General features: G+C 35.0%; 6 protein-coding genes and 1 pseudogene across 10 annotated transcripts; 2 read left to right on the top strand and 5 right to left on the bottom strand.

Annotated features, from left to right (window-relative positions):
- Window positions 1–24,699: 24,699 nt before the first annotated feature.
- On the bottom strand, window positions 24,700–33,597 carry LOC132696331 (apoptotic chromatin condensation inducer in the nucleus-like). 3 transcript variants are annotated; one of them, XM_060661093.1, is made up of 7 exons: window positions 33,089–33,242; window positions 31,841–33,005; window positions 31,173–31,782; window positions 30,953–31,115; window positions 30,721–30,892; window positions 30,548–30,666; window positions 24,700–25,463 (listed from the first exon to the last, which is right to left on the bottom strand). In XM_060661093.1, the coding sequence occupies exons 1-7, from the start codon at window positions 33,239–33,241 to the stop codon at window positions 25,332–25,334; spliced, it is 2,514 nt and encodes an 837-aa protein (XP_060517076.1). In that variant the 5' UTR covers window position 33,242; the 3' UTR covers window positions 24,700–25,331. The 3 variants fall into 3 exon arrangements, with proteins under 3 accessions (XP_060517076.1, XP_060517075.1, XP_060517074.1); XM_060661092.1 differs by adding an exon at window positions 33,468–33,584 and having other exon boundaries at window positions 24,713–25,463; window positions 31,841–33,405; XM_060661091.1 differs by adding an exon at window positions 33,468–33,597 and having other exon boundaries at window positions 24,733–25,463; window positions 31,841–33,382.
- A 403-nt stretch (window positions 33,598–34,000) lies between these two features.
- On the top strand, window positions 34,001–55,622 carry LOC132696504 (dnaJ homolog subfamily C member 7). Its single transcript, XM_060661364.1, has 8 exons — window positions 34,001–34,148; window positions 36,273–36,488; window positions 38,547–38,819; window positions 38,875–39,007; window positions 39,063–39,256; window positions 45,791–46,096; window positions 48,692–48,870; window positions 55,281–55,622. Exons 1-8 carry the CDS (start codon window positions 34,075–34,077, stop codon window positions 55,391–55,393), a joined length of 1,488 nt encoding a protein of 495 aa, XP_060517347.1. The 5' UTR covers window positions 34,001–34,074; the 3' UTR covers window positions 55,394–55,622.
- A 6,399-nt stretch (window positions 55,623–62,021) lies between these two features.
- LOC132697189 (1-acyl-sn-glycerol-3-phosphate acyltransferase delta-like) lies at window positions 62,022–64,137 on the bottom strand. The gene is made up of 2 exons (XM_060662494.1): window positions 63,971–64,137; window positions 62,022–63,907 (listed from the first exon to the last, which is right to left on the bottom strand). The coding sequence occupies exon 2, from the start codon at window positions 63,901–63,903 to the stop codon at window positions 62,725–62,727; it is 1,179 nt and encodes a 392-aa protein (XP_060518477.1). The 5' UTR covers window positions 63,904–63,907; window positions 63,971–64,137; the 3' UTR covers window positions 62,022–62,724.
- A 2,218-nt stretch (window positions 64,138–66,355) lies between these two features.
- LOC132696586 (probable methyltransferase-like protein 25) lies at window positions 66,356–68,348 on the bottom strand. Its single transcript, XM_060661495.1, has one exon. The coding sequence runs from the start codon at window positions 68,298–68,300 to the stop codon at window positions 66,951–66,953; it is 1,350 nt and encodes a 449-aa protein (XP_060517478.1). The 5' UTR covers window positions 68,301–68,348; the 3' UTR covers window positions 66,356–66,950.
- Window positions 68,349–68,779: 431 nt separating this feature from the next.
- Window positions 68,780–115,293, top strand: LOC132697418 (zinc finger protein 888-like). Of its 3 annotated transcripts, none has more exons than XR_009618148.1 (10): window positions 68,780–68,996; window positions 69,068–69,396; window positions 69,452–70,037; window positions 74,745–74,846; window positions 74,901–75,081; window positions 77,765–78,212; window positions 80,743–80,938; window positions 93,369–93,536; window positions 108,251–113,113; window positions 113,171–115,293. XR_009618148.1 is itself a non-coding variant. In XM_060662915.1 (10 exons), exons 1-10 carry the CDS (start codon window positions 68,850–68,852, stop codon window positions 108,965–108,967), a joined length of 2,715 nt encoding a protein of 904 aa, XP_060518898.1. In that variant the 5' UTR covers window positions 68,780–68,849; the 3' UTR covers window positions 108,968–115,293. The 3 variants fall into 3 exon arrangements, 2 of the variants coding, with proteins under 2 accessions (XP_060518898.1, XP_060518897.1); XM_060662915.1 differs by having other exon boundaries at window positions 77,765–77,938; window positions 78,098–78,212; window positions 108,251–115,293; XM_060662914.1 differs by having other exon boundaries at window positions 108,251–115,293.
- Window positions 115,294–115,433: 140 nt separating this feature from the next.
- LOC132697420 (polyglutamine-binding protein 1) lies at window positions 115,434–120,378 on the bottom strand. The gene is made up of 4 exons (XM_060662916.1): window positions 120,061–120,378; window positions 119,796–120,009; window positions 119,504–119,740; window positions 115,434–115,755 (listed from the first exon to the last, which is right to left on the bottom strand). Exons 1-4 carry the CDS (start codon window positions 120,113–120,115, stop codon window positions 115,491–115,493), a joined length of 771 nt encoding a protein of 256 aa, XP_060518899.1. The 5' UTR covers window positions 120,116–120,378; the 3' UTR covers window positions 115,434–115,490.
- A 7,657-nt stretch (window positions 120,379–128,035) lies between these two features.
- LOC132696210 (2-(3-amino-3-carboxypropyl)histidine synthase subunit 1-like) lies at window positions 128,036–136,570 on the bottom strand (annotated as a pseudogene).
- Between the last annotated feature and the right edge of the window lie 7,609 nt (window positions 136,571–144,179).

The following is a 144,179-nucleotide window of genomic DNA, read 5'->3' as shown; positions in this document are numbered from 1 at the left end:
GCATGCTTGGAAGAACCTCAGAACAGTATCCCTCGCATATGAGATGGACTGGACACAAGCAAAATAGATAGTTGTGATACTCTCTATGAAAATGAACTCTCTAAGCCTGCGAATCAAAGTGCCAAAACGGTTGAGGCTTGAGCACAAAGAATTTAAGTAAGTGAGGAGTCAATATTCATTTCAAGTAATTTAATATTTGTCTGTGTTCAACCTCACACCTGAGACAGATCAGCCAGGGACATCTCGGATAGCACAATTGATGTATCATCAACATACGGACAGAGAGAAACGAATCGATCTGGAAGCTCATTCATATACAGAACAAAGAGAATGGGACTTGAGGTGTGTGATAATAACCATCTGCGCTCTACTTCCCAGGAGTGATTTTAAGAAAGAAAAACAAGTATCTCAAAACCTTTCAAATTTTCTTCAAAGAATAGACCAGCAACCTTATCCTTTTCATCGATTTTTTGTTATAAAAGCAGTTGTCTGAAAAATTCCTAATTCCGTAGATTTTCTTGGTAAAAACCCATTTTGTTTTTTTTTTGTATTTTCAGATCCTCAGATTCCGAATGTTAGGGATTCATTCATAATTCATATATAAGCAAGTGGACCACCACATTTAATTAATAACCAAAACAGTTTTTCTAAATTTTAATTTTAAGAAAAATCAACAATTTTAACAATTTTTTTTTCACTGAGTATACGCGTAATACTTTAAGGTTAGGTGACACAAAGCAAATTTCACTGCTAACGATTTATTTAAACAATACGAATATTCAATATAACATAGGGCACATACAAATGCTTCTTGCATTTAGGTTCCACTTGTTGTGAGATACATGTGATGATATTGTACCTGTTGCGTTTTGTTTGGTTTCATGTAAATACTGTGGGTAAATAAACAAATTTTTATTTTAAATTTTTTAAACAATTAACAATAAAATTAAATAATTTGTTATTACGATACTAAAACAGAGAAAGCAAAGTAATAATTGAAAAATAAATTTGGAAAAACGAGTTAGTTTTTAAAAATTATAGATTAAATAAATGGAAATGCAAAAATCACGGTCGTTCTCGTTCAAGTTATTCGATTTTTGTTTATATTGAACTCTTTTAACAAATAAACTGAAACAAATAGTAAGAGTCATTTGTTATTATAACTTATAAAATAACTATGAAACATTAAAAATGTATCACACAGTTATGTAAATTTTTTATTTAAATATTTGTTACTTTTCCCTGTTGAATAATTATTTTTTATTGTGATTTTTAGTTCCGACCGGAGTTAGAATAAAGACAGAGTTTAAATTAATCACGAGCAGTGAAATTTTCTTTCTGAATCTTAAACTTCAATGTATTTCGCTAGTAATCAACGAAAGAAAAAATATTTTTCGGCCGCAAAATCACTGAAATTTTCATTTGTTTATTTAAAAAATAATAAACAATAGGTACAAAGATTCACAAGCCAGAGAAAAATGATAAGCGGAAACCAATGAAAATACCATGTTCAAGACTTAACACATACATAGGACTAAGAAAAAGCACATAAAATTGGAGATGCCTCAGAAACATGAAAACATAACAGAAAAAGTAAATATTCTCATTAATATCACGATTAGAATGGAAACAATACTTCGAAAAAATCCAGATTGAAGACAGACCACAATTTAAAGATGCTCAAAACAGAAAGTCAAATATAGGTATGATAGAGTCCCCAATAAAACTAAGAGTAGCAGAGATCAAGGAAGAGTACAAAACTTTATAGAATGGCTAAACCCCAGGACCAAGAAATATCCCTGAAAAACTTGTAATACACGAAATCAAAAAACTGTATCATGCCCTAAGAAATTTATTCCCACTTGTCAACCATACACAAAAAGGGAGACAAGAGCAATTGTGACAGCTATCGGGATTTAGCGGTTACAATTATGGCTAGAATATATGTAAACAAATCTAAAAAACAGAATAAAAATGGAATATGCGGACATGAAGGCAGAAAAACAAACGGACTTACGAGCAGGAAAATCCACAATTTATCACCTCTTTACGTTTATACATGGGTTAACGATAGACTTTAAGGTCACCAAAGGTTGCTGCGTATTGGTATTGGTATTGGTATTAAAGGGGGCGCCCTCGCCGGCGTCCAAGCACTTAGGCCACCAGATGGGCCCGTTGTGCCCCCAGGCCGCTCTAGAGGGCGTCCAGAATGCCGCCCCTCCTATAGAAGGTCAGCAACTCCTTTAGCCCAATACCGTGCACTGAGTCCGGATCGATCAGGATGGTTCCGAAGACTCCCAATCTTGCCCATGTCAAGGCAGGGCACTCGGTGCGCAGATGATACGGGGTCTCCTCCCCTTCCATGCACCACCTACACTCCGGGTCGTCTCCAATGCCTAGCAAGCAAAAATGCCTCCTAAGCCTGCAATGTCCTGTGTAGGCCACTGTTAGTGCTCTACACTCCCTTCTGGTCAGTCTAAGCAGCTCCCTGGTCCGAGGAAGGGCAGGCCCAGCCATCATAAGCCTCGCCTGCCTCATTCCCGGAGCAACTCTCCAGCCCCCCGCGGCCCGGTCTCTCGCTCAGGCTTCGAGAGCTCCCCGCCTCGCAAACGGGGTGATCCCCAAGCGGGACTCTGGTTGCTGCGTATCTCCCGGCGCTAGTAGTAATTATTCGTGACTTGACCATCCCCCGTCCCCCGGGGGAGATTTTGTGATTGCAAATTTACAGATTCCCAAGCAACCGAAAAAAAAAAAAATAAAAATAGTTTGACCATTCTACGAGAGATGTCGCCACCCATTAAGAGCTCAGGTTTCGATCGCCAGATGTCACCCTGAATGGGGGGTAGGGGGTAGTTTTCGCGTTAGTGCCTTTTTGGCAATTTCGCCCCGCTAGGGGTAGTTTTTGCGTTAGTGCCTTTTTGTTTTGACGTATTTTTGCGCGAGGTGAAAAAAGCGACCGGTGTGTCGCGCGCGGTCGGGGGATTCGAACCTCGAACCCCGCGCGCTACGTTAGTCGAGCCTAGCCGAGCCTAGCCGACGACGATTTCGGCGGCGACGATAAGAGAATTCAACTAATAAAAGGTCGTCGAGGTCGCTTAAAATATAATAATTTATTGACAACATTTTTTTTTTTTGCGGATTAAATAAAATGCAACAGGGAAAAAGACGTTTAATGACACTAATATCGAACAAATTGTTTTATTAATCATATACAAAACCCCATCAGGATAGACACATATTAATAAATATATTCGAACGATATGCATATATAAATAGCATATATGGACATAAATAGATACATAAATTAAACACAAATATAAACTACAATCATCTAAAGGAATCGTAACATATTAGTTTGCCAAAAGAAATATCTGGTGGTCGATCAATCAGTGATTTTCCCGCTGTCCTTTGAACCAACTAAATTTCGATGGCCCCAAGCTAGCGTGTACTCTGAGCCGGGTATAAGATGTCGTTTGTCATCCGCGTAAGACAACGCCACCTTATTTTTCAGTTCGACGTACATATCATGTAAATGTGAGCGAAACGAAGACATTTGGCGCAAGATTAGCGTGCCTTCCTCGTGGACAGCGCGCTTATAGTCGTCGAGACTATGTTTGCGCTGGCTGACCGAGTCAGCAACGCCCTTGGCCTTTTTGGTCAACTCGTTGCCGTCCACATTTACGCAATAAGCTTTCGCTCCCGTACCCAAGAATTCCCACAACGGCCGTCCTGCGTACTCGTCCTTCATTTTACCAAGAACGGACTTGTTTACAGGAATGCCGTGTTGGTTGTTCTCCGAGTAATTAGAAGTATCGAATTTGTCCAAATTTTCTTTCATATCTTCGTAGAAATTTTCGCAAAAAATTTGGACAACGAGGCTGTCGGTATCGGTGTAGAGTAAGACGGCTTTGTCGCCGTACTTAGCCTTTAGATAGCCGTAAAAAAAGTCGTATATGAGAGTCTTGGATATGTCCAAAATGCAAAATCCGGCGTAAATAGGCTTATCATATACGACTTTAGTCCTTTCCATCTGGAGAGCTACTAGATTTTCGCTAAATATGGCGACATTTTTAAAATTAGGTCTCGCGATTAACGCTTCTGCCCCCAACCTTTTCCCAATATTTTCCCAATGGGAAACGAGCCGCACGTCCACCCTTTTGTCCACATTTTCCATCGTTTTTCCAAACACAGCGTTATTCATAAGTTTGAAAAAATCTTTTTCAAACTTATTTTTAGCTGTATTACGCATCGCCGTATTCAAGTCTATGTATTGTTTTAGCCAGGGAGATTGATCGAAAACAAGAACGCGATGGATGCGAACAAGCTTTAAACCGTTGCTTAAAGCCTGTTGCAGATTCCTATAATGCAATACATAATTACGTTTATTGTTTAAATTTGGAATAAGTTTTCTCATTTTGGTTTTCGCGATTGGCGAAACGATGGATTCCGGGCAAAAAGGCAGTTCGTTGTGTGCGTCATGCAGCACTTCCGGATAGTCCAAATCTACTTCGAAAATATAGCCCCTAGGTGAATCGTTGGGGATACGCGTAATATCTAAATTTTGAATTTTGCCCTCCTCCAACCACTCGAAGTTTCCCGTTGGGAGGTATTGTGACATGGCCGCCCCGTATGAATTGGTAGCGTCCAAGTACATGACGTAAGAAATAGGTTTGGAAGGGTCGTAATTAGGTAAAAATTTATTATTAGCCGCGGCCTTTCTCACACTACACTGACTGACTCCTCCGCGGATACCGTGCTTCAAGAAGTGTATCATGTCCACGTCGGTCAACAGGTCCAGTTCGACCTTTGTCGCCTTCAGGGCGCTCGTCCATGATAGACCCGGTGTCGTATAAAACTGACTCGGGTCCAGACCGTACGTTTTCAGACACACCTCTCTGAAGTTTTCAAAAATATCGGCTAAAAGTAAAACGTCGGATTTTAAATAAATATCTGAATATTCGCCTAAAGTTTTACATTTGAACAAATTCCACACAGTCCAGGCACGCTTGTAATCCTCCCTGGTTATGTTGCTCTTTCGCATGGAGTCATAAAAGTCCTCGTGCGATGGCAGTTTGGTTTCGTCTAATTTTGAAAAAGAATCTAGATACGTATATGGAAAAACGCCCTTCTGTCGAATAAGTTGAAATTCTTGTTCATTTTTAAAAAATTTTTTGACTTCCCGACACTGACTATCGTTCAAATTTCGACTCAATCTGTCCAAACTGGATGCCATAAATCGAAATGAATCTAAAAATCGGAGTTTTAAAAATACCCTTTTCCCTTTGCCTCCTTTCTCCGACTCAATGTTATCGACTAGGACATGTTTCGTAAAGGAAATGTAACGTTCCTTGTTTTGGGCGATGACATCGATCTTTTCCCCTTCTTCAGCCATAACTTTTACAAATAAATGACTGTCGAAACCTAAATGGTGAAAAAAGACAGGGAATGTGCCGCGGAACTTTGAAATTCAAGTTGCAAGTGAAGTGAGCCGCACCTCGAAATTCGCCCGTCATATGACAATGATCCCTTACTTTTTCGTCCTCTGCATTAAATGGCTTCTCGCAAATGTGACAAGCCACAGCGTTTCGAAAGCCGGTCTCTTGTTCAAACGATAGAGTGGTCATGGGCACGGAAGTTTTCATGAACTTGTTGTAGAGCGCTTTGCAGTCGCTCTCCAACCATTCAATGAAAATTTTGTGTGCGCCCCGACCTCTGTACTGTTTAAAAGTAGACTGGGAATCGTCAAAGTCACATTTACATAGTAGGCGAAAGAGTAAGGCTCGTGAATATGAGTTTTGACGGTAAACGATTTGTCGGGATTCGGTTCGCCTTCCACCTGTAAAGGAGTCATGACTGTTTCAAAGTCCGCGTACACAACAAAAGGAACTTTTAATTTCTTTTCAAATTCTTCAAATTTCAGCTTATTCGCGGGAACATCTTTACCGTATTTATCCTTGCGCAATTCGGTGGTCGCAAGTTTGATGGAAATGTGAGTGCAGTCGTGTTCTTTATGACGCTTTAGTTTTTCTTCGTTATAAAAATAAACCAAACACCCATCGCATAAAAACTTTGTAGAGGACCTTTTAGTTAATTGTTTTGAAACCAACCGAGACATACTTCTTATTAAACAATAATGATTTTCTCCATAGTCATTACTAATTAATAATAGGTTTACATGTCTCTCTTTACGAGATTCAGTAAAATGCAAAGGACCAACGACCTCAACATCATTACGGACTTTGTTATAGACTCTCTCGAGGCCATAGACATTGACCGAAATTTCATTAAGTCGTTCAAAAGTGGATATGTCCTTAAGTTTAACGGGAAAATCGATACCTGTAAAATCCAGCTCGTTCTGAAATTCTACATAGTTACTGACCCTGTTAGCGTTATTTGTCCAGTGAATTGGGTGAAGAGCAGCCAAGATCGACCACATAAAGCATTTTTCGTCCGTATTTTGCAAGTTCAAAACAGCTTTTTTGGCTTCGATTTCCTTGGGCAGGTTAACATAGGACGACGCCCTTAGGGGATTGTACTTGTTAATCCCTATTTCTAAATGGAGAAGTTCCTCCAACGCCCAGCCTGTAAAAAAGAGAAAGAAATTAGTTCGGAAATATACATTTTTATGAATCATACCGCTGTCCCTTTCCTGAAACTCGGACGCTTTGGTAGCCAAGATGTCGACGAACTGGACGTATAGCTCCTCCAGATCGGTGTTTCCGCTCACCAGCCGATATTTGGTATTGAAGGACTTGACCTCCTCTTGTTCCTTCGTCTGCAAGAGGAAGTTTCCGAATAGCTCCATACCGACTTTTACGTTGCCGTAGCGTCGGACGTTCGACTCTACCAACGTAAGGATTTTGGACCTAAGGTGGTCCAAGAAGCCCTTAACGTCGGTAGGGTTAATGGTGGACGCCAGACGGTATGTAACTATGCGGTTACGGAAGGAGGTCTGTATCATTTCTACTCCTGGCTCCTGCACCACGCTGCATTTTTGGCGGTGAGCCAAAGTACGCAAGTGTCCTTGCCATCTCATTGCAGGAATGGTCAAGTTACACTGCGTACAATGGCGCGTGGATGATGGTGATGATGATGATGTCGAAGCTATAAAATACAATATGAGAATTGTTTGGGATATAAAATCAAAAATCCTTACCTTCCGGTAGGTCAAGTCTCGGGCGCTTGGGTTCGTCTGCAGCAATAGGGGCGGCGGCGGGTCTTTTCGCCTTGGGAACCTCATGCTTCTCGCGTTTATGGCGTCGGAGAGCCCCCTCGGATTTGTATATCCCGCCGCAAACGTCACAAATTTGTACTGCTGCGCGACAGTCCCCGTGCCTCGCCAGGTGGTCTTTACGGCTGAACGAGCGGTTGCAATATTCGCAGGTGAACATTTTTATTTGCTGCGAGGAATAGGCGTCTCACTCTCCAACTGTTCCAGATCTCTACTTGACACTTACCTTTTTTAAGTGGTGAAACACAAACAAAAATCCAAAGAATGAAGTCTCACTATGGCGGCGGTCACTTGTTAATTAAGCCAATTTTTCTGGGGTAATGAATTTAAAATTACATTCGAGAACGTTCCTTCAGAATAATTAAGATTTGTGTTGGCGAGAATTCCGCAATATAACGCGACCCGCTGATAAAATTGGTCGTAGTTAGCGACCTAACCTAACCAAACCGTCGTCGTATGGGGCCGCTTCGCTTCGAAACTCGACCGTTGGTCGCGGCGTGAATGTAAATTGCAGCGCGATTGTGTGCGATGACTCAGGCGTACCGCCGCCGTCGCGTTTGACAACTGGCTGATATCATTGCCCGCCGCGTCGTCGGTGTGCGGCAGCGGATGCATGACATCATCGCTTTGCGAAATGTTTAAACTAAACTTTGGCGGGTGAGATCATCGCGTCGCCTGCCTTCGCCGCAAAAAAAAAATGTTTTAAACGAGACTTTCATATTAGACCGCTTAGGAACGGCATACGTGTTTTCCTGCGACACAAGAAATGGTTTAATCGAAACGTTTGATATTCTTACCGCATGCGTTTCCTTCGACATTGAGTTTATCGTCGCATTTCCTTCGACGCGAACAAAAACGCAAAAAAAAAAATCTCACTCCGTAATTTCATTTTGTCAGTATGTTATACTTTGCGTCACCAAAAATAATTGTTCGATCGCAATGCGAAATAAACATTCCTGTTTAAAGAAGCAAAATGGTCCATATCTGTGTCGGACCTGTAGAAACCTGTTCCGTAGAGGTTTTGGGTCTGTTTAAGGCTGTCCTAGACCTGTTCGAGAGCTGTTCCATAGATATTTTAGACCTAATTTAAATCTGACCAAAAGCGTCCTGGCTAACATTTGAAATAAAATAAAAATATTTTAACGCGATTTTATTTTTATATCAAAATACAGTTACTGAATATTTTTTCGTTTTTATACAATATGTCCTGGAGCCAAATTTTGGAAATATCCGATTTTTGCTTTGTATTCTTCCGCACGTAAGCGCAGTATTTGGAGATCGGCCTGAACAACTGCTATCTGAGTTTCGAGCTGCTGGATACCTTCTTCACATTGCATCAGCTGATTTTCCAAATTGTTTTTCAAATTGAACGCCTCACAAACTATCCTTTTTTCGTTGTCATCTTTGAACGCCTCGAACCATTCTCCTTGTGCTTGCGGTAGAGATTCAATTTTTATTTTCTTAACTCGTGAATTTGCAGCAGTACGCTTACGTTTTGGAATATCTGTTGGTGGCTGCGAAGGCCCAATCATCAAACCATTCTCTTGCAATAAATTTAAAAAATTATCCGGCAACACAATTTGTTCCATGTCTGTCTCGGACGCTCACAAAATCAAAAATAATAGAAGAAATTTATAGGATATTCGCGGTGTCGATCCATGAATCATGTGACTTGTCCAAGCCCAACCAGCGCACGAGAACCTTATTTCCTCGTTTGCGCAACACCTTTTCGACGAGATAGACGTCAGGGTTAACGGTTTTCTGCAATTCTTTCTGGTAAAAAGCGCCCATTACAGGCTTACCCTTCATATCTTCCAACAGATAAGTTACCGGATTTGTAATCTGCACTTTTACGATTTTAAACAATTCCGTGGTCCAGTTGGGAGTATAACCTTTGCTAAACACGTGCTTGGTCTTGCTGATTCTTACAACGTCGTCCAGTTTAAGTTTAGATGGTCCTACAATTTTCAAGTGACTGTACGCTGATTTCAGCAAACTAGGCGCGTTATCTTTGTTCACTTCTTTAGGTTTCATTCCGGTGGTCCTGTGCACGTTACTGTTATATTTTTCGACAACAGAGGATAAAACATCTATCCATTTGTAGGTGCCGTTTAACGAAAAATATCTAAATAATTTTTCCTTGAGAGTACGTATAACTCTCTCGGCTACGGCAGCTTTCACGTTGCTATATGTACTGTAGTGATTTATGTCAAACCTACCCGTCATTTTTTTAAAATGGATATTATAAAACTCTTTGCCGAGAGAGTTATACGTACTCTCAAGGAAAAATTATTTAGATATTTTTCGTTAAACGGCACCTACAAATGGATAGATGTTTTATCCTCTGTTGTCGAAAAATATAACAGTAACGTGCACAGGACCACCGGAATGAAACCTAAAGAAGTGAACAAAGATAACGCGCCTAGTTTGCTGAAATCAGCGTACAGTCACTTGAAAATTGTAGGACCATCTAAACTTAAACTGGACGACGTTGTAAGAATCAGCAAGACCAAGCACGTGTTTAGCAAAGGTTATACTCCCAACTGGACCACGGAATTGTTTAAAATCGTAAAAGTGCAGATTACAAATCCGGTAACTTATCTGTTGGAAGATATGAAGGGTAAGCCTGTAATGGGCGCTTTTTACCAGAAAGAATTGCAGAAAACCGTTAACCCTGACGTCTATCTCGTCGAAAAGGTGTTGCGCAAACGAGGAAATAAGGTTCTCGTGCGCTGGTTGGGCTTGGACAAGTCACATGATTCATGGATCGACACCGCGAATATCCTATAAATTTCTTCTATTATTTTTGATTTTGTGAGCGTCCGAGACAGACATGGAACAAATTGTGTTGCCGGATAATTTTTTAAATTTATTGCAAGAGAATGGTTTGATGATTGGGCCTTCGCAGCCACCAACAGATATTCCAAAACGTAAGCGTACTGCTGCAAATTCACGAGTTAAGAAAATAAAAATTGAATCTCTACCGCAAGCACAAGGAGAATGGTTCGAGGCGTTCAAAGATGACAACGAAAAAAGGATAGTTTGTGAGGCGTTCAATTTGAAAAACAATTTGGAAAATCAGCTGATGCAATGTGAAGAAGGTATCCAGCAGCTCGAAACTCAGATAGCAGTTGTTCAGGCCGATCTCCAAATACTGCGCTTACGTGCGGAAGAATACAAAGCAAAAATCGGATATTTCCAAAATTTGGCTCCAGGACATATTGTATAAAAACGAAAAAATATTCAGTAACTGTATTTTGATATAAAAATAAAATCGCGTTAAAATATTTTTATTTTATTTCAAATGTTAGCCAGGACGCTTTTGGTCAGATTTAAATTAGGTCTAAAATATCTATGGAACAGCTCTCGAACAGGTCTAGGACAGCCTTAAACAGACCCAAAACCTCTACGGAACAGGTTTCTACAGGTCCGACACAGATATGGACCATTTTGCTTCTTTAAACAGGAATGTTTATTTCGCATTGCGATCGAACAATTATTTTTGGTGACGCAAAGTATAACATACTGACAAAATGAAATTACGGAGTGAGATTTTTTTTTTTGCGTTTTTGTTCGCGTCGAAGGAAATGCGACGATAAACTCAATGTCGAAGGAAACGCATGCGGTAAGAATATCAAACGTTTCGATTAAACCATTTCTTGTGTCGCAGGAAAACACGTATGCCGTTCCTAAGCGGTCTAATATGAAAGTCTCGTTTAAAACATTTTTTTTTTGCGGCGAAGGCAGGCGACGCGATGATCTCACCCGCCAAAGTTTAGTTTAAACATTTCGCAAAGCGATGATGTCATGCATCCGCTGCCGCACACCGACGACGCGGCGGGCAATGATATCAGCCAGTTGTCAAACGCGACGGCGGCGGTACGCCTGAGTCATCGCACACAATCGCGCTGCAATTTACATTCACGCCGCGACCAACGGTCGAGTTTCGAAGCGAAGCGGCCCCATACGACGACGGTTTGGTTAGGTTAGGTCGCTAACTACGACCAATTTTATCAGCGGGTCGCGTTATATTGCGGAATTCTCGCCAACACAAATCTTAATTATTCTGAAGGAACGTTCTCGAATGTAATTTTAAATTCATTACCCCAGAAAAATTGGCTTAATTAACAAGTGACCGCCGCCATAGTGAGACTTCATTCTTTGGATTTTTGTTTGTGTTTCACCACTTAAAAAAGGTAAGTGTCAAGTAGAGATCTGGAACAGTTGGAGAGTGAGACGCCTATTCCTCGCAGCAAATAAAAATGTTCACCTGCGAATATTGCAACCGCTCGTTCAGCCGTAAAGACCACCTGGCGAGGCACGGGGACTGTCGCGCAGCAGTACAAATTTGTGACGTTTGCGGCGGGATATACAAATCCGAGGGGGCTCTCCGACGCCATAAACGCGAGAAGCATGAGGTTCCCAAGGCGAAAAGACCCGCCGCCGCCCCTATTGCTGCAGACGAACCCAAGCGCCCGAGACTTGACCTACCGGAAGGTAAGGATTTTTGATTTTATATCCCAAACAATTCTCATATTGTATTTTATAGCTTCGACATCATCATCATCACCATCATCCACGCGCCATTGTACGCAGTGTAACTTGACCATTCCTGCAATGAGATGGCAAGGACACTTGCGTACTTTGGCTCACCGCCAAAAATGCAGCGTGGTGCAGGAGCCAGGAGTAGAAATGATACAGACCTCCTTCCGTAACCGCATAGTTACATACCGTCTGGCGTCCACCATTAACCCTACCGACGTTAAGGGCTTCTTGGACCACCTTAGGTCCAAAATCCTTACGTTGGTAGAGTCGAACGTCCGACGCTACGGCAACGTAAAAGTCGGTATGGAGCTATTCGGAAACTTCCTCTTGCAGACGAAGGAACAAGAGGAGGTCAAGTCCTTCAATACCAAATATCGGCTGGTGAGCGGAAACACCGATCTGGAGGAGCTATACGTCCAGTTCGTCGACATCTTGGCTACCAAAGCGTCCGAGTTTCAGGAAAGGGACAGCGGTATGATTCATAAAAATGTATATTTCCGAACTAATTTCTTTCTCTTTTTTACAGGCTGGGCGTTGGAGGAACTTCTCCATTTAGAAATAGGGATTAACAAGTACAATCCCCTAAGGGCGTCGTCCTATGTTAACCTGCCCAAGGAAATCGAAGCCAAAAAAGCTGTTTTGAACTTGCAAAATACGGACGAAAAATGCTTTATGTGGTCGATCTTGGCTGCTCTTCACCCAATTCACTGGACAAATAACGCTAACAGGGTCAGTAACTATGTAGAATTTCAGAACGAGCTGGATTTTACAGGTATCGATTTTCCCGTTAAACTTAAGGACATATCCACTTTTGAACGACTTAATGAAATTTCGGTCAATGTCTATGGCCTCGAGAGAGTCTATAACAAAGTCCGTAATGATGTTGAGGTCGTTGGTCCTTTGCATTTTACTGAATCTCGTAAAGAGAGACATGTAAACCTATTATTAATTAGTAATGACTATGGAGAAAATCATTATTGTTTAATAAGAAGTATGTCTCGGTTGGTTTCAAAACAATTAACTAAAAGGTCCTCTACAAAGTTTTTATGCGATGGGTGTTTGGTTTATTTTTATAACGAAGAAAAACTAAAGCGTCATAAAGAACACGACTGCACTCACATTTCCATCAAACTTGCGACCACCGAATTGCGCAAGGATAAATACGGTAAAGATGTTCCCGCGAATAAGCTGAAATTTGAAGAATTTGAAAAGAAATTAAAAGTTCCTTTTGTTGTGTACGCGGACTTTGAAACAGTCATGACTCCTTTACAGGTGGAAGGCGAACCGAATCCCGACAAATCGTTTACCGTCAAAACTCATATTCACGAGCCTTACTCTTTCGCCTACTATGTAAATGTGACTTTGACGATTCCCAGTCTACTTTTAAACAGTACAGAGGTCGGGGCGCACACAAAATTTTCATTGAATGGTTGGAGAGCGACTGCAAAGCGCTCTACAACAAGTTCATGAAAACTTCCGTGCCCATGACCACTCTATCGTTTGAACAAGAGACCGGCTTTCGAAACGCTGTGGCTTGTCACATTTGCGAGAAGCCATTTAATGCAGAGGACGAAAAAGTAAGGGATCATTGTCATATGACGGGCGAATTTCGAGGTGCGGCTCACTTCACTTGCAACTTGAATTTCAAAGTTCCGCGGCACATTCCCTGTCTTTTTTCACCATTTAGGTTTCGACAGTCATTTATTTGTAAAAGTTATGGCTGAAGAAGGGGAAAAGATCGATGTCATCGCCCAAAACAAGGAACGTTACATTTCCTTTACGAAACATGTCCTAGTCGATAACATTGAGTCGGAGAAAGGAGGCAAAGGGAAAAGGGTATTTTTAAAACTCCGATTTTTAGATTCATTTCGATTTATGGCATCCAGTTTGGACAGATTGAGTCGAAATTTGAACGATAGTCAGTGTCGGGAAGTCAAAAAATTTTTTAAAAATGAACAAGAATTTCAACTTATTCGACAGAAGGGCGTTTTTCCATATACGTATCTAGATTCTTTTTCAAAATTAGACGAAACCAAACTGCCATCGCACGAGGACTTTTATGACTCCATGCGAAAGAGCAACATAACCAGGGAGGATTACAAGCGTGCCTGGACTGTGTGGAATTTGTTCAAATGTAAAACTTTAGGCGAATATTCAGATATTTATTTAAAATCCGACGTTTTACTTTTAGCCGATATTTTTGAAAACTTCAGAGAGGTGTGTCTGAAAACGTACGGTCTGGACCCGAGTCAGTTTTATACGACACCGGGTCTATCATGGACGAGCGCCCTGAAGGCGACAAAGGTCGAACTGGACCTGTTGACCGACGTGGACATGATACACTTCTTGAAGCACGGTATCCGCGGAGGAGTCAGTCAGTGTAGTGTGAGAAAGGCCGCGGCTAATAATAAATTTTTACCTAATTACGACCCTTCCAAACCTATTTCTTACGTCATGTACTTGGACGCTACCAATTTATACGGGGCGGCCATGTCACAATACCTCCCAACGGGAAACTTCGAGTGGTTGGAGGAGGGCAAAATTCAAAATTTAGATATTACGCGTATCCCCAACGATTCACCTAGGGGCTATATTTTCGAAGTAGATTTGGACTATCCGGAAGTGCTGCATGACGCACACAACGAACTGCCTTTTTGCCCGGAATCCATCGTTTCGCCAATCGCGAAAACCAAAATGAGAAAACTTATTCCAAATTTAAACAATAAACGTAATTATGTATTGCATTATAGGAATCTGCAACAGGCTTTAAGCAACGGTTTAAAGCTTGTTCGCATCCATCGCGTTCTTGTTTTCGATCAATCTCCCTGGCTAAAACAATACATAGACTTGAATACGGCGATGCGTAATACAGCTAAAAATAAGTTTGAAAAAGATTTTTTCAAACTTATGAATAACGCTGTGTTTGGAAAAACGATGGAAAATGTGGACAAAAGGGTGGACGTGCGGCTCGTTTCCCATTGGGAAAATATTGGGAAAAGGTTGGGGGCAGAAGCGTTAATCGCGAGACCTAATTTTAAAAATGTCGCCATATTTAGCGAAAATCTAGTAGCTCTCCAGATGGAAAGGACTAAAGTCGTATATGATAAGCCTATTTACGCCGGATTTTGCATTTTGGACATATCCAAGACTCTCATATACGACTTTTTTTACGGCTATCTAAAGGCTAAGTACGGCGACAAAGCCGTCGTACTCTACACCGATACCGACAGCCTCGTTGTCCAAATTTTTTGCGAAAATTTCTACGAAGATATGAAAGAAAATTTGGACAAATTCGATACTTCTAATTACTCGGAGAACAACCAACACGGCATTCCTGTAAACAAGTCCGTTCTTGGTAAAAAGAAGGACGAGTACGCAGGACGGCCGTTGTGGGAATTCTTGGGTACGGGAGCGAAAGCTTATTGCGTAAATGTGGACAGCAACGAGTTGACCAAAAAGGCCAAGGGCGTTGCTGACTCGGTCAGCCAGCGCGAACATAGCGCGCTGTCCACGAGGAAGGCACGCTAATCTTGCGCCAAATGTCTTCGTTTCGCTCACATTTACATGATATGTACGTCGAACTGAAAAATAAGGTGGCGTTGTCTTACGCGGATGACAAACGACATCTTATACCCGGCTCAGAGTACACGCTAGCTTGGGGCCATCGAAATTTAGTTGGTTCAAAGGACAGCGGGAAAATCACTGATTGATCGACCACCAGATATTTCTTTTGGCAAACTAATATGTTACGATTCCTTTAGATGATTGTAGTTTATATTTGTGTTTAATTTATGTATCTATTTATGTCCATATATGCTATTTATATATGCATATCGTTCGAATATATTTATTAATATGTGTCTATCCTGATGGGGTTTTGTATATGATTAATAAAACAATTTGTTCGATATTAGTGTCATTAAACGTCTTTTTCCCTGTTGCATTTTATTTAATCCGCAAAAAAAAAAATGTTGTCAATAAATTATTATATTTTAAGCGACCTCGACGACCTTTTATTAGTTGAATTCTCTTATCGTCGCCGCCGAAATCGTCGTCGGCTAGGCTCGGCTAGGCTCGACTAACGTAGCGCGCGGGGTTCGAGGTTCGAATCCCCCGACCGCGCGCGACACACCGGTCGCTTTTTTCACCTCGCGCAAAAATACGTCAAAACAAAAAGGCACTAACGCAAAAACTACCCCTAGCGGGGCGAAATTGCCAAAAAGGCACTAACGCGAAAACTACCCCCTACCCCCCATTCAGGGTGACATCTGGCGATCGAAACCTGAGCTCTTAATGGGTGGCGACATCTCTCGTAGAATGGTCAAACTATTTTTATTTTTTTTTTTTTTTTCGGTTGCTTGGGAATCTGTAAATTTGCAATCACAAAATCTCCCCCGGGGGACGGGGGATGGTCAAGTCACGAATAATTACTACTGGCGCTATTTAAAATTTATTTAGAAAATATACTGGAAACGAAAATATGGGAATACTAGTAGATGAAGATTATGCCGTTCGAGGATGATCAAGTTATTGCTGCACAAGACATGGATGACATCAAATACATGACTTGCAAGCTGTTTGAGGAGTATGACAAATGGGGTCTAAAGTCAACATCAATAAGACCAAGTATATGTACATTGGAGGGCAACAACGAAACCTACGACTAGCAATCTCGCAAGACTGTAAGAAGCGATATCTAAGGGTAACGTTCAAGAAAAAAGAGCAATTTCCATGCTAAACAGTATATAAAGGAACGAAAACATAAATATAAATAACAATACAGAAATCTACAACTCAATCGTAAAAAGCATAATAACTTGCTGAAAGAAAAAACACAACACAAACAACGTCAAGGGTCACGGAGAAGACCGGTCGGAAAATCCAGAGGAGAGAGGATACCGAACGACACGATAAGACAACACATGAAAATAAAACACGAAATTATCAATGATATTAACACCTAACAATTAGTGTGGTCTGAACAAGTCCAGAGAATGCCACAACGAATACCAGAGAAAATCTTAAATTGGAACCCACAAGGAAGAAGACTGTCGCGAACATTGCATTGTATTTTCTTTGCTGTTAGGATTATTTCATAAGCTGGCAACAGCGCGGTTTGTCCGTTTAGGCAAGAAGACGAATGCGTCGAAATAAAATAGAAGTTATGTTATGTGAAAAGGGTCGTTTTAGTATCCTTATATTTTTGCTGTACCGCGAATAACCGTAACCGAATCGAAGTATATCTACGTTAAACGGGTAGTTTATCGCGGGTATACGCAACATATTGTGGCGACCGTGACAGGACGGATTGCGGTTTTTCGTCGGATTTGAGTTGGAAGACGGGCGGGCGTAAGTTCCCGTCAAAGGTCATAGACAAACTTTAGCTAGGTGGTGGCCCCGTTTGGCAAACGTTAGCTGTTTTTAAACGGTTTGTCGTGGTGTCTCTTTTTTTACGTTACAAAAGTCTTCTGTTCCGAGATGGTTCTTAAACAGAAAAGGAAACACAGGAAGATGCTTCGCACGGTGTTTACGAAAAATGCCAACGATTTAGAATAAATTTTGACGGACAGTCACGTGGACGCCGTGAGGGGGGCCTTGGATCTTCTACGAGAAAAAACAGAGCAGCTCCGAACAATCGACTCTGAGATTTTTGACTTGTTGATGGAGAATGCTACTGAAGAGGAACTCAGTGGCTGAATTAGAGGCAACCGAGGCCTATAAGTCAAGATTTGCTTTGTTAAATGTAAAGTGTGAAGAGTATTGCTCCAGATTAGTTACAGCTCCTTCGGAAGATACACAATCTCATGTATCAGGGGGTAATGGCTCAATTGGTATAAGAGGTAAACGCAAATTTACCTTACCTACAATAGAGTTTAAAAAATTTGACGGCAATGTGAAAGACTGGCTGCCCTTCTGGTCCCAGTTCCGGAAAGTACATGAAGACAGCGATATCGACTTAAATGATAAAGTCGAATATTTGATACAAACTATCGTAGCAGGTAGTAGGGCTAGATGGTTGGTAGAAAGTTTTCCGGCTGTAGGAGATAATTATAGCAAGATTGTTAACTCTTTAACGTCGCGATTCGGTCATAAAGACTTGCAAATCGAGGTTTATGTTCGCGGTTTGCTGAAGTTGATTTTAGATAACGCAGTGTCGCGGGAAAAAATGGAGTTGTCGTTGCTTTATGATAAGATCGAGACACAGTTGCGTGCATTAGACATTGGGCATATAGCTGTTGAGTCGGACGTTCCCACCGCGACAGGTTTACTAAATTGCGATTCCGCGAAGTGTATATTTTGCAATGGGGAGCACGCTAGTCAGACTTGCTTCAAAGTGCAAAGTTTTACCTTAGAGAAGAAACAGAACATGTTAAGTTCCAAGAAAGCTTGCTTTCGATGTTTAAAGGTGGGGCGCCAGTCGCACATGTGCAAACTTCGACTGAAGTATATTTTATGTAACAGAGAACATTTTGCGCTAATGTGTCAAAAGATTCCCGAGACAAAGAAGAAAGAAAATGAGCGCGCTGATGACAAGGCAAGGCGGCTTCGGGAACTGTAACTTGTACAAATACCTCCAGTACCCACGTTTTTTTGCAAACTGCGAGTAAACTTGATTGATGGACTGGAACAGCATAACAGCCACTACTTCGGTAGAACGTATCAAATGGCGTTTTAATCCACCTACTGCGTCATGGTGGGGCCGATTTTGGGAGAGACTTGTGGGGGTTCTCAAGCCATTATTGCGAAAAATGCTAAGCCGAGCGACCCTAGATTATGAAGAATTAATTACAGTGCTATGTGACTGTGAATCGGTGATCAACTCCAGAACATTAACGAGAATAACCGTAACCGAATCGAAGTATATCTACGTTAAAAGGGTAGTTTATCGCGGGTATGCGCAACAAAGGCCGTGCAAAAGCTAGCGAGAGGGAATCGATAAGGAAGTTCAGGAAAGAGGCCTGGAAGAAGACTTATGGGCAGGAGTGGAGATTTTTCACTATTTTAATAAATTATTCATCAATAAATCCATAAAATTTTATCAATTCACATTTCACGGTGGATCCGTAATCGATTTTTTAATTAAAAGTACTCGAGATCTTCACTTTTGAAAACCTATTGTTAAAATGAAAATTTCGAAAACCTTTTAGTTATTAAATTTCTGGTAGTACCTGCATGAATTGAATTTTCATGAACAAGGGGGATGGGGGTCCACACTCTTGAATTATGTGGGTTTAATAACATACACTGAAGCGTTTTATTTTAAGAAAGATGTATTAAATATTGGAATTTATAAGAAAACTAACAAAATGCATTCTACACTTGATCCGCCATTCCACCGGGTTCTTCCTTCTAGTCACGTAGGCCAAAAAAGGTTATTTCAAAAACAATACATGTAATGCCATCTATGTGACAATAACTGCGTTCTGCACTAATACATTCAACACACCCCCTCAATTTAAATGCATCAACAAACTGCAATCAAGTGAACTTAAATTGTCCAATAACATACAATTTACTTAAGTGTTACTTTTGCTTATCACCATTGATCTAAATTTAACAAATTTTTCTTTTCCTAAATATTTCGTGAACATATCAGCACAGTTTTCTACTGAAGATACATATTTAAGTAACAAAACCCCTTTTAAATGTAGATCCTTGATGAAATGGTACTTTATGTCAATGTGTTTAGTACGCTTAGAGTTTTCACAGTTCTTGATCATAGATATGGCACTAATATTGTCTAAGTTCAAAGTCACTAGTCCACACTTGTTTGTTAAGTCACTTAACACACCTCTCAAATTAACAAGTTCTTGTGCTGCAAGTCCTGTGGAAATATATTCTACCTCCATTGATGATAATGCAACACAATTTTGTTTTCGTGAGTGCCATGCAATTGGGTTTTTGCCATGGAAACATACAAAACCTCTTGCAAACCATTTAACCATTTAACTCTTGTGAGTTAAATGGTCGCCTCCCCAATCAGCGTCACATACACCTGTAAGTTTGTGGTCTGGCTTGGTGAATTTTAGGCCAAGATCAATAGTGCAACTCAGATAACGAAGAATCCTCTTCTCTGCATTCCATACACACATATTTGGTTTGTCCAAGAATCGAGATAAATAAGAAACACTATATGCAATATCTGGTCTAGTAACCAAAGACAGATACATTAAACTACATACCAATCTTCTATATGGAACACTATCTACCTCTGTCATAGTCATGTCCACTTGAAAATTTACTTCCATTGGCGTTGCTACTGGTCGAGTCTCCCCCATGCCAAATTCTTCTAAAAGTCTGGTAATCATTCTCTTTTGGGTAATTTGTCCATGCCAAGAAATGTCTTAACTTCTGACATTGTTTTAACCTTAAACTCCTGATGAGTTTCTTCACCTGATCTTCGGGTCCAATGATAAGAGCATCATCAACAAATAATGCTAGCGACATATTGCCATTCACATATAAACAATAGTCATATTGGGATCTTCGAAAATTTAAACTACTCATAACTTGGTTAAATTTCATGTTTCAACATTTGGGTGCATTTCGTAGTCCATATAAAGCACGTTTTAATTTTAAATACCTAGACTTCGTTTTCAGACCGTCTGGTGCTTTTATGTACACTTCATTGTCTAAAATTCCATTGAGAAATGCAGTAGGAACGTCAATTTTGTGCAGTTTCTAATTATTCTGCAAAGATACTGAAATAAGTAGTCTTATTGTAGCCAATCTACATACCGGTGCGTAACTGAAGTTGTCATTTTCGGTATAAGGTACTTGAAAACCTCTTGCAACCAACCTGGCTTTCCTCGTACCACCTTCTTTCACTTTGAATATCCACTTTGTGTCTATAGCTTTATGACCTTCAGGAAGTTCTGTGGGAATCCATGTTTGAGAATTTTCATGAGCTCGTATTTCCTTTTCTATGGCTTCCCTCCAGTCTGCAGTTTTACAAGCTTCTTCATAACTTTTGGGTTCATCTTCTGCTGATGTAAGTAAACAATATGCACTGTAGATTTCATAGTCACTTAGTGTTTTTGGTCTCACCAGTCTTCTTCCATGTGTTGTTATTGTCATATTGTTTATTGGTAAACATTCATCATGTTCATCACTACTTGAGCTATCAACTCTTTCTTGTAACTCACCATCCCTTTGAAATTGTTCTTCATCCTGGGTGTCATCTATTTTATTTAGTTCTCTCTTTTCTATATCCTCTTCTTGATCAGGTAAGTATACTGTGTTTTTTTTACTTCTGTTGACTTTTCTGTATCTTTCTTCTCATGGCTAATTTTACACTCCATTATACTTTCATCAAATCTTACATCTCTGGATTTTATTGTTTTCTGCTCCTGTGGTAACCACAATCTGTAACCGCCACCACAATATCCAACCATGACCACCTTCCTTGCCTTAGCATCTAAATTATTACTCTTTGGTAATATGGTATACCAGGCTCGACAACCAAAAATCCTGAGCTTGCTTAGGTCATTTCGCCCATGCCAAATTGTAGAGGGTGTTATTCCCCTAGGTAGAACTCTAGTTGGAATTCAATTTAATTCATATACCGAACATTTTAGAGCCTCATGCCATAGTGATTTTGGGATACCCGAATCAATTATCTTGGTTCTGACTTTATCCAGTAAAGTTCTATTCATGCGTTCTGCTTTCCCATTCTCTTGGGGTGTATATGCCATGGTATACTCCAGTGTGATACCCTTTTGTTTACAAAAATTTCTAAAACTACTGGAAAGAAATTCACCTCGATTGTCTAGTCTAAATGCTTTAACCTTGACTTGATTTTGCCTTTCAAGATCTCGAACATACTGTACCAGATTTTCACTAGCTTCATCTTTGGTTTTTAAAATTCTGATTGTTAAGAAATGAGAATAATCATCTAATATAGTTTTGAAAGTACTTACTACCATCTTTAGTTTGTGGATTGATTGGTCCGCAGACATCACTATGCACTAAATCTCCTATAGCTGTGGTTGTCCTTTTACTTCTCTCAAACGGACACCTTGTTGCCTTGCCCTCCATACAACTGCTGCATACCTGGTTAGATTTTGATAAACCCAATTGTACAAATGAGTCACCACCTGCATGTCCTAACCTTCTATGCCATAGGTCCTCCACTGAAATGTGACTCTAGTGAGGCAATGGTTCTATTATCTTGTTCATTGGTAACACATATAGTCCTTTTTTGTTTTCACACTTCAACACAAAATTTCTACCATTTATGGTTGAGCCTTCTCTTTGGACTACAATCTTGTGCCCCCTTGTGGTTAGCTTTGAGGCTGATAACAAATTGTGCTTCATACCTGGAACAATGAGTGCTTCAACTGATAATTTGACCCCTTGACACTCTGCTTTTAACACTCCCGTCTTGTTGGACCTTAAAATTTCTCCATTGGCTATATGTATTGACACATAATTTGGTAGCTCCTGCACAATATGCATTTTTCCTTCCAATTCCTTTTGTACAAAATCATTGCTTGCTCCTGAGTCCAATACGATATTCATACCTTCGATGTGATTTCCGTAGTTTGCTGCATACAGAATTACGTCTTCTTCGGCTGTGTTAGCTTTGTGATTTCTTTGTGATTTCTATCTCCCAACGTTTGTACACTTCCTTTTCCTCTATCAACACGTGGGTTACCTCTGAATCCTCTATGTTGCGTGCCTCTAAAGTTCCCTTTTTTTCGTGGACACTGCGCTTGAAAATGTTGGGGACTACCGCATGCAAAACATTTCTTGCCACTTACATTCAAGCCTGTTTCGCTGTCTTCATTGCTACAATTAGCTTTTGATTTCATTATTTCCTCGTCCCATAACCTCGCTTTAACAAAATCAAATTTTACATCTGAAATATTCTCCAAAGCTGTTACAACTGTATCATATTGTACTGGCAGTGACAATAGTAAATGGCAAACTTTATCACTCTCATTTAGGTCTGATCCATGCTCTTTAAGCTCCCTGATAATTGTATCAAATTTTAGGAAATGGTCTTCAAGCCTTTCATTCGCGGTAGTTTTTAGATTTAACAGTTTTCTCCAACAGGACAATGCCTCAATTTGCGCCTTTGCACTTTTGCAATCTTTAATAATATCCAAGTGTTTGTCCGACACACCTTGAACTATTATTGACTGTGCTTTATAATCCTTTTCTCCCATTCCTTCTTTTCATTCGAAGTAGCACTTTCTCCTGGTTTATTACCTTGGATGGCCTCCTGGCATTTCTCCCTTCAAAGCAAAGTTACCATTCTGAATTGCCAATTATTAAAATTGTTTGCTTCTAAAATTGGCACTGTATTGCTGTGTATTCCAACCATAGCTAAAAGTGCGAAATTCCACACTGTTTACAGCTCTTATTTTACAATCCTTCGCTTCTGCAATCTGGGCCCATAACCTCTTGAATTAGGTGGGTTTAATAACACACACTGAAGCGTTTTATTTTAAGAAGGATGTATTAAATATTGGAATTTATAAGAAAACTAACAAAATGCATTCTACACTTGATCCGCCATTCCACCGCATTCTTCCTTCTAGTCACGTAGGCCAAAAAAGGTTACTTCAAAAACAATACATGTAATGCCATCTATGTGACAATAACTGCGTTCTGCACTAATACATTCAACACACACGGCTTAAAAATTCCACTTCATATTTTGTAAATAAGCCTGTCATATCACATTTTGACAATATAAAGTTCGTTTGGACGTCCAATATGGGATCTAAACGCAGGTTTAAGCAAACACTTTTTGGGTAATAAAAATTAATACGCATATTCTTAAGAGTTGAGTGTTTTTTCGTTGTGACTATCGAATGAAAATAAACGACTTCTCCTACGAATTTTATTTTCACTTATTAACTTATGCATATGCATTACGGTTAACAATGGTGATTTAAGACCCAGGGTACAATTCCGAATGTTCCCTAATTATTACGCAATAGTGAGGTTTTTTGCGTAACGCACCTGTGATGGTCGTTCCTTCCAATATTCTTGGAAGAAATTTAATATTTTGGGCAATCTCCACCTGCATCAATCTCAGCTTTAAGTCGTCAGCTCATGCTAATACGTTGGCATACATAGCTCCCTGCTGTTTTGAGGCATAAAATTTCTTCGATATATCTGTTTCACCATTATCCCCCAATATGTTTTCGAGTGGGTTGATGTCAGTGCTGTTACTTGACCACGGCAAGGTTTCAATGTTGACATTTTGGAGCCATTGTGTAACGATGTTTGCAGTGTGAACATGACAGTTTTCTTATTGAAAAATATAATTATTTTCTCGGTAAGGCTGTTCCAGACTGGCACCATAACATTCTAAAATATTTCGGCATGAGTTTGACTAACAAATCTTCCTTCAATCCGCCATACCACTCGCATGCCTCTGGATGTATTCCATCCCCATAAATTTACAGCGAAACTGCCTACAGCTCTGTACTTGTCGACAAATTGAAGGTTGAAACGTTGGTTGTCTAGTCTGTACACTTTGAGATTACGCTTTTAGGAAGACTGGAAGCTCTTCCATCTGAAAATATGACGCTATCCCAAAACTGCTGTCTTGCGCTTGATAGTTAATAGCAATAAGCCATGCTTGCTTCTGTTCGGAATGAGTCATCCTCGGCTATCCGAAGGGGCGCCTGATCTTCTTGAACTAATCTAACAGTTTGTTTATCAGATCCCCCTTTCCTTTCAAAAGTTTCTTCTTGTTTCCACCTTGGGAACAACTGTGCAAACGCTGACAAGTTTTTATTTGACAGTGAACCAGTCGTCCATAAACTGGTATCAATACCATCAGAAAATTTGTTAGAAAGGTTCATCAAAATTTAAAAAAAAGAACTAAATTTAAAGATAAATTTTAGGTGATGTACCCGACAACTTTCTAATTTGAAAATATTCTCTATCGCCGACATTCCAAGATATCAACCGGCGACGCACTATTGGGATACTCTTTGCGCATTTTTCCTTTCGGCTTGATGAACAAAAGAAACACGCGCGTCTAATGCCAAGTGTTTACTCAATAATAAAGTTGGTTAATACAAATTCTGCTAAAAATTAAAATCCTACTAACGTGACATTCCCACAGAATATTCGCTACTAAACGAAGCTTCCCGTGTCAATCCCGATATTTCCCTACCGTAAACACACACATCCCTCGTCGGAAAGAAATTTTTGGTGATAAGTAGTTTCTTATGCTGGAAATCCTATAAAAATTCGAATTTACTAAGCGCAACCTATTTGAAAAAAAAAATGCGAAAGGTATCGGACATTTTCTCTCATTCACACGTTTATTAACCCCGCCACGCTACAGTTAACACTAAATTTTGTGTATTTTTCTTCGATTCCGGCGGCCGGGTCGAACTACCACTCATGTGTTTACCGGCGGCTACAGAATTTAAAAACGACCTGAAACTTGAAAAAAAAAACAAACCTAACCTCACTTCCACACGCTTCGTTCGTCACTTCGCATACTCGGTACTCGCCCACTCGGAATTTTATGCATTAGAATAAAAAAAAAACAATATAAACTAGTCCTGATCACGAAAAATTTTCAACGTCTCCTGAAATTCCTTTCCCTTTCTCGAGGAAGATCCCTCGCGCCTCCGCGCCCGCGACCGGATTCTTCCAGGCGACGTTTGTGTTCTTCCATTCGCATTTGTCGCTGTTGCTGCTTTAACACTATCTACGACAAAATAAAAAAAACAGTTAAAAATAACTTCCGAATGGTTCAAGCTAGGGTACTGAAATTTGGCTCCTTTTAAAAATTGCTTCGATCGGACAGTGGCGTCCATCTTTTCGATCTTCGTCCTGTTCTGTGCAAATCGCTATGAAACACCATGTGCTCGAAATTTAAATCTATCGACTTCAAATTTGCCGCGCGTATAGATTTTATTTCGCTAACTGAACCTATTGGAACTGGGGGGGCTGAAGAGTCGGGAACTATTTTTAAAAATTTAAAACCCATCTTTACAAGTGCGCGATATCCGGATCTAAAAATTATTGAGAATATTTTTTGAAACTGTATAGAGTACGTCGGCAATTTGCAAAACAGTAAATAACTAGAAGATGAATAATCAGTTGTCAGTTTCTTTTACATGGTTATATAGTTTACTTATACTTCTCTATTTAACGTTATCACATATTGTACTGGGTGTTCCGGATATCTCGTGTATAAGGTATAGTAGGTGACCTAAATGTGCAGCTATCAACTTCAGATTTGGCAGGGATGTAGAAGTCCATACCGACACCTAAACTTCAGAAGTTGGGCGAAATTAAACGTCGGAAAGTTTGTTTGTTTCTTGAAAAAAATTTTTGGTCTTGTGACTCATAAAAAAAAATATTTTTTTCAAAACCACTAACTCAATTAGCAAAATTCTTGAATAAGAAACCGCGGGAGATCTGTTTATAGATAAAAAATCCAAAAGACCCTGACAATTATTCTTTTCGGGATTAAATTATTAGCAGTACATGAAAATTCGTGAACAATATGGCTATTTGGTTTGCACAGTAATGTGTTCCTCTAGGACCAAAGGCTTTTAAAATGCAATGATATTGTAGTATATTTTTAAAGAAATTGAAAATTTTTGTTGGGTTATTTTGGCTGCTAGAATAAAAATTATTTTCTCGAAAATTATGAACCCGATTGGCAAAATTCTGCAACCAAGGGACGCGGAAGATCCGGGACTATAACTTCTATTTTGAGCATTTTTGCGATTATATACACGGTTTTTCAATAACAGACCGAAATCGAAAAGAGCCTGAAAATTATTCCTTTTGAAAATAAATTATTGGCCGTAAATCAAAAATCGTAATATGCTATTTGATTTAAACAGTACTACCATCAAGAGCTACGATTTCTGTATTTACGTTTTGGGTCTATTTGCTAGATATTTGAAAAAATCCTTATGGAAGTCGTTATTTCTTAAGTTCAATCTAGACGCGATGACGTCACTTACTATTATGTACCGCATGGTTTCAGAAGACATATTTTACATTTATTCAGTTGGCTTTTTTATTACTTTTATTACTGTATGAAATATCTACTAGCTGTAACACTAAAGAATAAAATGGCCAAATTTCCGTTGTGTGTGTTGGAAGTTCGTTAACAGTAAACAGGAACGAAACTTTATTCCATCGGTTGTGCACTTTGGCAACGTGACTTGTTCTGTGGGTGAAGATATTGTCAATTTATTTGCAGACTATTTTTCGAATATGTATAGTGACGGGGACTGTGTCTCTGAAGGTGTCAACCTCTCACATTTGAACATTTCGATTTCATCTATTTACGAAAAACTGTCGACTCTAGACAAAAACAAAGGATCCGGTCCAGATGGCCTCCCACCATATCTTATTAAGCATTGCAGCTTCATACTTTCCAGACCACTTTATATTATCTTTAACCACTCTTTAAAAACGGGAACTTTTCCCAATTACTGGAAATCAAGATTCATTACCCCTATCCTAAAATCCGGCGATAACTCACAAGTCAATAATTGATAGGCCCAACAGTATCGTGAGTTGTATTCCTAAAGTGTTCCAAAGTTTAGTCTGCGACTATTTATCTGCTGGCCTGAAAGGTTGCTTCATCAACCAACAATTTGGATTTCTCCCTCATTGCTCCACTGAGATAAACTTGCTTACATTCACAGATTTTCTGCTGGAAACATTGGAGGAGGGGTCTCACGTTCATGCCATTTACGCAGGCTTTTGATTAAGTAAATCATCAAATCCTAATCAAGAAAATTGCAAAACATTGGTATCCAGGGAAAACTTTTGGAATGGTTAACATCATACTTTGTGATGACACAGGGGACGGATGTGAGTAGATGCAGGGGCTCCTGAACAGGACATTGGTAAGATTCTCACAATGGTGCCGGGACAGCAAGTTGGCTGTCAATCCTGGCAAGGTGGAGATGGTCATCTTCACCAGAAAAAGGAAGATGGAGTACAACCTCAACATTTCGATGGATGGGGTGCCTCTTTCTGCAAACGGAAGTGTCAAGTACTTGGGGGTGTGGTTGGACTCCAAGTTGACCTTCCAGGAAAATATAAGATCAAGGACCAGGTCGGCTTTTGGAGCTCTGTGGGCGTGCCGGAGAGCGGTAGGGGCCGAAGATCATGCAGTGCCTATGCTCACGCATGGGGCAGTGGCATGGTGGCCGGGGACCAAAAGAGCAGGAGCAAGGCTAGTTCTTGACAAACTGCAGAGATTGGCTTGCCTCTGCATAATACGGACGCCATGAAAACGGCGCCCACGAGAGCCCTAGAGGCTCTGGTGGGGTTGCCCTCTCTGGCGGATCAGGTGCAGATGGAGGCGGCCAGGACGGCTGTGAGGCTGGCGAGCTGCGGGCTCTGGAGGAAGGGAACCTTCAATTGGGGTCCGTACGACATTTTAGGGGACTGGCGCGGGGATCGCGGGGTCATGGGCATGCCGAGTGACGTCATGATCCCCGAGATGACCTTCTTTGACAAATGGACCTTTCTCTTCCTATTAAGGGAAGAGTGGAGAGAGGGCAGAGTCAGCTCCTGTGATGGACTTGTCTGGTACACAGACGGGTCCAGAATAGGAGATCGGGATCGACCTTGTCGGTCCCTCTGGGTCAGTACTGCACTGTGTTTCAGGCGGAAATTTTCGCCTTATTGATGGCGGCCAGAGAGGTGCTTCGGCTCAACCACGGATGCAGGAGGGTCTTCTTCTGCTTGGATAGTAGAGCTGCACTTATGGCGCTGAAGTCAGTGCGTACGCGCGTACGTTGGTCTGGGTCCCGGGTCACACCGGTATCTGGGGCCATGAGGCAGCGGACGCCTTAGCCAGGGAGAGCTCCTCGCATAGGCATATAGGACCAGAGCCCCGCTTGGGGATCGCCCCGTGTGTAAGTCGGGGAGCTCTCGAAGCCTGGGCGAGAGACCGGGCCGCGGTGGGCTGGAGAGTTGCTCCGGGAATGAGGCAGGCGAGACTTATGGACCAGGGAGCTGCTTAGACTGACCAAAAGGGAGTGTAGAGCACTAACAGGAGCCTACACAGGACATTGCAGACTTAGGAGGCATCTTTGCTTGCTAGGCATTGGAGACGACCCGGAGTGTAGGTGGTGCATGGAGGGGGAGGAGACCCCGTATCATCTGCTCACCGAATGCCCTGCCTTGACATGGGCAAGATTGGGAGTCTTCGGAAAGGCCCTGATGGATCCGGACTCAGTGCACGGTATTGAGCTAAAAGAGTTGCTGACCTTCTATAGGAGGGGCGGCATTCTGGACGACCTATAGATCGGCCTGGGGGCACAACGGGCCCATCTGATGGCCTAAGTGCTTAATACCAATACCAACATTGTGCTTTAATGAAAGAGTGCAAATGGTGCGCGTCCAGAGCTTCCAATCCACCAAAAGTAAAGTGCTTCCTAGTGTTCCACAAGGATCGCACCTGGGACCCCTACTCTTCAATATCTATGTGAATGATGTTGCATTCATCAAGCATATTTTCTATTATTTGCTGACGACTTAAAATTCTATATGAGAGTCCATAATGCTGATGACTGTACAAAACTCCAGTCCGATTTAGATCACCTATTGCTATGGAACGATTTGAATGGAATGGAACTAAATATTAATAAATGTCAACTATAATGAGCTTCTACCGGAGCAGAAACCCCATACATTTTACTTATAACATAAAAGGGTCACAGTTATTGCAGGCCTCCTTAATAAGGGATCTTGGATTGTTACTCAATATTAAGTTGACTTACACACACCACGATTCCTTTATTGTGTCCAATTCACTTCAGATTTTGGGCTTTATTAAGCATTGTACAGTGGATTTCCAGAGTGTTCTGTCTCTCATATTACTGTTCTGCTCCGTCATGCGTTCACACCTCCTTAGTATAACGTCCACAGAACGAGCAGGCCATAGAAAGAGTGCAGCATAGGTTCCTGCGGTTATAACATTTAAGGAGCACCAAGGACGTTGATTACTCGGAATTGGAAAACTCTCTCCAACTTACAACTCTTCAGATTCGTCGCATGCAGAGGGATCTCACCATTTTTTATAATCTACTGCATACAAATTCCCATGGACCTGAGCTGGTACGTAACATTGGGCTTCGCATTCCCCCCGCCAGACCAGAATAAACCACTCTCTCCAGGTGGAGTTCCATTGTACTAACTATTGGCAGAGTTCTTTTCTTACTAGGTCAGCTGCACCAGCGAATCCCTTTTCGGACCAACTTGACTGCTTCCAGAGTGCAAGAATATTTAAGAAAGAACTTAAAGACTGTCAGTAAAACTATTCCGCTTTTCTTTGCAATAGTATTGTATGACGTTGTGTTGGTGCCTCGCTACTCTTATAAGTGTCCGTACTGTTGTGTCGACTAACTATACTAATACATATCAATACTTTGGAAACCCAATTTTGTCATATTAGGGTAAGGTCTTCATCTATCTATTTCATTCTGTTTTAATTTATTTTATTTTGTTGTTTACTATTTTGTTTATGTGAATCCTATTTTATATGGGGTGGCTGGCCCATTGATAAATAAATAAATAAAAAACTTTGGATGGGTTAGATTACAGTCGTTTTTTGTGAGGCTTATTAGTTTCCATTTTTTTTAATAAAAAATCATTTGACTTTGACTTTGATGTGGGATTAAAATATTAATTGGAACAATTTTTCAAATAAAAAATGTGAACCATAAACCTGTATAACCTTCATCTTAAATGTGACACACTGTACAAACAAATAAACAAATAATTAATTTAGTCAAATAATGCACCTACCTCTTCAGGTGAAAGTGGTTGCCAGTAGATGCTGGGTGTGACTTTGGTTTTCAAAAATAAATCGTCCATCGCTTTTGGGGCCACCACTTCCTCATATTTGGTCCTTTTCTGATAAAAATCTAGATACAAAAGGGGCTTGAAATTGGGGAAAAGTTCTAAGATAAAATCAAAACCTTCAGGCATATATGGCAGCTGACTAAGCCTTCCAACTTTTTCCTTGCTCCTGGATCTCATCCTCGGACGTTTCTGGTGATTGTCCTCTTTCCCCATGTCCCACGTCAAAACAGGTGCGATCACCGCAGCGTTTTCTTCCATCCGCTCCCTCACCACAAGCGTTCCGGGCAACTGAAATAAATAATTCATGTCATTAATATGAGATCAAATAAGAGAAACCATCAAACACACTTGATTTTCTTTTTCCGGAGTTTTTTCCCGCCTAACGAAGGGCTGAGGAGGGTTCTTTACTTTTTCCAGTTCTTCCTCTGTCGAATATTCAATTATGAGTTTCTTCCCATTACCAATGGGCCAATTAACACCGTGCAAGGCATTCCTTGTAGCTTCGGCTTCTCTAAATCAAAAGAGCAAAATTTGAAAACGAAAAATACACTATAGAAAATCAACATACTCTGGAGTGTCATATTTTACATAACATTTCGATTTGATCTTGTCGGTCCAAAATCCATCTTCTGTTATCCTACCAGTCCTCTCCAATAATTCCTTAAGCTGTTTTACTGTAAATGGCCTCACCAAATTAGTAACAAATATAACATTCGATATTGGGTTTTTCGGAGGAGTTGGTGGAGGTTTCATTTTGCTTGCTGTATCATCAACTATGCTTATTTTTCTGTTTAAAGTTATAACATTTTCTTTCACCTCCACTTCGCTGATCTCCTTTTCTATATGTTCCATTAGCATTTTTTCTTTTTCTTCTCGTTTGGCTTCCACCATTTCCTTACGTTTTTCTATTTCCAATTGTTGCTTCTCTTTGAATGTCAAGTCTAAATTTACTTCGTCCTCCTTTGCAAAGCCTAATTTGGGGCACATTCTTCTTAAATCCTTCAAGTTTAAACAAATTATTTTTGTGGATGTTATGTTGGTTGAATTCCACTTCGGTTTCTTTAAAATAATTTGGGTTTCTGGATTTTCTTTACCCTCAAAAGAATGACCCTGCTGTGTCAATAAATTGCGCACAATTTTAATTACTTTGGGTAGTTTACCAGGTTTTTTGTCTGCTTCTAAAACATAAATACCACTATGGCCACAACAATTATTGTAAATGAGTTTCAATCTTACCTTGGTGTTCACATAACCCCATTTCAAAGGCATTACTATATTTCCTCTTTCTATCTTCATTAGTAGCATCATCACCTGAAGAAGATTGCTCTTTCTCACTTGACTCTTGAAAAGATGTTTGCTCTAATTTCATTTTATCTTCTTTCTTCTTATTGTCAACAATCAAAGATGGTTTTTCAGCTTCAACAGTACTTCTCCTCTTTAACAAAATTTTTCTGTTTTGATTTTTGTTGGTCATGTCTTTGTGTTTTTCACTTGTATCTGCTTTTTCTTTCTTCTGCAAGTCACTCTTTTTAGTTTGCTCAGAATCTTCATCAATGGATTGCTCCTCATGTTTTGAGTCACTAACATCCTGCAATAAGTTTCCTAAAGTTTTTGTGTCTGGTAATCTTTTCAGGGTGATTTTTTTTTTCAAAGACTCCTCACTTGATAAAATGTCTGCATTTTCTGAATTTTGACTGTCTACGGATTTGCAGCTTTCTAAACATTTCTTTGTGAGATGCTGAGATTGCTCTTCAATATGCGTATCTGAATTTACTTCCACACAGGAGCTCTTGACTTCTTCTTTGTTGAATATTTCAGATGCTTTTCCATCTATTGCCCTTTTTAAAAGAATCTTCTTTGTCTCGATGGGCTCGGTACTTTTTTTTGTACTTTCTTGGTTAGCTTCCAATTGATCACTACTTGTAGTAAGCAATTTCTGTTTATCAAATGTTTCAACTTTCGGGCATTCTAAGGAATGTGTGACAACTTTTAACAATAGGTTTTCCTTAGAATCACTGAAACTAGAGACAATTTTATCACTCGATTGGTTATGCTTTGCGGAATTAGTTTCAATTAAATTGCTCGTGCCAGAATTGCTTATCAAATTATTTGAAGAAGGTTGTAAAGGCCCCAATTGGATGTTATCTTCAGTCTGCTGACTATGTAACATATCTTCCTTTAGAACAGTGTATTCCTCCAATTTTGAAGTTTCTGGATTATTTTCATTTGACAGAACAGTTACAGCAATGCTAGCTTTCAATTCTTGGTTTTCACTGACTTTGTTGAAACATTTATTTTCAGATGAGTCACTGGCACTTTTTGTGCATTCCTCTTCGCACTTCGCTTTGTCAGATATACTTTTAAAAACAGTCTGTGTGTTACTTGGTGACTGACTGGTCACCTGCACATTTTTATTTTCAATTTCTTCATCAACATTTGACTCATTTCTGTCATTATTTGATCCCTTTTTATCATTAGACTTACCTTTAAAATTTTCCCCCTCACCGGTTTCTTGATGTTCCTCTGGTACCAAAGATCCACTGTATACACATTTTTCAAGCGCGTCATTGTCTTTTCCTGATGTAATTCTTCTAGACCTTCGCAATGAATCTCTATTAATGGAACTAGGTGATTCATTGTCTTTTGTAGAACTTCCATGATCAGAATCATCACTTGATGTAGACTTTCTTCTACGTCTCGATCTTCTTAATGCTGGAGATTCGATTTTAGATTTTTCTAAAGATTTTGCTGTTGCCTTTGAAGTTCGACGTACCATTTCTAAACAGAAATATGTATAGAAACTACAAATAATATAGATGTACTTTCTTCATTGCGTAAAGCATTGCTTTCAAAATTGTCTTACCTATGATAAAATTAGTAGTTTACAGCTTATTACAAAATGGCAAAATTTCCTCAAATACACAAATACTTGGTAATCACCTCACAAAACGGGCACAGTTTACAAACATGCATTTCCTTAAACTTGATCACAGAATACCAATGGCTTGATAATATTGAAATTACTCGAATCACTGATTTTCAAGTAAATGTATGCTGTCAGTTTGATTGGTCATGTTCATTTATTCAAAACAACCTTACAAAGGTCACATTACAAAGGTAATATTGCTATTGTAGAATTTAAGAGTTAACTTTCCGTCACTAAAAACATTTATTTTATGAAACCATTAGCCATGGAAAAATTTTGTAAATTATAAACGAATAATATTTTAAAATTTCTAATGCATGTAGTGCCTAAAATTAAAGAATAAAACGGCAGTATGTTATATTCTGTAGCAACAAACTTTTAATCGGATCGGAATGATTGGATAACTACTGTCAGCAGAAAATTTTATGTAAAAGAAAACGAAAAGAAGACGTTTGATATCATGCCCGACCAGGATTCTGTGGTACTGTGGTCAAAAAGTAAAATTGACTACTCTAAAATGACTAATGCAACATAGTTTTCGAAGATGGTGGACGTGTTGGAGGATGTAATTATGGATGCCGAAGACAGCGGAGATATTATCCCCAAAACTACCGAAGAGTAAGTAGATTTTATGTAGATAAGCTGATGTTAAGCAATAGACTTTGAGGGCTTTTTGAACAGGTTTTAACGAAACTTATGTTGATTTTCAGAAATCCGTCATCTTCAGTAATCTATGCCAAGATTGCAAGGCAGGCCTCATTTATTTTCTTGGTATTTGTTTGAGTTAATCTGCCAGTCATATGAAATGAATGAAATGGAAAATTAAGGGAATTTTGTTGTTTTCCTTCTTTCTCCTGTGTTGTTTCTCGTTGTTTGTTTGTTGTTACAATTTTCAAAATAACTATATTTGTATTGGTTTATGTAGGTAGCATATAGGTAAAAGTCGCTGATGGGTGGGAAGTACCAGTCTATGTTTAAGTTAAATAACTGCGAAGCCATAGTGTGAGATGGTTCACAGGAATGTCTTGATTGATCCTTTTTACAAATTAATTGATTAATTGGCAACTGTTGTCATAACCACAAAATAAAAATTGTTATTATTATACTTTTTAAATTTTATACATATATAGGAGTGGTTTTCAATTATTACTATTGTCATCTCCCGTTTCTCAATCTCCACATTTTCCTGTATGTCAAATCTCCTTCTTGAAGGCCTTTTGGCGTTTGCTTTCATCACATGTTGCTGCCATCTTCTAGTCGCCGTTCATCTTTTCCTCCGCTCAGTTGGTGTCCATTTTGTTGGTCCATCAATAGCGCCAAAAATAGTCTCTTTTTCTCCAATGATTTCTTGAATTTCTTCATTTTGGATATGTTCCAATCTTGAGATTCTGCAACTCCTACGCCGCCATTTCATGGGATCATCATTTTTTTTTTGTTTAGCCCTCACTTTTCAACGCCATAAGTGATGACGTTCTCAACAATAGTTTTATATAGCATGATTTTTGTTTTCATTAAAATGTTATAACTCACCAATAACTTTCTGATGTAAATTTTCTATTTCCTGGCATACATTTAATAATTATATTTGCCAGAACTTCCAATACTCTTGATGGGACGGCCTTTAGAAGTTCTACTAATATATTTACGATACCTGGTACTCTTTTTTATTATCCATATCCTGTGTGGAATTTATTTTGCGCCTTTCAAAATAATTCAAAAATTCTGTCATATTTTCCACTAGAAGGTAATAGGATTTACATTCTCCATAGAGATAAAATTTATTCCTGCATAACCTTTATGTTGTGCTTTGTGTTGGTCTTTATTTATTTTTGTGTTTTCAATATCTGAATTGATTTTTTGGTATCTCTCCAATACTTAATTCTTGCCCTTTTTGCGTTGACTGTGAGCTTACTCATTTTCCATGAGCATATATCTTTTCGTCTACCACTTCGTGAGTCGTCACTCCACCATCGTATATCATTTGATGGTATTTATATTTCATAGAAACGAGAGAGAGGCAACTTTTTTTTTATAAAACTATTTTTTGAAATTCTCGGAATCTTATCTATCTTATTTTATCGTAATAGTCAGGGAATGAAGTTCTTCTACATCCAGGGCCTGATCTGCCCTCTATTTATTAGAAGACTTATTAGAAATTAGTTGGAGGAGATAGTATTTTCCATTTCTCATCACATGCCCAATTTCTTAGTTTTAACTTTTTTCAAATCATCCCATTTCATTCTTTTTGCCAACACCGTATCGTTTGCAGCTGCTAAACGTTTGCATGTAGAGTCCATATAAAAATACCACAGACATGTAACACCAGAGAACTTGAATTCGAGTTTGAATCTTTCACTTTATTTCTTGCGAGTAATCCAAGTTTTGATTGAAATTATGGCCAAGGTATGAGACTTGTTCTGTTTGCTCTAAAGGGGTATTAATATAAAACTGAGTGTATATATTGTTCTTGCTTACAATAAGAACCTGTGTCTTTTTGCAATTTATTCTCATTTGTTTATTACCAACTTGGTTGAGAATTCCAGTTTGTCGTCCTCAAAGATCTTCAGGATTTCTAAGTTAATATTATTCGGTACTACTTCCATTTCCATTTCTTTGTGCAGGTTAAAAATGTTGTGTTTCTGATATACATTTTTTGTTTCCTGGCTTTAATCCACCTCACTATTCTTTTATAAATTTCTTTATATTTTGTTATGTCTCTATTTTTATATATTTTTTGCATAGAATTGCAGAATTAAAGAAAGAGAATGGCAACCAACTCTTCAAAATCAAACAGTATAGGTCTGCTTTACCACTATATACGGAAGCCATCAAGTTGTGTCCCCACATTTCTGCCTACTATGGAAACCGGGCTGCCTGTTATATTATGCTTAATCGCTACAATGAAGCTTTAGATGATTCAAGAAGAAGTATACAGTTGGATCCTAATTTTGTGAAGGGGTAAGTGCAGTGCATGCAGATTTTTAATAAAGATATCATTTCTTACACCTTTTTTACTCAACACACCACAACACTTAGGTACAGGTTCAGTCTTTCAATAAACGTGTCTCTAAATGCATCAAATAATTTTGAACATTTATTGCCTAATAGAAATCTTTTTTTATGAATTGTTTTTATAATCTATTTTAGTTTAAAATTAAATTTGTATTTCCATAAAATTGTTTTCATCGACGTCGAAGTTTTTTTGAATCTTTTGTAAAAATCTCAAAATAAATAAAATCAAAAACACTGTTAAGGTCTGTACTACCCTATTAGCTCATCAGAGTTATTTTTTAATTGATGGCATAAAAAAAAAGAAACATTTCATAAGGATGTTCTGAAAATTTCAAAACATTTTCGAGAAATTTGAAAACGCCTACTCGGAGCGAAATGTGTTATGTAAAAAAGTGCACAAAAAGTACGATACGTAGCGCCCTTTACAATTTGCCCCAAAATTATTCACGAAAAATAATTTTTCATATCAAAAAACCCTGATTTGCGAAATTTTGAGCAAAAATCTCTATTATTTCAAGAATTGCAACTTTGACATCCTGTATCTCGGTAAGTTTCGTTAAATCGTAATATTTTTACCTAAGGAATCTCCTACTTTCCCATGTACCATTACTTATGGGACACCCTGTATATGGAATAGATCTAGAATTTTTCGGAAAATTCAAAAAATGTGTTTTATTCCTTGAGGACATTGAACTTAAACTTTTTCAAAACGTTGCAACATAAAGCAGCCGTTTTAACATGTGCAAATAAAAAAACTGTAAATCGTGTGGGCAGTTAACACCATCATATGTTAAGGTATTCCCGTCTAATGAAATTCTACTGTGCTACGTGCAGGAAATATGAGCCTGCATCGATGTTTCAACTTTTAGTGCAGTGTAAAGACAAGTTAATTGGCACCAAAGAAGTAATTTTATCAAAAGATCACTTAATTAAGAGTCTAGAAAAACAAATTGTCATTATCAATCATCCTCCCGAAAGCCATTACCACACCAGACTCTGAGAGAAATATATCTGTGATAACACATTTCAAAGGAAAAAAAAAGGAAAACAGAGTGTAGTGTTGGAAATGGACTAATATATATATAGCTTAATACAAAAGAAAGAAAAACTGTCCTAAATATATAAAGCCTACTTGCACATAAGACTGAAATGAGTTTAATTGTTAATAATTGGAAACCTTTAGTGGTTTGTTTATCCGAGACACATGTAACGGGTAAAATATTAGTACAGTATTAAAAATTATATAGTTACATACATAATACAAAATTACATAATGAACTGCATTTTCAAATGGATCTGGTAGATAGAACGGGACCCCAACTGCACAAAGCTAGACATACTAGCAGATAACTTGATGGAATCCATCTCTACAGTGCTAAACAGTATGCAGCTCTACAAGAAAAGGTTGTGAAAAAATAATGGGCGGATAAGAAATGGCGGACACCAGAAATTGATTTAAATATTCATAAAAGGGATCAGCTCTACAATAAAGCCATAATAACCAAAAGTAATGACGTCTTTAATGAATATAAAGCTCAAAGAAGCAAAGAAGCCAGAGAAGACTTATGTTCCTACAGTTACCAATATCTATGGCCAGAATGATGTTATTCCCAGTGGACTTATTTGATACAACCAAGTGTCTACAGTGAAGAATTCGAACTCAGCCAAGAATAAAACGTGCTTTATACTGTAAAGAAAATATTAATTTATAGCCACATTTGTTTTGTATTGTTAGATTAAATTATTATTATTTGTTGAACAATACTAACATACTTCTTTCTTGTTAGCATATAATATTTTAAAATTACAACAAAATCCAAACAACATTCGTCTCTTTTAAGTTTTTTTGATATTTTAAACATTATGAGAAAAGGTATCATTTCGTAATAAACGGACCACCCTGTACATTGTGACCGCTACCGTTTCAACTGAAGTTAATTTCATTGGCAGCAAATAGCTACCAGTGTATGTGCATCACTGCTAAAACATCTATCTATTTAAAAGGTATATCCGTATTCTGAAATGCGGCATAGCTCTGGGAGACTTGGTAACCGCCGAGGGTGCGGCAAAAAATGCGGAACGTTTGCAACCCGGATCGGTGATCAACGAGATCAGATCTCTGGAGAAACTCAAACAATACGAAGCAGACGCGAGAAAGGCGGAGGAGGCTAAAGATTATCGCAAAGTGGTTTTTTGTATGGACAGGTGTCTGGACGAAGCTCCGGTTTGCGAAAAATACAAATTAAAAAAGGCCGAATGTTTGGCATATCTGGGAAGGTACGTTCTTTGCATTAATTTCTTCCCGTATACGTCCACCACGTACATTTTGCAGATGCCAAGAAGCCCAAGAAATCGCGAATGACATCTTGCGTTCAAGCAAAGGGAGCGCGGATGCCATATTCGTCAGGGGTCTGTGTTTATATTACGACGATAACATAGACAAGGCGTTTACGCACTTTCAGCAAGTTCGTATTGTAAATGATTTTCTTCGCTCGCAACCAACTTTTGCCTGTCTTTTAGGTCCTCCGTTTCGCTCCGGATCATTCCAAGGCAATGGATCAATACAAGCGTGCTAAGCAGTTGAAAAAAAAGAAGGAGGACGGCAATGAAGCTTTCAAACTCTGCAGGTTTTCCGAGGCAATTAACTTGTATACGGAGGCTCTTGCCATCGATCCCCTAAACAAAAAGACAAATGCAAAATTGTATTTCAATAGGTAAAAATCGTACCCTGGTTGAGAATAGATTTAAAGTAGTCTACAAATAATATATGTATATATACGACCGCAATGAAGCTTTCAAACTCTGCAGGTTTTCCGAGGCAATTAACTTGAATACGGAGGCTCTTGCCATCGATCCACTAAAAAAATGTATATATATATATATATATATATATATATATATATATATATATATATATATATATATATATATATATATATGATGACACTATATTCCGGGATATCATCCGTTCGCTCGTTGAACTCCGACTGGAATCCTGCAAATCTTGCATCCGACTGGAATCCTGCAGACGTTTCGCCAAAATCTCACTTGGCATCTTCAATGCTCGCGCTCCGAAAACACTTCGAACACTGTTTTCGGAGCGCGAGCATTGAAGATGCCAAGTGAGATTTTGGCGAAACGTCTGCAGGATTCCAGTCGGATGCAAGATTTGCAGGATTCCAGTCGGAGTTCAACGAGCGAACGGATGATATCCCGGAATATAGTGTCATCACATTTTTCCATCCGTGAATCAATACGTGAGAATATATATATATATATATATATATATATATATATATATATATATATATATATATATATATATATATATATATATATATATATATATATATATATTTATATATATACAGGGTTTTTCACATAAAACTCCGCAAGCCAATAACTCCAAAACGAAAAGAAATATTTAATTTATGTAAAAAGTAGTCAAAGTGTGGGGTCAAGTAGATATTTCCTAAATTTTAAAAAATTCGACGCCTGCAAAAAGCTGGGCGTCGCGACGCGTCGAAAAATTATTCGATTGCAGAGACTTTGGAAATACGCGCATACAAAAGTACATATTATTTAAAAACTTTTTTGTTATTTACTCAAACTTATTTACTTTACCCGTTTCTAAGTTATACCGATTTAAAGTAAACATTTCTTGATTAATAAAAAATGTGATTAACGCTTATTTTTACAAGTATGCCATGAATGTTAGTTACTATGGCAACCATTGTTATCGCAGTTGTTTTAAGTGCAATTACAAACGTAAGTTGTTATTGCTGTATCAAAAAATTTTCACATTTTGTCACAAGAAATATCCAAATTTGTTCGGTTAAAAAAAAACTAAGAATTATTATGTGAAAATGGTGCAATTTAGCAATGAGGAAAAAGTAGACATGTTACTGGTGTTTGGAGAATGCAGGTGCAATTGTAGAGAAGCAAAAAGAGTTTACGCACGGCGTTATCCGCATAGAAGAGTCTCCGATGCAAAAACCTTTTCAAGTTTATGTAAAAACTTAAGAGAATATGGCAGCTTCATAAAACCTAAAAGAGATAGGAACAGGACGGCTACAAATGATGAAAATACTGCTGCTGTAATTCAGCAGGTTGATAATAACCCCAAGATATCCCTATCAGAGATAAAAGAAAATACCGGTGTTACCATAAGTTCTTCGTGGAGAATTCTACATAGAAACTCTTTTCACCCGTACAAAAGTAAACTAGTTCATAAACTAGAACCAGGCGATTATGCTAGAAGAATGTATTTCTTAGCGACATTGTCCGATTTGTATAGCCAAGATGCAAATTTTCTCTCGAAAATTTTATGGAGCGACGAAAGTCGATTTCAAAATAATGGAATCGTTAATAGACACAACTGTCGTTTTTGGTCCGAAAACCATCCTCGTTGGATTACAGAAAGAGGTAACCAACGAATTTTTAGTATCAATGTTTGGTGCGGCATATTAAATGGATTCCTTATTGGACCTTACTTTTACGAAGGCGAGGTCCCCGGACATTACACCACCAGATTATTTTGTTTGGGGCTACCTAAAAAACGTTATCTATGAAGAACCTATCGAAGATATGGCTGATCTCATTAACAAAATTAGTGCAGCGTGTGCCGCTATCACAAGAAGGACTCTCCTACAAGTGACCCAAGCTCATCTGTTAAAAGTTTTTGATAGTTGTGTTCGAGCAGATGGACATAATTTTGAACACAATTTTTGAAATGTCTTATTATGTGGTTAATTACAATAATAATTTTGGTTATTAACTTGTAGGTATTTTACTGTTTTTTCATTTATTTATCATGTTATCAGAACTAAATCGATAAAAAATAATAAATAAAATCATACTAAAATAGTTGAAATCTATTGTTTGTAATTGCACTTAAAACAACTGCCATAACAATGGTTGCCATAGTAACCAACATTCATGGCTTGTAAAAATAAGCGTTAATCACATTTTTTATTAATCAAGGAATGTTTATTTTAAATCGGTATAACTTAGAAACGGGTAAAGTAAATAAGTTTGAGTAAATAACAAAAAAGTTTTTAAATAATATGTACTTTTGTATGCGCGTATTTCCAGAGTTTCTGCAATCGAATAATTTTTCGACGCGTCGCGACGCCCAGCTCTTTGCAGGCGTCGAATTTTTTAAACTTTAGGAAATGTCTACTTGACCCCACACTTTGACTACTTTTTACATAAATTAAATATTTCTTTTCGTTTTGGACTTATTGGCGTGCGGAGTTTTAAGTGAAAAACCCTGTATATATATATATATATATATATATATATATATATATATATATATATATATATATATATATATATATATATATATATATATATATATATATATATATATATATATATATATATATATATATATATATATATATATATATATATATATATATATATATATATATATATATATATATATATATATATATATATATATATATATATATATATATATATATATATATATATATATATATATATATATATATATATATATATATATTTATATATATATATATATATATATATATATATATATATATATATATATATATATATATATATATATATATATATATATATATATATATATATATATATATATATATATATATATATATATATATATATATATATATATTTATATATATATATATATATATATATATTATATATATATATATATATATATATATATATATATATATATATATATATATGATCAACTTCCCACACACAGATAAACAGCAAAAGATAGTAAATATTTAAAACAGAATTTAATTACAGTAATGAGCCTAACCTAAAAGTATAAAAATATCGAGCGTGCAACCATTAATAAACATTTTTATGTGTTAATGGTTTTCAGTGCTCTAATGTGTCTAGCCAACATTCTATATGCCTTTTATACGTCTTTTGGATTCCTCTTGCGTCCAGTTATTGCTGAATCGAATTTGCTAACGTTTCGCCAATTGCATGCGCAAAAATTCTAGAATCCATTTATGGTGTATTTTAATAGCTTGGCGAACCGACTTCCATTTTGTTTAGTGTGTCAGTTTAAGACGACATATTTATTGTGTTTAGCATCTTCTGCTGGTGGCAAGGATCCATAAAAAACGGCTTTGATGATCTTTTCTAAAACTCGTTATAACACTAAGTTTTTTCTGGTTGCATGCATGGCATGCATTCTTTCAAGACTAAGCATACTTTTTGTACGACCGTTAGTTTTTGGATACATTTTTGCAAAATAACACGAATACATTCATTCACATGACCGTCAGAATTGACAAGCGTCAAAATACAAGCCGTGCGGTAAAATCTCCGAAAACATAGATATGTTGATATATATATATATATATATATATATATATATATATATATATATATATATATATATATATATATATATATATATATATATATATATATATATATATATATAACAAATTTTAGTTAATTGGGGTATCGGTCCTGATGAGGGCTCAAATAAAAGGCTTTTGTGCTACACCAAGCTTTCGAAAATGTTTATTTTCTTCTTCAGGGGCTACAATATGAAAGCGGCTCTTAGTTATTTAATACTAAAGTCTTCTAGTTAAAGTACTTACTGCTACAGTGCCATTATAGGCCAACACCAAACTCATCCGGATAACAGAAAGAATCAAATACGACCGTTAATTATTATAACCGAGGGCAGCCATCTAGACGAAATTGTTGTTACATTTTATTTAAACGAATTTTACTTCAAACGCAAAACGCAAATGATGGAAAGGTTTTATTAATATGACTACCGCCAGCCGTCCAGTTTTTTTCCCTTCTTTTTTTCCTTTTGTTACCTCCTTTTTGTTTACAAGGCACCTAATGTATAGAGGCTTGGGACTATTTTTCTAAATTATAATTACATTGTGACGACACTATTATCAGCAAACGCAATTCGATTGACGGTTGGTTGTAAAGTTAAGACATTAGAGTAGATCACACTGAGGCCATCAATGTCAGATCTTTTATTGACCGATTTCGGTTCCAAGAAGATCTCCACCATTTCCAAAATTGCTCTTTTGTTGTAGTTGCTTTCTTTATGGAGAATTTTTGTTTCAACAAAGTTAACATCGTACCATTTCTGGACACTAAAGTGATCCGGAACAACGATAACAAAATTATATTAGATTGGTACATAAAACCGACCAGTTCGGGGAGATATATGAATTTCCACTCTTACCATACAACGAAAACAAAAATAAATTTGGTCATAGCATTAAAGACACGAATAGAGAGGATTTCTCACCCATCACTAAGACAAAAAAATCTTAATAAGCTTTACGACATGCTGATTAACAACTCATACCCAAGTAGGTTAACTAAAAAATTGTTATATAGCACGACCCCACTAAGAGCTCCAAACCCGCGGAACACGGTCGTCCACTCAGATAGCCCAGAAATGGACGATCTGAGATGTTTTTATTTTTCATTGCCATACATTAAAGAATTAACGACCACACTCACAAAAATTCTGAGAGCACAAACAAATATTAAGATAGCATATAAACAAACAAAAACATTGGGGAGTGTCTTTAGCAAACTAAAAGATAAGGATGAGGTACAAAAGAATTCAGAAGTAATTTATAGCATCCCCTGTAATCAGTGTGATCAGGTATACATAGGACAGACATCGCTAGTACTTAAGGATAGAATTACGTCACACAAGAGTGATTGCAGACTTAATAAGAACACCTGTTCATTAGCAACACACTCTAACCAAATGGATCACGATGTTAACTTTGTTGAAACAAAAATTCTCCATAAAGAAAGCAACTACAACAAAAGAGCAATTTTGGAAATGGTGGAGATCTTCTTGGAACCGAAATCGGTCAATAAAAGATCTGACATTGATGGCCTCAGTGTGATCTACTCTAATGTCTTAACTTTACAACCAACCGTCAATCGAATTGCGTTTGCTGATAATAGTGTCGTCACAATGTAATTATAATTTAGAAAAATAGTCCCAAGCCTCTATACATTAGGTGCCTTGTAAACAAAAAGGAGGTAACAAAAGGAAAAAAAGAAGGGAAAAAAACTGGACGGCTGGCGGTAGTCATATTAATAAGACCTTTCCATCATTTGCGTTTTGCGTTTGAAGTAAAATTCGTTTAAATAAAATGTAACAACAATTTCGTCTAGATGGCTGCCCTCGGTTATAATAATTAACGGTCGTATTTGATTCTTTCTGTTATCCGGATGAGTTTGGTGTTGGCCTATAATGGCACTGTAGCAGTAAGTACTTTAACTAGAAGACTTTAGTATTAAATAACTAAGAGCCGCTTTCATATTGTAGCCCCTGAAGAAGAAAATAAACATTTTCGAAAGCTTGGTGTAGCACAAAAGCCTTTTATTTGAGCCCTCATCAGGACCGATACCCCAATTAACTAAAATTTGTTGTTCAACTAGCCGGTCACGACTACCGTTTTGTATGTATATATATATATATATATATATATATATATATATATATATATATATATATATATATATATATATATATATATATATATAATGAAGCATTGAAGATGCCAGTAGTAAAATTAAATATAATAGTTTGTTAATATAAGTTTATATTCTATTTTTTCTTATAAAGTCTTATAAGTCTTTTCTTGGTAGTGCCCTTTAATAGATTTTGTGGTATTTTATTAAACACATGAATGAATATAAGATTTTCTTGTTAATAAAAAATCAGAATAGTTCCATTTATAGGAAACCCTCGTACACAAACCTATACCTGTTGACACCGGGGGTTTGCAGCATTCGATGCAGGACAAAAAAACATGAGATAGAAATAAATTCATCAGCATCAACGAAAAATCCGAGAATCCATAGACATCTATAAACAAGTCATCTTAAACGCGGACTCACTTTTCACCAATATGGTAATCAGTCGTTCAAGACAATGTTCTTTAGTTAAGACTCCTCAAATGGAATGTAAGGAAGTATAAGGTAGACTGCAAATCAGTTTCAGTTAAACTCCGAAAATGTCAACGGGATGATTGGCGATAAGTCAGCAAGTATTGATCAACAACCTACACAGGAGGAATCGAGACGATTTGCAAATAACATTACTATTATTACTAGTATATCAAATAAATTTGCCTAAAAGGACATTAGAAACAGTTTCTTTCGATTTTAGCATAAATAAAAATCTCCGATAGGTTGTAAAGGTTCATTTTCAGGGCGAACGCATATTTCCGATTGACGAAGCCGCGGGAGGCGGTTCAGGATTGTACGCACGCGTTATTTCTCGACGAAAGTTACCTCAAAGCATTGCTTCGTCGGGCCAAGTGCTACATGGACCTGGAGGAATACGAGGAGGCGGTCAAAGACTACGAGAAGGCTTGCAAAATCGACAAGAATAGAGAAAACAAAAGACTGTTGCAGGACGCCAAATTCGCTTTGAAGAAGAGTAAGCGAAAGGATTACTACAAAATTTTGGGGGTGGACAAGGGCGCCAGCGAGGACGACATCAAGAAAGCTTACAGGTATTCATAGGGTGGTATAGCTATAGGGTGGCCAAACAAGCGCGCGAAGTACCGCTCTCGGCACTATTCATCATCGAGACTTGATGATGATCCCTAGTGACGTGACCGACTAGTTAAAATGATTTTTTTATGAAATCTTCCTAGTAAATTAAACATTTTAAAACTAGACTTTTTAATTTTTTGTCATGCACATTACTCATTATTTTACTTCATTCAACATTTCCTTTCCAAGGTACAGACAAAATAAATTTGAGATCTAGAATCTTTGCACTATTTTATCAACTCCATGTTTGTAAACAGTATTTTATTAACTCCATGTTTGTAAACTGTACTCAGATGGCATACTTTCCACGTGATTCACTAGACGTTTCATAAATGTGGACGAACTAGAATCATAAATTCAATTTCAAAAAGTCGTTAAATTTTAAAGATAAAAGTTATTGAACTTCAATTCAGTGTTATCATAAAAATAATTAATAATAATTATTGGAGGCTCTCTCTGAATGACATATAAAAAATATTATGAAATATGTTCATCATCGTCTAATTAATATAAAAATTTCATTATTCGATTATTAATTAATGACCAATGAGAACAAACAGTACAAGATATATAAAAATCATAGTTAAAACAGAATCACCCAGTTGGTTTTTAAAGTGATTTTTTCTGTAAGTCTTAAATGACTAAGCTGATTTTAAAAAACTTCTCATCCTATGTCATAACAGAACTCAAAAGGTCATAACTGTTTTGCAATTAAATCAGATCTAAACAATGATGGTTTTCGAAGAAAATAAAATTAGTTAAATTACTTCTTAAATTAAATAAAAACTTTAAAAATTTGAATTCAATCTAAATTAATTTAAACTTTCTGGTTATTTGCAATTACAGCTTCGCAAATTGACAATGGTCTGTAATGGAGGTCCAAATGCTTTTAATTTCTTCAATTTTTTTATTCGTTATTGAGCTGAACATCGCATAACTTTTTTTTTGTATATGAACCAGTGCTTGACAACCTTAGCCAAGTGTTTTAATTCATGTCATGTTGAAAAGCAAACCTGTGACGCATTTCCCACTCTGAGTAAGGCAGCAGCACTATTCATTATTCCCTCAATCTGATGAATTGATCCAACTCCAAAGGCGGAGAAGCAAGCCCATACCATAATATTACCGTTGTGTTAACGTATTTAGGGTCAAGTCTTTTTGTATCTGGACGACGTATCCATTTTGCACCATCACTTCCACAACATTTTGATTCATCAAAAAACAAAACCCTTTTCCAATCTCTTGGTGTCCAATAATAATACATTTCTGCCCCAACCAAACGCCTTTGGATTCTCTTTGATGACACTTTTATCCCCTCTACTTGACTTAAAGATGGCAAAACTTATATTGCAGGAAGTTTTTGGGATCACTGTTAACAGTTTTTCGGTACCGAGTCCCACTTTCGCGAATATGAATATTTTTTATAGTTGTGGAGACAATATCCTTTGTAATCTATTAATATCTTTTGCTAATATTAATTTCTAGAATACAATTGTGTAGGCCATACTGCGAGGCATTTTATAATAAAGTAGTTAATAGATATTAAACTGAAAAAAAGTTTATTTCATTTTGTTCCAGTGTGTTTGCCGAAAATAAAACATCACAAAAAATCAGATGCATTCTGTGTTGGGTTGCAAAGTTATTTACCTCAAATTAAGATTGGTATGGCTAAATAAAAAAAATATAGTTGGTTTAATTTTGTCCCACACTGTAATTTATATCAAGATCGAATTGGGCTGTTGTAACTTCAACACATTCAAAAATTGTAAAATTGTTGTCTAAGACGTTCCATTTTTCCTGTTCTTTCCCTTACCCACTTTTCGCTTTAAAAAATATTGAAAAAGTCTTACAAGGTGGTGGAATTGACCAGTCAAATTTTTTTGTGTCAATTGACCGAAATGATTTTAAACATACCATGAAATTTATATTTATTTATTTATATTTATATTATATTTATGGAGTGAATATTATTATTATTGGAACTCCCGAATCGCTACGTATCGTATTTGAATATTCATTGAAGAGGGTTATAGGTAAATTGGACATCACAAACGTCAACATAGTCAACTAAGATGTGATCAATTGACCAGTCCCAACACTATTATAGGTTCATCCCATAAAAATTCGAAACAAGGGCCTGCTAACTAATTTACTTTAATAGCATTGTTGTTTGCAGAATATTGAGTTAATAAACCTCTTATTATTATTGTTATTATTATGTCGAGATACTGTTTTCACTTTTAGGAATCATTTTATGAAGCTTGTTAAAATCCTCCCCTGATTACCACCACCACTGCTTAATAGATAGGTAAAAAAATGTTTCAAAAAATCACTTGCGTAAAGCTTTGTTTAAAAAAATGGCGGTTATGACTTACCTTGACCACCATCTTGGAAATCTGAAAATATTATCCATAGTCTTTTTCGACCACTGTAGCGATAACATTTTTTGCCGCAAGTGTCTCCACTGCGAATATTTTCTGAGATGCAGTACTTTGCCCGCCTGTTTGGCCACCCCGTACCCAAAGAATAAACTCGGTAAGTTTAGGTTTCAGGAAAAGAGCGTTGGTCCATCATCCAGATAGACACGCGCACGCCACCGATCTGGAGAAAAAGGAACAGGAGAAGAAGTTCAAGGAAATCGGAGAGGCTTACGGCATCTTATCTGATCCGAAAAAAAAGGCTCGTTACGACAGCGGCCAGGACATCGAAGATTACAATCAAGGAATGTCAGGTAAGTAGTTTGTAAAATATTATCCCACCTTAGCATCAAAAGGATACTTGCATCCCTAGCCTATACCGAGAATGTGTTTAAACTCATACACTTATAGTCCAGTGGCGGAAAAAAGTGTAGGAACTGTTAATAATGTTTATACTACTCAGGATTGAAGTAAGCTGGAGCTTTTTTAATTTTCATTCCTTAAAAGACTCCACGGATGTAACTTTTGGTTCTCCATTTCTGGGATTTGTGTTTCCAAATAGGTGTGCAACTTTTTATAACTTGTGTTCTAAATTATCCATTCTAGACCGTACAGTGCAAATATCGTGTAAAAGTAAATATTTATCCGGCCCAGTCGCCTTTACTTTTCATCTCATTTCAGACAAAAAATTGTAGGTTTATTTAAAATGGAGAAAAAAAAGTCGGTAATTAACGTAACGACTGAAGACAAAGTAAAGTGCTGCACTATTTTATAAGAGATAGCGGGAATCCGTAAGGTCACGCTCCTTTGTCAATATCAAGTTTTAAATTAAAAGTTAATAAATTGTTGATATTGTGATGGTGCAACCAGACCATTACTGCCAAGCAAATATGTTACTGCTGCGTACATTTCAGAAAAATATTCTTGGAACAAATTAACATTATCACTTGCATAGGATCCCTTAATGTTATAAGATATACTATTAACAAATCTTAAGATTTTTCCCATATTCAGCCTCAAAGAAGACTGTCGCAGCTATATAACTTTGGTAGCATTGACTTTTGAAGGTTTGGATTATTAAAGTTCAAATTTTATTATAGTGCAATTGTGAGGTACCTTTTATGAGCTTTTTTCTATGATTGTCTCTTTTACCTCATGGGAGAACCAAGCAAGAAAGTTCAAGGGAACAAAAAAACACAACCGACAAATATAAAATTTCATAAAATCATTTCTTAAGAGCAAAGTTACGATAAAAGCCTACTATTATTTGAAAAACAGATAATTCTATCAATTTGATAAGAACAAGTAAATCAATACTTTTAGAATGTCCTGACATTTTAAAAGGTCCATTATTCTAAAATAAATTACCTTCTCAAACACGTTCGATAGCAGTGACACCGGCCTCGGGGTGAACTCCAGATTCATTAATTATCTTATATGCTGTCAATAAAATAGCACACTGTATTTTCCTAGCGCATAAATTAAAAAATTAGATAATACGTTCAACAAGATATCAAGTGCACAATGATTTTGGGAAATTTGTGTGTGCATTTTGTTCAATCTAATGCAACTTAATTTACTAGTAATGGCTAAGTTTGTATTAATATTTAAAATTGAATATTGAATTTGAAATGAAATGAAATGAAATTACATTATGATTAAATTTATCACTAAATTGATTTTATTCACAGTTCAACTAAACCAGAAGCGATAAAAAATCTTAATTTTTGTATATTGTATACTGATTGCTTTACAAATTTTGTTGAAAGTGAATACTCTGATGACTATTTTAATGTAGATTTTGTTAATAATTTCACTTCAGTCAAAAATTATTTAGAAGGATATAGCAACAGCACCCCAAACACCATGGGATAACATTGATTCTACCAAAGATTTATTTATTTTAATAAAAGAACTCTTTGGCAAACATTTGGCGCATTATATAAAAAAGAACGGCTCAGGGTGTCACGTGTCAGGGTGTAACAGAGTGTCGAGTGTCTTGGCCAAATCGTAAAAGACAATACACTTTTTACATCATGATTATGCTGACCGCTACTTTGTTCAACTCATCTTTTTTCCTAAAACCAAATCTATTAATGTTGAATAAGGTATTTTTTTCTAAAATCTTTTTTAATCTAGTTTCAATACACTTTTAAGATATTAGCTTGTGCAATTGACCTGTAATTCAACATTTGGCCTCTCGATCCAGATAGTGGGTAATAATGGTAATAATAATAACAGCGAAGTAATAAAATATTTATAGTTTTTTCTAATGGGATCGTTAGATATACCACAACCAACATTTGACTCCGCATTTTCAGAGATTTTACTCAAATTACTTTTTTCCACTATTACTCCTTTGCAGAATCTGAGCAACACTGCTTTCCCATATTTGTCTTGGTCCTTCATGTTTTTTTTTCTTTTTTTATTTTTTGGCTTCTATTTTACTTGTGTTTTCCAACCTGCGTTTTTTTGAATTCTGGTGTCCATTGATCCATTGTACTTCAAGGTGGTATCCTGGCAATATACATTTACTCATATGTACATTTTTTGTTTTATGTAGCGGAGGGAGTGGCATCCAACTTTGCTATTTATAGAACGCATTTTTTGTCAGGTGTCCGAGCGCAAGGTCGTCATTATTTATTTTAGCGTTTTACGGTCTTCGAGAGTGGCGAAAACTGTAAAGCAATATATTGCGCTTAATTGGTACATTGCTGTATTACAACGTTCAAAATTAGGCAGGTGGTATTTGTTATTCCGTATTTTAAGGACATTTCGTAATATTTAGAAAAAAAAGTTGTTGGAAACGTCATGAGTATCCATAAATATGCGGCGTAACTAATTAGAAGCTTGAAATAGGAACGAAAAATTCAAAAAATCACTGGAAATTTTTATGACTTTAAACGAGAACAATAAAGTGTACTACTATCTGCCAACCCCAGTAAGGAGTGATATTCATAATTACTGTTATTCTCAGACAAAAAATAATCTAGAAAATCACTACGTGTAAGCAGAAAACATCATTGCTTAGCAAAACGTCGGAAATTTTGTAAAACAAATAGAGACACTGTGATGAATTCCAAGTGCAGAAAATTTTGTCGCTAACTAAAAAAACGAAGTAACGGATTACCTAAGAGAAACTTAGATAGCAGAGGATCACTATACAAATTCAAAAACACTAAAATGCGATTTTGTCGAAATTAAAAAATAAAATCCTCAGCAATGATGATATAGAAAATTTCTAGGTATTAATGAAACTTATTGAAAATGATTGAGCAGTTGAGGTTTCGAGAGAAGCCTTACAGAATTTTGCTTACAAGAAATTATTAAAATTTCAATGGAGAATTTTGGTGGATCCAAGAGGTTGCAGGTTCGGAGTAATTCATACACATTTTTTGTTCCTACTTTCCTGGATAGAAATTGTATCCCTCGACGCCCACTCTATTCAGGATGTCGGACATTAGTAAACTGAAAAGAAAACTTTTCTAAATTTCTAGGTAACACATTTTCAGACCCTTTATTCTTTATTAAATTTATTGCATGTGTAAACTTTTATTACTGGGCATGTTTTGATTGTAAAAATCCCAGGATGATTCTCGGTTAAGCTCATTACCTCCTGCTTTTTTGGAGGAATGTTATGTTTTTTAAAAAAACATTCCCCAATTTTTTTTCTGATCTTTTACTTATGTTACCAGCTTACGTTTCTGTTTTTTTATTTTTTTTCCTCCAGGAATGTCTTCAGCAGCAAAGGCACTAAGTTGATTCTGATTTTTCAATTCATTCGGGTTTTGATTTTCTAACATATTTTCGTAAATATCTTTGAAGAATTATCATCCCTTTCCTCTTTGATCTCATCATTTAGTTCTGTTTCACTCAGAGGTTTACCTTTATTACCTTTATTATTTTCAAATAAGGCACTGTTTTGTGAAAGTAATAATAACTTGCTCACTTTAGCAGTTTGGAAAACATCGTCTAGCAAACGATAAAAACTGAATGCGTTTTTTTCAGCATGACCCATAAATGAAGCAAGCTTCTTTAATTCATTTTTGTAAATTTTAAAGATCTGAGTGATAGTTGCCAACTGCTTTCTTAACCTAATGATGCCGTCTGAATGTTTTCTCATGGTCGTATATCATCCAAATGTTTCCGGTAATCCAAAAAAATACTGATTATTTTCAAGATCAAAATTTTTTCTCAAATTCACCAAAGAGAACGTAGAATCTAGGGCGATTTTGTCAAAAAGTACAAGTACTCATCTACCCCTTTTTCCTCTGATGACTATGCGTTTGTGTGATTTAAATAAAATTTACTCGAAATTGTCAGCACTTTTTCAATTCGGATTGAATCGTGGATTTCCAAAAAAGCTAACAGAGTCATTCTTTGGAGTTTCCCGACCCGCCATTTATTAAAAATCATGACACTGCAGAATATACCTTCCGATAAGTTTTTTCCTTGTGATCATAGAAAAACACCTAAAAAATGCTGTAATTCTGATTGTATTCCTAACTATCTCTATTTCAAAATCACGTTTTTAGTGGTAATCTAAATTTTAAAGTCATTATTATTTCATTGGCATAGTCTGTAGTTGGTGAGACACAAATAAAAAACCGTAAAACAACTCTTCATTGGAACCTTCGGCACTGTACCAACCCACTATATACATTTTGCCACAAACCGAAACACAATTTTACGCCATCGTCGCGTGTTTCGCCAACCAAATTCCCATCTGCAGGAGAATATCAAAACTTAATATTCCATTGAAAATGTCAACTTGGTACTGAAATGCGCATCTATGACGTAAAATTATGTGTCGGTTTATGATAAAACTTGTCTTATAAATAGTATATTATGCAACAAGTGCGGTAAACGTGTTGCATACTATACTTTTTTCCAGTCCGGTCTGTAAAGTACCTAATTATACACCAATCTAGGGTGTGGCGAGCGTCACTTTACCACATCAGTTTCGTTTCCCACGGATCCGAGCCACTTCGGGCATTTCCGGGTTTGGGAGCAATCGGATGTTTTCGGAAATATTTCCCACGCTTTGAATTTTGACGTTTGTTTATTCTAACGGTCATGTCAGTAAATGTATTAGTGTTGTTTTGCGAAAATGTACCCAAAAACGGTCGTAGAAAATAGTATATTATGCAACAAGTGCGGTAAACGTCATTTGAACGAAGCGGGCGTTTAATAAACGAGTGACTTAAAAAGTTTACTGAACGTGTTGCATACTATACTTTTTCTACGACTGTTAGTTTCTGGGTACATTTTCGCCAAAACACTCACTGACAAGACCGTCGGAATTGACAAACGTCAAAATTCAAAGCGTGGGAAATATCTCCGAAAACATGCGATTGCTCCCAAACCCGTGCGGTAAAATCCCGGAAATGTTTGAGGTGACTCGGATCCGTGGGAAACATAATTTACGTGGTAAACTGACACTTCCTGCACTCTAAATCGGTGCTTAATTAGGTATTTTACAGGCGGGAGTAGAAAATATATATTTTTTATTTACACAAATTTCAAAAAATGATTTACCTTGATATTTTTCGCTACAGGTATTAATGTCGGTTTATTGAATTTTTTAAGCCAAATTCTGACCGGCTTTGCTCAAAACTTCAATTGCCCAGTCATTTATTATACATACCTGAGAAAATACGAAGCTTATAATTTAATCATAAAAATTCCTACCTGCTAGGGTCTTGTATAGAGCACGTTTATTGCCGAAACAAATTAACCGAGGATTTAAGATAGGAGAAAACCATTCTGCATTTGTTTTTGTTGACATTTTTTTTTTACTTATCAAGTTCTTATTCATTTCAAAGGACAGTTTTAGTTTAGTTTTTCTGTTTTCCGTTGTTTTCTATTTCTACTCCTAAGTAATTGAATCTTGTGACTTGCTGTATCCATACATATGTTTATTTCCTATCACCGCTACTTTTGTCTTAGTTTTATTTCGTATTACTCGAAAATCCACCCGAGCGTTATTTGAATGGCTCTGAAACATTATATTTATGAAACGCTTTCTCCGACTCAATGAAGTCCAAATATATTTTATTATTTTGGTATTACCTTTTCACCTTTTTTTGTTTTAATCTGACTATGTGATACTTCTTCCATTTTTGAATCCACTTTGGTGCTTAGATTATTTGCTATTACCGGTTCTTATCTTTCTGTTTATGCCTTGATTTATTAATTAGTACAGTCCAATTTATCCCATTTCTAAACTATTGGGATTATTAAAGATGTCTTCCAATCTTAAGGAATGCATTCTTTGGTCCATACTATTATATAATTTGACAAGGATTTCCTATCCACTTTCACCAACGTGTTTGATCATATCATTTGTTATTTTATCGCATCCCTGTACTTTTTCATTTTTGAGTTCCTTTATTAGTTGTTCCTGTTCATCATTATCTTCTTATTCCCCTAATAGTTCCATGAAAAATTCTCTCCAGCTTTGCATCATTTTGTTGGCTGTTGTTAATACCCCTCATCCATTTTTGTTTTTAGCTTGGGATATGTAATTGAAAATTGAAAATGTTAGTATATTAAATATTGTTATCAATTTATGTTTACTACTGTAAGCGTTTTACAATTTTGCATTTAGAAGTATGGGCGAGTGATCAGAATGATATGCTGAGAATATATTTATAATATCCATATAAGTAAGCATATTATTTGTGTCGTTTTAATTTTAACTCAATGGATCTATTGTTTGCAGATATAGACCCGACGCAAATTTTCCAGACGTTCTTCAGCACGGGCGGACACGGCAACGGGGCGGAGTTCAACATGAATGGGTTCCCGGGAGGATTCTCTTTTCAATTCGGTTAACGCGATTTTCGCGTTCTTTTGACTTGTTAGCTTGTGTACATTCCGACCTAATTAAATTGTAACTAGCTCCCTCTTCCGGTAACCAACACCTCATTATTCAGTATGCTATATTTATCAGTTAGTGTTGCGCATGCGCGTTATTTGATAATTTTGTTGTTTGCCCTATAATGTACCCCAGAGGTGAATACAATATAGACGAATAATAGAAGGTTTCTCTATTCCCTTTACAAACCATTGCAAATATATTTATGGAAGTTTTTGAGAAGAAAGCCCTCAACACCTATCATTTAAACCCATAACTATGGAAACTCTATTTTGTTGATACTTTTGTTAATTGGCCAAATGGTCAAGAATTGTTCTGAGATTTTCTTAACCATTTAAACTATAAACCCTAACATATGTTTTACAATTGAATTAGAAACTAATCATAATCTAGATATTTTTATCGATAGGAAATCAGACCTAGCATGGGGTGATTCAGTTTATAGAAAACCTACACTAACAGACCGGTTATTGAATCCATTGTTGCTTCACTATCTAGCCCAAAAGTTATTGGTTATCAACTGTCTTGTTTCCAGAGCCATAAAATTATTGGATAAAGAATTAAAACACCTAACATCTGCTCATAGATCACAACCTCCCAAACAAAATGAGTCTGATGCTAGCCTCTATGGTCATTCCTTACATTAAAAACATTAATGATCACATATCAAAAATACTTAAGAAATATATTAAAACCAGATTTACCACTTCCCCAAAAGTCTCAATATATTCGTTCAGTTTGAGACACAAATTTACATGCCATGCATATAGGCAAAGAATACAGGAGAAACAGGACGAAAAATATCAACTATTTCGTTAGGACTAGGACAAACTCATTGGCAGTTACCATCATGAAACCCGACATCAAATCTTATTCCACCAAACTAAAATTCTTGCATCTAAACACAGAAATAATGAAAAAATATCTATAATAATATTATTTATGCCAAGATAGCTATAGCGCAATCTATTTAAAATATGCTGTAGAGTTTTTGGCATAGTTTTTGAGCTTTGAAAATTAAGTCTATTCTATTTATTTCTGCTTGAAACTTTTAGTGACATCTTTTAATTTTTGGGTAAAGTTGCATTAAAAACATTATCTTTGCTTTTTACAAAACTTCTGGATTCGTCCTGCGTCGGTTTTTGCTTAGTCAAAATTGCTGTCACTTCACCACAACATCCCAATAGCAATGAAGCCGAAAGCAATCCTACACTTGCCACTGTGGTCCTTCCTTACATTCAAAACATCACTGACCATATATCAAAAGTTGTAAAGAAGTATAACGTCAAAACCAGATTTACCACTTTTTCCAAAAATCTCTCAACATCTGCCGTCCATCAAAGACTAAATTCCATTTGAGACGCCAGGAGTTTACAGCATTCCATGCATATGCGGCAAAGAATACATTGGAGAGACACTAAAAATATGAACTAGGCTCAAAGAACATGAAAGAGTCTTGCGACGAAGACAAATAAACTCATCAACTGATGCCGAACACACTCGTGAAACCGGCCATAAAATTTTATTCAATAAAACTAAAATTCTTGCATGTAATCAGTTCTTCTACCAACGAAAAATCCGAGTCTAGAGAAATCTCTAAACAACCTAACAATCTTAACCGCGACTCAAATCTCTACCTGTCACCAATTTGGGAATCAGTTTCAGTCAAGCTCTGAAGAAGCCAACAGGATGATTGGCGAAACGTCAACAATTTCGAATAAGCAAAAACCAACGCAGGAGTAATCCAGAAATTTTGTAAAAAGCATTACAGTAGCTTGTGGAAGTTTCTTTGAAAAGTTAACATTCTCTTTTTCAAAACCTCTGATTAAAGTGTCAACCAAAACCATTTTTCTACAGGGCCTAACACTAATTCAAAATCAAATTTTTAATTTATACTAACATTCTCTGAAATCTAGCAGGACACAAAAATAAGCGGTTACTTAATTATTGAAATAAGATCAATCTAAATTAATACAGTTTGTACACCAAAAAGTGTAGCATCTGTGACATTGAGGCCCGTGGAGCAACAATTTATCCAGTGTGGTGTTGTTTAATTACAATTTATAACAAATATAGCTTATACTCTTTACACCTCTCTGGATTCATCCTTCGTCGGTTGTTGACAAATCGACCGTGCTAACGTTTCGGTTCAACGAACTCCCTAAGATTCACAAACCAGGATTGGTTTCGTACTTAATTCCTTTCACTTCATTGAACAATTAAAGTTAGTTTCGACTTAGAGCCGTTCTTTACGAAAGTCCCCTTTCCTGAAACTTTAATTTTAAATAGATTAAAATACCAGAAAACGCTCGTCCCTTCTCAAAAAAATGTTTGTCTGTAATACATTTTTCTTGTAACAGTCAAATTTATGAACAAATATCAGAAACAGCTATAGGTTCTCCATTATCACCAGTCATTGCTAATATATTCATGGAAGCTATTTGGAAAAAACCCGTCCACACTTTTCATCTAAAACCAACATTATGGAAACGCTACGTTGATGACAATTTTGTTATTTGGCGTTATGGTCAAAAATCCCTGAGATTTTCTTAACGATTTAAACTACTCGCTCTAACATATGTTTTACTGGAAACTAATAATCATCTCCCATTGTTCGACATTGTTATTAATATATACCTTAATAATAACTTAGTCCATTCGTTACATCATCATCCGGCCCAAAAATTATTGATTATCATTGATTGATATATAACGTCAAAACCAGATTTTCTACACTCCAAAAATCTTTCAATATATTAGATTCGTCAAAGACACCATTTTATAAACAGGACGAAAAATACCAACTAGGCTAAAAGAACATAAGAGAGTTAAGAACACGAAAAAATGGAATAATCAGCAGTTGCCGTACGCAATTATGAAACCGGACATCAAACCTTATTTGATCAAATTATAATTCTATCATGTAATCAATTCTTCTGCCAATGAAAAATCCGAGAATCCATAAAAATCTATAAACCACGAAACAACGTTCACGCCCGTCCGCCTCCCTGAAACAGTATATGAACAGGTCCGGAATAGAATCCGAGCTAGTTGCAGTTAAGCTCTGAGGAAACCAACATAATGATTGGATAAATCCAGATGTGTAAATAATATTGCAATAGCCTTTGAAAAATTAAAGGTACTTTATGTGTATAAAAATGATTTAATTAGAAGGACACCGCGATACTACCCGCTTAACATAATTAGTTGGTTGGTACCATGCCTATAATTTTGTGGAACGTAGGTATAGTTCCACACATATTTCACAGAGACTTCTTGCAACCTATCCCCTCCCCGAAGTTTCAACTTGGATTTGATATAAAATCTCGCATAATCAAATCTTTTTGATACACATAAGTAAACACTAATAAAGACGATTCAAGAAATAATCGACCATTTAAACGTAAACGTATTCAGGATGTTTCTTGCATATTAAAGCAGACTATCAATGGTCCTTTTTTCTCCAGACGAAATTGGCACACTAGTTCGCAATGCATGGCAGGTGAGAGAAGATACTTACAATTATTCAGAGGAAAAGTAATAGTTCGAAATATGAAAAATTCCAGGCTTCCAATATTTAAGATAAAGTTAAAGGAAAACACTTTATTATCCCTACATCTTTAAATTAGGGTATATCAAAAGAAAAGTTTGGTTGGAAAAACTTGAAGAATTTGCATATTTGCAGAAAACTAAAAAAAAATAACTTTTTCCAATAAAACTTTTCAAAATTATTCCAATTTTTTGTTTTATAAGAAATGTCAATTTTTACGCATAATGGCAAATGTTTGAGAATATTCTTAAATTGATTAATTCATTAATTTTGATGCACAAACTATCTCGAGGATCAAAAGTTGCCAAAACTCATTAATAAAAAAAGTTCACATTTCTTTAGTGATTAAGAGAATTAATGAACGAAAAACTTTGTCTTTCGATAGCAACAATTTGCTCAGATCCTATTAAATTTCCTGAAAAAAACGTAGTGTGTTGTTGCTATTTAAAAAATAGAATAAAGTCTAAGTTAATGGATAAAATTCGTGCCGAATCGATTGGTCCCAAACTAACAATTTCCTGCCACTGACACTGTGGTTTCCACCAGAAAACCTGACCCAAGATCCCTAAATACAAGCACGACGCTTCCCCTCACCTCTGCAACTACAATGGAAGACGTCACTCAGCGTCCTTCTGGATTCCTCCTGCTCGCATTTTACTCTGTACCTGCTTATATATTGTTTGAGGGGGGCGGAGCTAAATGAGGGGCATAACCACTTCTCCGATGAATGATTCCCAAGTTGGTGACGGGTAAAGACCTGAGGTTAAGATTGTTAGCTTGCTTATAGATTTCTGTAGACTCTCGAATTTTTCCTTGGTAGAAGAATTGATTACATGCAAGAATTTTAGTTTTATCGAATCAAATTTTATGTCCGGTTTCGTGATTGTGTTCGGCAACTGCTGCTGAGTTTTATTTGTCTTAAAGCTTTTACATGTTCTTTGAGCCTAGTTGATATTTTTCGCCCTGTCTCTCCAAAGTATTCTTTGCCGCATATGCATACATGCTGTAACGGAATCCAGAAGTTTTATAAAAAGTATTACAGTAGCCTATAGAAGTTTCTTTGAAAAATTAACTAATGAGTATGTGCAAGATACCTTTAGTAAATTTTTAAATTATGGACTTTAAAGGAAAATACATCTATAGATTTAATTTTGTCAGTTTTTATGATATTCAAAGTATTAATCCCATGTTTAATGGATATAGTTATTGTACAGATAATGTATTGGCCCACTAAGGAAAAATTAATGCGCCGCAAGCACTGAATTTTTTTCATGAAGGTCAGTAATACTATAAAGTGCCTTTTTGTAGGTTTTTGTTTTCTCCGACTTTTCGTTAAATATTTCGTCCTTATGAATAAAAAACGCCGTTTCATCAGTCGTTCTGTCAGCACGCCCAAACAGTGTAACCCTTATTTCAGGAAGTGAAATAAAGATTACATGCGTTAAAAAAATCTCAAAATGTTCAGAACAAACACCACCCATGTACCATCCTCCGCCATTAAATCTAGATTTGTTTAAGTCCTTTAAGTTTCGGAAATCGATAAAATATTTTTTTCCCAAATTTTAATGTTTTTGTGCTGCTTTTATAGCAAACGGACACATACATCGCATCGCATCATCAGGTATTTATATCTTAGATACATGGATAATTCCACTCTAAATGTTACTTTTTTACTTAAAATTTCTCTAAGATTTTAAAACTAGTCTTTTTAAATAAAAGCCTAAAAGGATTTTTATTACAACTTCAAAAACAAGAAACAAATTTCAAATTTTCTGTTTTACTCCTTTACCCATGGTACTGATAAAATAAATTAGAGTTATAAAATTATATAAACTATTTGCACTATTTTTTTGTTAGTAAACAGTACTCAAATAGCAGGGATACTTTCAACATGATTCACTAGACGGTTCATAAATCTCAAGGTAGATGGCGCTCGAGTCATAAATTCAATGTCAAATACGTTAAATTTTAAGGACAAAAGTTATTGAACCGTCCATGATCATCTAATTAATGGAAAAATTTTATTGTATTATTAATTAATTAAATCATATCAGCCCAAAGTGGACCTAATTTTTCAAAGTGTGACAAAATCTTTTGTACACTTGAGACATCTCCAAACTGGAATCTTTGCGCTGTTCCGAACATCCAAAAATTCAATGGCGACTATAAGAAAAAGAAATTAAGGCAGGTTGCGAGATAAAAAAGACTATTGAGACATGCCATACGGGTAATCGTACTCGTCTTAGAAAAGTGTCTGAACAATGTCACATTTTGACAGCTATCAATTTAACTGATTTGGATATACTGGCGAAAAGCGAAATCCCCCGTTTTCGGTTTTTCGAAGATATTTTCGAAACCAATTGACCGATTTTAAATTTTAAACCTGTTATCAAATGCATTAAATTTCCTCTAAAATTTTGCCCATTTTAACTTTTGCTGTAGATATAATAGGAGCGGAGAGCCCTGTATGGAAATTTGGTAAGTTTAATGTGATCCATAGACTAGATAAGTTACTTTTCCATCTGTGCTATGGTATAATCAAATCAGAGATTTTTTTGTAAGGGGTTAGGAATTTATTATATAATTTTTCAATAACTGCTTTAATAAAGATAGAAAATGGATGGTGCGCCCAGAGTAGCAAGAACGCCACTGGAATTATTAGAAAATAGTCATAACGTTGAGCCAGGCTTATTGAATAAGTATTGGGGTCCCTTTATATGTGGAACAGCAGGATTTCTAACTGTAATCCTCGCTAATTTTGCAACTAAACGACCTCTATTTAGTAGTATCCACAAACATATTCTAAGTACAGCAGCTGGTGTAGGCATTGGCTTTATTTCTGAAAATTATCGGGAAAAATACTATGCTGATCGAGATGCAGTTCTTCGCCATTATGTGCAGTTGCATCCAGAAGATTTTCCAGCATTTGAAAGAAAACAGTATAAAAATGTGTTAGAGAAGTGGTATCCAGTACGTTAAGAGGGACAAAATGATTTGTTGTTAGAATGGTGTTAATGGAATTAAAGGATTTCCAGTTGCCTTTCTTTTTTTATTTTGTTCAATATTCCCCTAAAAATACAAATCTTTTAACATTTATTAAATACCAAAAGCTTAACTTTAAAAGCGGTTGCAAAAAAAAACAAAAGATGAAACACCTGAACACTGAAATTAATTATAGCTTTTCCTAAAACCCCATTACAATGAAAAATTTAAAACTCACATAGATTTTTCTAAAACCTAAAATCTACTATTTTTAATTGCATTAGTATTAACAAAATATTTTCCATTATGAACCATATGTATGTAATATGATTTATCAATGAAATTAATTTTTTTGGAATAATAACCCAGTAATTACACCCTAAATTTTTTGTTAATACTATAATGAAAATATTCGTTACACTATTACAACTTTACAAGATTTATTAAGACAAATTATAGTCACATTCTATTTTCCAAACCTATGCAAAAGTTTAGCAGTCCAGATTGCGTAAATAATATGAAGCTAAGATTATAACTTCCTCAAATGAAAAGTGATTCTAGATTAATGCACTCACGCATCTATACATAAATTTTGTAACTTTACCACAGCAAAATATTCTTTACGTAATCACGTGAATAAAAAGTAAACTTTTAACTTCTAATACTTCATTTCATTCAAACTTCATTATTTACAGTTATAAGAGGACTAAAATTACAAACCATAAATTTTCATTTATGTAACTCCCTACATTAATTTTAATTTAATTTTTTGCTTGGATGCCCATCAATCCCATAAGAAGATGAAGATGACTTTATGTCTGTCATAGAAATTGCCTTCTTTAATAAAACATAAAACACTAAAATAAAGCTAAATCCAATTGAAAAATAAAGAAACTTTCCAGAAAATAAGAGCTTCATTAGATAATAGAATGAAGGTATAAGTATACAAACTAGCCAGAAGATCATATTAAGTAATACACATATACGTCTCTGGGAAGGCCATGGTTTTACACGGTCCACTCCAGATTCAGTGAAAAAATCACCAGTTCTAAAAAAGCTGTCTTTTAATCTGTCCTTCCTGAGAAACATATCAATTAAAAATTGTTCTTGTCCACTTATTGATTCTGGAACTTCCTCTAATGGAATTCTTTTAATGTACATGTGAGCTGTGATTGGCTTTGCCATTAGAAGATTGGTAATTGTTGGCTCCACTGAATCATTTGGATTAAATGCTATAACAGTGTCATAGATTGCAGGAATTTTATTTCTCATTGAAGGCAAACTACCAACAAACCCTTTAGTTCTTGGAAGTAAATGGTGTTTCAGTTCAGGCAAATTATTTTTCTTAGCAAACTCCAATGAAACTATATGTTTCTTCTCAGTAAACCTTGTTCCTTCAGGGAAAAGCAATAGCCACATAGGATCGGGATGATCAGCCAGTTCGGTGATTTGCTTACTTATAACAAGTTTATCCTTTTCAAAGGACCTCTCCAAAAAAACAAACTCTGCAAATTTCCAGCCCCAACCAAGAACAGGAAGATATTGGATAGATTTTTTTGCATAAGCTTTGCAATTTCCAAGCACTTTCATTTTTTCACAAGCCATCCATCCCATCAACCAGTCTATTTCGTATGAATGGTTCATTATACAATATCCGTGTTCTTTACCATAATATTTTTCCCAATCATTTTTATCAATATATAATAGCAACTTAGTAGACGCCCACCATTCAGCTACAAAAACCACTTGTGCATAAATAGTATAACATAAAAAATAATTAATTTTTCGGTAGAGGTGTTTGTTCCAGGGCCTTAAAGTAAAATAGAATATTGCTTGGATTATATTCACGATAATTCCAGACGCAAAAAATGTAATCGCCAGACACAAGTGTAGGAGTCGCGATCTTTTAAAATGGTCCATATTGAGAAAATCCATTTCACTAAAAAGTTTTGATTGAAATCCTACTCGTTATCAGAACTCCAGCTTAATTGTAATAACTAACCAAATTCTTTTTAATTCAAATCAATGAACAATAAATAGTTCCCATAATTTTATTATTTATATTATATTACCACTGATCATAGACTGAAATTGAGTGTGGCAATTACAGACTGAGCGGCGACAAGAATTTTCTTATTACGTGACAGAAGCTGCAATTTGACCAAGGTCTACAACAGCTTCAATTTTGGATTAGTGAAAATTCTGCTGACAGTTTATTGGTACGAAGCAAGAATCGTAAACCTAATAGGATTGCCTAATCCGCCGAATCTGTCCGCAAGTGCAATGCGAAAACTCTCGCTGGCTGTGACGTAGGTGAAGTCCTTTCGAGTATTTTGAGTAACTAATATAGCATTTTGTTTGGATAATCACTGGTTATTTTCATTTAATGTCAACATTAAATCGTTTTAGTACTTATTTAATAATAATTGGGAAGTAGCGTAGGCTAGGGTCTCAGGTAGGGTAAAAATAGTACTATTGCAATCAAGTTTGGCTTATATGTATTATCTTGAAATACATATATTAATTAAATATTGTTACACAGAAAGACATAAAACTAGCGAACAAAACGATTTACTTGTAAAGCTTTGTGTTTTACGGCATTCTACCATTTTAAATATACAAAAATCAACAAATACTTATAAACTAGAAATCCCTATTTTATATATATTAAAGAACATATTAAAAAACAAAAAATATATTAGGCATACATAACAACTATTTATAGGTGGTAGGTAAATAATATGTATTTATATATATGTACATAATATAAAAAATACATATTACTACATATTTTACCATACTTTCTAATTTTTTTTTTATTTGGGGTTCGAAGATGGGTTCTGGAGATGGATTTTTCTCTAGAACTTCACTTGTGGCATTTGAAATTGTTGCTAAAAGCTCAGACAATACCTGCTGAGCTAATTTTATGGTATTTTTGGAATGAAGTCTTTTTGACCTAGATAATCCTCCTTCTGTTGGTGTTTCGGGTTAAATAATAATAGGGTGGGAACAGCAGTTTTTTTTAGAATCTTTTAAAGGTAAACCTAAAATTTAAATTTTGTGGTGATTTTAATGTGTTACTCAAGACAAAAAAAAAACCTAATAACTCATTTTGTAAGTCTCTTTCGTAATCATTTTCAGTAAAATGAACTGAGCAGACATAGCTTTTATCTGGATTAAGTTTCTCCTCTCTTCTACATTGAACTATCCACTCCTTCCGAATAGTTCGGTATACTAGATCTTTCCCTTTGGGAAAGCTATGAGAACTACATGGCACATCTCGTTCCAGGCATAACTAAAAACACTGTTTTGTCCAAGTTTTTTTTACAGAAATACAACTACTACTACTCACTAGTTTAAATTATTTTAATTGTTCAAAGAATACGGTTTAATAAGCCTTCAAATACATTGACAGAATACACAAAAACCGTTAGAGGACTTCGCTTACGTCACAAGCGACCATGTGCGATCGAAATTTTGGCGAACGTATATCTTATGGGATTGAGCAATCCTATTAGGTTTACGATTCTTGGGTATGAAGATTGTCACAGAACATTAGTAGTGACAATGTTTTTTTGCGTTTGTCACTACCTGGTCTGGTAGAATTCCTAATTGTTATTTGAGAGAAAAAAATTTAATCTATTATAAATAAACTTGCATTATTTTTTTAATTTGTTTTTTTTTGCAAAATGTAATAATAAAACAAATATTTGTTTTTACTTACTTTAATGGTATCTTTAATCCTTTTTCGCAGTTTAACATGATAATTGCACAACTTTTTGTCTCTATTGGTTCGGAGATGTGGGATAAACAATTAAATATGTGTAATCAAACGTTTCTGGCGGCATTCGCATATGGGCAGGATGGGCGCAGAATAATCCATTGTAGCGGTTATTAATAGCAACCTTTAACTGTTTTTAATCAATTTCTTTTATAAGAAATTAATTAGCTCTGAGCTGAAGCTTGGATCACTGCTTCATTAAGTATACATTAAAGAATAATACATTTTTGCTGCGTTTATAGCTTTTATGAAATATTCCAGAATATTCACAGCCTTAATTCGCTTCTGGGCTTACGGATAACCATTTAAATGTAGAAAAGTAACTGAAAATGTTAAGTGGAAAAATGTGTTTTTCTACTGTTGATTACAGGTGTCACAAGAAAAATACAAAATCTAGTCTCATCGGTCAAAAAAATCGATTCTTAAAATATAATTACACTTTCTGATTTCATAAAATGCATGCATTTTCAAATCCTGCATTGATTGTTAACAAATCGCTGACATTTCGCCAATAATGCAATTTGGAGAAGTGAACAGTACAACAGAACAATATGTTAGCGAGATACTGTTTTTTGTCCTCGAAAAAATGGTCAGTTTTTAGTGGTATTGTTTTATTTAACAACGTAACAGCAATAGTAATATTATACTGGGCACTGTGTTTAGCTACATCAGTTGTCAGCGCTCCAAAATTTTCATGGACATAGTATCACTTACAACAGTAGTATAAAAAGTATAGCAGTCTATCGGCAGAAATTCTGCTGTGACATTATTATTATATGTATCTTCAAACAGCCTAATAACTATAAAAGTTGATTTATTTTTAATTTAAATATTATAATTATTGTAATACAGACAACTTGGACATAACATAACAACATGAAATAATCAACAGGAAAACTTTCAGAAGGATGAATAAAAAGAACAATTTTGATATATTATTTCAATATTTAACCAATTTTTTTTTTTTGAAAATGCAACCTCTTACAGAGCATTTAAGATTTATATAAGTCTCCTGAAATAAGTATCGAAAAAATCATAAACCACTATATAGGCAAGTAAAACAGGCTAATAACTAAAGCTAAACTAAACTAAAAATAAACCCTGCTTACCACACTATTTCTCGGAGCGGATCATATATAGTTGAATCAATGAGATTGTTTGCTATTGTACAATTTTGATACAATTTTACAAGCAGATGAAATTACCTAACACATACTAACGCAAAACATCTTGGTGACACAAAATCATCTGTCACTTTTCTTATATCGCAAGTTAATCCATTTTGCTTTAACAATTGAACTCTATCCATCAAAACAAAATTTTCACACATATTCTGAATTCTGGCCTGAAATGCCATTAGGAATTTAAATAAAATCAAATTATTTTGATTTTCCAAATATTTTTTCCACATTTTTTCCGTAAAAACCTCTGCATTACAAATGGAACCAGCTTGTTCGAACACAAATTTATTTTGTAAAGTACATACATATTCAAGGAACGCATCGTCGTCATTGGAAACAGATTTTAATTTTTCTAAGCTACTCTTAACCCTGATGCAATATTTTTCTTCTTCCACAACTGCCTGAAATATAGCTCTAAACATCCAGGATCTAGCCTGACAATTACTTTCTTCTTCGGATAAGTTGAAAATATTAAAATTTCGCCTTTGGCAAGCTAATCGGAGAAAAGGTCTTCTTATGAATCTATAAAATTCATGTTTATGAAATTCCTCCTTAAAGACTAGGCTTGATGGAAAATTTTTGAAATATTCACATCTGTTAGATTCTACCTTGCACTGTATACGATGATAACAACATGGCATAACCACTAATGCTTTTGCTGATTTCATTTTAGCAAATAAATGTAAAATGTCTATACTTAAGTCAGCACATGCATGTAAACCTGTTATACAAATATTTTCTGCCTTATTGAAATGCTCTTCTATCAGTCTTTCTACATCTTCACAGGAATCATCTTTGATATAGATTCTGCAAAATTTGACACAACCTCTCGATGCTGGATGGTATTTTTCCTGATGTCTATAGGCTGCATGTAGGAACTCCTCAGAAGCTTCAAGACCCAACACTTTATAATTATATTTGCTATAAAGGAAGTGAGAAAGATATCCTAGACCGCTACCTATGTCAACAATTAAGTCACATTGATATGCTTGACAAGTCTGTTCAATCAAAGGAGCCAGGGATTGAATTTCATGAATTTTCTTTTTGCTTAATCCAGAATTATGTGGACACACAAAATCAAGCTTTACAGTTGATAGTTTTAATTCTGGTTCAAATGCTTCTAAGGATTTCAAAAAATGTATTAAAGAAGATGGGACTTTATGATCAAATTTTCCCATAAAGATATTTTGTAAATCCTCCTGTGATAGATTTAAAATATAATCTTTCCAAGGAATTGCAATGATGGAAAACTGTTTTTCGACCAAAATATGGGTGTTACGGTAGTTGTAAAGCCATTGATATTTTTCTAAAAATAATAACATTTCCTGTATATAATCATTGCACGTTTCAAATGATTTGGGAATAGCCATTACAACTTAAAACAAAAACAAAACTTAAATGACCCACAAAATACTACAAATTCTGTGGTGGTCTAACTGACTTGCCCTTGATAATACAATAAACCACGGTTAGATCTTGAACTTGAATACCCTCCACCGATGTTAAAAAAAAATGCAGAAAGTGTGTTTCTAAAATAATAATATTTAATTTAATAATAAAACTTTTGAACGAACGTTTATATAAAGCACCATACTTTATTTTAAAAAAGGATTCGCCCCTTAAGTTTCCTATCTCCCATATATATTTAAAAAAAAAATAGGTTTTCTATGGCTACTCTAGAAGGATGTCGGCGATGAACAAGTGTCCACGCTCAATAAAAGAAAAAGAAGACGTTTTATACGGTGGTTTAATTTTGGTAGGGCAAGCACTCTTTCAGTGATAAAAATAAGTGTTGCTGATCTATGGATTCGTTGAACTTTATCCATAACGGCCAATTAATCATCTGTGGATGTTTCCATGAAAAACTGAGGCTGCTGGATGTATATTTGTTGTGCTGTTAGACATTTTATAAAGAAATAATGATTCCAGAGGATATTCAGTCAATGCTAGATAAAATATGTCGGTCTTGTATGTGCGAGCGCGAGGAAATGAATAATATATTTGAAAAAAACGGAGGAGAAACCATGCTTCTCTCTGATATGCTTATGGCTTGCACATCTTTAGTGGTAAATCCTTAATTTCAATTTGCACTTTTCATTTATTTAAGTATTTATTAATTCATTTCATTTTCTTGTAGATTGTTTCTGGGGATGGGTTGCCTAATTTACTATGTAATATATGTCAAAATAAACTCAGTTCTGCTTTTGAGTTTAAGCAGCAGTGTGAGAAATCAGACACAGCATTAAGAGAAGTAACACAAAAAAACGAACATCATCAAAAAATAGATATAATTGTTCAGCAAGCAGTCTACAATGATGATGAGGACGATGTACCTTTGCTTAGGAGAAAAAGAGGACGACCACTAAAATCTGAAATGTCACTTCAGTGTAAATATTGTTTACGAGTCATGCAATCCAAAAAAGCATTAGAAACCCATTTAAGACACCATGCTGGTGATGGCATGAGGTAAAAGATTAATTGTCACATGAGTTTTGTAATTTTCGTTTTTTTTTTTTCTTAGATATTGCCCAATCTGCCCATTAAAATATTCTCGAACAAATCATCTGGTGAGACACATGAAAAAACATGACAAAGAAGGATTAAAACATCAATGCCCTTTTTGTTCTGAGAAATTTGCTATTACTGGTGAGTTATTTAAACACAAGCAATCCCATTTAGAGTATGTAGAAGGCCAAAGTTGTTCAAAATATAGTGAAAAGCACAAATCAAGTGTCAAAGTGGAAATTAAAGAGGAACAGAATGCAGATATCGAGAACTTTGGAACAAATCATACCAGCACGGGAGAGAATGCGTCTGATGTACCAGATGATAAGGATGAGAAGTCACAAGGAGATGCAGATGGAGATAGCATGGATGTACCTTTAAATCAGTTTCCATTTAGTGACGGTGAAGATGATGATGGCAATTTTGAATTTGATAATGAAGATTACAATGAATTGGAAAACAAGGCAGAAGGCAATAATATGTCTAAAGCTAATGATGCAGTTTCGTTTGAGTGCAAAGAGTGTAATAAGGTTATGAATTCTTATACTGGTTTAAGGATACATATGAGGAAGCACAATGGATCAGATCTAGCAAACTGTAAGGTAGTCTTTTTGTTTTTTTTTTCATTATTAATTTGAGATATCCAATTAGAATGCTGCTCACAGCTAGCCCTGGTAAAAATGTTTATAAACAGGTAATGAAGATTATAATTTTCTATCTTTGATTCAAGGTTACAAGTCACAATATCTTAGAGTATTTCAGGCAGTCTATTATGAGTTTAAGCAAATATTTCCAGTAATTTTATATTTTTATTATCACATTATGTATTATCCTGAGTGTCATTATAAACATATATTAACAGGTTTAGGAATATTTAGATTTTTTTGATTTTTTGACATGAATCACAGAATACAGAAAGAGTACAGTTAAGATTGAAAACACTGCGGAAGGGTCATTGAAAATGCTTCTGACTGCCTACTAATTCTGGAAAAGTTTAAAAAGTGATGGTGGCATTGAAGGAAACAAAAGTCTATCCTGGACACCAAAGAATGTAAATTCAGACTGAAATATGCTCTCCCACTCCTAAAGCCTCTGTGACTTAGAATGATGATACCAAACTATTAAAGATACGAGGCCATTTTGAAATTTTGTTTCTGAGACCTTTTTGAACTGTTTCTTAGACTGGGTACCCGGTTAAAGGAATACCGTAACTTTGAAACTGTTTCATATAACTATTTGAAATTGGGATGCTTCTCTCTAGGCTACATTTTTTTCTTACTTTTTCATTGATTATAATTATTAATTACGATTATAATTATTTCTGCTATTATAATGACAGCTTAGAAATTCAGTTAGTTACTTATTTTAGAGACTACTTGCCATTAGATAAGTAGAGGAACTTCCTATAGAACTTTTTTTACCGTAAAATGGTCATATAAGAATAAAATTCAAAAATAAGAGAAAATGAAAATTAGTTAGTGTTGCATGTTGACTATTAGGCACGACACGTCTTTTTTTTTATTTTTTTGACCCAAGAATACTTTTATAATTTCAAAAATAAAATTTATCGAATTTTATTATTTATACTCTGGAAAAACCATATAAAGGGTATAATAGCGCCTTTTTAAAATATAAAAAATGTATTTTTTTTTTGATATTCTAATTTTGTTGAGAATTTTGCAATTTTCTGTTATTGAATCGAAAAGCGTGATCTAGGGGCATGTCTACAAACTAGATATAGACATATCACAAAAATTCTTTTCCTATGAGATCCAAGTTTTCTTAAAATCCCTTAAGTCGTTTAGGAATTATATCTGTTTATTTAAAAAAACACATTGAATCAACCCACCACGTTATCTTAATGGATAGGTGAAAAGTGGTAATCCAAAATTACCAGAATAATGCTTTTTTCTCTTGTTTGACAGCTACAATAAAAGTAGTGATGTAAAATAATTAACTTTTTCTTGATAGATATTTATTTTTAACTTACAATAGGTATAGGTATAACTTTCACAAATTTTTGAAATTCCTTTTCCACATTTTTCTACTCATTCATAAAACGGAACCACTCTGCTCTAAAGGGAATAGATCATAAAAATGTTTTTCTTAATATTTCCAAAACAGGTTGAGACAAAGTTCTAACATTTTAACGTTTTAGTAATTTTGACATGATGAATATGATTATAAAATTATATATTTCAAATTTTAGAGATTGTCGTAACTTTTGAAGGACATAAGTGACTGGAACACAATAACTTTTTGTGGGTTGACTTTTACATTTTTTTCTTACACAAAGGAAAAAGTTGTGCAAAATGGATTTCAAAAATACTCTGTTTAGCATTCCCACCTTATTTGAGAACCTTAGCTGAACGTTTTGAGTTGCTTTTATGTTGAAAAGCGAACCTGAGAGGCATTTCCCACCCTGAGTAAGGTAGCATGACCTCCTCTAATTCTAACCATTATTCGCTTAATCGGATGAATTGGTCCAAATCTAGAGAAGTATCTTTATACCATAATAATACACATCCATGCTTAAACGTTGGACAAACACATTTAGGATCTAGCTTTTACCATCTGGATGACATATCTCATAGTATTCATTTCCGATGTTCGTCTGCAAACAATCTTGCATCTCTGTGCTAAAATTTATGTTGCAGAAGGTTGTTTCGAAGTTTTCCTGTATTCCGGTTTAAGTTCACTATAATTGTTAAAGAAAATTTTGCTAATATTAACCTGTTAAACACAGGATTTATAGGCATTTATAGGCCCGTTGCTTAAAGTCAGTTGAGTAGCCATTGAGGCATTGAGGCATTTTATCCCAGAGAACCAGTTTACGTCAGTTATACTAAATAAATATTAAACTGAAAAAGTTGCTCATAAAACGTGTTGTGCTGTAAACGAAATTATTTACCTGAAATGACGATTGTCAGTCACGGTTAGATAAAAAAAAGTAGTTGGTTTCTTCAGAGCTTAACTGAAACTGGTCGCATTCTACTCTGTACCTGCTTATATATTGTTTGAGGGGGCCGGAGCTAAAGGAGAGGCATGAACATTGTCTCGGATGACTGATTGAACAATGAAAAACCATTACGTTAGTTCCACAGGATATTCTCATCTTAATGGAAAAATGCTTGTCTGGAACATATTTTTCTTATAAGGGTCAAATTTTTGAACAACGTTGGAATGGGTTCTCCATTATCACCAGTCATCGCGAATATATTTATGGAAGCCTTTGAGAAGAAAATCCTCGTCACTTTCCATCAAAATTATGGGAACGCTACATTGTTATTTGGTCTCATGGTCAAGAATCACTTCGAGATTTTCTTAGCTATCTTAACTAAATTAGAAATTAATAATAATTTCTCAGTCTTAGATATATATATATATATATATATATATATATATATATATATATATATATATATATATATATATATATATATATATATATATATATATATATATATATATATATATATATATATATATATATATATATATATATATATATATATATATATATATATATATATATATATATATATATATATATATATATATATATATCAACAGAAATTCAGACCTAACATTGGGTCATTCTGTTTACAAAAAACGTACCTTACCATAATGATACCTTAATGCATGGTCATATCACCATTCGGCCCAAAAATCATCGGTTATCAACTCTCGTGTTTACAGAGCCGTTAAACTATCTCAATCCAAGTCACTGAACCTAGAATTATTACACATTACGTCTGCTCTCTTCTCCAATAATTTCTACATTAGAGATATTAAGCGTTCCATCATAGCAACCCCAGACTAGCCACTGTTGTTCTTGTTTACATTCAAAACATCACTGATCACATATCAAAAATTCTTATGAAGTATAACGTCAAAAAGAGATAATGCTTGTCCAAAAATCTCTGAACATCTTCGATTCATCAAATAAGAAACTCCATTTGAAGTACCAGGAGTTTACAGCATTCCATGCACCTGCGGTCAGCAAGTCCGATTCATCAACATCCCATGCACCTGCGGTCAGCAAGTCCGATTCATCAACATCCGACGAAGGAGAAATTCAGAAGATTTGTAAATAGTAAGAAATGTAAAATTTAAACCAGATTTACCACTTGTCGAAAAATCTCTGTCAACATCTTCGATCAGTTTGAGACATACATTCCATGCATATGCGGCAAAGAATACATTGAAGAAACAGGACGAAAAAATTTTCTTAACCATTTAAACTCTACATACCTTTTACCATTAAATTGGAAACTAATAATTATCTCCCATTCTGGGACATTCTTATTAATAATACCTTAATGCATTGTCACATCATCATCCGGCCCAAAAATTATTGATTATCAACTCTCTTGTTTTCAGAGCCGTAAAACTGTCTCAAAACGATTCAATAAACCTAGAATTAAAACACTTTACATTTGTTCTTCTCTCTAATAATTTCCACATTACATATATTAAGCGCTTCCAAAGAAAATGAATCCGAAAGCAACCCCGCAATTGCAACTGTGGTCCTTTCCTACATTCAAAACATCACTAACCACATTTCAACAGTTCTTAACGTTAAAACCAGACTTTTTTCTAGACCAAAAATCTTTCAATATCTTAGATCCGCCAAAGACACCGTTTGATAAATAGGACGAAAAATATCAACTAGGCTCAAAGAACATGAAAGAGCCTTAAGATTAAGACAAATAAACTGATTAGCAATTGCCGAAAACAATCACGAAACCGGACATAAATTGTGATTGGATAAAACTAAAATGTAATCAATTCTTCTACCACCGAAAAATCCGAGAGTCTATAGAAATCTGTAAGCAACCTAACAATCTTTACCTGTCACCATTATGAGAATCATCCGAGACGGTGTTTATGCCATTCATGTAGCTCCGTCCCCCGCAATTAATATATAAGCAGGTACTGAGTAAAATGCGAGCAAACATGATGAAAAATATCAACTAGGCTCAAAGATCATGAAAGAGCCTTAAGACCACAAATTAACTCATCACTTGCCGAATTAAGGTCTCGAAAGCGGACATCAAATTTTATTCGATGAAACTAAAATTCTTGCATGTAATTCTTGACTAATAGAAATCTATAAGCAATCAAACAATTTTAACCACGACTTTTCACTAATATGGGAATGCGTCATCCGAGACAATGTTCAGGTGTAGCTCCGTTTGCGAGGCGGCTTCTTTAAAAAGAAATTCGTTTTTCTACTATATTTGCAAGTTTTTTGCTTTCTCAAAATTCTGGTTGAACGTAGCCTTAACGATTTGACATTATTTTAGCTATGCGATAAACTGTTTACCAAGAAAAGTCACCTAAATAGACACTTACGGACTCATGGCGTGATAAGTGCAAAACTTTCTAAAATTAAAGGCGACAAAAAGGTAACGCGACGCGATCCGTACTCGCCCAAACTGTATTAATCGAACCTTTTTCAGGTTATGGAATGCGAGTTTTGCGACAGAAAGTTTAAGTACCGGAAAAGTTTCTCCCATCATATGCGAGTCGAGCACGGCATGTCGGACAACGATAGCGATTTGGACGATACCAAGGATAATAACGAGCAGGCGGACAATGTTCTCTCCAACAATAACGGCGGTGCTGTCAAAGAAGACCGAGGTTTGTGGGTTCGCAAAGCAAAATTATGCGTATATCAGAAGGTTGTTATATGGGCTCCTTTTATATATAAGGTGACCCATGCACTTTTGCCGCAATCTTTATCATCATCTGCTTTGGATTTTTAAATGTAACACATTTTATCTGATTGCGGTTATGAGTACGCATAAAACCTTCCATACCTGTACGTAGTGATTGCGGAATTGCATGACTTTCTCTGTTTTTATTACTCATTCTACAATGCAATATACTGACTATTGCTTTCCTGGAAAAAGACTAAAGAAATACAACAATATCGGAAACTCTAACAAATACCATAGCTAAAGGAAACTTTTTATTTTAATAAATTTTATTAAATTAAAATACTCTGTATAACATTTTAAAGATGGGAATTTAACAATTTGTTTCTTATATATTCCGATGCTCTATGGTTCTAAAATATTTGTAACGCTGCGGCGTTCCTGCTTTGAAAAAGTAGCATCAACATTGAAATTTTAAATGCGACACCATTACACCATGCGTTTTCAGATCCGCTTGCATAATACGTTCCTATACCTATCTTTAGTGGTTTTCAAGAAATTAATTATTTTTTATTATTTTCTTCATTTTTCGACTACAGCTTCAATTACATTTTTGCTACTACGACACTGGAGCAGTAGAAAGTTAAAATTTTTGACGGAGTTTAGGGAGGTACTGTACATTGTTTCTTAATATTGATATTAGTTATATATTATGCAGGGTTTGTCCAAACTAATTATTTGACTATGAGAGAAAATTAAATTCCCTTTCGAATATGTATCGTCCTTATATCTGGTAAACTGGATTACTTTAACATAATTCTTTTAGGTGGTCATCAAATATCCATCTTGTGTTAAATAATTCTTCTCCCAGTTCACAGTTCAATAAAGATTTACTCATTGTTTGTGGTGCAAATTTTGTCGACGAAATCGGTTCAAAATGGAAGGAAACCAGTATTATAATGCTGTTTTATAAAATTTGTTTATTATGCATTGACAATGCAACCACATTATAGCCAGAACATGCAGAAAATTTAATGAAACGAATCCTTATTTACTACACATAAACAAGGGAAAATTTGACATTTAACAACATTCAAAACTGAGTTTAATTTGCTTATAGAATTTGCGAACTAATCTCGACATTAAGAAATTCTGTTCAATACTTCGCTATGTCCAAAATTTTAACTTTGTACTGGCCCTAGAGTTGTAATAATTGCTGTGGTCGGGAAAATAAAAAAAATGATTATTTTCTTGAAAATCACTAAAAATAAGTATAGTAACGTATTATTCAAAAATAATCATAAAGTATTAGCGGATCAGAAAATGCAATAATATATATGGTATCGCATTTAAGATTTTAATCTTGGTACTACTGTTTGGAGAAGCCGCAACGTCGCCGCGTTAAAAGTATTTTAGATCGATAGAGCATCGCCGGTTATGGAACTAACCAAGTAAATAACAATCCAATGTACCATTCGCCGTAATCGTCTGAGGTACCATGACCTGCGAACCACTCCGTATAGTAGAGATATAGAGGCCCTGTCTATGCCGGTAATACAGGAACTTCAAAAGTAACTATGAAAAAAATTGGATTGAATATTCTACAATTTTTGAAATTGCTTTTATCTGTCTACTGTCTAAATCACATTTTTTAGGAAAGCTGAAAAGTCGGGTCTTCTTTGTAGCCAATTACAAAATTGTAATCGCCTTTCGTGATCACTTGGATGTAATTTTTGGGAGACATGAATTTTGTAGCAATTAAAACCACTTTTATTTAGATGTTTCCAAGCACTCATATGAGAAGAAGCACCTACATCAGCGTAAACTTGGCGTATGGATTTTCCCAGGTTCACAATTATCTGCAAGATGCCAACTTTTATCGAAAGGAAAAAAAAATCACATTAATCTTACCTCATTAACTAAATTTTTTTTAGTTCCCTCGTCCATTCTGTCTTTATGTTTTGTCTTAGTTTTTCAAACGAAGCAAACCCAACTCAGCGAGATTTCTATCTAATAATTTAAACAAAATTCGATAAGGTTGTCGTCTTTCAGAATACATGTTCAAATACATTTCCGATGTCTTGACACCGTTTCTATCGTTTTTATAATAGAGTTTTACCATGTCTCGTTTGTCTTCATTGGTAAAGGCCATTTTTAACGACACAGTAATGGACTAGATATTCAAATGTCATTGACAGATTTCAAAATTTATAGCTTACTATGGTATAAAAGTTTTTGTTATGTTTCGTTGTTTCGCAAAATGTATATGCATGTACATTTTTGCATTTCGCCCTTTAACTGTGTGCTACGTTCCGAATTTATTGACGATTTTTAGTTATTCTGAGGAAATATTAATGCGATTAATTAAATCTCTTGGCTGTCTGGCTAAATTCTGAAAGCGTTTCTAATTTTCTATTTTTTTACGAAATTGGGAGTTATTTCAAATACCGTTAAATATTATAAAAATATAAACTTTATTTAAAATTGAAATTGAAATAATACAAAAAATTCAAGATCAATTTACTGCAAATGGCTTTTGTATATAATTTTTTTATAACACTCAGATTTAAACCGGCCTTAAACCGGCTACCCAGTACAATTTTTACACAGAACACGTTTACCATTTCGTCGTGCAACATTACACGGGATTTTCTGTTACTCTGTAGACCAGGCGGATGTGGATCAACAGGCGACTTACGAGTTTGCCGAACCGAACGTCCCAAAGGCCGAACAGGTCGATAACGACGAAGAAAAATTCGTTATCGAGAATAACATAGATCGGGAAGACGCGAGTAAGAAATCGAAGAAAACGAGGGTGCATACATGTCACGTGTGTCTCGGTGAGTTTGCCAGAGCGAATCACCTGACCAGGCACATGACCCTGCATAGGGCACTCCTAACTCACAAATGCGATCGTTGCGATCAGGCGTTTTTCTCGGACGAACTGTTAAAAAAACACGTGGAAGAGCAGCACATTAACAAGCCCTACGTCTGTACAGTATGCAACAAGCAGTTTAGCCGCGGGGAGCATCTGATACGTCACTTGAAGTTGCATCAGTCGACGAGCGATGAGACGCAGCTCAAGTGCTCGATCTGCGAGGCGGTGTTTCCGAGGTAAGATAGCATAACTCTTTATTTTAGCACTTTAGTAGTCAGAACTAAAACTAACAGGATTGCTTTCGCAAAATTTCGGTAGCGATTGTTTCGAATGGACGCTGCAACAAGAAGACTTTCGTTGGTTGTTAATTAAATTAAATCAAAAACTATTCAGTACACATTAAAGATCTCTATATTTGATGCAAACTATTCAGCCGTCAAGGAATATATGAACATTATGAACTAGGGAGAAAAAAATTCAGAAATTTCATATTGAACTTCAAAAAAAGTATAAATGACAACAAAACTAACTCATGTAATAAGGGTAAAACTATGTAAAATCTAATCTAATGAAATGAATTGGCTCAGAGCATATTATATAGGATCCAACATTGATTGCCGAAATGTTTGGTAACTATTTCAATCTTCCACATGCGGCTTATATTGACTCAATTAGCAACCCATTAAGAACTTTTCCCATCAGCATTTCTGAAACCTGTAGATTAATAGATCTTTAAAATTTTAATGAATCTTCCTAATAAGTTTTCTGCTGGTATTGATGAAATACCGGTTTATGTATGTGTCGAAGGTGCTTGAGAGGATAATTTATTCTAGAACTGTGAATTTTTTAAAATAAATCAATATGGATTTTTACTAAACAAATCAGACAATTGCTTTTATAACAGAAAAAGACGACAAAAAGGAGAAGGTTGCTGGGCCACATTTTTACTTGTCTAGGGGCCTTGGACAATATCGATCACCATTTGTTGTTAAGGAAAGTTTGGTTTTGAGGTACTTGCGTGTCTTTGTTCATACTATAAGACAGCAGATAGTGTATGGTTCAGAACAGACAATTTTTGAGAAATCATTTAAGATTTAGGAATTGCTTTCTAGATGTGAACTTGGACAGAAAATCAGTCCCAGAGGGTAAAATTATTAAATTTCTTTGAGTGACTATTGACCCTCACTAAGTTAAGAGGATCACGTAAACTCTCTGTGCCCAGGCCTAAAGAGTTTTTTTAATTCGCAGGCGTAGAGAGTCGTTTTTCATAGTGCATCAGAACTGTCTATTTTGCTTGTGTTCAGTCTTGCATTTCACATGGCATACTGTTCTGGGGTACTTCCAAGCATGCAATCAATGCTTTCAAGACCCAGAAAAGTACGTTGTCAAGCTACATCCCAGGTCTTCTGCAGTTTCTTCTGTATATTATCGCTGTCGCTGGTTATGTTCGCAAAGAGAAATCCTAATAATCTTTAGCATCAACTTTGGCCTTGTGCCAAGTCATGATGACTGGCCCTATTATCGCTTGGTAAAGCCATAATCATAGTTAAAGAGTGCACCATTTTGAGGCTGAGATAAATTGAAATCATTTTTGTTTAAGGTTTTGCTTAAAGGTGGTACAGAATGATTCAGTAGAAATACTAAGAGATTGTCGAACTTGTCTTTATTTTTTGATTAGATAATCAAATAAGGACTCAAAAATCCAGTGAAAAAAACGGATTTTGGGCGACATTTCCACTTTACGGTTCTTATTAATTTTTAATTATCTCGAATTTAGGATGCCAAATGATATTTAAAATTAACATAAAATGTTATTATTGATGTTTATTATTTTTTTACTATTCCTTCCAAGGGATCACCCTGTTGCTGATATTTTTGCGTTTTGATGTGCTTATCTGTTTTAAATATTGAGTATTATCACTTTTTTTCCATTAATAATTACATTTCATCATTAACTTGGTTACTAATCAATTGTTAGAGACAAACTAGTTTTATTAATTATTCACGTATTTAAAAAAAATGTTTACAGAGATAATTCATTTAAAATTATAAAGATTGCCGCTTAATATTTATAATGTCCAAGAGTTCGAAAGCAACCCCACACTTGTCTCTGTTATCCTTCCTCCTTACATTCAAAACATCACTGACCATATATCAAAATTTCTTGAGAAATATAACGTTAAAACAGGATTACAACATCCTAACATGATAGGCCTTAACACTACTGCAAATAAACTCGTCCGCCGTTGCACAATCATGAAACCGTACATGAAATTTTATTCAATAAAACTAAAATTCTTGCATGTAATCAATTCTTCTACCCAAGAAAAATTCTATCTTAGAATGTATAAAAATATATAAGCAACCAAACTAGCAACTAGGAACCAAGTTTTTACCTTTCACCAATATGGGAATTAGTCATCCCAGACTCTCTGAAGAAGCTAATAGGATTATTCAGGAAACGTTAGCAAGTTACATTTATCAATAACCGACGCAGGAGGAATGCAGAAGAATTGTAAAAAGTAATAATCTTTTTTTCCAAATTTCTGTGACTCCCGTTTCCCTATTACCGATCGTCATCGTCATTACTGGGATACTCGGCAAAAAGGTAGGAATAAAGTTTATTTAGTAATTACCTGAAGACATCCCTTCAATGCGGAAAGAAATAATATTGACAATCTAATTGCAGAATATCTCATTTCATCAACATTTATCATCGCCTATGACCTATAAATAGCAAAATTGTATTCTTATTGTCCTCATTAGATCGGATCACCTCGCCAGGCACACCAAAGCTCATTTGATGCAAGATAAGAGACACGTCTGTATAGAATGCGGCAAAGCGTTCAACAGGTTGGATAATTTGAAAACTCATCAGAGGATACATTCGGGCATCAAAGACACCTCCAAGTTGCATTTATGTGTGTATTGCGGAAAAGAATTTAACAATTCAAGCAATATGGTAAGTTAACCGGAAGCTTTTATTTGCGTTCATTTATTATATTGTATGTACTTGTATGTATTGTATGTAAACCGACTCTGTATATAATTTTTAGAATGACTGTCTATTGAACGTACTCCTCATGAAGAAGTTAGGTACAAAAAGATTTACATTTATTGAAAAAATAAAATTAACAACTCAAAAAATATCAAATTAAAAAAAGAAAACTCAAAATCTGGTATTACAAATCGCTCTAGTTTTTTCCCTATTTTGAACACGTTAGCAATGTAAAAAGAAACATTTCATTTAAATTTGATGCTGGATGAATTTTGTAGAAAATGCAACATTACTGTTACCACCACCGTTTAGTATAATAACCTTACTAATTTACCTCAGAATTATCAAAAAAACTTGGAGACCAACTGATAATCAAACAGAAAAATTATTATATTTTATTATCATATATATATATATATATATATATATATATATATATATATATATATATATATATATATATATATATATATACATATATATATATATATATATATATATATATATATATATATATATATATATATATATATACATATATATATATATATATATATATATATATATATATATATATATATATATATATATATATATATAAAATAATAACATTTTCCAAGCGTCCTTTCATGGATCCGTCTCTGAGCGTCCAGTATCGTTTTCTTCAAGATCCCTACTTTAACAAGTGAATATTTTGAAGTTTTATAAACGAGATGGCGTTGAGTTTCCTTAGGACAGATTTTACGAAGATCATTTTTGTGAAGTTTTATGAATGATACTTATATGTCGGCGTCCTTTTATAGAGGTACCTTGCTAGCGTCCAATATACACGGGAAAACTTTTACATTTCAGCATCCTAGCGTCCGTATGTATATTTTTCATTTATTGGGCAGATTTCTGAGCGTCCGAGCAACGTTGCCCGATTGATTGTGTATTAAAGTACATATAAATAGATATGGTCTTTAGAACACGCTCCTCCTTTTTAACATGACGGTGCACAGTCGAGCGGGTATAAGGCGATTCATGTTTTCGCTATATTTTGAAAAATGTTTTGTTGCTAACTGTTTTATTTGTTATTTTATTTTTTTTTGTAGATTTGGTAGTTTTTAAAGCTCTTTGCTAAACTTAATTTCTTTGTGTAGATGTTTTCTTTAACACGTCGCCCGATTTTGGAAAGTAATTCTTGAATTTTTTGATTCTTGAATATGTTTGCCAGAAATATTGCACATGTATTTACGTTAGCCAGGCGCTGCTTGGACATAAACCTAACCAATAATAATAATAATAATTGAAAGCAAATACTATTATTAATTTTTCAAAGAAACTTCCACAGGCTACTGTAATACTTTCTACAAAACTTCTGGTTTCCTCCTGCGCCGGTTTTTGCTGAGTCGAACTTGCTGACGTTTCGCCAATCTTCCTGTTGGCTTCTTCAGGGATTGAGTGAAACTGGCTCGCATTTTACTCTGTACCTGTATATATATTGTTTGAGGGGGGCGGAGCTAAATGAGGGGCATGAACACCGTCTCGGATCACTGATTCCCATGTTGGTGACCGGTAAAGACCAGAGTCGCGGTTAAGATTCTTTGGTTGTTTAGAGATTTGTTTGATTACATACAAGAATTCGCCAACAGCTGATGAATTTATTTGTCTTAGTCGTAAGGCTCTTTCGTGTTCTTTGAGCCTAGTTGATATTTTTCGTCCGGTTTCTCCAATGTATTCTTTGCCGCATATGTAACCCAGAAGTTTTGTAAAAAGTAAATACTAATATTTAAATATTATTTTTTTAAATTGTTTACTAAGTTCTTGACAGTTGACTTATTTGCAGATCAATAAATTATGGTACCAAACTAAGAAAAACTGTTAATTTAGAAATTATGTAATATAATTTCAACTGGCCAACTGAGGCAATATTACTGTGTTGTTTGTGCTTAATGTTGGTCTAAAATGGGCCGATGTTAGTTATTTGGAATAATTAGAAGTTACTATTTTAGTTTAATTAAAAAAAATTATAAAGAACACAGACAACTGCGATGAAAACGGCATTCGTTACTCGTTAAAATTAACATTTTCTTCAGAAGGCTATTTACAAATCTTCTAGATCCCTTCTGCATCTTTTGTTTATAAATAAAGCTAGCTGACGTTTCACCAATCATCCTGATGGCTTCCTCAGAGCTTAAGTGAAGCTTGCTCACATTCTATTCTGAACTCACTGATATACTGTTTGAGAGAGGCGGAGCTACAAGAGTGACATGAACATTGTCTCGGATTTCCATATTGTTGAAAATCAGAGTCGCGGTTAAGATTGTTTGGTTGTTTAGAGATTTCTATTAATTTTCGGATATTTCCCTGGTAGAAGAATCGATTACATTGATTAATTTTTAATTTGATCGAATGAGATTTCGGTGTCATTATTGTTTTCGGCAACTGCTTATGACTCTATTTGTCATAGTCGTATATTTTTTGTTCTGTTTCTCTGGTTAGTTTTGACATAGCTCTTTCAGATATATTGCAATTCGGGAATCTGGAATCAAACATATTCAACCAAATTGAAAAATGCTTGTCTGGAACATATTTTTCTTGTAACGGTCAAATTTATGAACAGGACCAGCTGTGAGATCTCCAGAATGGTTGGCGAAACGTCAGAAAGTTCGATTTATCAACCACCGACGCAGGTAGAATGCAGAATATTTGTAAATAGTCTTACATTATTCTGTGAAAGTTTCCTTTAAAAAAAAATCTTCAGAAATCTTTGCTAAACAAGTTTGATAAACGCCATATTAGTTTATTTGGCACGAATGGAGCGAGTGCTTAATAAATGAGTGAAAGAAGAAGTTTACAAGGTGTTGCATACTATATGCGTGTACCTTGACCATCAGAATCGACAAACCAAAGCACTGGCTAATATATCACCGGAAATATCCGCAGTGGCTCGCAGCCCTACGTAACGTCTTTAAGCCACACTGTATAATGCGTATTTTAGAGCAGGAATGTAAAAGGGGGATTTTTTAAAATCAATTTGGGAAAAAATTTAGATGATATCCAAGGAACTAAAGAGACACTTTTTATCCCGAGGCAAAACTTTATAGAGAATATGTCGAAAATCACCTAAAAAGATACTTTATTTCAGAGGTTCATTGTTAGGATTTAAGTTTAGGTACATTAAAAAAAGTAATATATGAAAATATTGTTCAGTGGCAGTGGTGATACATTATTGTACTTTACTTTTCATCCCTCACATTCCTTGTTTAACTTCATTTTTATTTATATCTTAGGTCACAATGAAGAAAAATAACTATTAAAAAGAACACTTTTATCGAATAACTTTTATCAAAGTTCATTTTAAAATAATAATTCTTACTAAAATATAGAAATGTTACTTTTCACATTTATTTTGGTTTGATTAAAAGCAAAAGTCAACAACTTAAATCGTTCAATAAAATAGTTCTTACATGTTGCGCACTTTAATAGGCGACCTATTAATATTAATGAAATATTATTAGACGATAAAATCAAAATATTTTATTACCTAATTATTTAGATAAGTATTTAGCAAATGATATTTTAATTTGCAAATTCCAACAACTTCTTTTCCTATTGCATTAAACAACCATTTATGTTCAGTATTTCTATAATATAAATATTTATATTCGATATTTTTAATATTTCGAACACCGTTCTAAATAGTATTTAGCAGAAATTATCGGAAGAAAGTAATAAATCTAAAAATGTGCCCAAAAATTAAAAAAGATTCAGAAGTTATTGCATAGTATTCGCATATAAAAAACCAAAACTTGTTGGTGCCATTTTGTTTAATTAAAACATTTTAATAATGTTGCTTCATGGATCTGAAGATTATATAATGCAATAATAATAAAATAATCGAAAAATAGCAATTTGTGCAAGTAAATAAAAAATATAATTTTTTTTAAGTAATCGAGGATGGCTCGGTTGGTAAGTCGTTTGACCTGCCAACTCGACTTGCAGTAGAAGTTGTTGGTTCGATTCCCACCTGGAGTCTTGGGTGTTGTTATTGCGTTTGTTGTCCGACTTTAACGACTGACTTCAATCTAGTCAGGCTTCTAAGTAAAGACAGACGCGAGTTCATTGAATTAAGGTAAAAAAAAATGCAACCGGCGGACAAATAGTTGAAAAAAGAATAACTTTATGCAATGAGCGGATTTTCTCACGAAGAGAGCAAGCGAAACAAAAGAGTTTGGCGACGTGTGTCACACAATATTGTTTTAAATTCTAATATCATATAAAGCGTACGGCATTGGCAACAGGATATATATCTTGTAAAATATACAGAGACTGGGTCTCGCGCCTCGATTTTGCCTTAGAAACAATAATCACTGAACTGACTTCAGCGTTTATTAAGTTTTATGTTCTTCGCTATCCTCTTAACAGCGCTAAATTCTGTAAGCAAATACAGAAATTGACATATATATATATATATATATATATATATATATATATATATATATATATATATATATATATATATATATGTATATATGTATATATATATATATATATGTATATATATATATATATATATATATATATATATATATATATATATATATATATATATATATATATATATGTATATGTATATATATATATATATATATATATATATATATATATATATATATATATATATATATATATATATATATATATATATATATATATATATATATATATATATATATATATATATATTGTAAACCAGATTTATCTAGGTATATATATATATATATATATATATATATATATATATATATATATATATATATATATATATATATATATATATATATATATATATATATAAATACTAATAATATAAACTAACCAAATTGGTTGGCAATAGCGTCAAAAGTAGGAAATGCGTGTTAGTTTTTCTTGATTACTCGAACTTCAATTACTCGAATATCTTGATAACTCGAACGAAACATTTGGTGCCAACTTGGATAAGTCGAATTTTCTCGGGGAACCCCCTAATTACGACCGATCTTAACCTGTCTTTTTGACGTATCTTTGCAAGCAGTTCAGTTTCTGTGCTTGCAAGTTCACTTGTATGACTTACTACTTAATACTAAGTTAAAAATACTGTCCTTATTCAATTTACACATTATATTAAAGACATTTTTGGATTTTTGCATTTGTTGATATGTCATCAAAACGTACTTTAAAAGCTTGGTCTGTTGATCAAAAATTCAAGGTTATAAAAGAAGTGGAAAGTGGCTCAAAAAATAAAGATGTAGCTGTGAAGTATGGGATTTCGGCAAGTACAGTGTCTACAATTTTGAAAAATACAATGGAACGTTTCGAAGAAAACAAAAACAATAACATTACACTAATGGATTGTGTTGACGACGTAACTACCGCATGGAATATCGACGTTAAGCCTGAAACAATTTCCAATTGCGTTAAAAAAGCCGGTTTTGGTCAGTATTCTGAATGGGAAGAAGAAGATGAGATTCCCTTGATTTTCCTAAGTGAACGCCTGATAGAAAAGAGTGAAGACGAAATACAAATAGAAGTCGAGTTTAAAGCTTGGACAAACATTAGAGGTATAGCAGAAGGTAGCACCATCAACGATTTTATACATGTGGATGAGGATATTGTTACTTCAGAGTTTCCTACTGATGAAGATATCGAGTCCTGCAGATCCGAACCGGTACAGTTAAACATGGAAGATGACTGCGAAAGTGACACGATGGAGGAGGAATTGGAAGATGAATCTCAGCAACCACCTTCAAATGAATTGGTTGAAAATTCGTTGATTGTCTTGCGTTCCTATTTGAAAACCAGTGAATACACAACCGATTCCCTCTGTGGAATATGTCGTTCAAATAAACACCGGATTCGTTACTAAGTGTTCTCTAATGTTTAAATATTAAAATATAATGGTGGAAAACGGAAAATAATACGGAATTCGTAAAAACAACTGCAAAAGTGACACACTAAAAATATCAAACGTTCAAAAAGTCAATCTAGCGTCGCGTTCTCGATTTTTGTTTGTTTATTCGCGTAGCACTCCGTCACTAAGTTACTGTTTTTTAACATCCTCCCGGGCCGCGAAATTATCGATTTCCAACGGATATAAACACTGCACTGGACGTTTCAGCTTATCACCGGTACTTGTCTTTATTTCGCACGCTCTTACTTTTCCATCGCGTCCTTGAAATGTCTGAGTAACTCTCAAGAGCTTCCAGGTCAAACGCAGTCTGTCCTGGTCTTGTAAAAGTACAACATCTCCTTTGATTTCGTTAGACTTTGGATTGTCGATGTAATGAGCAGAACGTAACTGTTTCAAATAATCCACTTGCCACCTTTTCCAAAACTGACTCATTACCTCTTCTCTGTTCTTCCATATCTTCAAAATATCATTTCTTTTTATTTCTTTTGATCTTAAATTAGGGCTAAATCCTAAATCGACTTCTCCAATGAGGAACTTTCCAGGTGTCAATATGAAAAGGTTTTCTGGGTCTTCATCTATATAGGTTAACGGTCTTGAATTTACTGTGGATTCCACGTCGGCTAATATTGTGCGTAATTCGTCGAATCCAATCATTTGCTTTAATAAAGTTGACTTTAAAGAACTTTTCACGGTACTAACGAAGCGTCTGGGAGCGCTCCCCACCATGAGTCTCTTTCCACACTGAATTTCCAATGGATTCTATTCTTTCTGGCCAAGTATTGTACTTCCTCTTGTTGTAAAATCTTCGTCAACTCATCTAGTTCCAATGCTGTTCGTTTAAAAGTCCTTGCGTTATCTGAATAGATTATACTAGGTACACCCCTTCTAGCAATAAAACGTCTGAGACCTAAAACACAACTTTCGGTTGTGAGACTTCTCACTAATTCTAGGTGCACCGCTCTTATTACAGCACAAGTGAATAACATAACATACACTTTGATTTTTTGTTCGTTTTCTTTTACAAACAGTGGGCCAGCAAAGTCAATTCCGGTCACCTTAAAAGGTTGAGCTATCATTATACGGTCTCTTGGTAACGGAGCAAAGGGCTGCATTCCCGATTTCCCTTTTAATTTTTTGCAAATAACACAGCGTCCTATAATTGATTTCACTCTTTGTCTTCCTTAGATTATCCAGTATCTTTTTCTAATTTCAGCTAGTGTAGAATTTACTCCTTTGTGTTTCATTTGTTCGTGCGCGTTCCAAATCAATTTTTTTGCTAATTCGGATTTTTTGTGAACAATTATAGGATGTTTTTTGTCGTAATTTAAACTGGATTCTTGTAACCTTCCTTTTAGTCGAAGTAGATGATTTTCATCTAAAAATGGATCCAGTTTTAATATCTCAGATTTCTTCGAAATTTCCTTGTTTTTTCTTAAATTCTTTATTTCTTCAAAATATTTTTCTTCTTGCGCTCTCCTTATCCAATATATCTCAACATTTTCAATTTCTTTTGTTGTTATGTACCCTGTAATTCTTCGTTCCTTATCCTTTGTCTTCGCATTATTTAAAAATCTGTATACAAAAGCTACTATTCTTAATGCTTTTTCATAACTGCTAAATTTGTCCAAAGGAAATATTTCTTTTACTATATTTTTGTCTTCGTTATTTTCATTATCGACCTTCTCTCTCATTTCTGCTAAACAAGAAACTACTGTTGTCTCTTCATTCTTCAAATCAAAATGCTCGTCCATTGGCCAATTTTCTTTGCTTGAAGATAACAATGAAGGTCCATGAAGCCATCGTTCCGATTCTTTCAACAATTTTGACGCTTGAACTCCTCTATTCAAAATGTCTGCAATATTATCTCTACCTGGGCAGTACTCCCAGATGATTTTACTCATGTTTCGTATTTCTCGTACCCGATTTTGAATAAATGGTTTCCACTTATATTTGTTGCCCTTAATCCAATACAGAGTTATCTTAGGGTCCGACCATATAAATATGTTGGTTGTGTTTAATTTTATATTTTCTGTAATATACTTCTGCAACCATGCTGCACATAAGGCTGCGGTTAATTCTAACTTTGGTGAAGTTAGCGTTTGGTTTAATGGCGCGACTCGGTTTTTGGCCATTAAAAAATTGCAATCGTTATTATCCAAACGTTTTAAATATGCTACGGCTCCGTAAGCGTGAGGACTGGCGTCAGACAAGATATGTAACTCTACGGGTTCTTTTCGGTCAGGTAAAATACAGCGAGTTATAGCGTAATCGTTTAAGCTGGACACATCTTGGATCCATTGGTTCCATTCCATTTTAAATTCGTTTGGCAACAGTGTATCCCATTTAAGGTTTTTCTTCCAAATTTTTTGTAAAAGTAACTTTATTGTTATCCACATCCGCTCAATAGACCAATTGGGTCGAATAGTCCAATAGTTTGCAGAATTATTCTTTTTGTAGGTTCTTTAGCAACGTTAAAATCATTTAAAATTCTAGGAACGTCAATTGCTAGCTGATCGGTAATCATAAACCAATTTACTCCTAAAACCTTTTTTGGGTCGTTAGATTTTAAGTCGTTTGTATCGATTTTCATGTCGTTAAAAATTTTCATTAAATTTGCGCTATTTGAACACCACTTTCTTATATTCATCTTTGCTTTAGATAACATGTTTTTGGAGCGTTTATAGACTTCTAAAGCGACATCTTCGTTATTTACCGATTTTACAAAGTTATCTGTGTAAAAAGATTTTAATAAAGATTTTCCAAATTCACGATACGGTTGGTTTAATAAATGTTACCTTAGGGTCACTGCTAGCAAAATGTCACTCTACACATTCTATAAGTGTCAAACTTCGGCAACTGATCGACAGAAAATATTTCGCCTTGAATAGGATCCTTGAACCACAAAAAGCGATGATAATCTCGATCGTCGTTACATAAAGAGATCTGCAAGAAAGCCTTCTCGATATCGGCTACCAACGCAATATTACCAATTCGAAAGTTTATCAAAATTTTTAGTAAGTCTGGAACTAAATTTTCACCTGTTATTAATTTGTCATTTAACGAAGGCATTCCGGGCGCATGCGCACTCGCGTCGAATACCACTCGCACATGAGAAGTTTCTTTATCTCGTTGATAAACCGGTCTATGCGGTAGATAGTACGTTTTATTATGTTTAATATCACCCTCATATACTAATTCAGAACAGCCTAATCGTTCATATTCCCTTATTGCTCTGTCGTATTCTAATAAAGTTCCGTTTTTACACAACTTATTTATCAAGTTTTTTGCACGATTAAATACACCCGTGTAATTTGAGTCCAAAACCTTATCGGATTGCCATGGTAAAGTTACTTCGTATCTATTGTCCTTAAAAATCAGGTTATTTTCCATAAATTTTTCGGTAAAATTATCTTTCACTTTAACTTCCGAACCGTTAATGCCAATCGTCTACAAGTCCCAAAATCTTTTTAAATTTAAATAATTGTTTTCATCTGAGTCCGTTTCTGTATCACCGTCGATAATTTGCGAATGCAAAATAGTCGCAACATTAAAATTTACAGTAAAATCGGGAGCCCCTTCGTTAGATTCTCTTGCACCGTGAATAGTCCACCCTACTTTAGTTTTTATAGCTCGCAATTTTTCTGTTAAGGTACGCGTTTCACCTGTAACCAACATCCAATAATTTTCGGTACTGATAAGCAACGATATTCCTGCTGCTTCTAAAGGCATTGTCTGAATATCCGCTAACTGATTTTGTTTTGCAAAATCTTCGATAACTGGATCGGTAAGAGAAGGGAAGGGGGGTTAATCGAATCGAAGCATATTTCGGGAGCTTCAATTGCATGTATTGTAATTAACTTATCTGAATATTGACTCTTTACAACAACTTCAACTTTATTGTACAGTTTGGCAACACCGCGTTGCGAACTTCCGAAGACACAAATGGAAATCTTGTGCTTTCCGATAATTGGTAGGTTGAGTTGCCGTGAAACACATTGTTTTATATAAGTTAATTGGCTTCCGGCATCAAAAACCGCCCGTAATAATACTTCTTTTTTATCTTCATTCGATTTTACAAAGACACACGCAGTTTGTAGATACACATTTTCGAGACGTCCTGTAGAAAATACAGTTACGGCTGCTTGTTCTTTAGAGCTGTCGTTACGTTCATTTTGACTTTCATTTTTTGTTTTTGGTTTGTATGAAGGGTCGCATAAGGCAGTAACATGTCGCCCTTTACACTTTTTGCACGTTATGTCTTTTGTTTTGCAAAATTTTGACCTATGATTTTGCCCAGTACAACGAAAACATCTGTTACTGTCCTGCAAAAGTTTTTTTTTATCCGTCAAACTAATATAAGTACTTAAACCATCTTTGGTTAGATAATTTTTATTTTTGCAAAATAAACACTGTTCGTGAGCCACACTTAACAAGCCCTGAGCTGTAAATATTTCATTATGGGTTGATTTAAATCTATTTCGGGTGTCGTTACGCGTCGAATGTCCCGAATTTTCTCGCGAACTCGCGTGATTTTTATTGTCTTTATTTTCGTTAGTCTGAGCCTGCTCCAACGCATCAACTTCTAGTTTTATAAAGTTTAATAAATCTGCGATCTTTTTTTTACAGTTTCTTTGGAAAAACTCTGTATTTTAATTTTATTAAACTGAACTCGCAAATTGTACGGTAAAACTTTAAAAATCATGGATTTGACCATTAAACCATACTGATCAGCTGATATGCCCAATGGTTCCAACGAGCACGTTATTGAAGAAGCCGTGTTGTACAAGCAACGTAATCCACTAACATCTTTGTCGTATTTTACCGACGGAATACCGCATAATTTTTACACGTAACAGTCAATAATTCTTTCCGCTTGTCCGAGCCGCCTTACTCGTTAAAAGCGACTTCAAATAAGTAAATTTGCAGTTCATACTTAACTCAGGATTATTATGTATAGCTTGATTGTATTGCTCACAGAAAGCTGGCCATGCTTCCAGGTCGCCGTTAAATTTTAATAAATCAAGTTTGGGTAATCTTACCGATTTCTGATTGGTTTGGGATTGTACGTTACCAATACTCATTTCTGGAATCGGAGAGATATCCTGAGGGTCTCACATGTATTCAATTCCCACGTTCTGCAGCTGCTTTCCGTCCGATCTGCGTTTTATAGCCACTTCCAAACCAATAACATCCATAGCGTTAATTTCATATTCTGTCACTTTGTCACATTCCATTTCGATGAAATTGTCCTCTAACGTCGGCAAGATTTTCGTGTTCAGTTCGTTGAAAGTGACTCTTAGAAGTTTAATTTTTTCACACAAAACTGAGAGTTCGTCCGGTGAAGATTCTGCTGAATTTACGGCCTCATCTCCGGCCTTGCACAACTTCGTTAATTGCCCGCGATAATTTTTACGTAAAGACACGTCGGTTTTTGATTCCATTTTCCAAATATTATTTCGTTCCACGTTAATTCCAATACTCAAACAAACACTTCCCGAGTTTCGGCACCAAAATGTGGAATATGTCGTTCAAATAAACACCGGATTCGTTACTAAGTGTTCTCTAATGTTTAAATATTAAAATATAATGGTGGAAAACGGAAAATAATACGTAATTTGTAAAAACAACTTCAAAAGTGACACACTAAAAATATCAAACGTTCAAAAGCCAATCTAGCGTTGCGTTCTCGATTTTTGTTTGTTTATTCGCGTAGCACTCCGTCACTAAGTTACTGTTTTTTAACACCCTCTATGATTGTTTAAATAAAATTGAAGCTTTTGTTGAAAACCAAAATAAGAAATCCGGTCGTCAGTCACAAATAACTGACTTTTTTCTAGTGAAAGAGTAAGAAAACTTTAATATGTACATACATATGTATGTATATGTGCCTACATACTATATTTATATACACTGGGTACATATACAATACATTTGTATGTACATATATTATGTAAATACATACATACATATGTGCTACTATTTCATAATTTTCGTTTTTTGTTTAAAAATCATAGATTAGGGCATTTATGTAACGTATAATCCATTTTTAAAAATGAATGTTCATTCACAAAAAAGTACATGCATTTGTAGTTTTTATTGATAACTCGAAGTCTTGATAACTAGAAATTTCGACTGTATATACTATTACCTGTTTCTCTAATACTGTACCTCGTCACCTTTACTTTGATTTCCAGTATATATACCATTCATAATGTATGTGCTTATAGATTGAATGATTCCAATTAAATAAAATTGTTCATTTGTAGTTTGAATAATCAAACAGCGTCACATGGGCCCATAACTTTGTGCCGCAACAACTATCACAATGATGACTTCAGCTGCCGCCTAATATCATTTAAGATTTTGTGCACGATTATGGGGGATTAGTGATAGTATTGCGTGAAGTGGTTAACCCCTCGATTTTTTATTATTTGATATTGTATCCCTTATTCTTTTTAGATTGTTCACATGAGACGTCACACTGGAGAACGACCTTACAAGTGTGGGGAGTGCGGAAAAGGTTTTCCTAGATCGCACGATTTGAAATGCCACGAACGGACGCATTCCGGAGAGAAGCCTTATTTGTGTACGCTATGCGGGAAATCCTTCAACAAAAGCAACAAATTGGTAAATATTTGACACATACTAACACTAGTACTAAAAAAAAAAAGATTCTTTCGACCCGGTTTTTGCCGGACTACCGAGGGTCGCGCAATAAGTCCTTAAAAAGGAGTAGAAACAAATCATTCTTAAAATTTTTTTCGACATAACCTCCTTTCAACTCTGTACAGTAGTCTAAGGGTTTTTTCAATTATTTCAAGCGTGTTAAAAGTGAAATTATGGAAGCTACTCAAAATAGGCATTTGTTTGGGCTATTACTTACTTATTAGCCTACCAACCCCTTTCTTCAAGTTTGAAAACAAGATATAATAACAATAGTAATGTTTATTTGTCATACAAACCATATTAAGCAAAAATGTGTTAGAAACAATTTAGAAATGATGTAAATTAAACCCCAGGACAAATTAAAGCTAGGGGAAACTCGGTCAGCAAGGTTCACTTTACACTATCGAGTTTTTCTTTTTGTAACTTTTTTTTTGGTTTCGGATCAAGTCATCCATATTATGAAAGTTAAAGTCGTCTTGAAAAACTTCAAGAGATCTAGAAGTTTGAATTGCTTTGCGAGCTGATAGAATTCGGGTGATTTTTTAAATCTATGTTATATTTATCATCGATTTCTGTGACTTGAGAGGCCCGGAAATCCACCAATTGCGTTGGCAGGGATCGCAGCTTTTAGACATGCCTACGAAAATACTTCACCAATGTCAAAAAACATTAAATTGTGGGAGGGATTAGTTTTTTGCCACTCTGCATAGCACACATACGTTCCAAATGGACCATTAACCGAATTATAAAGTGGTTGTAATTTATGCGTGCTGTGTCGTGGCACGGTTAACAGGACATTATTTTCATAAGCATAATCCAACAGTGTAATAGCGCGGTGAGTGGTATGGTTGGCCATGATTAACAGGCACTTGTTGTCAGTTGTAGGTATTACCCTTTTTACAAAGAATTAAAGCCGTTCCAGGAAAGACGAGTGCTAGCGGCATGAATTTGCCAGTTGCATAGAAGCAAAACGGGAAGCAATAAGTGAGTCACGTTCCGAGGACGAAAACCTTCCAAGTTGTTTTTTTCCAACCATTGAAATCCTTTGATGGGTTTTTTGAGAAGGCTTGAATACTTGTTATCTAAAATGATTTTATGTCCTTCCGTAATATCTTTTAAAATTTGAAAAATAATTCAACCCGAGGTCAGTTGAACCTATGGGCCCTTGCTATGCTCCTAGGTTCAGGTTGTCAGAGACTTAAGTCTGGATGTCTGGGCATGAAATTTTGATACTATTGATTTCGAAATATTTTTTTTGTGCATAATGAAATGTATGCCATTTGATACAAATCTTTTCTGATTAAAGCGTGAAAATGGATATCCAAGGACTTTTATGTTTTCAACAAATTCATCTGATCTAAATAAAAAAAACTGGTTTGTATCTACTCAGTCTTTGCCAATGCCCGCCTCATTAACAATAGCCCATGCCATATCTCCTTCGGTGGAAATCCCGATTAAAAATTGGGTAAAATGTCATTACCATCTAGGCGTTTCCTAATTTGTTGATTCATAATTTCTTCAGGTATTTTGAACAAGACTGATACTATACTAATTGGCCTGAGGTCGGTGTTTGACTTAGGATCTGATTTTTTTGGAAATCCTTCAAGCATCTGATAATTTATTTCTATTTTTTTATTATTTATTATTTAATTTATTTTGTAGATTAGTTATAAAAGACAAAATTCTATCACAACTCAACAAAATGATTTCCAAATTTAACTGACATGGAACTATTAATTTCGGTAACAGTGTGAAAGGTAAAGAAAGAAATGAAGTTTTTTTTAAATTTTGTTTTTCTACTCCCGCCTGTAAAATACCCAATTACACACTGATCTAGCGTGCGGGAAGCGTCACTTTACCACGTCAGTTTCGTTGCCCACGGATCCGAGCCACTTCGATCATTTCTGGGATTTTACTGCACGGGTTTGGGAGCAATCCTATGTTTTCGGAGATATTTCCCACGCTTTGAATTTTGACGTTTGTCAAAACGTAGTGACGTTTGTCACTACTTTATTTGAAACGAGCGAAGCGAGTGTTTAATAAACGAGTGAGTTTACCAAACGTGTTGCATACTATATTTTTTCTACGACCGTTAGTTTTTGTGTACATTTTCGCAAAACACGAATACATTCACTGACATGACAGTCAGAATTGACAAACTTCAAAATTCAAATCGTGAGAAATATCTCCGAAATCATCGGATTGCTCCCAAACCCGTGCGGTAAAATCCCGAAAATCTTCGAAGTGGCTCGGATTCGTGGGAAACGAAACTGACGTGGTAAAGCGACACTTTCGGCACGCTAGATCTGTGCGTAATTAGGTATTTTACAGGCGGGAGTAGAAAAAGTGTTGTACGCAACACGTTCCGTAAACTTTTTAAGTCACTCGTTTATTAAACACTCGCTCCGCTGGTGTCAAATAAACTCGTGAATCAAATGCGGTTTATCGCACTTGTTGCATAATATACTATTGTAGATTTGACGACGAAAATTAAAAAAAATCTTTATTTACTTAATTTGGATTGCCTAGAAGTTCCGGAATGTTACTTTTTTTTATGTTGTTAATGTTAAGGTCATTCAATTTTTTTAAGTGTTTTAGAGTTGTTACTGTTTTGATGCAAAATTAAAAATACTTTTTTTCATCTCTCATTGCAATGTTTGTTTGGTTTGTTTTTAATTTCCGAGATGGACTCTAATATATTAAAAATGTTTAATAAGGGAGTGTTAAAGAAATTAACTTTTTCTTTAACGCCAAATAAATGAAATAAATTTTCAAATGGAGCCTAAACAAGGTCCCTATGAAGACTCTTAAAATTTCTTACCTTAATCCTCTTCTTTTCCACTCGTTCAATCTGCTTTTGAAATTTACAATAAATTAACGAGTGGTTTGTCTTATCTGGCATATCTTCGAAACCACACTGTATTACCGGCGCAAAATTTGCTAAATACGGTGGATGTAGTAATTTTCCGGAAACTAAATAATCAAAATGATATAAATAATGAATTCTTACAAATTTCGTTATCTAATTTTCAAATCAATAATGACATATAGGAACAGAGTTTAAAAAAACTTTATTTCTTTATTTAAATTTTACACTGTTACCGGAAAATATTCTTAAAAAATATTTATTCAAAATTAATAGTTCCGCTACAAGTCTGGATCAGTTACATTTAGAAATGATTTTGTTGAGTTGTGGAAGATCTGGATGCTAGACATTTTTCCCAATTTTCAATAGTTTTTTAAAAAATATACCATTTACCATACAATCCAATTTTTTCTCTGAATATTTTCTATTCGTATGTACTTATTTGTTGCTTTCTTTTATTTTTGTATCATTTTTCAGACCGTTTTCTGTCTTCCGCATAGGTCACATTCTATGTCTTTGTTGAATTTTTTACCATTCTCCGCACTATCTGTATAACAAAATTTGATTTCAGACGATTGTCTATAATTTGAATCTCCGTAGACAGGGCCTCCTTACTGTGCCACAACATCGAAAAGAGCTTTTGAAAAGGTCTTTCTCATACCAAATTGTAACTATGATTGGTAAATATGTCCCCGTAATAGAATTTTCATGTTTCTTAAAAATTGTCTTTTGGGTGAGCAAAATGTATACTTGCAGAATTTCATTTTCGTTTTGACTTAATTAAACCTTTGCTTAAATACTTGCTTCTCTTTAATTTCCTCCCACTCCAAGCGATGCCTGTTCCCTTCAGTTAATTTAATGCTGACAGTATCTGACTATGTCAGGTGTCTGACTTTTTTAACCCTTTGCCACCGGGATATAATTTTCTTAATGTTATTTTTATTAATGGTTAAAACAATAAAGCTATTTATTGGTGCGGACGTCCCTGTCCCGCTGGTCTAGCCTCGCGCGGGTCCCAAAGAAATACGGGCTAGTTGAGATATACCGTAGAATTAATTAGTCAGGGCAGTGCTGGGGGTTGTTTAAGTGATTGTGGGGGTCGGGTTGTGTTCTTTCTCCGACAGGATTACGAATAAGTCTCCACGTGTTTAGTAATATTCAGAACAATTAAAATAAAGTTTTTTGTGGGTGCCGGAGAGCGGACCGCCTGCATGGATGGTTGAAAATAACATTATATCTAACAACTATGAAGTGCAGCGCCTGTAGAAATAAGAGAGAGACGCACAGATGTGATGGATGCTCACAGCCATTCTCTAAAGAATGCAGAAGAAGAAGAAGAGTTATGCAGTTAAAAGAACGAAAGCTCAAAGCATGAAACATTTGAATTGCTCCATAATTTGCTTGAGGCTAAGAACCCACTTATACAAAGCAGGGATGAAATTATTAATCTCCTTAAGAAGACCGCTTGAAAGAAAAAGTGAATCAAATCCGATCCAACCTACCTACGCAAACATAACCGCTAAAGAGACTGGTGTTTTGCCTAAAACATCTGGCGTAATCAACACGCTTAGTCTAATAATAAAACCAAAAGGAGATCAAACCGTAGAGGAGGTGCAATCGTATATTATAGATAAAATTAAATCAGCAGATATAAGTATTGGTGTCAATAAAATTAGAACTGCATCCGGAAAAGTATCAAAACTGTTGTGGTAGTCACCCAAAGCAAGAATGTCCTGCACAGATTAAGAAGTGTGTCAATTGTGTTGAAGCAAATGGAAAATATAACACAAATAACGAAATAAAACGCTCGGCTGATGATCTACAGTGTCCAACCTACCAGTATCACCTAGAGGTCAAGCGGTTGTAAAAATGGCTAGTGTAAAAGGAGCAGAGTTGTTTGACATAATAAGTGAAGACATGCATAGTGAGGTGATTAGTGCAGGTGATATTTCAGAAGCAGTAGGTGCAATAAAAGAAACAAAGTTTAACGTCATGCAAATTAATATAAGAAGCGTTAAATATTTTTTTGAGGAGTTACTCACATTTTTAGAGACATTTAAAATGCATTTTTGCGATGTCATAGTATTGAGTCAGTGTTTTCAGCCTGAATCTGTTTCACATTTTAATATTCCTCATTACAAGGGGCATTGTAATTTTAGTAAGAAAAATAGAAATGATGAAGTGCTTGTGTTTATAAAGTCAGAATTGAATCCGTGCGTAACAACACACAAGCTGGACATCCAACATTGTAGTAAGTAGAATAAGTTTAGAAATTAATAAAATAAAATATGGAGCTAATGCTTTGTACAGATCGCCACAGGGTTCTATTCGCTTGTTTGTCGAATACGGACGACCACAAGGTCAATGAATATTGTACCGTACTGTCTGGTTCCGGATTCGAGTCTTATATAAATCATGTTACTCGACCAGCTAGTGGGACATGTTTGGATCATATCTTTCTTAAAAATAGGTTGAAGGTCGAAAATCTTCATTTTAGCTCTTATGTAATAAACTATTACATAACAGATCATGGTCCCATTATGTTAAACATATCAAATTCAGAGCAACAAAATAGCAAACCCAATGTGAGAGTAAAGACTATATATAGAACAAATTATAACGCACTGAGACTCAAATTAGAATCTGAAAACAGGCAAAAAGTCTTAGAGGAGAGAAACTTTTCAGTCCTATTGAAATCAATGTAGAACAGAAGTTAAAATAAAAGAACCTAATAAATTGAAGCCTTGGATTACTAATGCCTTGATTAACTGTATTAAAACTCGAGACAAACTAAAAAAACAACTTCAGAAAAATTACAGCACTGCTAAAGAGAATCAATAGAAGAACTACAGACGTAAACTTAAAGCTCGTATGTCTAATGTTAAGAATAACTATTATAAGCATAAAATCGAAGAAAAAAAGAATAATCTTAGGAAAATATATCAACTAGTCTCAGAGATGCTTCTAATGAAGACAGTCAATAATCAGCTTATAATTTTCAAATTGTAAACCACAATAATGAGAGCTTTGATAAGGATATTAGCATGGCCAATTTTTGTAACCAGTACATTGCAAGTATAGGCGTAGAAATGAACAAAAATATTGCATTTAATGATAGTTTGGAGTTTGACTTTCCAGGGGTCAGCGGGTCAATGTATCTGGAGCCAGTGAGTGACAATGACCTTGTGAAACATATTCACAGTTTAAAGTCCGCTGGTGCCCCCGGCTATGATGACATAATGTCCAAAGATACTACAATGTTTGATAATCTTATAATAGCACCAATTAAACACATTATTAATTTAATATTGGTGTGGAGATGTGCCAACCCAATTTAAAGTGTCGATTATTACAAAATTTACAAAAATATTTAAGGCGGGTGATCCCAAATTGGTTAAAAATTACAGAGGCATCAGTTTTATAAGCCACATTGCGAAAATTTTCGAAAAATGTTTAAATGAACGATTTGCGAAGTTTTAAAAAATCAATAACCTCCTTTCAGAAAACCAATGCGGGAGCTAGTGTCTTATGTGATTGATGAGATCAATGAGAACAATAAATATATCGCTGTGTTTCTGGACTTGGCCAAGGCGTTCGACACAGTGCCGCACATGAAACTATTGGATGTTCTTGAACGGGTACAGCTGGCCAATTAATTTCAAGACTTTAATTCCGCGAAGAAAAATAGAATAATTTCTTGGTGCTGTACTTGCGGCCAATAAATAAGTTATAGGTTTATATATATATAAATTCATAAAAACCCGAAGAAATAATAAAATGAAAACTAAACATACTGTCCACCAAAAGGCAGTAGGTATTTTCCCATAAAAACAAAAAACGATTTCGAAAAAATGATACCCCTGTTTACTTGCAATTTATAGGTTAAAAAAATTGAAAATTTAGAATTATGCTAACAATTATTACTAATAGAAGTGCTAACATATTATATGCTTTAAGCGAAAAATTTGTTTACCACGCTATTGATTTGGTAGAGGGAGTTTTACCACAGGTCTCTTAGAGACATCAGTCGCAATACGAACCCTGAACACTCTGACAATGCCATCAGGGCCTGGGTAGACCGCGGCTATACGCGCAAGACGCCATTCAAGATCTGGAGTGTTTTCCTCTTTTAAGACCACCAGTGTTCTCACATCAAGATTGGTGCGATTATCACACCATTTATTACATTGGTTGAAGCTTGTGAGATATTCATTATGCCATGGGCGCCAGAAGTGCTGCTGCATTTGTAACATTAGCTGCCAACGGTCTCGACATAAGTCATATCAGGGTCAGGAAGTGTCGATACTGGAGTCAACATCAAAAAATGGCATGGTGTAATACAGGTCATGTCATTGGGATAGTTACTAACAGCGCATATGGGTCTGGAGTTAACAATTGATTTTATTTGAAAAAAACTGTATTGAGTTCTTCGTAGGTCGTGATGCGGTCACCTACGACACGGACTAGGTTTTTTTGACGCTTTTGACGCCGGTTTCCCACAAGCCACCGAAGTGCGAACTAGAGGGAGGATTAAATGACCAAGAGATCTGCTCTTCTCTAGCTGCATCGGACATGATATTGGCTATGTATTTTGACGCAGAAATAAAATTCGTTTCGCAGTCGCTGTGGAGAGCAGAAAGTTTTCCTCGACTCGCAAACATGCATCGCAATGCAGCTAAAAATGCATCAGTTAATAAATCCGAAACTAACTCAAGGTGGATAGCACGAACTGAACAGCAGATGAAAAGACAAAGATATGCTTCTTGAGTCTTAGCACCTAGTAGTCTTGCCATAGTAATTTGAAAAGGACCTGCCATATCGACACCAACACACTGAAATGACTTGAGTTGTGAAATGCGATAAGAGGGCAGATTGCCCATACTGGGAATGTACGGGCAATCTAGGGTTTGCTAGAAAACAGCGGTAACATTGAGACGAATTCCGCTTGATGACTCGTTTGGAAGCAATAATCCAAAAATGTTATAACAATAAATAGGATAGAGTTTGAAAACCTGGATGCAGATATTTATTGTGATAATAACAAAATCATATCTGTCAGTTTATGGTTTGACGGTAAGAGGACAGGGTGTTTTTGCTCATATGGGAGCATGGACGTAATTAGCCTTCCGCCCACCCTGACAATACCCTGAGTGTCAATTACAAGACACAACTTGCGCATGGATTTGGAGCAAGGTAGACCTTTGGAAACAAGTTCAAATTCCTGCCGAAAACATTGCTGTTGAATTATTCGAACAAAGACGAGTAATGAGTTATGTAATTCAATTTCAGTCATCATTGATGTATCAACAGTCTGACGTTTTATTTCCAGATCTGTGAAACGCAAAACATAAGTGATAATACGAAGAATTTTTCAGAAGAGAAGAAAATCTTTCCAATAAATCCGAAAAAGGCACGCGTTTTTGTGGAAAAGTCGAGTAAACATACTTTTTTGATTCCTCTTTCCGCATATCTGTAAGTGGAGAGTAGGAGTTGGATTGTTCGGCCATTGGTCAGACGAACGACATAGTCACTCTGGGCCGTGCCACCACATAGAGTTGTTCAATAGCTCTTTCGGCAATATACCACGTGATGCAATATCACCTGGGTTGAATGTGAGATACGCGATTTGCGATGTCGGTTTTCCATTTATATGGAGGCGCTCTTATCCAACTTAGAGTTACCATGGAGTGAGACCATGCGAAAATGGATTCAAAACCAAGATTAGCGACCAAAACTGAAGCTGATAGTTCGAGGCGAGGAAGGGAGATCTTTTTTAGTGGCGCAAATTTGGTCTTGGCTGTAACTAGCGTGGAAAATACACTGCCAGTTGAATCGGCGCATCCAAAGCATCGCCGAATACATGGAGTTGTAGAGACTGAAGATTTGGTGTCAAGATATACCTGGAAATTTTTATCGATCGACAATACCTTGGGTTGGAGTATCATCCCAATCTACACCCTCTGTCGACATCAATTGCATTAGAGGCTTTGCGAGAAATATGCAAGGTCATGTCAGTCCGATTGGATCAAACGTAGAGCAATGGTAGAGAGAATTGATCTTTTCGTACAAGAATCGTCGGTTTGATTGACCTGATATGAGAAAACATCGTTCACAGGGTCCCATTGAAGACCAAGGACTTTGTGAAAGCAGCCAGTGTCAGCTTCTAGTGAAACAGAAGTTTGTCGAATAGTTGATGGAATTATATTAAGAAAGTTGAGATTATTACTTGACTACTTCCGCAGCTCAAAACCTGTAGAATTTAATAACTGAACAAGCTCTGCTTTAAGGGTCAATGCTTCCTACAATTTGTAAGCTCCTGTGCACATATCGTCCAGAAATATGTCGGACTGCAGAAGCCTTAGGATATGCTTCTGAGCCCTCTCGTGCCAGTTGCAAAATGACTGGAAGTGCCAAAAAAGGAGACGATGCAATTCCAAGTGTAACGCGGGTAAGACGATAATCTTGGATAGGCTGTTCAGGAGAGAATCTCCATACTAGCCTCTGATAATCCCGATGCTTGGGGTGTAGTACAATCATCACGTGGATGTGAACAAGAGTTACCAGATGATTTGACATTTCCCATGATAATCCAGCCGTAAATGGTGTTCAAGGCAATGGGGTCATGTGGAGATTGCATAATCTTGCCATCCAACATGAGTAATGGAAATATGGAAGCACCTAGTAAAATGTCGATACCACTAACCTGAAACACCACTGAAACTTGGATCGGCTAACTTAATATGAGACAAATGATCCCAGTTATTGTGCTCTACTTTAAAAAGGCATGTTAACGCAAATGGACGCTAATATGACTGAATAGACTACCACAAAAGGTTGATTCAAACCAGGCACGCTTAGTTCGAAAGTAGTGTAGCCTCTCGATGTAGCAACTGACGTATCATCGATGCCTTGAATTACAACACTTCTACCGCAGCTTTTCACACCAAATCTTCGACAACACTTTTCAGTAATGCAATTTACCTGACTCGCGCTGTCCAGTAGCGCTCGGCACGTGTGTAGGTTGCCATGTCTGTCAGCTACTTGTACGAGGGCGGTAGCGAGTAGGGTTGATGAGGTTATATTCGCCGAAGAAGAGGCATATGATTTAGGTGAGTTTAGCTCTACGAATGCAGAAGATGCAATGGAGTGAGGAAGTTCGCATGATGGGTCATGTAGTGTCTGTGGCGAACTGTCTTTGGAAGGAGAATCAGCTCCCCAGTGGAGCAAAGTATGGTGTGTCTGACTTCGACAAAATTGGCAAGCTGTAGTACTCATCAAATTCGCGACGAATTTCGTCTTCATCCTCCAGAGACTTGTCAGTCATCTGTTGTGACCCAACGATTGCATGATGATAAGTTTCGGAATTATTTCTAATGTCTTCAATTCCTTCATAACGAGCTTTAAATTGATTTAACTTAGTAGAATTAGTGCGACAGGTCTGAGAACGATTATAAATTTCAACGACTTATAAAAAACCTAGAGTGGCTTTATTGTAAGTTAAATAGTTTTCCATTATAAAAACCTATCGAACACTACGCAGATTCATAGAGAAAAGCAATGTTACTCAAAAAGTAATAATAATAATACTAAATCTAAAACCAAACCGTTCTGAGTTTCAACTAAACCCAAAGAAATTCGACAAAAAATTAAATAAATACGCCTGAAACTCTGGCCGTTCCGATATTGAACGTTAAATGCAAAAGAATATTTGAAACCGAATTCCAGTCGATTGAAATCAAACGCGTATCTGTGTATAAAAAAAAAACAAACGTACTGACCTTTTTTGTATTGATGCTAATGACCTTCGTACACAAAAAAAAGTAAACGAATAAACAGATTTTTCGCAAAGCAAAGCAAAATAAGAATATTGATTGCACAATAATAGGATAAAAGTTAGTTCTGATGATTTGTCCGCGCGGAAACGGACTTTGACCGCAGCTGGCACAGCAAGAAGTCGCAAAAATTACTCGAGACAGCACCAAAAGATTTTTGATTACGGAACTTAACTGACCCTACGTCGCTTTTGGTCTTCCTTCCGGAGGGGCCGGCCCGTGCTGCGTCCTCTGTGCGTCGGGTGGTGAGGAAATTTGTTGATCACCACGCGTATGACCATTGAATGTGGTTCAGAATGGAATCTTAAAGTGATTTACAAAAATCATCACTTATATCCAACAAATCGTCTCTATAGTGAAAAGGTTTGTGATGTTCGATCGTTATACATTTATATGGTTTGTTGTTATATTTATCAGAATAAGGTTTCTTTAAACCCAATACATATATATAATATATATATATATATATATATATATATATATATATATATATATATATATATATATATATATATATATATATATATATATATATATATATATATATATATATATATATATATATATATATATATATATATATATATATAAATAGATTGATCACCAATCTGTAAACTAAGATTGTAGTTTTTATGTTTTTTAACCAAGAAACTCATTTTATTTGCAGATATTACACCTCTTGGTTAATCCTTAAAAGCTCCTTAAGGAATAATGAATTCCTATATTGGTTCTTGTAAAAACATATCTAAGGGGTTGATTTCTCAAATCATTTTATGAAAAAAGTTTCCTTAAATGTTGGTCCGGAAATGTATTATTCCCAATAATATTTAAATAACAGCTGTAGATTTCGATAAGATTCCTGTCAGAATCTGCTTTTTCGCCACTTAGTGCACCCAAATCTACCTTAGAAAAGCAGATATCTACTTAAAACCTCTTTTTTTGGGACAAATAAATGGTTTTCGCTCTTGATTTCGAGTAGATTATAGTCAAAACTTACATTTTCATAACTTAGCAGACTGAAATATACATTAAAACTGCAGACGACTACTTAAAACCCACTTTCTTGGATTGATCGTAGGTTTTTCTTCCTCATTTCAAACAGATTTCAACCAAAATCACCTTTTCCGACATACATCGTACCTAAAACTGCATGAAATCTGCAAATATCAGCTTAAACTATCATTTTTTGATACAATTACCTTTTCGTGTCAATATCTTTCAAATACTAGTCAAAATCGGTGTCTTCGGGCTTTATAGTAACTAGAACCGTAATAAACAATTAGATATCAATGTAAAACCAGCTTTCTGAGTCAAATAGTTGCCGCTGTCGATAAGATCCCAGTCAGAATCTGCTTTTTCGCCTCTTATTGCACCGAAATCTAACTTAGAAATGCAGATATGTAATGAAAACCCCCTCCTTTTGGGACAAATAATTGGGTTTGGCGTTTGATTTACTGCAGATGACTACTTAAAAACCCACTTTCTTGGATTGATAGTAGATTTTTCTTCCTCATTTCAAACAGATTCCAGTCAAAATCGGCTTTTGCCACACATATCGTACCTAAAACTGCATCAAAACTGCAAATATAGCTTAAACTATTATTTTTTGATATAAACAGTTACCTTTTTTGATAATTGATTTTTCTTCCATTTTTCAAAGAGATTTTAGTGAAAATCGGCTTATCCGGAACATATCGAACCTAAAACCGCTTCATAACTGCATTTTTTGATCCAAACAGTTAACTTTTGATGTCAATATGTTTCAAATACTATTCAAAATTGACGTCTTCGAGCATTACAGTAACGAAAACCTTTATAAACCATTAGATATCGGTGTAAAACCCCCTTTGTGAGTCAAATTTTTTTGAAATTTTCAGCGTTTTTTCTACTAATAAAGCGCTGATTTGGCGAACAATTCGACTAAAAATAACTTAATATTTATTATACAAAAAATTAAAAAAAAAACTATTGGGTGACCACCCTCATCCCGGATGTAGGAATCCAATCTTCTCGTCATGGGTTGGCGAACCTTGTCAAAAATAACAGCAATAATTCGATTTCTTAGGTTCTCTATATTTTCCACAGCGGTGACGTAAGCGTAAACGGACTTTAGGTGGCCCCACCATAAATGGTTATTATGAAAATTTTTTATTTGGAGGATTTGAACTATTTTCCGCAAACGTCATTGACACAACGCAATGCGTTAAGGAAGATCCGTAAGAAGAACTGATTGAACGTTCTTAATAATTTGCCAAAAAGTACCATTACGTGTATTTAAAAATTTTTCGAGTTGAAGTACCAGGATATTCTTCAATCATGTTCACCATATTCTCTTCCAGCTCGTGCTGTTCTTGATCTTCTTGTTCTTCCACATGGTTTTAATGTGCTCATTTCATAAATTAATAAATTTTATAAGGTTAACTCCCCATTTAATCCAGTTAGTTTCAAATCAGCCCCTTACCACTAGAAATAACGCTGCTAAATTTCAAACAAATCCGTGAAAAGATATTTGAATTAATTTAAAAACATTATTAAAAAAAACTTCATCTTTTAAACAATGTATCTGAGGAATCACTCCCATAGATATTGCCGCGTCTTTTTTAAACACCCTGTTTATAATTCTCATCTCATAGTTATGGACTTGGTTAGATAAAATTATTGATATATTAGATTTTTGTTCACTGTTGTATCTACTATTTATATAAAAACTTAAAGATACTTAGTTGGTTGTAAAGACTAGTTGTGTTAGTCTTTCTCATAATATTCTTACTATTTTGTTTTTTAACAATTGCATCTTTTGAAAATCGGCATTGCCGATCATGTACTTAGTTTTTTACGATATATAACGTCTACATTAAATACTGCAATGATCATAGGTATAATTTGCCATAAACAGTTAATGCTAAATATCTAACATTGTTAATTAATTAATTAATTATTTTATTTATATTAATTTTAAATTTATTGCTGTACCAATCTACTAAACCAATCCACATAATTGCTGACGTCACATAGAACATTTTCACCTGCACCTGCGTAGGCTTTAAGTCTCTCACCGTGACCTCATCACAGTCTGATGCTAAGTTATTTTTTTAAATCCAATATAACTTTCCCGATCTCACTTTTATTTGTTAGCTTCTTGTTCATAGTGTTTTTACTTTAACCTCTGTAAACCCTTTAATAGCGTTGGATCTTCTCTCGTACCACCGTTCCATATTAAATTAAGCTTGGTGAAGCAGTATGTTAAAGCTCAAATACCTATCGAAAATTTTCTGCTCTCAGATGCAAAATTAAAGGAAGGAATTTTTTTAGGTCCTCAAATAAGGCTTTGGGAATGCCATGGTCGAAGAGCGAGAGATTTAAAAACAATGAACTTAACTATTGTTTGAGATTTTGTTATTTAATTTAGATTTTTTTTCTTATATTACAAAAGAAGAATGTTCGGAGATTCTCATTTAATACTTCTTTTAATCTTGATAAAAAAACCTTACGTGATAGACAAAAATGCTTATCAGATTTAAATTTAAGAAGCCTAAGTTATACACACCCAAATGTCAGATCGAAATCAACTTTCAAAAGTTTCAAAATTGCATTCGAGAGAGAGAGCGAGAGATCTAAAAACAATGAACTTAACTATTGTTTGAGATTTTGTTATTTAATTTAGATTTTTTTTCTTATATTAAAAAAGAAGAATGTTCGGAGATTCTCATTTAATACTTCTTTTAATCTTGATAAAAAAAACCTTACGTGATAGACAAAAATGCTTATCAGATTTAAATTTAAGAAGCCTAAGTTATACACATCCAAATGTCAGATCGAAATCAACTTTCAAAAGTTTCAAAATTGCATTCTACCTTGACTTTAGAATTTAAGTAACTGTATCTATTAAACAAAACATTTCGATAATAATCCTTCAGTTAGTTATTCATGCACCTAATTGCTATTAAATTATATGACATGAATCTTTTTTTTTTCAGTTAAGACATAGCCGCGTCCACACCGGCGAACGACCATACGTGTGTAACATATGCGGTCGGGCGTTCACGCAATCAAACGATTTGGCTTTGCATATGCGCAGACACACCGGGGCACGGCCGTACGCGTGCGGCGTTTGCCCTGCACGGTTCATCCAATCCGGCCAATTGAAAAACCATAGAAGAACCACCGGACATTGGATGGAAACCCAGCCCGATCTTAAGGGGGGTCACAGGGTTGAACCGGTGACATCGGCGGCGGAACCGATGCCCATTAAATTCAAAACCTTCGGCAAACCGAAAGCGGAGAGGGACGCGGAAGATATCCAGAAGAGCGGGCTGTCTCAGTCGCAGTCCGGCAATCAGGATCAGGTGCCGCCCCAGAGGATCCTGATGGGGATCATGGGCAATATCAAGCTTCCCAACGAGATGCAGTCCATTATCATAGATAACGGGAAAATCGTCGATTTGCAAGGTACGAGTTTGGGATTGGTGACGTTACCGTCGGTCATTGAGGGGTCCAACGGCGAAGAAGTAAAACTGAAAACCGAGATTGGCGGGTTCAATATCGCTCACGTGGAAGAAGATCCCGACAAGCACGAAGTGATGAGTACGACCAGCACTTATCACGAGGGTTCGGATTCGGTCAGTTATTCGACGGTACCGACGTCGACGACTTACAGCGAGGCGGAGACTTTTGCCTTTCAAACGTTTCATTAATTTTTTCGGTTCGACTTCGGTCGAGTTCAGTTACCCTGTAGATATTTTGGAAGCCGTTTTTTTGTTTGGGCTAGGCGAAGATGTAAGGATCTCGAAAAGTAAAACAAAAATGGTTTAAGTATTCAAAAGTTTAATTTCCACAAAAATTATAGTATTTACCATTTACATTTGCATTGCATTTTATTCTCTATAAACCAAGATACCTACCCCCGAGGACCTTCATAGCTTTATTTGTTTGTTATCTGAATAGACTTCACAGCTTTCATAGTGACTTCTTGGTGTAGCTCGTTGCCTATGGTTTGGTTACGTCCAGCAGATGGAAACATATGTGCTTAGCAGTTCTGCTGTAAATTTGGCTCTTGGACTGCTGACGAATTTCTTGGCCTCTCATGTCTTTTCACCATTTCCGGGATTCTATTTCCATCGATTTTTTTTATTACAGATTTTGCAATTGGTTTAGCCACCCACGAAAGGGTTCTGATCCAACCATGCGCCCTGACGAGCCTTCGCGGGCTACTTGGAGACTTATTTTCGCTCGGCTCTTGATGTACGTGGCGATTGTTTTATTCCTCTTCCTATGTTCAATCCCGGTAAGGTTTCGCAATGCCTCCTTATCCGAGATACGGTGTTGCCGCTGTGTCCTAAGCCAATTTGTCTGCCATTTTGTTGCTCTCATTACCTACATGTCGCACCCAGACTAAATTGACAGAATGACATTCTGCCAGTCCTGTCAAGTAGCAATCCTGAGCTCACCCTCTCAAATATAGATGTGCTTGTCCGAGTACCCTCTCGTAAGCACACACCAGATCTCATAGATTTCTAGAATGTACTGAGATGGACCCCAGAGGAACAGATATCTGTGCCCTAGAGAGCTGCCACAGTTCCTGTTCCTATTCCAGTGTCTGTGTATCAAACTAGCACAGCCGTCCTTTGTAGGGATTTCCACTGGAAGCATAAGGTAGCCTCATTCCTGCCCCTCTTCACAGAGAGGGTTAGTTACCGCCTAAGACAAATGGCAGATGGCTTTCTGTCCTCAGGTTCCAGTTCCCTAGAATCTGCAATCTAAGGGCTGCTCTTGGGGCATTAAGCCCCACCCTAAGGTGTAAGGGTTCAGGCATTAAGAGCGCCTGACCTAGTTGGTTTTGTTTTCAAAGAGCATGTCACCATTATGCAGACCAACCTTTATATTCATTCTGTCCAAATTGTTTTATTGTGATATCAGATTGTAACATTGTTACTAGCTTTCCCGTTGGAATGGAAAGTTTTATTTTCATCTTGGGTTCATATGGTTCAGGTCCTACTCTTCGAGTTTTTAAGTTGTCTGCGTGGGTATCATATTATTTTTGCACTTATTGGTGAGCTATTTTTTCAGTTTTTTATGGTTGGCATTTGAGTCCTGTACTGTTTAACGAAACAGGATTTGGAGGCGTAGTGCTGTCCATAGACTAGGGCTTGGTGTAAGGAACGGCGTGAATTGACCATTCCATTAAAAAACAAATTAGTCGTAGTTTCAGCAATACTTCTGCAAAAAATCGTCATTCTGCGTCAAGAAGCAAATCCCGAAAAATGGAAAATATTTTAAAAACTATTCGGCCGCGGCATACTGTTATACAAAATGTGACCAGAATTACGGCAGAATTCAGATACGAAGAAATAAATAAGGAGCTGCGTAACAAAAATACTTTTTTATACATTTATGAGACAGTCCACCCATGTCTCTGAAAAGGCTTAATGCATTTTAATAAACTTGAAGTCATTAGAAAGCGCTTTTCTTAGGCTCTAAATAATTATAGGAGTTATTCGATTGTGGTTGCTTATTTTGCCATCAGTTGGATTTTTCTGATAATTGCAAACAATGGAATGATTTCAGTTTTTTGTTTATGTCATTTGATGTTGGCAAAAAATTCTACTTTTCTAGGTAAAGCCCTTTTTAACGACTTTATTAAAATGCGTTAAGATATGCACATTTATTTAATAACATATTCAAACACCCCTTACAAATTTCCTTGTTTTCGAGTTTTAAATTTCAAGATGACATTTACGCCCTTTGGTGGTTATTTCAGAAACTCGAAAATAATTGTCAGCATTTTATCTTTGGCGATTAACTTTTTGTGTTCGAATTTCTAGGCGTGCGTGTCCCTAATACCCTACCTCGTTGCTCTTACTGGGACATGCGGAATAATAACCTATACCTAAGTCTTAAAACTTTGCTTATAGAAGATGACTTATTTTAAACATAAATAAAAACAGGGTGATCAAAAAGTAACATTAACAAAAAAAATATTGTCATTTGTCACTGCCATTGTCAATTTTATCGTATTGAACATTTTAAAAAAGGGTAAATTTGGTAGGAATCTGCCAATTTGATAAAGTTGTAATTTTCGAAATATTGTCATTAAAACGTTTTCCCATTGTAAGAATGCTATACGTATATTAATTGGTGAAAAAGATAACTCCGAAGCATGACAGAAAAAGATATCAAAAATCGTTTGCTGAAAACTATCCAGGCGTGCAAAAACCCAGAACAAAACAGTGTTTATCAAATAATAGAAATATTTAAAAATGTTAGGATACTTTAATTTTTATATAGTTTTTTCTTTTTAATTTGTTTTAATTGCGATTGGTATATTCTTCATTATTTATATATTTCTTTAGAATAATGTTGTATAGACATGAAAGTAGTTTGTTATATTAAAATAACTATAACAAAAAACATATTGCTCGATTAGTTTTCTTCGCTATGTTTCGCTGTCATTTTCTTGTAAGATTTACAATTTACAAATTTAAAAATGTACAATTTACAAGTCTAGTCTTACGATTACCGACACTTAACCATATATGAAATATTACAATATATAATTTTTGTCTAGTTCTGAAAATAAACATAGGTTTAAAATGCTTGTTTTTATAAAGGGACCTTAGGGGAAAATATGGCCATGAGCTTTAAATCGTAAGTGATTGTCAAGCATTTAAGGCGAGGTTTTTGACTTTTTTTATAGTCTGGAGATTTAGACCATCTATAAATAGTCTAATGTTAATAATTACAATCCTATTTTTTTGAGTTTCAATTTAATTTTAGATTATTTTAAGAGGCTATTAGAAACTATTTGCAAATCGTAATCATTTTTAATCATCATATTTACAATGAAAAAACCTGTTATTGCAACTATTTATACACCCTTTTTTAAAAGCTTAATAAGATAAAATTATAAAAATAGGGCATTTTTATTTATTTATGTATTTATTTATTTTTAAAATATCACTACAGACCACTAAGGTGGATCTTTATAAGAAAATACACTGCAGATATATAGCAAAGGATGGATTTCCATCGCAGAAGTCGACATAGATGTTGTATATATAACAACACACTATTATGAAAGTTTTAAGTCTTTTTAATCATTTTCACAGGTTCTGAGATAAGGTATCATTTTATCTAAAATTTTTCTCTTATCAGATTAAAGAATGAAGTTTAAGACAATTTGGATGCCCATTAGATGCTTCTTCGTCTTAAAATCACAAGATATCTTAAACCGTCTTTTACTATTGTGTCATATATAACTTATGCCCTAAGTTTGAAAAATGGCATTTAAGTTACGAGTGTCATTTGGCACGCGCGCAGCGATTGATCAACAAACGAGTGAAAGGAGAAGTTCATCGATTTTTTGTTGCTCTTTCTACAACCACTTGCTTACGTTAGCATAGTTTAATTTATTAAAACACTAACAACATCCAACTAACATCTTTTTAAGGGCAAGAATAACGAACATTTAATAATAAAGCACCATTCAACGTTCTTCAAGTGAATTTAATGGAAGGTCTGCAAGAAATTAAGGAGGGCAATTTCGCAGAAAATTATGGGAACACATTGGCATTTGAAGCACTGAGTCACTCTTTATAGATTTTGCTTATGTGCATATAGGAATCTGTTTTGTGGATCTTCCGATGCTGGTTATGTGGATCAGGCGATGTACTCAATCATATTTGGAGGAGGAATGTGCATTTTTAAGATTTCTACTAATCCTTTGTACTGATTATATTTGAAAAGATCCTAGTATTCACAAACCGCCTGAAACTAAGGTGATCAGGTTTTCCACCATCAAATTTCTGAAGACGCCCAAAGTTTTGTACAGCAATATCAGGGCAGTGAGTAAAAAGAGTGCTAATTTCTGTATCGAACGGATATTTAAAGCAATATTTTAGATTTATTTCCCTATCTTTTCTTAGAAAATCGTTTGATCTGAACAGTCAGCAGATGTCAGCAATATCTTACATGCAACGCCTATTGTCTCAAGAAAAACACTAGCACCTAGTCGTTTTATATTCATCACAATCAGAGCTTTTAAATGGTCAAAATTTATCCAAGTAAAAACTGCAAGCTGTTGCCTATGTAGATTTTTGTCATTATTGTTGGGTAGAAAAATGTGTGTATATATAATGTATATGTCTCTTTCGTTTGTTGTGACTCTATCGAGATAGGCATACTGGGACATTCTTCCTATTGAACGAGTGACGGTCCTGCTTTACAGCACATATGCACTCTTTTACCTTTTTATTTTAAAGTTTCTACTATTCTAGCGTGTAATTTTAGATAGTCAGGTAATTGCTTTTGTAATATTGTAAGTTATGCTTCGATGACTCGTGCTTTAACACAATTCGGTTGGAAATAAATAACATAATGAATACTTTGCAAAGTGTCAATGGTTGAAATTATTAAACATGAAGCATTATGGCTAAATTATTTGACCATAGAAAAGTGTCTTTTTTTGTATAGGTTTTATTTTTAAAATATTTTCATACCATGTAGGATCAATAATGCGAAAAGTCTAATTAAGGCTTAATGCAGTCAAACTTAGGCGTTTACAAAAATGTAACATTAATTTTAATACTTATTGTCTGAGTTGGTGTTTCCTTTTTTTTTAAAGAAATTAATGAGCCTAGCAATCGATGAAATGTCATGTCTCAATTTTTAACAACTTAAACAGAGTGTTTGAAAATTAATAAAATAATTAATTTAAATTAGACGTCCTGTATTTTATGCAGCACTCAACAACGCTTGCAAAAAAATTAACTCCTTCATTCTGCAAAATGATTTTAGACAGTAGCCTAAATTATGTACAAACAAAAAAAATTGTGGAAATAAAGCAGACACATTTTTATATCAGATGTTCAAAATAACGATCTGTGATCCAAGCGCATAATTTTTCTAAAACCTTCAGCAGCATTTTCCAACATACGAGGGTTTACCATTTGGACAGCTTGTATGAAGCACCGGTTGAGATCATCTGGTATTGTCGGAGGTAACGATTTCTTTGTCCCCACTAAAGAATCCGGTGGCATTAAGTCGGGCGAACTTGGAATCCAGTTTGAAAAATATTTTTTCCATTGGACCTGTCTTGAAAATTTCTATTTAAGCATAATTTTTGAACCTTTTGTATAACATTCCACAATTTCAATATAAAACTTTATCAATTTTTTGGAATTCCCTATGTGACAAAAAATATTTTTAAAATGAAGTCTTAGTATTAAAACAAATAAAAACCTTATCCTTACATGTTCGCGGGTTCATAACCTAACTTACGATTTTTTAAAACTGATTTGTTCTTTTAAGTATTTTAGAATTAGATGTAAATACTGAACTTCGAAATGTTTATATCGATAATGTTAGTCTTATTTACATTTTAAGATTTAGTTCATATGTAATTGTAATTTTATACTTAAATGTTAATTCCAATCTAGATTTAGTAACTTATAAACATATTCGATAATGTGTACATACCTTTTGATTCATTAAATTTCATTAAATTTGAAACAGGAGTTTGTTTTTGAATGCAAACTGAACGTTAGATGAAGGGGGACAACCAACATGTTTTTTGGTTGTTGAAAGCAACCATTAATGTAGAAATAGAAAAGTGCTTGGGTTTTTGGGTGGACAGCGTTACGACTATCTAATGACAGTAGACAGTAGTTTTAAAATTGAAGATAATAATTACGCTCTTGGTGGCCATTTTATAATTTTGAAAATTATTTCAAGCTTCATTTTTTTTCAAATTTCTAGGACGTCCATTTCCCTAATACTGTACCTCGTCCTTACTGGGGCACCCGGGATATATTCAACTTAATTCTGTAATAACGCGAATAAAAATTATGTTTATGTTTATGATGGAGTAGTTGTCAAAAATCGTTAATGAGAGAAATTAATTTTCGAGGCTATACCTCTATCTTGTGCTGAAGCAGAGGAAAATGTAGAAAACTGTAAAATTAATAGACCACATGAACATACTTGCAAGTGCAGATCAATCTCAACTTTAGGAGATATATTTTACCAATATTTTAGTTCCCTCCTCCATATCCCAAAATGAACCAAATTTGGTTCAACGGGTTTATATTCCAAAGAATAAGAATTTTCACATAGCATAGCAGCATAGAAAAATCTTGTAGGTTGTAGAATTCTACCGACACATAACTTGATTTGATCTATTTGTTTTATTATATTAGAGGTGTCGATTAGCAACATATTTTATCACTTTCTAGATTTGTCTTTGTCTTTCTCTTTGTTGGCTGCCAATACAGCACCGGGGGCCGGATAAGGTCTTTGCTGGTATAACACACCGGAAGCTGTACTATCAGCTCTGGTTTTGTTAGAATCCAATCCATCGCTCCAAGTACCCTGCGGTACGTCGGAATACGCTGCGGGATCCATCGGATCTAGGGCGTTATCGTCCCATTTTGGTCTTTTACTGTTACGATGCCGCTCCTCCTTTTCCCGTTTGCTTCTCCTGTCATCGCTGAAAAATAAATAAGAACGTAGTAAATTTAACGATCCAGGTTTTCAACATATAGTAAATTTGGTTATTTTATCTTCTAGTATTAAAACCAGTACATATTTCATTATCAATAGAATGGAAAAAAAAGCCTACATATTTGTTTTAGTTATTATTAGTTACCTACTTCAAAAAGCATATACACAATCAAAAGATTGTTGCCTGTAAGTTTAACAGATAAATTGTTTTTTATTACTAAAGTATTAAAGCTTTTTTCTATCTTAATTTCTACTGGTAACTTTTTTAAAAAAATTATGCACGAGTAAGTGAGACCTCTTTCGATTGATGTGAGTCTGTGCAATGGGAAATTAAGACATTCATATCCGGTGTTGATGTTTTGTTGTGACTCGTGCAAAATAAACCATTACGGGGTACTGAAAAAATGTTTGCGTAATTAACTGTTTTAAGATGTTCCAAAGTTAGATAGAGGTTTGATAAATGTTCCGACCAATTGTGGTAAATACGAATGCCCAAAAACGTGGTTGTTTTTGAAAGCCGTACAACCTGGTTCCCTATCGTGACTTCACTCCTGTCCTCTGTCTTGAACAAAAGCAAACAAAATTAGTTTTCTCCGCATTCAAAAACAATTAAGGTCTTGTGTTCATGGCTATTTCAAAATTTTTAGAAAATATAGGCATCACACTAATAGGCCTATAGTTTTAAATAATCTTATCTCCTTCTTTATATAGCGGATTTACGAGACCTATTTTTAATTTACCTGGTAAAATGCCATGTTTAAACGAATTATGTATAATGTTACAATGAGTGGATTGAAACGAATCAGGCGCTTCTGCATAAGCGAAATACCATGCACAATTTTCTAGGGAATTCTGCAATTTTTGTAATTGAATCAAAAAATGTGGTCTAGTGATATCACCAAGAACTAGGCAAGATGGACATTAAAGACTCTTTCCAACGTTCGCGATATGTCCTTACTAGCTATACCAGATGCCGAAATTAGACATCGTACTGCATATCTCGACAATGCGCCCTTGCCGATTTAAGAATAAACAAACCTTACTTATTTTTTGAACATTACTCTGTATCTGCTTACATACCGCTTGAGGGGGGCGGAGCTAAAGGAGAAAAATGAACATTGTCAATGTTAAAACGAGATTTAGATTATGCAAAACCCTCTCAGTTCTTCTACCCTAGGAAAATCCGAGAATCCAAAGAAATATCTAAACAACCAAACAACCTTTCACCAATATGGGAATCAGTCATCCAAGAGAATATTTAGCTTCCCCTCCTCACCTCAATAAGCAAGTACAAAGTACAAACCAAGCCAGCTTAAGTTAAGCTCTGAAGAAGATAATAGGAATGGCGAAACGTCAGCAAGTTCGAATCATCACTAACCGACACATATAATATTTTATTAGCGTTAAAATAATTGTATACTGCCATCAGTGTTTATGTTTTATTTATTGTGTTTAATTTATTGATTGATTGATTAATTTTTGCTATTTATAGGGCACAATAGCAATAAAAAATTGTAAAACATAAGATGTATGATTATTGATATCGCTATTCGCCCTGGAAACGCGAATAAAAGTATTTGTGTAAAACACATATTAATATGTCAAGAAAGTACCTAACAGCGCTGTGTTGATGAAAGATTCAGTTTAAATTTGGCGCCATGATGAGAACTAGCCGTCGCATTCTGATAGGCCCGACACCGTTAGAATATACTCCTTCCGACTGGACCAAATCCGTTAAGTTTAATTAATTTAATTTAATTAAGTTTAACTAACCAAAACTAAAGGCTGGAGTACATAGGGGATGCTGAATCTTGTATTTCTGCAGTTTATTTATTTTTTTATAACATTTCTTGTTCCGTGTTGCCAAATGTTTAATTATCACTTCTTAGATCCCAACACGATTTTAAAGGAAGGATTTTTTTTTCGCCAGAAGTCATCCTTGCTGGTATATACTGTTGGAGTATGGATTATCCTCAAAACTTTATAGCACATGAGGCTAGGGTAGCTCCCCATAATGCTCCTATAATTGTAGCTTCCTTTTGCAGCGACATTTGTGAAGATAATGGAATTTGACTTTTGTTTATTTGTCGCAACATAAGCTTACACATTGCTTTAGAATATAATATTCCTATTGCTGTTATCTTTTTACAATAATTAAATAAAATATTCATATTAAAAAACTCGCCCTATCTTGTATCACTTAAATTTCTGCTAGAGCAAAAGTATTTGGCTGACAACATTTTTGAAAATTTGATTGCATCTTTGACCGGTTACATTCGATTGTTCGATACCTTAAGTTCAAAAGTGAAATAGAAATAAAATATTTTGAAAAAATAGCGAAATTTTTTTGGATTGAAGATATCGGATTTTTTAATGAAACAAGAATCGAATTAATATAGCTATTTGGTAACACTTTGCAGCTGGAGGTCACTTGGTCACCACAGTTAAAATTTTGTTTTGTAGTTTTGTAGGTCCCGCAGAAACTAAAAAGGCCAATTTTAGTCACCATATGGGTGTTCTCTCAAAAATTAAATCAATTCTGGCGAGTCATTTTCACAAAATATTTTTTCTTGAGCATCGGAGGTTTGTCAACAATAAACAATGATGTGTATGAGTATTATATCAATGACGAAAACATATTGCAATCTGAGTCATTTTCATTCTCTGAATGTGCAAGATTTTCAAATGTATTTTTTGTTTACAATATGTTTTAAACCTTGATAAATTCTGATTCTGGTAAAGTTAAAGGTAGTCATGGTTTGAGACTAACTGCAGCTAGGACAGAGGTAGTGTGGCACAGAGACGCAAGGTTACAGATGGTAACCAATCATAATTTAAAAATGAATGGAGTGACTCTGGAGTGGGCACAATCAGCTAAGAGTTTGAAGGTCTATTTAGATGGCATTGAATACACACATTAATAATGTAATAAAAATAAGTAAAAATAAATAAATAAATAATTTAAAATGTTCGATTCAGATCACCAATATATAGGCAGTTTATTATCACTATTTAATGTTCCTTTAAATAATAATAAAAATAATAATGATAATAATAATAATAAATCTATATATTTAGCCCATCTCTTGAGTAAAAGATTTGAATATCATAAAGTGAATAAATCTCCATTTTCAATCTCTAAGTTTACAGTATCATTTTCTCATTTAGCACCTCGTATAATATTACATTATCGGACATTTTGTATTTGTAGTTTTAAAAAATCTGCAAATGTTCAACTGATTACGAAGATGTACTTTAATTCTGGTTTAATTTTTTTCCTTTGGTGTAATATGTACTAAATGTGCACAAGAAGGTATTTTTACCGTTAGTGTTAGGACAGCTCAATTGTCCACTTCTAAATTGACTAGTCAAATTTGATCAAAATGTTTTAAATAACATCTTGCAATTGTAAAGTGTACAATTTGTGATGTTCAATTTATCCATAACCCTCTTAAAAGAATACCCAGATACCCAGATATTTAGCGATTCAGGGAATCCCAATAACAACATCGACTCCATTTAGTTTTCAAAACGACGTGAGGGCGACGTGGCGCACAATATAAATAAATATAAATTTCATTGTATTTTCAAAATTATTTCGGTAAATTGACACAAAAAAATTTGACTGGTCAATTCCACAACTCTATGTACTATATTGTATACAGTTCAATGTCAAAAATAAAAATTCTACAGGTATTACATAATTTACAATATTTCTTAAAGGTTGGGCTTACCGATTTCTTCGATCAGAGTATCTGCGATGAGTTCTATTCTCATCATCATCATCAGAGTCTCTGTCACTGTCACATTGTTTTCGACCTTCTTTCTGTCTTCGTTCTACTTCTCCCATTTCACTTTTCTGTTGTTTCTCACGAAGTTTGGCAGAACTTCTCACGATTTGAGCCTTTGGATGTTTTGGAGGTAACCAACAGACCAAATCATTTTCCATGTTCCAGTAATAATATCGACCTCTATAAAAATTTGAATTTTGATTCATAATCAACAAAATAATACAAAATTATTTACACTCCTTTGTCAAATATTTCCATCCAATTATTTGGAAGGGGATATATCACCAACATCTTCTGAATGTTGCGAATATATTTTGGATCTGGAGTTTGTACACCCTTCCAATTAATTTCACACCAATGGTTACATTCATGGTAAATGTTGTATTTGTTTGGGCAAGTCGACACGCCTTTGTAATCTTTCTTTTTGTTTGGTTCTGGCTTCTGTTTACCTAAAATACAAATATTTCAGGTTATTCCATCTAGGACATAAATTTACTTACCTGTTAATATTCCCCTCTGGGACAGTTTTGCAGCAAGTGCAGGGGGAATTGGCATTTTGCGATTTTAAACGTCTCTGCACCTCAAATTACTTAATGGCAAACTTTTCCGCTTGTGTTTAAATTAGTGTAAACATTTTGACTTGACTTCTTTGTTTCCAAGTGCTCTCACCCATGCACAAAATAACAAAAACTAACCAAATACTTGCTTTTTTTTACACAATTAAAATCCAGAAAGCAATAATGCACTCGAGTCTAACATTTAACGCCTTTTAAATTTGGATTGAATTGAATTATACTTCTAATGGCCACGGCTACAATAGGTCACTCGGCCAACTTACGACAAGTGTAACATATACAAAAATCCTGAAGAATGCCTTCCTTAAAGAAGGGTCTGGACCAATCCATCATCCTCCAGGTTAATTAACATACACAAAAACGGGAACAACTTCCAAATATATTGTCATAAAATGACGACCGATTCTTCACACGGCTCCAGCAATTATCTTATACGGGATATCCCATCCCATCCGGCCTGGTTACCAGCGTGAATATAAGACATCCGGAAACCGTGTTAAAATAGACATCATGGAATAACACATCACAAATCAGTGTACATTTCCGTGAAAATTTATAGGCACTACGCCTATAACACTTCAGATAACAAATGTACAAAACAATATATTCTTTAAACGACACTAATTTCAATCGATTCCTACAGATTTTTTGGAATCGGGCAAGAGCAACGTCCGCCATATGCAACGGTTCCATCGAAAGTCCTAAATTTATATTTACTTCAACGATATGTTTCACCAATTCTGTTGAGCGCGACTACTGTGATCATTCCCTTAAAAATCGCAAACTTAATAGGATTGCCCAATCCCATAAGATACAAGTTTCCCAAAATTATCGATCGCACGTGGTCGCTTGTGACGTAAGCGAAGTCTTCTAACGGTTTTTGTGTATTCTGTCAATGCATTTGGAGGCGTATTAAACCGTTGTATTTTGAACAATTAAAATAATTTAAACTAGTGAGTAGTACCCTTATGTTTGTGTTAATTGTATTTATGTAAACAAAACAGTGTTTTTAAGCTTTAACAAACGCTTTAAAATTGAACTGAGAAAAACAGTATTTTTAACCTTAAACAAAGACTTAAAAGTTTTGTGCTTGTGCTGCTTATTAGCGGTGTTATTAGTTAGGAGGTAAGCTCAAAATATTGCACATAATAATATAGGTAAAGGTAAGAAATTCATTTCTTCTACCTTTTTCAGTATCATAAGTTACATCAAAAACTTGTTTAATACGCCTTCAAATGCATTGACAGAATACACAAAAACCGTTAGAGGACTTCGTTTACGTCACAAGCGACCATGTGCGATCGATAATTTTGGCGAACGTATGTCTTATGAGATTGAGCAATCCTATTAGGTTTACGATTCTTGGGCGGAGCCTAATAATAGTATATTTTGCAACAAGTGCGGTAAACAGCATTTGACTCTCAAGTTTATTTGACACGAGCGGAGCGAGTGTTTAATAAACGAGTGAGTTAAAAAGTTTACCGAATGTGTTGCATACTGTACTTTTTCTAGGACCGTTAGTTTTTGGGTACATTTTCGCAAAACACGAATACATTCACTGATATGACTGTCAGAATTGAAAAACGTCAAAATTCAAAGCGTGGGAAATATGTCCGAAAACATCCGATTGCTGCCAAACCCGTGCCGTAATATCCCGGAAATGTCCGAAGTGGCTCGGATTCGTGGGAAACGAAACTGACGTGGTAAAGTGCTAGATCGGTGCGTAATTAGGTATTTTACAGACGGGAGAAGAAAAACATTGTTTTGATTTCTTAACCTATTCTTCCTCGATTTTCTGGGACTGGCCGTCCGGTGGCCACCATAGATAGCGTTCGGGTAGTTCGATCTCTTTGACGCAACCTTGATTCTTTGGCACGGGCCATACGGCCTTCACCAGAGATAGAGTTGAGTTGTTCGATCTACTGTTGCCGTACCGTCGACTATGTTGGCAAGAGTGGCGTGTGCCCCTTAGCTAGTGTTGTGTCAATCGTTCATTTTACGAGGGCCGAATTAATCAGTGACCGATTTCGAAAAGGACCGAACATTTCAATCAATCCGTTCATTTGAGTACTTTTTGATGCCAAGATTATGTTACCCATTTTATTCAGGAAACGAAGCCCGTTCTCCATGTAGACACTATTGCATTTGAAGATAGGTGACAGGTTTGAAAATATTAAGCCTACAATTATTACGCATTTAATTTTCGATTTTTGTTACAGGTCATTTTGCTCGCAGCTTGGACGAATCTTTTGGGAAATTTGCAGATATTTTTAGGACATTTAAGAGGGACACAGAAGAACGAAATTCCGAGGAAAATTTGAAAAAACGAAAAATTGAGAAGCAAACATATTATCCTAATCAAAAATTAATATAAGTATTTATAAACCTTTCATTTTCATATAATATTTTATTTTTTAGATAATTGCATACTTTAATTAATAAATAATAATTGTATGATATAAGATGTAAATAAATTTTATTGTCATATTTTATAAGTCAATTTACCCTCAAAATACAAATAAAAGCAGTATAAACACATTGTCAGTTTTATTTTATAAAGTTCAAAATAGAATTAACATATTAACCAAAGTTTACTTGGTCAATGATTAACAACAAATAATCTAAGCTATCATACTTAATGCGACATGCGTTGTCCAATCTGTCAAGAAAGTAAAGAGCGCTAGGCGGATGCCAACTTTAAATATCTCCGATTCGGTTTGAATTTGGCGTCATGGTCAAAACTAACCGCCGCGTTCTGATTGGCTCGGCACGTTGGAAAATTAACGTATGCTCCAACATAAGCGGCAATAGTTACCGAATCCGAACAGTCCGAACGATCGATTGATTCATTTGAATTTGAATTAAATTCCTATGTGGAAATAGATATTTCATTCAATATTCAATTCAACACATAAGCAAATCTACTAATCGATGTAGCAACTCAATACTATAGAATAATTATAACAATACTCCCATTTCTTTTTCGTAGCTTGTCTCAGTCAAGCATTTAAATCTTAAATCATTCATATGAATCGTATTCCGCATGGCGAATCCGTTTTTTTTGGTACTGTCGGTCGATCGGGTGTCCTGTATTCATTTACTTCAGGTGATCGAATCGCTATGAACAACCGAGATTCGGTCGTTCGATCCTATGAAGTGATTGAATCAAAGTGACCGAAGCAATTGCGATTGACACAACTCCTCGTTTAGCCTTTTAATAAAACTGGTTGTCTGAATCGTCCGGCATTTTGTACGCTCGCTTTTGAAGCTTAGGGCTGTGGCAGGTTTTCTTTTGTGTGACCGATTTCTTTTTTGAGCCGGTAGTGCTACCCCAATAAGAGGGGATGTGTAAATTGGTCACTAATTGATGATTTTCCATAGTTTTGGATCTATTTGGAGTTTAGAATGGGAATCTTCCTCAACGAGGGATTTTAAAAAGAATTCTCATTGGCCCACATTTCCAGAAAACCCTCGAATCGAGGGTGTTGAGTGCGAGTACTGAGCCAGCGGTAACAGACAGTTGTGTAACGTTCGGTACAGCTTAAGGTTTGGGTAGGTAGCTTAAGTGGCCTGTTCTCTTCAAGAACGATTTAATGTTTTAAATTATAATACATTACATTCTTTTGCACCGCCAAAATTTGAAGGTGAGATTTGACACCCACACCAACCACCAGGTTGGAGGAAATAATTTCTTGTTCGTGATTCACTTGTTTATTTCCTTTAAGGGTTGGAACCTCAGGTTATTAAGTTTATCTTTTTGAATCACGTGGCGCCTACCTACCACCTTCCTGGACTGACCGAGGTGCCCTTCACCGCCTTCCGACCTGGGCTTCTATTAATTTTTTTTTCTCGATTGACGTTGAGCTAGTCTGGGCATTGTCTTACCTCACTAATAAACTTCAAATTCAATTAATTAATGCTTTTCTTTTTCACGACCCTGAGATTGAGAGGTAAGATGTTTACGTGGAAATTGTCCTATTTTTTCTGTGTTCAAAATATGTTGGTTTGAAGTGTTTTTAAAACAAGTGAAAATAGAGTTATCGTTTGATTAGTAATTTTATAGACACTAGGAATAATATATTGGGTGATGTATTGCCAAAGGGAATATAGAAAATCTCATGTACATTTTTAATTAGGTGTATTTTAAATTGTAATGTAACTTTTTGAAGGGGCCGGTATGGGTCGAGTTTGAAGTCAATCTTCAGTTATTGAATTAAATATGACCAGCAAATAATGAATTTAATTTAAAGAACTGTTTAAGCAACAACAAATCTTCTTATTTAAAATAATATTTAAAAAAAACATTCCTAAAAAGGAAGATTATTTAAAATAAACATTATTTTTTAAGTAAATGTTCAAAAAACCCTCCATTCACAGTTAAACAATATCCTAAAACATCACAAAATTCAATTTTAATATTGCTTAGCTGATATTGTGAAATCCCGTCATATTCTAAGCGTTTGCTAGCGTCCAGAAAGCAGTCGTTCGGCGCGAGGTCAGATGACCTAGGTGATCAAAGATCGTCAGCTTGGGCCAATAATATTTCCGTAAAAATATTTCCCAAATACTCCCTAACCATAAGGGAATTGTGAGCGGGACAACCAACCAACTGGTACCAGATCTCCCGATCTTCGCAAACACCTTCAGTTTTGGACACTGTTGATGAGTTCAGTGTGAACATTCATCAATGAAACAACGATTTAAAAAAAAATCTTATCAATATTTGGTTTTTCCATCATTACAAAACAAAATTCTCTTCTTTATCGCCTTTCTGGAGCTGTCTATGCTTTTCGCTTTTGTAGGAAAAATATTTGTGATTATATACCTTTTTTTCCTCTTCATTTACACTTTTTTTTCTATATTCCTTATCCCAGAAAGAGGTAAGAATTCTCTTCAAGTTTCGGTGGTTCTTTTATAACAAGTTTGTATACATCGCTGTTTTACTATGCAATGTATTTCATTTTTGCGGTTTAATGTTTCATAGTACCTTATACCGTAGGTATATCAGTGTTGTACATTTACAGTTCCGGTATATTGTAATTTATTAATTTTTGATTGTGGGAAATTTGGACGATATCTATACTTGTGAAGCTTTATACAACTGTACAGCTATTTTTCCAAATTGGAGCACCACAGAATTTTGAATATTCATTATTGGTAAAGTTGTATTTACGTTTGCATTGGAAAAGTATTATTGTTAAGAATTTTTTCGGAAGTGTCAAATTTCACAAAATTCTAGCTACTTGGCTGGTGGTTATAACGGTGACTCCAAAATTAACACAATAATATAATCAAAATCCTCCGACCTTTTCTGTGATTTGGAAATTTATTTAAAGCGTAATAAGACAGCTTTTGGAAGTAATTGCCGGCAGTTATGTGTACTTCGCCACATTTTCAGTTTATTTTTTACGGATCTTAGTTGATTATTATTATTTTTCTCAATTTGCGTCTTCTTCGATCGATCGATAGTGCATGGTGAGTTGTGTGCGGGTGGTATTCTGTTGGTCCAGTATTTGGTTGCTTCTATTGCGCTGTCGTTCCCAGTTTTTCTTTTTTTTTCTATTTTCCTTATAGCAGGAAGGGGTGCGGAATTTAATTATTTAAATTTAAAATGGAGATTAACCGGCTTAGAAGTGATGGGAGTTAGCTTCCAGAGGTTGTGATGTGGGATCTACAGTGGATGAAAAGAGAACTCAGCTGCGGGAAGCATTTCAGCGGAATATCCAGGAGGATATTAACATCTATTTTGAGCCATCGTCCGAATTGGGCATATGTGTATCTAAGTAGGATGAATTGGTGGACCTTATTCAGGAGTTTGATGAGGAGAAGAGAAAATAAATTTAAGAAAATATACAGCAGGCTAATGCATGCACAGAGTGGTAGCTGAGGGTCAGGACTTGAAATCAAAGAAACAAAACGTGATGTTTTTATTGAGTGCTTGTTTTGACGCCTTGCAGGACGCGAATCACATCGCCAGCCTTTGCCAAACCAGTGTCGAGCAACGTTCACAGAAAATGAATTTATACATCCGGAGAGAACAGATGCTGCTGTGGGTAATTTGATAAACCTGGGAGGTGCAGCTTCTGGTCATAATCCTACTTTGGAGAGGCCAGTAGACTATATTATCACGATCGCTTAATAATGATTCAGATTCCAACATTACAGGGAACAGGTTTAACATTAAGCCCTGGGAAGTGTAAGTTTTGTATGCCCTGGATTTGTAGTTGACTCTAAATGACTACATGTAGATGGCAAAAAAGTTGAATATTACAGAGATTAGGAGATTTCTAGGTATGGCTGGTCGCGCCGTTAACCAACAAGAATGCCTCTTTCGTCTGGGATAGCAATTGCGAGGCTGCCTTTAATCATATTAAAAATGCACTTGCCTCAGCTTCTATATTAACATGTCCAAACTTCTCGAAACCGTTTGTCCTTCAGACCGACGCTTCTGCTTATGGACTTGGCGCTGTCCTGACCCAAGAATCGAGCGACGGAGAGAAGGTAATCTGCTTCTTGTCACGTTCGTTGACAAAATAGGAGCGTAATTATTCCACTACTGAGCGTGAGTGTTTAGGCGTCATTTGGGCTGTCGAAAAACTGAGCAATTATCTTGAAGGGAGCCATTTTACTATTGTCACGGACGATGCATCACCCATTTGGCTTAATAATCTGAAAGACCCAACCGGAAGACTAGCCCGACGGGCTTCATTTGCAACCCTATGATTTTGCCATCGTACACCGAAAAGGGAAGAAGAATGTTGTTCCGGATTTTCTTTCGAGTGTTCCGATCAATGTGGAAGTTGTTAGTTCGACTCCTGAGCAAGTACTGATGCGTGATATAGGAAGATGATAAGTAATATTGAGAGTCGACTGAAACAATTTCCTCAGTGGCGTGTGGAGAATAAGATTGTAGATAAATATGTATAGTGTCCGATTCCAGAACTTACTGCGCAGTCTGACTATTGGAAGATTGTAGTACCCAAGGATCACCGAAATAAAATCCTTAGGAAGTATCATGACGAGCCCGTTTCCGGTCATGTTGGAACTTATAAGATTTATTGGAAAATTCATAATAAATATTTTTGGCCGAAGATGGGAGCAGGAAGTATGTTCATAGTTGTGCACAACACAAGCCGGAGCAAAAGGCCTCAGCAGGTCATATGGGCACACGACCTGAGATAAGCCGGTCATGACAGATGATAAGCCTTGACTTTATGGGACCGTATCGCACAAACAAGAAGGGCTACTCCTATCTCCTTACAGTATGCGGTTACTTAAGCAAGTTCGTTGCTCTGTGACCATTACAGAGCGCTACTTCAAGCACCCTGTGTCGTTTCGTGGAAGAACAAATATTTCTGGTGTATGGAGTGCTTCACTTCCTCATTTGCGACAATGGCAAACAGATGAGAAGCAAAAAATTTAAAGCCCTGTGTTTCAGATATCATGCGAAAATCTCGTATACTGTATATTACCACGCGCAGGCGGATCCTGTTGAGCAGTACAATGAGATTGTAAAAACCATGGTTTCCATCTATTTGCTGCAATTGGATGCGCTATAAGAACCTCTCGAAGTGAAACCACAGATTATACCCCATACTTTGTCAATTTTGGACGAGAATATGTTGGAGATGGTACCGAGTATCGAATAGAGATAGAGATGAAAGCACGCGTAATGGGCTATAGAAAACTTTTTGAGGATGTCAAAGCCCGTATAGCTAGAATGGCGGACCGATCCCGTAAAATATACAATTTGCGTAGGAGAACAGTTCACTATCAGGTCGACGATAAGGTTTGGCGGAAAAATAAAATTTTCTCCGACGTGTCGAAAAACCTCAACGCTAAACTTGATGATGATTGATTTCGTTGATTTCAAAAACAAGAATTATAATTTATTATAAACCTAAGGGCATTTTCCACAGCATGTATTTACACTATTTTCGTCAGGTTTGTGATTAGCAGTCCAGGGACCCAGACTAGCGTTAGCATAAAAGTCCATAGGATAACTTGACTCATCTTTCCACCGAGCGTAGCCTATAAGCTCATAAGGTGTAAGGAAGGGTTTGGAAAATGCACTGCCCCAATCTATAGACAATCTCGGGCACGCAATTTGAACAAACGCCTCCAATTGACAAAACAAATCAATCTTTTTAGGGAAAATCCCGGAGGCGTTTTCGTAAGTGCTCAACAACTTTTGGGCTTCCTTGGCGCCCTAATGTTCCCATGATTACACCAAATTTATTGGCAAACCTAGCGCATTGTATATTACTCTTCATTAAAATATGATCGTATTCTTCAATTGTAAATTTTTTACTGTAAGGATCATATTTGAAAGTTTTTACTTTAGGATTCGCTATCATAACAGCTTCTAAATGAAACCGCCCGTCTCCAAGGTAAATAACATTATCACAACACTTTAAAGTGGGCGCTGTACAACCTAGAATCTCTCCAGGAGACAGAGGTTTGAACTGGGGTATAGAAACATCGTTCCCATATTCTTGCAATAACTTGGCAGCGGTTTGAAGAGTGGTTACAAATTGTATGGTACTCACCAACCCAATTTTGCTAGCTTTGTCAAAGTTGCATTTAATGGTATCTATAAAATGTACTGGGTCTATTTTTATATCGACAAAAATATAAAGCACTTTGAGGCCGCTCATTTGGTCTACAGGAACCAGGAACAGGAACAACTAATTTGGATTTACAATCTATTCTTCAGGCAATTGTTTTCGTGGGATAGAGGTGGGTTACTTACTTATTATTAAGCACTGAAGTTTATAAATTTTCTGTCTCTAAACTTTTAAGTTGCTGTTTGAAGACTGTACATCGATGCCTCACCAGTCTGTTATTCTTTTGACAGATTTGGTAAGTTTTTTTGTATACTAAATCATATTGAAAGTGTTGGAGAGTTGTTACCAACCATGTTCTCACCGTTTCTTTTCCCGATTAGTGTCTTTGGTCTTGTTATGCCAGGTTGATCTTTGGCGGTCGCGTGCGTCGGTTTCCGCTTGGTCGTAGAGGTGTGATCCTGTGGGCTGTTGTGAGGGCTAATACACGAGACTTGTTTGCCGTTGTAGCAACCGTTGCAATTTTAGCCCACTAGGTCGACTTAACATCACGGTATATAGATTACCGACGACCTAGTTTACCACTCTAGTCTGGAGGATTTCCGTTCTCCTTTCGGTGGTGTTTTCCCTCTAATTTTTTAGTTTTTCAATAAAACTGGTTGTCTGAATCGTCTGGCATTTTATACGCTCGCTTTTGAAGCTGGGGCTGTGGCAATTTTTCTTTTGTGTGACCGATTTTTTTTTTGAGTCGGTAGCGCTACCCCAATAAGAGGGGGATATATAAATTGGTCACTAATTGATGATTTCTCATACTTTTGGATCTATTTAGAATGGGAATCTTTCTCAACGAAGGATTTTGAAAAAATTGTCATTGTCCCACATTTCCAGAAAACCCTCGAATCGAGGGTGTTGAGTGCGAGTACTGAGCCAGCAGTAACAGACAGCTCTGTAACGTTCGCGACAGCTTAAGGTTTGGGTAGCTTAAGTGGTCTGTTCTCTTCAAGAACGTTTTAATGTTTTAAATTATAATACATTACATTCTTTTGCACCGCCAAAATTTGAAGGTGAGATTTGACATCCACACCTACCACCAGGTTGGAGGAAATAATTTCTTGTTCGTGATTCACTTGTTTATTTCCTTTACGGGTTGGAACCTTGGGTTATTAAGTTTATCTTTTTGATTACGTGGCGCCTACCCACCACCTTCCTGGACTGACCGAGGTGCCCATCACCGCCTTTCAACCTGGGCTTCTATTTAGTTTTTTTTCTTTATTAATTTTTTTTCTCGATTGTCGTTGAGCTAGTCTGGGTATTGTCTTACCTCACCAATAAACTTCAAATTTAATTAATTAATGCTTTTCTTTTGCACGACCCTGAGATTGAGAGGTAAGATGTTTACGTGACAAATGTCCTATTTTTTCCGTGTTCAAAATATGTTGGTTTGAGCGTTTTTAAAAAAAGTGAAAATAGAGTTATCGTTTGATTAGTAATTTCATAGACACTAGGAATAATATACCGGGTAAAGTATTGCCAAACGGAATAATAGACAATCTCATGTACATTTTTATTTAGGTGCCCAAATATTGACTCCCCTGTATATTTTAAGTTGTAATATAACTTTTTGAAGAGGCCGGTATGTGTCGAGTTTGAAGAAATTTTAATAAGTCAATCTTCAGTTATTGAATTAAATATGACCAGCAAATAATACATTTAATTTAAAGGACTGTTTAAGCAACAAGAAAACTTATTAAGAATAATATTTAAAAAAAAAAAACATTCCTAAAAATAAACATTATTTTTTAAGTAAATATTCAAACATCCCTCCATTAACAGTTAAACAATATCCTAAGCGATCACAAAATTCAATTCTAATATTGCTTAGTTGATATTGTGAAATCCTGTGCTATTCCAAACGTTTGTTAGCGTTTGCTAGCGTTTTGTCAATGGTTGACATTGTCAAATTTGACATTTTTATAGATAACACTATCAAAGTGAGGTCAGATGACCTAGGTGATCAAAGGATTCGTTGGGCCAATAATTTCCTCGTTTAAAATATTTCCTAAATTCTCCCTAACCACAAGGGAATTGTGGGCGGGACAACCATCCAACTGGTACCAGATCTCCTTATCTTCGCAAACAACTACTTCTAGTGCGGGTTCAATTTGATTTTATAATAAGTCCAAATAGGTTTCTGCCGTGAGGTTATAGTCCATAAAAAATTGTCCAATAATTTGAAGTCCACAAATTCCCATTAACATTTATTTTTTGAAGATATTGGGTTCGAGTCTTTACTCCAATGAAGACAAGTTTGAACATTGTTGTTGAGTTGAGTGTGAAGATTCATCAATGCAACAAATATTTTAAAAAAAGTCTCTATCAGTATTTGAGTTTTTCATCATTTCAAAACAAAATACTCTTCTGCTGCACTTCTGTGATTTGATGTTTATTTACAACTTGTCCAAAAATCCTGGTACTAATCATTTTGTTCAAATCTCTATTGTCCCTTTCTTCTATTCTAACATTTGCATTAGTTTATTACAGTGCGTTTGACTCGAATTGGGTAATAATACGTTTAATTATTGAAATAGAAGATATAGTTTTAGCATATAGTTTCATGCATAATCCCACTTAATTATGGTTACTTCAATAGAATACCGCTTGTTAGCTTTAATTAAATCATGATTAATAAAGTATAACTATTACAAATATAAATATTGTTACTGTCATGAATTTTCATGTTGTCTAACTGATAAGTGAAGATTGGATTATTAACATTTCCTCAAACTCGACACATGAGTTAATCATACCGGCCCCTCAAAAAAGCTATATTACAAGTTTGCTATAAATTGTTCATGCGAATATTTGGCCACCTAAAAATTTACATGGGATTTCCGTTCGGCAATGCATCACCCGGTATAGTAATTCCTAGAGTGTATTTCTGTTTGATTGTCGAAAATTCGGTATTAAAATTTATAATTAATTATTAAAACGTATAAATTAACTGTCTTCAATTTGTCGTTCTTAAAAAGTTCTATATAAAAGATATAATAAAAAATAATTGAATAATTAATTTATAAGTAATCTCCACAACTTTCTATGGTTAAAGATGCACAAAAAAATTATTAGATACTTTTAAATGGGTAAGATTTCTGAATCTGATAGAGCCAAAAATTATTTCAGACACAAATTCAAAAAATATGTAAAGCATATTATGCAATGCGTGCGATAAATGGCATTTGAGTCACGAGTTTATCTGTCACGAGCGGATCGAATACTTATTAATTATATAATAATCAAATAAAAGTTTATCAAACGTGTTGCATACTATACTTTTGCTACGACCGTGTGATTTTGGGTACATTTTTGCAAAAGAAAAACACGAATATATTCACTGACACGACCCTTATAATTGACAAACGTCAAAATTCAAGTCGTTCGGTAAAATCTCCGAAAACATCGGATTGCTCCCAAACCCGTGGTGTAATATCGCGGAAATGTCCGAGGGGGGTTGGATCCGTGGGTCAGAAGGAAGTAGATAAATAATAATTACCATGGAAATTTTCTAATATCATTTGTTTTAAATATAAACCTTTACAACTGTTGACATAATGCAACAGAGGGTCTTTAAATAACCAATGTGAAAAACTTGGGGGTGATTCCTTGCTTAAAATAAAGGGTAGTATGCTATATAAACGTTGGGTCAAAAAAACAACAATTAAGGATGTATCGCGCTACAAATATGACGGAAAAAGAAATGGATAGAACAATAAAATATTACGAAGGTATAAATATTATAAAGTTGCACTTTTTGAAAGAGATTGAATTACAGTACCCCTATCAGTCTTCATAACTAAATATAAAGAAAAGAATACCCAATGACACAAAAAATATATATTTTTAATGTTATTTAGAATCTATTCCCTCCGACAATACGCATTTATAAATATAGACCCTTCATTTTATGTTTTCGCGCCAAATTTTAACAAAACTATTCAGTCAATCAGAAAGGATTACACAAAAATCCTTAAGCATTGTTAAGATTACCCATAAGTATTTAAACGAAAAGTCGGAGAAAAAAAAACTATAAAAAATTGTTTCGCAATGAAGATATAGTTAATTTTGATATCAATAAGTAAAAGCGATGTTTCTGTTATGTTTTCCTTGTATTTTTTCATTATTTTGTAAATGAAATATTTATATAAAATGTACAAAATTTTTAGGGTTCGAAAAACTCTACAGCATTTTGTGTTATTTTACTTTTAAAATAATTAACATAATAAAATTTGGTGAAAATCAGAGGCAGTTTAAATCTGCTATAATTTACAACAAAAAATGTTAAATGCGCTCCTGAGTATACTGGGTATCGATGAAATTACTAGCTAAGCTATGTCAAAAAAATGGAATAAATTTGAAATTTAAAGATGTTATATAAATAAAGTAGGCTACATTTGGGCAAATAAAATAATTGAATAGCATTTTCGGTTTTAGATATATTTGTATTCTACAGGTAAATCCAAGTAGGAAATGTTCTTTATGTTTTTTCGATAACTTTAATAGTTTTGGAGATAATATAAGGTTTAAAATTTTCAAAAAAGAGACAGAGTATTTTTATAGAAACTTATTTGCAGTGAAAAAAAAACATACTTTTGCGTTTACCGGGGGTACACTGAAAATTTAAATTTAGATTTATCAAAATAAATAAACTAGATATATTTACCACAAAAAAATATGACTGCTGAAACAATAACTGGAAAATATTAACAGTTTGTATTGCAATTTCTTGGTATCTAGTATGTAGAATATTTGCAGTAGTTTCAGAAAAAAATATACCTTATTTTACAAGAGACCAAATTGAAAAGTTGCTTATTGACATCGAAGTGTAGTGAAAAATACACCATCATTTCTAATTTCAAAAGTTCGATTCATTTTTTCGTGAATATCGCTTTATGAATCTTTACGCATCTTTAACGCATGTTTAACAGAAATAATTCGAAGTACTGGTCTACAAACAATTTACATTTAATAAGCGAGGGAGCATTCGAAGACAGGTTTGGAGTAAATGTTGGGATTTTAGGCGATTGTTTTTTGAATCAACTTTTTTTTTGGGAGCCTTTAAACTTTCAAAGGTATCTGGAATTAATCTAAGAAAATCTTTTTTATTGAAAACGAAAACTGGATAGTCACTAATGGCCCGATAAGGTGGGCCAACAGATTTCCTATGCTGACACCATTAGAGTTATTTTTTAAAGCAGAAAAGGAAAATTGATTGATTTAATTTATGAATGATGTATTTTATATTATTCATATTTATTGTTCATAAGTATATAGTGTGTTTTTTAAATTATTATTTCGTTAAAATACATATTAAAAATACCTCAGTTGAATATACTTATTTTACTAAAATTGTTAATTACCTACATAGGTACAAATGAAAATTGTTGTTATTTTATTATTTGTTACTGTCAACGTTTGTTTCGTTTATTTTGTATTCGAAAACAATATATACAGTTATTTTTGCGGCCGCATGATTAAATTTAGTTCGACTTTAAAATTTAAATAAATTAAAATTAATGAAAATGGAACTTTTAGGAGATTTCCATTGAATTTTGCGGAAAACTATGTATTACAAATTCCAATTTTCAGTGCACATCCGTTTAAAGCGTATGTTTTTTTTTCCATTTCTATCAAATGGTTCCTATAAAAATACTCTATTTGTAATTTTTTTGGTTAAAATAAATTTTTCTTTTATTTAACAGGAAAAAACAATTAGAGCTATCGAAAAAAAAAATCCTACTAGGCTTTTACCCCGGGACAACCGGAATTGCTATTCAATTGTTTTATATCCATGTTTTATATATAGGTTTTTCAAACTCTTTCCAAAATTTATATTTTATTAATGATAATTTATTTATTGTTCAACAAGAATATGTGCATAAGAGTGCCAGTGAAATAGGTCGAAAAAAATCAACCAGAGATCTATCAGATTTCGACAAATAACTGTATCAGTGGTTTCTGATCATCGTCACCAAACAGGATAGCAAATTGTATTCGATAATATATACTTGCATCTAGCCCTTTTTTCTATCCAGGAAAAATTTTCAGAAGCATGTATAGCGAAACGTCAGCCAGACAGAGTCAACACCAGACGCAGGAGAAATCCAGAAGCGTGTCCCATTTTGGTCGCGACTGGGGGGTATGTCCGTCTTTCGATAGAGCTTTGCGTTTCCAGGTGATTTTGGAGATTTCAACTTCTGGAGCATCCCTCTTGTCTCGGGTATCTTTATGAAATATCAGAAAGGTGAAAAGTGCATCCGATGTAGATTTTTACGTAGAATTCAGTGGCTTAGTTAGTTTTTTGTCCAAATGATTTCGCGTTTTTGAAAAAAATATATTTATGTAGTATGTATTCATGACCTCACAAAAATGTTTTTTTTTTAATTTTCATGAAGGTATTCAGAAAAAAACTGACCACTGAATTCTACGTAAAAATCTATATCGGATGCGCTATTCACTTTTCCGATTTCAAAATCACGGTGTACAGTGATTCGATAGAGTAAAGTGCATTATCTCAATGCCTTCAAAAGTTATGAAAAAGTGGTAAATACAAAAGTTGTAGTTGTTGACCCTATTTTCAAATTTTGTTTTGAATTCCTTTTGCAATTTTCCAAGTTTTTATTGATAATATTACATACCTAAACCAAATAGTTTTTCCGATATTTAATTTTTTCTTAAAAAGTACTAGTTTTCACACTTGCAAAAAAATTACGATAGCGCCATTATTTTTAAAGGAAGGAAGATGACGTAAAAGATTTATGCAACGGAATTTGAATCTGATGCTACAAGGTGTCGTGGACACTCAAATTTATGAAATATTATTCTTAATATATTATTATTTTTTCTGAGTGAACTTACATTAACCTACAACTTTTTTATTATCATTTAAATTTTTATTTTAACTTTTCCAATATTTACTCTTCTTTCTAAGACAGCAATAGTCTTATTCTAACATTAGTCGGCCGTGATAAATTTTTACCTGACAACTGAGTAAGTAAATTCATAAATTTGAATATGATGACAGCAAACTAAAAACTAAGTTTTGATTTTCCTAAAGCTGAATTACTTGATATGATTTACATAGCGGGTGAGGCGGAAAAAAATACTTTCTTGTCAGTAAGACAAGGTGAAGTATCCTAATAGATCAATAGACAATCTCTTCAGTGTTTAATGGAACGGTTTGATGCTAGGGGTAGTATTAAATTCTGATATGACATGGGTATAATAATTTGGGCTTTATAATAATTCCATTACATACATTCAGCAATTTTTCAGTCATGTTTAGCACATCCTCTTCGACCTCTAACTTTCTTGCTGTTCTTGGCCTTCCTGTCGCTTTAATGTGCCCGTTTCATGAAGGCGTCGATTAATGCTTTCGAATATTATTGGAATGTTTTTATCTTGTAAACGAAACATCATAATATGAGAAAAAATGAAGAGGCGAATAAGTAGTAGTTTTAGGCGCTTTATCTCAGGAAATCGCCACTATTTCATTTTTATTTAGCTAGTGCTAATTCAGCCCCTTATTACTTAAAAACATTATTAAAAAAAAGTAATTTAAAAATATTTTGAAAAAAAAACTTTATTCTTCGAAACAATGCTTTTCCGCAAATGCATTGCTGAGAACTTTTTTCATAAAATGGTCTGAGAAATCACCCCCTTAAATATGTCGCGCCTTTTTTAAACGACCTCTATATATTAGAATATCGTTTTTGAGTATCACTGGTTTAACTCTCATATTTTTTACGCTTCTTTCTAATTTCTTACTTCTTCTCTCCAAGTTTTTTCTTTTTGCAGAATCTCAGCAACTCTGCCATCTCATGTTGGGTTTGGTATTCCACGTTTCTTTATTTTCTGACTTTTTGCTTCCCATATCTGTTTACTTGTCTTCTATTTGCCCGTCTTTGTAGATATCCGCAAAAGCTCAATTTTCGTGTTTGTGTGAATTCCAGAGTGTATTTCTTGGTTCTTTCTTAATTTCGTGTTTCGTGTTTTTTAAGTTGAATTTTGATTTTTTGTTGATTACAACTAAATGTTTTGCAAACAATAATTTTTTTGGAGTTGATATTTTTTTTCTTTTTCATTCATTTCTTACTACCATTACAAACACCAGAACAACATTTTTCTTAGTTTTATTTAGTTTCATTCCAAAATCGCCCAGGGCTTCTGCTATGCTGTAAACGTTTCTGTCTTCCTTCAGATACTTTACCGTTGTTATACAGTTTTTTATTATTTCATCAATAAGGGTTGTCATAATCTAGCTTTTTTTGTATATATTTTCAACACCCTAATCATTTATTGTTGATTTCTCTTTCTTCAATATAGTAAAAATTATAATAACTATTTTCTTCTGGATTCCTCCTGCTTCGTTGTTTGTCGAACTTGCTGATGTTTCGAAAATCATACTGTTGGCTGCTTCAGAGCTTAAATGAATCGGATTATGTTTGAGTTTTAACAACCGACGCAGCAGGAATCCAGAAGACTTGTGAATAGCATTACAGTAGCATGTGGAAGTTTTTTTGGAAAAAAGATCCAGTAATCTTCAAGCATTTCTCAATTAACTGGTTCATTTATGTTAATTAACTATTACGATCGAATTGATCTTATTTCTTGTACAGGGTTATTCATTACATTCTGACTCCCACCTACATGGTTAATTTTGAAAGATAGAAAAAGAAGTGCAAATACAAAAGTTTGAAGATTTTTGCTCTATCATCTTATTTTAGAAAAAACAAACGACGATCGCAAACTTTCAAAATGACAGCAACATATAAATTTTTGATGGAATGCCCTATATATTATCGTAGATCTTTTTTTTCTACTTTTGACAACTAATCAAAACTAAAGATCGGTTGCGTAAGTTAAATAACTTAAGATATTTCAAATGGGTTATACCGAGGAAGAAGTACGCCAAATAATAAAATTATAATATTTAAACTTTATTATATAATTTAACAATGTTTATTCAACTTTCACCAACTTATTTGATCATTTCGTTTATTATTTTATCACATCTAGATGATAATTATCCATGATAGTTGAGATGATCGTTCTAAGATGAAGTAAATAAAAACTATAGAGATAGTTTAATAATAATTTAAAAAATCTATTTACAATACAATTTCAGTCATCATGATCTGAATAGTCAGACGAACTATAGTTTTCTAGCATGGTATTACCTTCTCTAGTTATTTTGTCATTTGCAATTTTTTTCCAAGAAGATGTGGGAATTTTTTCAGATTTTCTTCAGGCGGCATTATCCACGCCAATAATAGACCCAGGAGGAATAAGGTTTAATATTTGAATGCTACTCACCAGCCTGTTTTGATTGAAATGCTAGTAAGCCACCACCGAAAAATCCATTTTTGGTACTAATTTTATTCCATGAGATCTTGCATCGCCCTATTTAAATTTTTGTCCTGCCATGTTTTACCAAGTTTTTTACCAATATTTACCCAAGTTTCTGTTTTAAGTTTCTTCGTAACGAAAATTTTCCATAATTTCTTCTTACCCATTGGTGAAATGAAATCATTCTTCATTTCAGACATTGCTTTATCCAAGGTGTGCGACTTCCGACAGTTTTGTTTAGAGAGCAATTTGATAAAAATACAGTGATACAATTTGACGTTCGAGAATTTACGTCAGCTCTTGGTAGGTCTTGAAGCGAGGGCCTACGGCCCTGATCGACGAAGTAAAAAACGGTAAAACAATAGGAAAAACATATAAGCGTGTGAACTGCTGCTATTCATCAGAATAGCCAACACCGGCGCATTTATGCCTTATTAGTTTTTGTTACCCTCAAATAAAAAGCATTACTTTTTATAAATAATCTGAAGAAAAATTATACTATTAAGATACGATCCACATATTATTATTGACTATAATTAACGTAAATATCATATTGTTGGGAATGATTTTTCGCGCATCTGACTGAGTGGGGACATTGTCATTTTTCAGGAAAATTGATTTATTTTTATAAAAACGCTTTGAAATCCGGACATTATCGGCAACGCCGGGCCAATTCTTATAATCTCAGAATACTAGGAGTAGTCATTATTGTTTTATTTTTTATGTTTTGGTGTTTTTATAACAAAACTGTCAAAATTGTGAGGAGAAGAATGTGCCCATACACGGGTAAGTGTTACTTTTTGTAATAGTTAATTTAAAAGATTTTAAAGTGGTATATATAGGACCTACAAACTTGTGTAATTTTTGCTTTCCGTCCTTTCCGTCCTTTCTGAAGTTACAGTATTTTTTTCACAAGTAAACTTTTTTTTTGGTTTGAAGATTTAATAGGGTCTGAGAATATTTTGAGAAAATACTGCGATCTGTCAGCGGCCATGTTGGTTGTCGAATTGCGCAAGGTCATTGGTTAAAAACAAGTTGTAAAATCTCGTGCATTTTAAATGGACTTTCTAAATTTTTTTTCATAGTTGCTTCATAAATTCCTGTATTATCGGTATTTTATATCTCTATATCTCTATCTCTAATAATTGATTATATATGTATTTTACATTTAGTTTACCGGGTACAAAAAAGAGTTAGGTCAGCTGCCTGTTCGTCTACTTGCCACTCTCTGGACCCTTGACAATCATCATAGGTTCAGTACTGCGCCAATGGAATGCGGCTAAGATCACTAAGTTTTATAGTTCAATAATAATTTTTAATTCTGACGCATTAGGAAACAGAGCATAATACCAGTCATAGGCCTTCTTCTGATGTATCGTTTTTCTTCCGTATGTGATCCCCAGATAAACCTACGTTTTTTCGTGATAACGAATATTATCGGAAATGGGTGGGTGGAAAATCGGATTAATATTATAGGTTTTGATGTTATCTTTGTGGTTCTCACTCCATATCGCGTCACGTTATTAGTGGCACGCAATAACAATTTACGCAAATTAAAGTATGGTTAATATTAGTAAATCATGGGCCGCCTTTTATTGTCCCTGTTTTATTATGTCGATTATAAGGATCCCAAGTGGATGTTAAATTCTAACTAAGTGTTTACCGCGTTGAGAAAAATACTGGCACCTCCCTTACTAATTAATGAACTTGGGTCTCTCCAATTAGGGTAAAGTTTCACCAAACAAAGACATGTTGGAACATCATTAAATCGCATACACGGTAATTCAATTTGTAATAAAGTACGGCCTATTCGGAGTATTTCAAAAAACATGCGCCAACGCTCGGCTAGAGATTGGCAGTTAGTTAGATCGGGTTATATACATGAGTCGAGTAGGAAAGAATGGTGGAAACAACCAACGCAAGTATTCAATAAAGCACAGAAACACATATCCACAACAACAAGAAACAAACGTAAAAATAAACCTTGGAAAACAAATGAGATCCTGGAACTTATATATGGTAGGGGAAAGCCAAGAATAAAGATAGTGAAATGTATCGGACTACCCAAGAAGATATAAGAACAAAAATTCGACCAGCAAAAGAGGAACAAATAGCATGAAATTGGAGAATTGGAGAGAAAACATGACATATCTAATATGCAGAAAAAAGTGCAAGAATCTTTCGGAATATCCAGAAACAACTTAAAACCTGGTCTGAGTATATTGCTGAACTATTTAAGGATATGGAAAGGCCCGTAAAATCACAATAAATGAAAGCAGAAGGATCAGAGATTACTCAATCAGAAGTGCATTAAGGCAAGAATGCTAAAAATGACAAAACCTTCAGACCAGAAGACATTCGTGTGGGTACACATCTTCGGGATTTCTCTTGCATTAACTCTAGAAACACTAAGAGATTGTCGAACTTCCATTGTTTTTATTATTTTTATACACAACGTTTCGGGCAGAATTATCACTTCCCGTTATCAAGTGCAGTGCATTAGCAGTTCTATTTCTGTTGCCATCGGTTTCGAGATTCCAGATTCTTTTATCTCCCCTAAGGAAGATTCAATTGTAGGAAAAAGCATAGAAGAATATTTGTCGTTGGTTAGAAGAAGCTGGGTTTATAATTTATCAAATGATTGCTTAGTCTCATTTTACTAATATAATATTTAAGAACCAATTAAAGAAGCTCACGGCTATAACATTCAATTAATAAATCATAACGGCGAAATCTCGACTTTCAACTGTCTATTGTTTTAAGAAAATGTCATTTGTTGGTGGATTACTTTCTAGTAATGACCTGAGTCGAGACCATGTAATTGAATATGATATCGGAACTTGTCTTTGCTTTCGATCGATTGATCTTCGTGTGTACGTTTAAACTGTGACGAGATCAGTAGCCAATATTTTATTCCACTAGTTAAATTTCAGAAAATTCAATTTAATATGCAGATCCAAAGATTGACTGACCGAATTATCTAAATACTGAGAAGTAGCTTGATCATTCAAAGATAATTGCTCTACTTAAAACTTACGTTTGTTATAACTAGATAGGATTCTGATTCTAATAGCAAATTAAGTATCTGAAGCATATGAAGGACTCTTAGCAAATTTCGACGTCCAAAATGTGTAGCGCACGGAGTGCAAGTTTTTGAAACATAAAATTATGTTCACTTATCCTTCTTTATTTCAATATGTAATATGCATATTTTTCATTGAATAGAATCATTATTATCTAACATTGCATTGTCGATTTTCCGCAACCCCTTATGGATCTCCCATTTTGGATTATTAACAGTCTCTGTTCTAAATTCAACATCTTTTTTATTTTAATGGGTTACAAATATCAAAGGTCAATCAAATAAAATAGTTGATAATATTTTAGTTTAAAAAAAAATAAAAATTTCAAATTTTTGTTTGAAAATCTGTAATGGGATTTTGAAATTTGTATATAATGTTTTGTGTTTAAACTGTAAAAAGCAAATTTTAATCTTAAGCAAATTTTATATTTTTGCATGTTTTTCGCACCCTGTATCAGAAATAAACATCAGGAATTGCGAACTTTACTTTTAAAACAAGTAAAAACTTTTATAATCGAATCTTTCTCCTCTTACTTTATTTTGTCCTCTTGTCTATTTGTCTACATATACAGTATTATATGAAATACGTTTAGAAATTTCCTTTTTGAGGAAAATGTAAAAATCCTGTATATGTAATAATATAATATTTTGGTATTGGTATTAAAGGTGGCACCCCCCGCGGGCTTCCACCAGGTGGGCCCGTTGTGTCCCCAGACCGCGCTAGCCCAATACCGTGCACTGAGTCCGGATCGATCAGGATCAGGTGGAAGTGTACTTTAAAGCATAAGAGAATCCAAATAACTTCATCCCATAATTTCTGGGTCACCTGGTTAGTATTTTTGGTTTGGAGTTTTTTTTTCAATCTAATTCATAGAAATATTGATTGTTTTGCGTTGTCTTTCCAAATGAAAAGAACAAAATCAAATAATTTACTCTGGGCCTATGTATTAAACGCAATCGCTGCTTCTCCGAAAGGCAATATGCATTTAATTTATCAGCGCGTGGAACAAATTTGTTCAGGAAGGCATTTGAGTCCGGTTATCATATTTAATAAGTAATTCTCTGAACATAAATCATCTTATTTAACTTACCGTTATCACTATCCTTTTTATAATTATTGATCCACAGTACAGTGACCATACGATACGCTCTTAATAGGTTTGTTTATTTTAGAGTTTACAAAAACCCAGTGGCTGCCATAACAAACTATATTTATATGGACGGCAATTTTATGAGTTTGGACCTATTTTGATAACCCGGGGCATGGGGTGAAGCTCGGTTTATGATTCGATCTCGAGTATCAAGGTGGTGCAGCTAGGGTTGTTCAGTGTGAATTTAACTCTAAACATTCCAAATATTGACAGATCATGCAATATTATATACCTATCATGCGATATTATATACCTACTATTCCGGACAAAATTAACTTTTGGAAAATTTAATTAGAAACAAACCAATTTAGAATACTTTAAGTTAGTGATTGGTTGGGTAAATTAAAACTTTAGGTAGCCGAACAATTTATAATCAGAAAAATGAAATTAATTAAACTTGTTCTTTTTAATACTGCGACAAAATTATGTTCACTTATTTTTGCAACCATAAAAAAAGGATAATGAGGCTTTAAAGTAAATATTTAGCCCTACACTCTTTATTTGCAATCACAGCTTACACACAGCAATCACAGTTTATCTCAATTCTCTCTAAAGTACTGAATAAATATTAAAATCAAAAACTTGCTTTAATTTTGTCCGAGTATGTTTGCCGAAAATAAAAACATTACAAAAAAATGAGATTGGAACTAATGCTAAATTACATTTCTTTCAGAGGTAGCTTCCTAACTCTTATTTAAAAAAATAAATGCCACTTTATTAAACGAATGAGTATGAATTGATCGAACAGGAAAATTAACAACACTGAAACTGAACTTGAAAACAATATCTGTTTACATGTCAGTTTGACACGACTACTTTGTCATTGATTTAAAATTTGACTTTTTTAATCTAATTTTTTTCATAAGCACTCAGAATGTATTGAGAAAATGAAGAATTGTTTTATATGAATATACCCAAAAAAAATCCACAAAGCAAAATTTAAGATAATACAATTTTGAAAGAATTGAGCGTGGTTTGACGTTTTGAAGTATAAGGGAGGGTTAAGATTTGAAATATCCATTGGCACAAGCAGGATTATAAATTATTATATAAAATGTGTAACTATTACATTTAAATTATAAATTTAAAAATAAATAAATAAAATTTCAAAATTTAAAGTGAGTATTTCCATATGACCCCCATTTTCAAATCTGTTGTATATAGTAGTTCTAATTTTCTAACGCTGTTCCCATTTGGATTTAGAAACCGAATTTCGGGATTCTATTTTTTTTAAACTTCAGTTAGCATATTCAACTAATAACAAAACTTTACAGTCGTATTACATTATGACAATAGAAAATGTTAAATTGTCAATAATTTTGGAAACTATAAAGTTCCAGAATCCACAATTTTATAAAAAAATTTCGCAAGAAATCCAACCAAAATTAACGAAAAAATTGTTAACAAACAAAATTTGTCGAACATTTAGGTACGGATAAACGGAATATCTTATATATATGTTCGCTCTATCTCTGCGAGGAAGGCGGTAGGGAGTGTTCGAACATTTTCTTAAATGTCCATATTTCCAAAAAGACTTAGCGCATTTTAATAAATTTGAAGGGGGTTTTCCAACGCTTTCAAGGCCATGAGTGGCGCGATTGTGGTTGCTGACTTCGCAATCTGGTGAATTTTTCCGACATAATCACAAACAAAAATGAAAAAAGAGATAAGTATAACAATGTGAACCACTTTATATTATTAGATGGTCAAATAACCTAAATAGTGAAAATAAGAAGTTGGATTTTGAGAAAAATCCTCTTTATGGGTTGTTATTAATGTCTTATTAACTCTAATTTATGAAATAAAACTGTAAGTTATTATCTATGAGATTTAAAATTCAAATGA

This window comes from Cylas formicarius, unplaced genomic scaffold (assembly GCF_029955315.1).
Source record: "Cylas formicarius isolate icCylForm1 unplaced genomic scaffold, icCylForm1.1 PGA_scaffold_1__22_contigs__length_36826433, whole genome shotgun sequence".
NCBI classification, from domain to species: Eukaryota; Metazoa; Arthropoda; class Insecta; order Coleoptera; family Brentidae; genus Cylas; species Cylas formicarius.
This window is presented reverse-complemented; position numbering and strand designations above follow the sequence as displayed.

What these genes read in the sequence shown, in the direction of transcription:
- LOC132697420 (XM_060662916.1), bottom strand. Translation starts at nt 120,115, where the DNA reads ATGCCAATTCCCCCTGCACTTGCTGCAAAACTGTCCCAGAGGGGAATA. An exon ending in GAAATATTTGACAAAGGAGT is followed by an intron (nt 119,741 to 119,795) that starts GTAAATAATTTT and finishes AAATTTTTATAG; the next exon opens with AGGTCGATATTATTACTGGA. An exon ending in TACTCTGATCGAAGAAATCG is followed by an intron (nt 115,756 to 119,503) that starts GTAAGCCCAACC and finishes TTTATTTTTCAG; the next exon opens with CGATGACAGGAGAAGCAAAC.
- LOC132697418 (XM_060662914.1), top strand. Translation starts at nt 68,850, where the DNA reads ATGATTCCAGAGGATATTCAGTCAATGCTAGATAAAATATGTCGGTCT. An exon ending in TGCGAGGCGGTGTTTCCGAG is followed by an intron (nt 78,213 to 80,742) that starts GTAAGATAGCAT and finishes TGTCCTCATTAG; the next exon opens with ATCGGATCACCTCGCCAGGC. An exon ending in TCAACAAAAGCAACAAATTG is followed by an intron (nt 93,537 to 108,250) that starts GTAAATATTTGA and finishes TTTTTTTTTCAG; the next exon opens with TTAAGACATAGCCGCGTCCA.
- LOC132696586 (XM_060661495.1), bottom strand. Translation starts at nt 68,300, where the DNA reads ATGGCTATTCCCAAATCATTTGAAACGTGCAATGATTATATACAGGAA.
- LOC132696331 (XM_060661091.1), bottom strand. Translation starts at nt 33,380, where the DNA reads ATGGTACGTCGAACTTCAAAGGCAACAGCAAAATCTTTAGAAAAATCT. An exon ending in GGGGTTATGTGAACACCAAG is followed by an intron (nt 31,783 to 31,840) that starts GTAAGATTGAAA and finishes TTTATGTTTTAG; the next exon opens with AAGCAGACAAAAAACCTGGT. An exon ending in CTCCGGAAAAAGAAAATCAA is followed by an intron (nt 30,893 to 30,952) that starts GTGTGTTTGATG and finishes TATTTATTTCAG; the next exon opens with TTGCCCGGAACGCTTGTGGT.
- LOC132696504 (XM_060661364.1), top strand. Translation starts at nt 34,075, where the DNA reads ATGGTGGACGTGTTGGAGGATGTAATTATGGATGCCGAAGACAGCGGA. An exon ending in GATCCTAATTTTGTGAAGGG is followed by an intron (nt 36,489 to 38,546) that starts GTAAGTGCAGTG and finishes TCTATTTAAAAG; the next exon opens with GTATATCCGTATTCTGAAAT. An exon ending in GACATCAAGAAAGCTTACAG is followed by an intron (nt 46,097 to 48,691) that starts GTATTCATAGGG and finishes TTTAGGTTTCAG; the next exon opens with GAAAAGAGCGTTGGTCCATC.
- LOC132697189 (XM_060662494.1), bottom strand. Translation starts at nt 63,903, where the DNA reads ATGGATTTTCTCAATATGGACCATTTTAAAAGATCGCGACTCCTACAC.